The 142874-nt window shown below is 42.2% G+C and overlaps 9 protein-coding genes and 1 pseudogene across 24 annotated transcripts in view; 6 read left to right on the plus strand and 4 right to left on the minus strand.

The window, feature by feature from the left end:
- Positions 1-239, minus strand: part of LOC110491470 (formin-like protein 1) — a 52700-nt gene extending 52461 nt beyond the window's left edge. For 6 of the 7 annotated variants that reach the window (XM_090202085.1, XM_036946358.2, XM_036946359.2 and 3 more), the window contains exon 1: positions 1-237. This exon is cut by the window's left edge and continues 652 nt beyond it. The gene's annotated coding sequence lies outside the window, so the exon portion shown is untranslated. The other variant, XM_036946352.2, reaches the window with a different exon arrangement.
- Positions 240-4946: 4707 nt separating this feature from the next.
- Positions 4947-11819, minus strand: LOC110491471 (putative protein PTGES3L). The gene is made up of 7 exons (XM_021564948.3): positions 7993-11819; positions 7630-7743; positions 7298-7364; positions 7036-7137; positions 6618-6707; positions 6462-6524; positions 4947-6317 (listed from the first exon to the last, which is right to left on the minus strand). The coding sequence occupies exons 1-7, from the start codon at positions 8031-8033 to the stop codon at positions 6309-6311; spliced, it is 486 nt and encodes a 161-aa protein (XP_021420623.1). The 5' UTR covers positions 8034-11819; the 3' UTR covers positions 4947-6308.
- Positions 11820-11857: 38 nt separating this feature from the next.
- Positions 11858-23673, plus strand: aarsd1 (alanyl-tRNA synthetase domain containing 1). Of its 2 annotated transcripts, none has more exons than XM_036946360.2 (13): positions 11858-12308; positions 15148-15276; positions 15401-15560; positions 15728-15785; positions 15912-16068; positions 20869-20985; positions 21193-21323; positions 21453-21519; positions 21609-21700; positions 22045-22099; positions 22281-22375; positions 22570-22751; positions 23149-23673. In XM_036946360.2, exons 1-12 carry the CDS (start codon positions 12270-12272, stop codon positions 22694-22696), a joined length of 1227 nt encoding a protein of 408 aa, XP_036802255.2. In that variant the 5' UTR covers positions 11858-12269; the 3' UTR covers positions 22697-22751; positions 23149-23673. The 2 variants fall into 2 exon arrangements, with proteins under 2 accessions (XP_036802255.2, XP_036802256.2); XM_036946361.2 differs by having other exon boundaries at positions 11861-12308; positions 22570-22784.
- Positions 23674-24829: 1156 nt separating this feature from the next.
- On the minus strand, positions 24830-28940 carry LOC110491474 (glucose-6-phosphatase catalytic subunit 1). Its single transcript, XM_021564950.3, has 5 exons — positions 27407-28940; positions 26831-26940; positions 26512-26623; positions 25989-26104; positions 24830-25889 (listed from the first exon to the last, which is right to left on the minus strand). The coding sequence occupies exons 1-5, from the start codon at positions 27634-27636 to the stop codon at positions 25384-25386; spliced, it is 1074 nt and encodes a 357-aa protein (XP_021420625.1). The 5' UTR covers positions 27637-28940; the 3' UTR covers positions 24830-25383.
- Positions 28927-36513, plus strand: LOC149976562 (glucose-6-phosphatase catalytic subunit 1 pseudogene; annotated as a pseudogene). The gene is made up of 3 exons (XR_016487155.1): positions 28927-29355; positions 32248-32332; positions 32631-36513. The product of XR_016487155.1 is annotated as a glucose-6-phosphatase catalytic subunit 1 pseudogene (transcript).
- A 6038-nt stretch (positions 36514-42551) lies between these two features.
- LOC110491477 (proteasome activator complex subunit 3) lies at positions 42552-47618 on the minus strand. Of its 3 annotated transcripts, none has more exons than XR_005036456.2 (11): positions 47299-47617; positions 46802-46834; positions 46637-46699; positions 46438-46542; positions 46298-46346; positions 45902-46020; positions 45699-45767; positions 43413-43540; positions 43278-43332; positions 43003-43089; positions 42552-42896 (listed from the first exon to the last, which is right to left on the minus strand). XR_005036456.2 is itself a non-coding variant. In XM_090202086.1 (11 exons), exons 1-11 carry the CDS (start codon positions 47338-47340, stop codon positions 42816-42818), a joined length of 771 nt encoding a protein of 256 aa, XP_090058212.1. In that variant the 5' UTR covers positions 47341-47618; the 3' UTR covers positions 42552-42815. The 3 variants fall into 3 exon arrangements, 2 of the variants coding, with proteins under 2 accessions (XP_090058212.1, XP_090058213.1); XM_090202086.1 differs by having other exon boundaries at positions 43413-43480; positions 47299-47618; XM_090202087.1 differs by lacking the exon at positions 46438-46542 and having other exon boundaries at positions 43413-43480.
- A 157-nt stretch (positions 47619-47775) lies between these two features.
- On the plus strand, positions 47776-56356 carry LOC110491476 (next to BRCA1 gene 1 protein). Of its 2 annotated transcripts, none has more exons than XM_021564952.3 (21): positions 47776-47916; positions 48146-48208; positions 48412-48430; positions 48616-48638; positions 48759-48947; positions 49056-49133; positions 49259-49506; positions 49677-49796; positions 49941-50210; positions 50517-50676; positions 50895-51143; positions 51395-51529; positions 51669-51744; positions 51884-51994; positions 52250-52417; positions 52619-52783; positions 52958-53513; positions 53771-53856; positions 54177-54258; positions 54638-54737; positions 54990-56356. In XM_021564952.3, exons 1-21 carry the CDS (start codon positions 47815-47817, stop codon positions 55167-55169), a joined length of 3180 nt encoding a protein of 1059 aa, XP_021420627.3. In that variant the 5' UTR covers positions 47776-47814; the 3' UTR covers positions 55170-56356. The 2 variants fall into 2 exon arrangements, with proteins under 2 accessions (XP_021420627.3, XP_021420628.3); XM_021564953.3 differs by having other exon boundaries at positions 51398-51529.
- Positions 56357-58316: 1960 nt separating this feature from the next.
- Positions 58317-63049, plus strand: LOC110491478 (transmembrane protein 106B). Of its 5 annotated transcripts, none has more exons than XM_021564958.3 (8): positions 58317-58527; positions 59318-59524; positions 59782-59842; positions 60001-60154; positions 60269-60409; positions 60744-60787; positions 61100-61153; positions 62635-63049. In XM_021564958.3, the coding sequence occupies exons 2-8, from the start codon at positions 59341-59343 to the stop codon at positions 62759-62761; spliced, it is 765 nt and encodes a 254-aa protein (XP_021420633.1). In that variant the 5' UTR covers positions 58317-58527; positions 59318-59340; the 3' UTR covers positions 62762-63049. The 5 variants fall into 5 exon arrangements, with proteins under 5 accessions (XP_021420633.1, XP_021420632.1, XP_090058214.1 ...); XM_021564957.3 differs by having other exon boundaries at positions 58323-58527; positions 59321-59524; XM_021564959.3 differs by lacking the exon at positions 58317-58527 and adding an exon at positions 58991-59195 and having other exon boundaries at positions 59321-59524.
- Positions 63050-65515: 2466 nt separating this feature from the next.
- LOC110491479 (ADP-ribosylation factor-like protein 4D) lies at positions 65516-68015 on the plus strand. Its single transcript, XM_021564961.3, has 2 exons — positions 65516-65662; positions 66622-68015. The coding sequence occupies exon 2, from the start codon at positions 66748-66750 to the stop codon at positions 67351-67353; it is 606 nt and encodes a 201-aa protein (XP_021420636.3). The 5' UTR covers positions 65516-65662; positions 66622-66747; the 3' UTR covers positions 67354-68015.
- A 30809-nt stretch (positions 68016-98824) lies between these two features.
- Positions 98825-115470, plus strand: dusp3a (dual specificity phosphatase 3a). The gene is made up of 3 exons (XM_021564970.3): positions 98825-99390; positions 109921-110153; positions 112176-115470. The coding sequence occupies exons 1-3, from the start codon at positions 99206-99208 to the stop codon at positions 112415-112417; spliced, it is 660 nt and encodes a 219-aa protein (XP_021420645.1). The 5' UTR covers positions 98825-99205; the 3' UTR covers positions 112418-115470.
- The last annotated feature ends 27404 nt before the right edge of the window (positions 115471-142874 follow it).

The raw sequence follows: 142874 nt of genomic DNA on the forward strand, positions 1-142874 counted from the left end.
CTGGCAAAGAGACCCTTGGGGACTTATAGGTAGGAGCCACTCTCTTCTGACTGGTGCCCACACACGACGCTGGGGCTAACTGGTCTCCTGGTAGTCAAAACGGAGAAGGAGAGAAGAGGACAAGGAGGCAGAGGTCCACAGCCAACTACTCTACCATCCGAAGCAGGGACAGACAGAGAGGGGAGGCAACAGAAGCATAGGCAGCTCTTCCAGAGAGAGATCGAGAGAGAGAGAGAGAGAGAGAGAGAGAGAGAGAGAGAGAGAGAGAGAGAGAGGGAGGGAGGAAAAGGAGAGTGATGGTGTTTCCTTGGTCCTAGTGCCTCCATGTACAGTTAAAGGGGACTTCTCAAAACCAGAGACTCTGTGGTGTGTTGTATTACAGAGACCGAGGGAAGAAGGACATAATGAGATGGAGAGAACATCCTTCCCTTAGATGACAAACAGTTGTCTTCAATGCAAATGTCTTACAGTGGGTGCTACAAGTCCAGCATTGACTCTTTAACATCACCAAAAGGTTACAGTCCTGTATCATCTTCTATTCCATTTCTTTTGAGATTTTTATCCTACGTGTGAGCTGAATAAAATAACTACAAGGGAATGTTCTGTTGCAGTAATACGTTGAAGCTTGCCTTGCCAGAGGTACAGTGGAGGCACTGCATAACTTCTACAGCTTCTACAGGTCCCATGTGGCTCAGCTGGCAGATCATGGTGTTTGTAACGCCAGGGTTGTGGGTTTGATTCCCACGGGGGACCAGTATGAAAAAGTACGCACTCACTGTAAGTCGCTCTGGATAAGTGCATCTGCTAAATGACTAAAAATGTAAGCTTGTTGAACATGATCTAATGCGGATCAAAGCCTTATTTAGACTAGTGTATTACATCATTGGAAATCTCATAATGCCCAAAGTCTATAAAAACAGCCCCATGATGTGAGGTTAGCTAATGCATAACTCAAAACAGGATCAAATCAGAGTCATAAGTTCTATAGCAGTGACACAACTGTTGATACCTGTACTAGGTGTTGCTCATGGTAGGGATAGGGCAGCTAATGATCCAGGCTTACCACTATAGTGACTGGTGTGTTACTGAAAGGCTTATTACCTGGAAGCAAGGATGTAATAAATGCTATATTGATACCTGTAATAGTAAAGTAAAGCTTTAATGAGTGTTATATTGATACCTGTAATAATAAGGAATAGTAAGTAAAGTAATAGTAAGTAAAGTAGTAGTTAAGCTTTAATGAGTGTTATGTTGAGACCTGTAATAATAAGGAATAGTAAGTAAAGTAGTAGTTAAGCTTTAATGAGTGTTATGTTGATACCTGTAATAATAAGTAAAGTAAAGTAATAGTAAAGTAAAGCTTTAATGAGTGTTATGTTGATACCTGTAATAACAAGTAAAGTAATAGTAAAGTAAAGTAATAGTAAAGTAAAGTAATAGTAAAGTAAAGTAATAGTAAAGTAAAGTAATAGTAAAGTAAAGTAATAGTAAAGTAAAGCTTTAATGAGTGTTAAGTTGATACCTGTAATAACAAGTAAAGTAATAGTAAAGTAAAGTAATAGTAAAGTAAAGTAATAGTAAAGTAAAGCTTTAATGAGTGTTATGTTGATACCTGTAATAACAAGTAAAGTAAAAGTAAAGTAAAGTAATAGTAAAGTAAAGTAATAGTAAAGTAAAGTAATAGTAAAGTAATAGTAAAGTAAAGTAATAGTAAAGTAAAGTAATAGTAAAGTAAATCTTTAATGAGTGTTGAGTGTTATATTGATACCTGTAATAATAAGGAATAGTAAGTAAAGTAATAGTAAGTAAAGTAGTAGTTAAGCTTAAATGAGTGTTTATGTTGATACCTGTAATAATAAGTAAAGTAATAGTAAAGTAAAGTAATAGTAAAGTAAAGTAATAGTAAAGTAAAGTAATAGTAAAGTAAAGTAATAGTAAAGTAAATCTTTAATTAATGTTGAGTGTTATATTGATACCTGTCCAACTGGGCAAAAACTGGATGAATCAACATTCTTTCCGCGTTATTGAAAAAAACAATCTATGCGATGACGTTGAATCAACGTGGAAAACTAATTGGATTCATAAAAAGTCAAAGGAATTTTGTATTTTTTTCACCCGACCTTTAAACTAAATCGTATGACATGGTGACATTTTTGGCTTATTTCACACTGAATTCAGGTTAGTTGACAACTCAACCAAATGTAAATCAAAACTAGACATTTTGTGCCCAGTGGGGCAGGTCTGACCACACCTGGTCAGCACACAAAAATGACTTAAAACAGAGGCTATATAATGTAGTACTACACCCAGTATTTGATCAAACGTTGGATAACGTGGATAGTAAATCATAGTAGAATCTTGGCCAACTGAATAACATTTTGGAAACAGACTGTAGCAGTGTGTGGGTAAAATCACCGGGGAAGGAAAGCAAGGGGGAAAAAAAGCCAAATTATAACCTATGTATCGTGACAATTGCATTTTTTTAATCACCTATGCGTATTCTAATACAGTGACAACTAAAATATACCAAAAACGATTTAGTCCAATCAATGTAAGCTAAATATGATGAGGCTGTCCATGGAACTGATTTATGTGTGTGTGTGTGTGTGTGTGTGTGTGTGTGTGTGTGTGTGTGTGTGTGTGTGTGTGTGTTCATGCGTCCGTAGGTGCAACAAAAAAAAACATGTTCACTCACCCTACTTGTAGAGAAACGCCAATGCCATCCGCCTCCTTCATGTTGCTTAAACAGTCTATGGCTCCGTCATAAAGTACACACTTGTAGTTTTGGTTTTCCTAGGATACCTGGCTAAAATACTTGCTCTCTAGCCTAACTTCCTCTAATGGGCAACGATAAGCCAGCTACTTAACATTAGCCTACTACATCTAGCTACATATCGAAAGTCCATCTTATCAGGCAAGGAGCACAGTGTATGTATTTATGGTTGGATCAGAATCTCTGTTATAATCATTGGCCAGTACTGAGAATTAAGTCAAACCACATGTCAGAATCCCTATCTCCATCCATGGCTAATTTAGAAAAGGGACGATTTTACAAGATTGCCACCGAAGGATAACAGCACAACGAGATGCAACAATTCTAGTTTTCTGTCAATTCAGGGATTCAGAGTATTTAACAGTCACATGTACACGGTTGCAGGCTCGGAGCTCCAACATGCAGGAGTAATTGAAAAAAAATAGTGAAAATGGTCATTAAAAAAACAATAGAAATAGAAATATATACATCATAACAACTGTAGCAGTAATTAATAAATACATGTCCATTGGGGTGGAGGCAGAGGAAAGACTGGAGGGAATGTTCATAGGGGGAGTAGCAAGGGACAGGTAGGTGACTAGTGTGATTGGTGTGAAGCCAAATCCAAGCTGACTTTCCTTTCCACTTTTCTTTTTGGTGTGCCAGGACCATTCACAGCTGAGCTCGCTCAGTTTAGCTCGACGCTGATTGGCTATTATTTATTTATTTTTAAATATCAAGGGAGGCCAAATGCTGGCTGGCTTCCCATACATTCAATGCTACGGGCGGCAACAATGTCATACTATTTTTGACCAAACAGCATAGATGGGGCGGCAGGTATCCTAGTGGTTAGAACGTTGAACTAGTAACCGAAATGTTGCAAGATTGAATCCCCGAGCTGACAAGGTAAAAAATCTGTCATTCTGCCCCTGAATAAGGCAGTCACTGTTCCTAGGATGTCATTGAAAAGAAGAATTTGTTCTTAACTGACTTGCCTAGTTAAATAAAGGTAAAATACACAGACAGGGTCGCTGTTTTGTTCGCTTGGACATTTTTTTTTTTACCATTCTTTAACAGCCGCAATGAATGACCTGTATGCCCGTAAGATTAGTGCAATGTAGCCATGGATTCTGAACAGTCGTTGTCGGCTAATTGGGAAAAGAGAGACTCCGAAAGTGTCGTCCCTTTTTCAAAGTATGCTGCTACTCGTTGTTTATTATCTACAATTAGTCACTTTACCCCTACCTACATATACACATTTCCTTGACTAACCTGTACCCCCTCACATTGACTCGGTACACAATGTATATAGCCTCGTTATTGTTATGTTATTGTGTTACATTTGATTCATTACTGTAATTTATTTGGTCATTCTTTCTGAACCCTATTGAGCTTCATTGTTGGTTAAGGGCTTGCAAGTAAGCATTTCACCTGTTGTATTCGGCGCATGTGACAAATAAAGTTTGATTTGAGTACCTCACTAATACTTGTTTTTGATCCCACTCAAAGCTATGCAATAGGGGACTGTAAATCAGTTTAGATGGTGTCCTAATGAGACACAGATTCAACGATTGAGCTTTTTCAAAACAAGGCTGAATAAAAAATGAATAAAAATTCAAACAGGAATCTAAATGTCTGTTATGGAATGGGCTGCTTTTCAATCACAAGAATGATTGATTTGTCAAGTGTCTTTAGTTTAAAAGTTTAAAAGTCTTTAGTTTAAAAGTGTATATCCACTCAAACATGGTGGCCCATATAGCGTTACAATATGTAAAACAGATGACTTACCCAACAATGTCTGGCTATTAATACAATTAGCATTGGATGTGTTATTAGCCCTTGATATGTATGTTATGTCCATAAAATAACATTTTCAGAGTGCACATCATAAGGGTGCCACGATGCCCCCTACTGGTATTAGGTGTGATGGGCATTCCAAGTCTTTTCGGTGAGCTGGCTGTTTTGTCTCCATTCAAATAATAGAGAGGCTCATTTGGCTCCCAAACGACTCTTCGTTGCAAATGCTTGAAAATCGACCTAGACTCGTGAAATAAATGACACATCTCCCATGTAAAGCCCAAAAGGTAGGCTACCGTCAGATCATGAAATGTGTGTTCAAAAATGTTTTACCTGGCCAAATTATTTGGTGACCAGTATTTTTTTTACACACTGAAAAAAATCAGTGTGGACCAGATTGATGTGCTGCCCCAATATTTATTGTTTCTGCAATGAGAATTCACCATATTTAGAGAATTATTTTGTAACTTATGTACAGAAAAACGTTGTTTTGAGCAAGAACAAATTAAAAGCAGTATTAGCAGTATACAAAAGTTCATAGTGCACAGCTTTTATCCAAAAGGTGCCTTTCAAATATAGATTTCATTGATTAAGTCAATTAATTAATGTACTGTTTGGCCTATAGGGTGTGATGTGGCTGTTACATTTCAAGCTTCAATATACTAGATTATTACATAACAGTTAAGTATAAACACGACTTCATTTCAGAGGCGTCATGCACATAGGGGGCACAGGGGCACGTGCCCTGTTTGTCGACCCTTTTCTGCAGTTGAATGACCAAAGCGCCCTCTAGTGGCCACATGGGTGGAATGTTAATATCTTTTTGAATTTTATAATTACTAAACCTTTTAATTTATTTTTAAATAATACCAAAAATCTGGTGTTTCTATGTCAAACCATTTTGTTATATTTCAGTCTTCTGTGATGTATATAAAGTGCAGTATTGGGATGCAAACTAAAAAATATACACATGTCAACTCAATATCTGACATGGAACAGGTGTCTTCATTTTTTAAGCTCATAACCATTTGTGTGAGGTGTATACTTTTATTTCAAAGTAGATTTGTTTAAGACTACCCAGAAATACTCTGTGTGACCCTGATTTAGCCCACTGCAGTAAAAGGTAATCACTAAGCAATATTATAGAGTTGGCTTTAGCTAGCCCAGATAGGTTCCCAATCTCCCAACTAACTACCAAGAGGCCATTTCAGGCTATCAATCAAGTAGCTAGCTTGTCTAACTATCTGCATGCCTATAGGCATGCCTGCAGGAAAAGTTGGTAGACTATGAAAATAAGCAATAACTGTAAATGTACTGAATAAGACTCTCATTCCTTTCAATCTTTTACCCAGATTTTAGCTTAGATATGCAGGAAAAATAGACATATATTTTTTACAAAGAATTAAGAAAAATGAATGTGGCTCTAGATAGCAGGGAAAATCTATTTCAGATGTTTGAAATATGCACAATTCTCCAACATATGGCCACCACGCCCCAGCCATCCTTTGTCTTTGTACCCCCTCAGATTTTTGGGTTGCATGATGCCCCTGCTTCAGTTGATTTAATAAATAACACATTCAATAAAACATGATAAATTACACAGAAAACAGTGAAAACACATTTAGCAATACACAGCATTCATTCACATCACATTCATAGCAAACCATCATCACGAAATACACAAAGTCCATCGACATGGCTTTGACCGACCACCACGTCCACCACGTCCAATGCAGAGAAAGGCTCTCTTCAGAAATGTTCAATCACTCTGTGAAAAGATTCAACTCATTTTATCAACTCGCTTTACTTTCTGACAAAGACAAGTGAGAGGTAGGCTAATAAATATGCCCCTAATAAGGACTGTTGGAAAATGCTTTTAGGTGAGTTGGAGGTATATTCTTGCTGTACTAACCAGATCATCAAGATCATCCATCGCAGGTGGCGCTCCTTTCTTGCTCCCTATATCCTGAATCATCTGAAATGGAAAACCATGAATTAAAGTCACACTCCGTAAGATGTGCAAACCTTCAAACATAGACATAAGCCTATTTGGCAGAGTTACACTTACTTCCACATATTGTTCGTACTCCGCCATTCCCTCATCCTCTTCGTTCGCCCAGTCTCTCCAGTTTTCGAAGTCTACAGCCATCCAATTTGGCTACAGGGGACATAATAATGATGGAAGAGAGGGAACATGTTGATAGACATTCTTTCTGGTCGAAGAGAGACTCTGTAATATGACGGCTTCATAGCATCGCATGGTGACTTTCTGTTTTCAGAAGTCAGCAATAAAATCATTTGAATCAGCCAAGACAATTGTCTCTTTCCAGTGTGAGCATGCCCCAAGGGTTGGGCAAAAATTGTCTTTGTCGCCACACTGTTAATGATGATGTCATATTGCTGAGTCTACCTTCAACACATGAAGCATTTGTCCACCCTTACATTGATCTTAACTATTCTCAGCGGAAGACCAAATGTTCCAGTACCTTGAGATTGGCATCTTTCTGAAGGCGAGGCCATGCTACATTTTCTTTAACCTTCCTGATCAAGATGTGGATACTGCGATCATAGATTTTCACTTGAGAGTCCTGTTAGAGAAATACACAGTGATGTACTACAGTATCCATAATGCTCTGTAACTTATATCTGGTTTTTAATACATTACAGTGCTGAATACTGAAGCAAAGTGTTTTCTATGTTAGTTGTGAGGAGCAAATTAACTTTGATATGAGAAAAAAAAGTCCTTACGAATTTCATGACTTTGTCGTAGAAGTAAATGTGATTGTACATGTTGTTGTCATCAACGTCTTTGCAACTGTCATAGACACAAATCCACAGAGACATACAATGTCATTAAACGTAGGCTATAACGCAACACTTTACAATAATAACATATACTATTTATAAGAGCAATGTACAAGTCATTATAGAGAGATAACACAGGCCTGTTTGTAAAATCACACACATGCACATTCACACATACATAGACACACACACACACACACACAATTTAGACACTATTTAGACTAACATAACTTGCTCGATCACATACTTTAGGGTTACAAATTGATCAAACTCACCTTAAAACGATATAGGTATCCTGAATATCAACCTCAACATCCTTGGGGTTTTGCACCATGAAGTTAATGGCTACATATTTCTTCTTGTCATACCATAGAGTCTGTGCTCCTTGACTATCGATAAAGACAAACAAATCATCATTAAAATATTGTTATACTGCATATGTTAACAGACTAATCATTAATACCATTTTATTATGATGTAACAAAATGTACTTTCATTTGCATTATGTGCCCAATTTACAAGGGATCTACCGACTGACTAAAAGCACATGGGGTAAGAGACCTGGAAACTTCATTTTACAGCGCTAGTGTATAAACCTAGTCTGTCAAATTAGAAAACTGCTTCTTAGCAATACATACCACTCCTCTGGTCTGGGAAGGTTTTTTGGTAACATGGCCATCTTGTTGGTACTTTGTTGATTCTATGGAGATAATATGCTCCTGGACATTTATGGTTCTTTTGAAGTTGACTGAGAAAGCAAGTAGCCTACTCAGAATAGTTAGCAGCCTATCTACTAGGACCTGCACTATTTTTAGATCAGCTGGTATCAGCTGCTAAGGGTACATATCCCCTCCCCCCTCCACTTCCCTATCCCTATAGGCTGTAGTGGAACTCTCTGGAAAGAAGGGGCATTTTCAGTTTTCACTCCAGGACCACCCCACCTTCTGTGAACTCAAGAAGATGGGGGAGGAAAATGAAAAGCTTGCCAGAAGACAGACAGAAACTGATAGCTGCCTCATTTGCCATTTTTAAATATGATTGAAGAACTTATTGTCAATATGCTTATTTTTGGTCAGAATTGGAATACAAATAGACTCAAAGTTGTGGAAGAAAGTCACACAACAGTCACACACCAGAGGCCTACAAAATGTGGGACATTGCTACATATTCATATTATTTCAATAGCTAAAGTGGATGAAAATAGTATTACCTGGATACTTGTAATTTCATTGCATTTCCATAAGTTGTCTCAGTAAATGCAAGAACCCATTTTTGTGGGAAAAGTATTTTGGCAGCTTTTATTTTGAATGCAGAAGCTGAAAATCGGAAATACTACAGTTGCTAACTTAGTTGGTCATGGCTAGAAGAGGATCCAGCTTTTGTCAAATTAACGCCAGAATTAACTTTTCGTCGCAGGTTAGTAGAACTTAAGCAGCAGGTTAGGAACATTAATGTAGCAGGTTAGGAGAATTAGGTTAAGGTTAGGAAAAGGGTTAGGGTTATCTAAAATGCAACAATTTATGTTAATGTCATGGAAATTACCATCAGGGACACCTGAAGTCAATATTAAATGAATCATTCTTTATTATCAGCAAGCTGGAGAGGTTCCAACAAACTTAATGCACCATAGTACACGTCAGTCTGGAGCTCTCCCGGGGCAGTCCCGTTAGTTCTCTTATATACTGCTTTCACAGACAAGTTATATTTGCATGATTTAGCTTATTCATTATTCATAATGAATTCATAATTAGCGTTTGGTTCCTGCATGTGACTGGCACCGTCTCCTATCTTAACTTATAGAACATATTCTGGGCGTTCTGCCAAAAGGTCTGAGGAGGGGGTCATGATCGTCTCTACCCAGCACCTACAGGAATCAATGATTGTATGAGACAAGATGTACAATTCAAGGCTTTCTCTTCAGACGACATTTTCCATCACAACCTAGCTAGCTACTGAAGTGCGTTCATTTCGCTTGAACGTTTGCTATGTTGTGAAACGGCTAGAAACTGAACGCCATGTTTCCCCAAAATGTCCTTGTACATTCTTTCGAACAGACTTTGAGGCGTGTCTGCTCTGTTCGGTGGGTGTGCGAGGGTGTGGCTTGAAGCAATGACTGATGTATTTAAAGCGCAGAGGTGCATTTTGAAGCCACAACCCAACACATCTCAGTTTTTTAAATGGTTGTTCAGTACAGCACCGTTGCCGTTCAATTGAATGTTCTATGAAATGTTAATGTACTGCACACAGGCCTGTTTCTTTGCTGCCAAAAGAACGAGAAGGGGGTAGCTGCATCCCAATATGGCAACTGGAGTATGGGCAAGTGGGTGTGTCGAAAGGAAAGTAGTGGGTTTGTGAGAAGGGTGCAATTGCGACCCGCAATTCGGGGCGTTCTTGCATGTGGGCATTCCTGCATCTGCAGCAACCTCTCTTCATACTTATTTTGATAAATGTATAAGATAGGCCAAGCGGGAAGCGGGGACGGTCCAGTACAGTAGGGGACGTTAATGGGCGGGGCCACAACGGTAGCTAGCCATACACCGTTAGACTGTGGCCTGTCGGAAATTGTTTTCTGTTAATGATGCTAAGGTCAGGTGTTCGGCAGGCAGGAGTGAAGGACACTGTGTGCTAGCTTAGCCAGCTAGTCCTAAAGAGGACTCCGGTACACAGCAGACAGGGGTGACACTGTGTGCTAGCTAGCACATGGTGTCACTAACTATCAAGCTAGTGTAACCGGTGTGAAATGGCTAGCTAGTTAGCGGGGTGTGCGCTAATAGCATTTCAATCAGTGATGTCACTCGCTCTGAGACCTTGAAGTAGTTGTTTCCCTTGCAGATTTTGTGTAGCGATAGGTAACGATGCTTCAAGTGTGACTGTTGTCGATGTGTTCAGAGGGTCCCTGGTTCGAAGCCAGGTAGGGGTGAGGAGAGGAACGGAAGCAAAACTGTTACATTGATGCTGTTGACCTGTATCACTGGTTGCTGCAGAAAAGGAGGAAGTCAAAAGGGGGTGAGTGTAACCGGTGTGAAATGGCTAGCTAGTTAGCGGGGTGCGCGCTTATAGAGTGTCAATCAGTGATGTCACTTGCTCTGAGACCTTGAAGTAGTTGTTTCCCTTGCTCTGCAAGGGCTGCAGCTTTTGTGGAGTGATGGGTAACGATGCTTCAAGGGTGACTGTTGTCTATGTGTGCAGAAAAACCCTGGTTCGAGCTAGGTAGGGGTGAGGAGAGGGACGGAAGCTATACTGTTACACTAACAAGTACACAGTGTTGTCCCAGCCTCCCCCCGCCTGCTGTGCTAGTGGGAGGCGGGACTACCGGTAGACCGTGCCTGTCGGCAATGGTTTTCTCCGGTATGCAGCAGGCGGGAGCAACCCCGTGTGCTAGCTAACTAACTAGCACACAGTGGCACTAACTAGCAAGCTAGATAGTTAGCTACCTAGCATGAGTGAGGTGGGGGCGACCGTAGTCCTTCATTCACACCTTTCATTCACTTTTTATCTGCAGTTATTCTAATAACGGTGAGGGCAGGCAGGAGTGAAGGACACCGTCTATCACTCCTGCTAGCTAGCAAGGAGGTCTTCTGTAGGCAGGGGCGAAAAAACTCAAATACTTATTATTATTTCCCTTTTGACCCACATTCCAAAGTGTCACACAAGCATGATGTGGTGCTCGAAGGGAGGGGGTGTTCATAAAATAACTACTGGGATGCTAGAGGGAGGAACGCCCCGAATTGCAGGCTTGCAGGCTTGTGGAAAGCAGTGGGTGTCGAAAGCACTGCTAGTTAGACGGTTTTGATTGAGCTGTGTTTTTTTTCTTCCGTTTCTTACCAAGCAACTACCTCATGCTAACTTCCCGCGAGAGGTTGGACTTCTGTTTTCGTAATTGTACATTTACAGTTGTAAAACTAACGGTTGTTTATTTTTTATTAAAATGATTGGTAATGAGTGTACTGTTGCTTCATGAGTTGTATGTGCGTGTTTACTGTGACTGTCACCCTGATATTGTTGACAACTATCGCATTTTCGCTAAGCCATTCTCCTAACTTGCCACGTTAATTATCCTAACCTTCTACATGAATTATCCTTACCTGCCACGTTATTTCTCTTAAACTGCTATGTAAACATTAAACTGACCCGCGGTGCACCTGGCTCTGGCCGGGCCAACCAATAACAGAGCGCTGATGTTACACCCGTCGCTGTTCATCCATCCACGAATGTTTTAAACCCATCGCTGGTGAGCCACTCACTTATTTTGCAATGCCGACTTTCAGACACATCGATACAATACCAGTGCACTGGTCGCAGATTTATCGTCTCGTGGTGTAGCTCAATCAGCGACGAAAAATGATATTGAATGACAAAAAATCTACCCAATTAGCTGATCCACTCCTTTCAACACACCCACTCACTGATACTAGAGACACATTTGAGGAGATGGGGAAACTCAATTGAGATCGTATTAACGCCCATTGTGTACGTTGACTATGCGTCGTCAAAGGGCCTCGCGGTGCATTCTGGTATATTGAGACAAGGAGAGCTCTCCTTCAAGGAGTGAATGGGCGCTAGCTCAAAAAAACAACTTTCGCATAAACTATCTTTTTACAAATTACAAATCTCACTATTTTCCGAGATGCAAGTTGACTCATTTATCTGTAACACCAAATAGCAACCGCGTGACGCAGCATGACAACGTGAACGCTTTTTGTGGACATTGCTGTGTGGGGCCTTATAAGGTCCTCCATTGATTGCCTAAAGGGATTCCTATCTCTTCCTTTCTCTAATATCGCTGCACATACTCCAGTCGGGTCGCCATATTGGGCTGCACCGTTCAACTTGTGATTTCATTAAGTTCTGGCTAGTGAGCTTCTGCATAGTGTACCGTGGATTTATTACATTATATTTATTTAAATTTATTTCAATGGCGTTTCAGTGTCAAAGGGACTGTTACATGCAAGAGGTATGAGGGAGAGAGAGTAACATTTGTCTACCTTGTGCTTTTTTTAAAGAGCAGGTACAATCGGGAGCTTGCTACTGTTAGCTGGTTACAGCTAGCTAGTTAACGTTCCTACAGTAACATGTAATCTCTTTGTGTGTGTAGCCTACTTTAGTTAGATAACGTTAGTAGTTGACAGGCAGAGTGAAATATTGTTTACACTATATATAGTCTTCCAATGCCATGATGAAATGTCAGTCAAAAAGCACGTTAGTCACACAATAATGGGGGACCGCTGCCGGTTTACGGGCTCCTAACCAACTCTGCAATTTGTTTTTTTCGCATTGTTTGTGACTCATTTTGTACGTAATGTGGCTGTTACCATCTCTTATGACTGAAAAGAGCCTCTGGACATCATAACATCAATTACTCACCACGAACTGGACAAATATTTTTTTTCTTTAATGAGTCAGGAAGGATATACTGATTTGTCTAGACAAGGCCCAAATCCCCATCATCAGCTTGAAGAAAAGGTGGGGAAGAGTGCGGGGTGCCTTGTAAAAATGCCTCCAACAAGTAGATAAACCACCACTACCCTCGTATTATTGGCCAACATACAATCATTGGAAAACAAACTGTACGACCTACGATTTGACTGACCTACCAACGGACATTAATAACTGTATTATAAACTGGGTGGTTTGAGCCCTGATTGCTCATTGGCTGACAGCCGTGGCATATTAGACCATATACCAAGGGTATGACAACATGTATTTTTACTCCTCTAATTACGTTGGTAACCAGTTTATAATAGCAATAGGGCACCTCTGGGGTTAGTGATATATGACCAATATACCACTGCTAAGGGCTGTGTCCAGCACTCCACGTTGTGTCGTGCTTAAGAACATCCCTTTGCCGTGGTATATTGGCCATATACCACCCCCTCGGGCCTTACTGCTTAAATACCTTATGTTTCACCAACACTTGGCTAAACGACGACATGGAGAATATAGAGCTGGCTTGTTTCTCTTGTGTTTCGGCAGGACCGAGCAGCTACTTCTGGTAAGACGAGGGGAGTGGTGTGTGTCTATTTGTCAATAACTGCTGGTGCGTGATGTCCAATATTAAAGAAGTCTCGAGGTTTTGCTCGCCTGAGGTAGAATACCTCATGATAAGCTGTAGATCACACTATCTACCAAGAGAGTTCTCATCTACTCAGGCTCCCGAGTGGCGCAGTGGTCTAAGGCAGCGCCAGAGGTGGCACTACAGACCCAGGTTCAATTCAAGGCTGTATCATAACCGGCCGTGATTGGAAGTCCCATAGGGTGGCGCACAAGACCTTTTAAACAGGTCAACATTCACAAAGCCGCGGGGCCAGACGAATTACCAGGACATAGACCCACTCCAATTCGCACACCGCCCCAACAGAGCCACAGATGGCGCAATCTCAATTGCGCTCCACACTGCCCTTCAGCGTTCAACACCATGGTTCCCACCAAGTTTATCACTAAGCTAAGGACCCTGGGACTAAACCCCCCCCTGCATCCTGATCCTGGACTTCCTGACGGGCCGCCCCCAGGTGGTAAGGGTAGGCAACAACACATCTGCAACGCTGATCCTCAACACTGGGGCCCCTCAGGGGTGCGTGCTTAGTCCCCTCCTGGACTCCTTGTTCACCCACAGCTGTGTGGCCAAGCACGACTCCAACTTCATTAAGTTTGCTGATGACACAACAGTCGTAGGCCTGATCATCGATAATGATGAGACAGCCTATAGGGAGGTGGTCAGAGACCTGGCAGTGTGGTGCCAGGACAACAACCTCTCAATGTGAGCAAGACAAAGGAGCTCATCGTGGAATACAGGAAAAGGAGGGCCGAACAGGCCCCCATTAACTTCGACAGGACTGAAGTGGAGCGGGTTGAGAGTTCCAAGTTCCTTGGTGTCAACATCGCCAACGAACTATCATGGTCCAAACACACCAAGACAGTTGTGAAGAGGGCACGACAACACCTTTTCCCCCTTCAGTCACCCAAGTCATAGACTGTTCTCTCTGCTACCGCATGGCAAGTGGTGCCGGAGCGCAAAGTCTAGGAACAAAAGGCTCCTTAACAGCTTCTGCCCCCAAGCCATAAGACTGCTAAACAACTGAAGGGTCACCCGGACTATTTACAGTGACCCCCCCCCCCCTTTGTTTTTACACTGCCGCTACTTGCTGTTTATCATCTATGCATAGTCACTTTACAAATTACCTCGACTAACCTGTACCCCGCACATTCACTCGGTACCGGTGACCCCTGTATATAGCTTCGTTATTGTTATGTAAATATATTGTTACTTGTTTTGTTTTTTACTTTAGTTTATTTAGTAAACATTTTCTTAACCAACAATGCAGTTCAAGAAATAGAGTTAAGGGCCTGTTAGTAAGCGTTTCACTGTAAGGCTGTTGTTTTTGGCGCGTGTGACTGATTTTGATTTGAAATCAAGCTAGCTAACAGCTAGCTAGCTGGCATAGACCAGATTTAACTGACGTGTCTGTTTGTTTATGATCCTAACGCACATTTTTCTGCTTCATGAAATTTAAAGTAGTCCTGTTTTCAAGCCCGAACAGCCGCTGTTTCTTTCATTGCTCTCTTTTGATGTATGAAATAGCTACTTCCAAAGATACTGAATTAAACCAAGATATCTGTGCTACCAAATATACTGGTAACAAGCTCATTCTGTCTGTGCTACTACCAGCTGTTGTTCAAGCTAAATGTGTTTCCAAATGCCAGAGTCACTGACTGGGTACATTTTTCCTTGGCATAAATGAGGTGTTTTCAACTGACTGTCATCATAGTGTTGCAAATTGTCTTTCTCTCTGCAGTTTGTCACCTCAGTGGTGGCTTGCTCACCTGGTGAAATGAAACAAGAAATCAATGGCAAGAAAGAAACCGTTAAAGGCTTCAATGTCAAGCTCCAAGACACCATATTGTTTCCTGAGGGAGGTGGTCAGGTAAGTACAGGAAAGTCCAAATGTTCACTGAACTACCCCTCTTTCTGGTGAGATAAGGATGGGGTGTTGTGGTGTGCTGTAAGTGGTAGGACACAGGCTTACAACTAGTATCTTCGATCACTAGCCAGATGACCACGGGCTGATTGGAGATGTGCCGGTGCTGCGGGTGACGAGGCAGGGAGCTGAGGCTGTGCACTTTGTGAGTTCAGCTCTAGAGGTGGGCCAGGAGGTGCAGCTGAAGGTGGACTGGGAGCGGAGGTTTGACCACATGCAGCAACACTCAGGTAAGAGCACAGACAGGATTTACCATATGTGCAGTGCAAAACTGTACAATTCAGCTTCTCGGAAACAATGACATGTATTTATGCAGTACGATTAAGCGGTGCGTTCAGTATAGTCTACTTGAAGGTACAGTTGCATAAATCCTGACTTGTTTTTACTTGGTCCTTAGGGCAACATCTAATAACAGCTATTGCAGAATCCATGTTTGGGTACAAGACCACATCCTGGTAAACATGCATTGATTTCAGTGCCTGCACTTGTAGGCACTTGCTACATAATTTCATTTTTAACATGACCATTAATTGAAGTTAGCATTTTTGCATCAATCTTTCTCTTGAATTGGCATGTTCCAGGGAGTTGGGGCGTCAGCGCAGCACCATAGAGCTGGACACTCCCTCAATGAAGCCTGCCCAGATGGAGGCCCTCGAGGCAGCAGTCAATGAGAAGATACGTGCTCATGTTCCCGTCGCTGTTCAGGTCCTCTCCTTAGATGACCCTGCATTGGAACAGGTGGGCATCATTCATATTGAGAAAACACAAAAAAATGCACCAGAGAAAAGGTTGTCAGTATAATATAATACAGGCAGCTATGTCACTATGCACAATTTCTCTATATTTCACGTCGCTTTTGGGACTATACGTTTCTATCTGACATTTTGGTAAAAAATTGTTATTGCGTAGTTGCTCTATAGGTGGTCCTTTACATGTGAGGTACACTATATATAAAAAAGTATGTGGACACCCCTTCAAATGAGTGGATTCTTCTATTTCAGCCACAACCGTTGTTGACGTGTAAAAATAGAGCACACAGTCATACAATTTCCATAGACAAAAATTGGCAGTAGACTGGCCTTATTGAAGAGCTCAGTGACTTTCAGTGTGGCACCGTCATAGGATTCCACCTTTCTAACAAGTCAGTTCCTCAAATTTCTGCCCTGCTAAAGCTGGCCCCTTAGTTTCCCTTAGGGAAATCTTAACACTACAGCATACAATGACATTCTAAACAATTATGTGCTTCCAACTTTGTGGCACAGTTTGGGAAAGGTGGAATCCTAATGGCAATGCCCCCGTGCACAAAGCGAGGTCCATACAGAAATAGTTTGTCAAGATTGGTGTGGAAGAACTTGACTGGCCTGCACAGAGCCCTGACCTCAACCCCATTGAACACCTTTGGGATGAATTGGAATGCCGACTGCGATCCAGGCCTAATCGCCCAACATCACTACCCGACCTCACGAATGCTTTTGTGGCTTACTGGAAGCAATGTTTCAACATCTGGTGGAGAGCCTTCCCAGAAGAGTGGAGGCTGTTACTGCAGCAAAGGGGGACCAACTCAATATTAATGCTCATGATTTTGGAATGAGATGTTCGAGCAGGCGTCTACATACATTTGGTCATGTAGTGTATGTCAGATTTTTTTTTTTTGGGGGGGGGATTACGATGAAAAAAACATCAAGGTTCTATCTGCGCAAACACCTTTTAACTTGGTGCTATGAGGTTCTATCTGTTCCAATCACACAATGCTGGGTTGTCAATCAAAATAATGTATGTAAGGTGATATACTTATTGAATCATGAAAGACCAAGACATCATAAAACAGTTCTGAGATCTGGGACTTGAAAAATACTTATTTCAAAACTATACAGTGCATTCGGAAAGTATTCAGACCCCTTGACTTTTTCCACATTTTGTTACGTTACAGCCTTATTCTAAAATGGATTAAATCGTTTTTTCCCCCTCTTCAATCTACCCACAATACCCCATAATGACAAAGTGAAAACAGGTTTTTAGAAATGTTTGCAAATGTATTAAAAAGAAAAAACAGATACCTTATTTATATAAGTATTCAGACCCTTTGCTAGGAGACTCTAAATTCAGCTCCGGTGCATCCTGTTTTCATTGAACATCCTTGATGTTTCTACAACTTGGATTCCACCTGTGGTAAATGTAATTGATTGGACATGATTTGGAAAGGCACACACCTGTCTGTATAAGGGCCCACAGTTGACAGTGCATATCAAACAAGAGGGAAAGAAATCCTAGACCACCTTTATTCCACACACAGAGATGCATACAAAGCTCTCCCCTGACCTCCATTTGGCAAACTGACCATAATCCTATCCTTCTGATCCCTGCTTACAAGTAAAAACTGAAGCAGGAAGTACCAGTGACGCGCTCAATACGGAAGCAGTCAGATTACGTGGATGCTACACTACAGGATCGTTTTGCTGGCACAGACTGGAATATTTTCTGTGATTCATCCAATAGCATTGAGGAGTACACCACCTCAGTCATCGGCTTCATCAATAAGTGTATCGACGACGTCGTCCCCACAGTGACCGTACATACATATCCCAACTACAAGCCATGGATTACAGGCAAGATCCGCATCGAGCTAATGGCTAGAGCTGCCACTTTCAAGGAGCGGGAGACTAATCCGGACGCTTATAAGAAATCCTGCTATGCCCTCAGACCCACCATCAAACAACCAAAGCGTCAATACAGGATTAATATTGAATCATACTACACCGGCTCTGACACTCGTCGAATGTGACAGGGTTTGAAAACGATTACGGACTACAAAGGGAAACCCAGCCGCGAGCTGCCCAGTGACGCGAGCCTACCAGATGAGCTAAATGCCTTTTATGCTCTCTTTGAGGCAAGCAACACTGAATCATGCATGAGAGCACCAGCTGTTCTGGATGTCTGTGTGATAATGCTCTCAGCAGCCGATGTGAACAAAACCTTTTACAAAAAAAACCTCTGGGTAGGCGGGACGCTTGCGTCCCACATGGTCAATAGCCAGGGAAAATGCAGAGCGCCAAATTCAAATAAATTTCTATAAAAATCTAACTTTCATTAAATTACACATGCAAGATAGCAAATTAAAGCTACACTCGTGAATCCAGCCAACATGTCAGATTTCAAAAAGTATTTTCGGCAAAATAGCATCTTATGCTTATCTGATGATAGCACAACTGTAAACAATGAGAGAGTAGCATATTTCAACTCTGCAGGCGCGACACAAAACGCAGAAATAAAATATAAATCATGCCTTACCTTTGACTAGCTTCTTTTGTTGGCACTCCTATATGTCCCATAAACATCACAAATGGTCCTTTTGTTCGATTAATTCCATCGATATATATCCAAAATGTCAATTTATTTAGCGTGTTTGATCCAGAAAAACACCGCTTCCAACTTACGCAACGTCGCTACAAAATATCTCAAAAGTTACTTGTAAACTTTGCCAAAACATTTCAAACTACTTTTGTAATACAACTTTTTGTATTTCTAAACGTATATAATCGATCAAATTGAAGACGGGATGATCTGTGTTCAATACAGGAGCAAAACACACTGACCCTACTTTTCTGGTTACGCGCCTCTATCAAAAGGTACACATGAAGTGACTCTCGTTCTGAGCTATGGTACTTCTTCATTACACAAAGGAAAAACCTCAACCAACTCAACCAAAAAAATGGCCAAAGACTCCAGTCATCCAAGTCCTAGACTGTTCTCTCTGCTACCGCACGGCAAGTGGTACCGGAGCACCAAGTCTCGGACCAAAAGGCTCCTCAACAGCTTCTACCCCCAAGCCATAAGGCTGATGAAATATTAATCAAATCACCACTGGACAACTTGCATTAACCCCCCTTTTGTCCACTTCTGCTACTCGTTGTTGATAATCTATGCGTAGTTACTTCACCCCTACCTACATGTACAAATTACCTTAACTAACCTGTACCCCCGCTCACTGACTCTGTTCCGGTACCTCCTGTATATAGTCTCGTTATTGTTATTATTTCACAATAAGCATTTCACGATAAGGTTGTTGTATTCGGCACCTGTGATAAATAAAGTTTGATTTGATATCAGCAAAAACCAAGCAATGAGGTTGAAGGAATTGTCCGTGGAGCGTCAATACAGGATTGTGTTGCCACAGATCTGTGGAAGGGTACCAAAAAATTTTTGCAGCATTGAAGGTCTGCAAGAATAGTGGCCTCCATCATTCTTAAATGGAAGAGGTTTGGAATCACCAAGACTCTTCCTGGAGTTGGCCACCCGGCCAAACTGAGTAATCGGGGGAGAATGAGCTTGGTTAGTGAGGTGATCAAGAACCCGGTGGTCACTCTGACAGAGCTCCAGAGTTCCTCTGTGGAGATGGGAGAACCTTCCAGAAGGACAACCATCTCTGCAGCACTCCACCAATCAGGCCTTTTATGGTAGGGTTGCCAGACGGAAGCCACTCTTCAGTAAAAGGCACATAACAGCCCGCTTGGAGTTTGCCAAAAGGCACCTAAAGGACTCTGACCATGAGAAACAAGATTCTCTGGTCTGAAACAAAGATTGAACTCTTGGGCCAGAATGCCAAGCGTCACGTCTGGAGGAAATCTGGCACCATCCCTACACTGAAGTGTGGTGGCAGCATCATGCTGGGGGGATGTTTTTCAGAGGCAGGGACTGGGAGACTAGTCAGGTGTGAGGGAAAGATGAACGGAGCAAAGTACAGCGAGATCCTTAATGAAAACCTGCTCCAGAGCGCTCAGGACCTCAGACTGGGGCGAAGGTTCACCTTCACCTTTTTTCCCACCACTTTTTGGGAAGAAGCTCTATGGTAAAAACAAAAACAAAATTCTTGTTCTATGTCAATATGAAAACCTCCATGGAAGGGGTATTTCACAAAATGTACAAACTTACCACATTTTATTGATAACTAGCAAGTATAGTTTACTTTTTGTGTCAGAGACCAGAAAATTATATATGTTTACTCATCCCGAGCTAAGCTTTAGCAATGTTGCAAGTTATCCGTTGGACATAGTGTATTTGTCATTTTCGGTAACTATCGCTTCAACAAATGTGTGATGAACATGAATTAATATTTTTGATGCTTTTAGAAAGACAGAAAGGTATTCATATTATTTAATCATTAAATGTCTAGTTTTTATTGAAATAATTTAAACATTCTGTGACCTTATGGTTGAACCCAGATTGACATTTGAGAGCCATAACGTTCTATCTGCGATTGCAACCCCCTAAAAATGTTTTTAGGATTTTTATACTCTTTTGGTATTTTTTTTTTTTTAAGGTAACGATGGTTTATGAAAGAATTCACTACAAAACAGTTCTGGGATGTGAAAACTTCGATGCTCAATATCTCAGAACTATGCTTTGCGCAGATAGAACCTTATTGTCCCAAGGTTTCCAGTCTTGCCAAAGCTGTGTTGACTTCCCTTGTGACGTATTAACCCATGAGCTGTGTGGAATGACTACTGTATATTTTAACTCGTCGTGTTGTATATCTACTAGGTGAGGAGTCGCGGTCTCCCGGATGACGCAGCGGGGCCTATCCGGATCATTGACATCGAGGGCATTGACGTCAACATGTGCTGTGGGACCCACGTGTCCAACCTCAGTCACTTACAGGTGGAACCTCCAGACCATACACAACTCTCAAACACTGTCACCTTTACATTATGGGGTTATGTTTATGTCCTAACCACACCGCCTCCCCTCCTACTTTGCTGATGGGTTTACTATGTAGCTCACCTCTTGTATTTTTAATGTGGCTTAATATGGCTTTATGGATGTAACGCTCCTCTCACTTTTGACAGATTTGAATCTGTGTTTTAGGTCATAAAACTCCTGGGGACTGAGAAAGGAAAGAAGAACAAAACTAATCTGTTATTTCTAGTGGGAAACCGGGTCCTGAAGTATGCTGAGAAAAGCTACAGCACAGAACGCTCACTGGTATCCCTCCTCAAGTGAGTTCTGTGAGGCAAAGCTGAATGTGGCAAGAACCTAATGTGCTATAAATTATATATAGTGATTTAAAAATGCAATAGATGTTAAGAAATAAAGTCTCTAACACTTGATTGGACTGTGTTTGACAGAACGGGCCCAGATGATCATGTTGATACAGTGGACAAGATCCAGAAGACTGTTAAGGGTCTACAGAAAGTGAGCTATTGAAAACCTTCTGTTGCTCTGAAATCCCCCTATTCTGCCTTCAATTTAATCATTAAACAAACTCTGTTTTCATTTGACAGAGTAACCTGGGCCTACTGAGAGACGTGGCTGTTCTAATAGCCCAGAACTTCAAGTCCAACCCAGAGAGGGGCAACTTCTTTACCTTACACAAGTGAGGGTCTCTCCATATAGAGTGCGGCAGGTAGCCTAGCAGTTAGAGCATTGGGCCAGTAACCGAAAGTTCGCTGGTTCGAATTCCCGAGCCAGCAATGTGAAAAATCTGTCGATGTGCAAGGCACTTGACACTCATTTGCTTCAGGGTCGCTGTGCTTCTATGGCTGACTGCAATAACAACACATTTCACTGCACCTATCCAGTGTATGTAACAATAAAAACATCTTATTTTTCTTTACTTCTATTTTTTGATGGACAGATGATATGACTTGGCTGATAGTCTGTCATTGACAATTTTCATCAGTTTATTAAAATATTCAAGATCCTTTTTTCTCTGTTTAGGAAGGAGGGTGACAACGAGTTCATGAGCATCATAGCCAATGAAATTGGCACTGAGGTAAGATTATTACTCTTTATGTTCCGTGTCTAATATGCTTTAGTGAAATGCATCTAAGGTTTACTGTAAGTAGTGTTGTACCATGATTCATGTACCATGTACCATGAAATTAAGAGTAGTTGTGTTATGAATACCTAAAATACCATTATCCCTCTTTTTTATTTATTTTTTTGTCTCGTAGGAGACGTTGGTTTTCCTGACTGTTGGAGAGGAGAAAGGACCAGGGCTGTTCTTGCTGGCAGGACCCAGTGGGAAAGTGTCTGAACTGGGACCACGGTAAGAACTGATTGGGCTCGGCATTAGGAAATCCATTTGATTGGCTCCTGTTCAGGAGCTTGGATGTTTTGAGTTTCGACTTGATGTAAAGTGGTCTCTTATTCTGCAGAATAAACTAAATAGTCAATATTTCAGACTCAAACAAAGACTTTGTCTGAAATGTTTAACAACTTCGTGCTGTGTCTGTATTTCAGAGTGCTGGAGATGCTCCAGGGCAAAGGGGCTGGGAAGAACGGGCGCTTCCAGGGCAAAGTAAACAGCATGGCACGCCGAGGGGAGGTGGAGACCCTAATACAGGAACACTGCAAGAACGAGCAGTAATGGATGACTGGAAACTCAAGCACATGATGACCACAACTACATACAGACAACAAAGGTGACCCACTGCAGTTCTCGACCAGCTTTCCTAGTAGGTTGACATTTATTCCGCTAGATAGGCCAGCTGCATAGTCAAAATAGGCTATATTGTAAAATTAATAAAAACAAAAATGAGCTTTTTTGGTCTTAATTTAAGGTTCGGGTTAGCGGTGTGGTTAGGTTTAAAATCAGATTTGATGACTTTGTGGCTGTGCCTGGTAGTAACCACTCCAGAACACTCCAGAACTATGCAAAATACATCACAATGAATTCCAACATGTGCTTTGCTAAGTAATGATACTTCCGACCTCGGTGTACAGTCTAAATCAAGGAACTGTGTACATGGAGTGTACAAAACATTAAGAACACCTTCCTAATCAGTTGCACCCCCCCCCCCCCCCCCCCTTTGCTCTCAGACTAGCCTCTACAAGGTGTTGAAAGCGTTCCACAGAGATGCCTGCCCATGTTGACTCCAATGCTTCCCACAGTTGTCAAGTTGTCTGGATGTCCTTTGGGTGGTGGATGCACACAGGAAACTGTTGCTTGTGGAAAAACCCAGCAGCATTGCAGTTCGTGACCCACTGAAGAGGCTCTGCATTGGGACCTACTACCATATCCCGTTCAAAGGCACTTACATTTTGTCCTGTCAATTCATCCTCTGAATGGCACACGTACACAATCCATGTCTCAAGGCTTAAAAATACTTCTTAAACATGTCTCCTGCTCTTCATCTACACTGACTGAAGTGGATTTAACAGGAGAAATCAAAAAGGCCGTGCTTCTAGCTCTAGGGCAACTTTGCAGTATTTTGTTTTTATGTGACAAGTAAAATTTTATTCGAATCACCTGGTCAGTCTGTCATGGGAAGAACATGTGTTCCTAATGTTTTGTACACTCGGTGTACATTGTTACTATATCGTATAAATGAATGAAAACAAAAATTGGCTAAATGGTCTTAATTTAAGGCAAGGGTTAGGCATTAAGGTTAAAATAAAATGTTATGGCTTTGGCTGTGCCAGCTAGTGACCACTGCAGAGCTGCATCCACGACAAGTTTAATTTCAGTAAAAGTCAACCTGTGCTTTGCTAAGTAACGATAATTCTGACCTCAGAGATGACCACAGTGTACAGTCTAAATCAAGGAGCTGTAAATATTATGAATAAGAATACTAGATATATATTCATGAATACAAGTTATGGAAAATGTAAAAAATTAACATGTTGGACTAAGGAAGCACACCCATGTAATTCATGATTAACATTGCTTTAATTTTGAATGTTTGAAGTTATCCTTTGAAATTGTATTTGTTCTGTGCTTATCAGTCTTTTTTAAATTATTTTGTATATCTCACCTTCAGTAAATCAAAGGAAAGTATATACATTTGGACAGTCATTTTCATTTGGTCTGCAGTTGCATAACCAAAAGAAGGACCGACCTTGTCAATTAACTTGCCAGTCAAATATTGATGGTTCGGCCAAGGCTGTCAGTTCTACGTATTTGCAGGGAGTGATGGCTGTGTGACGTGTGAACCTGTGTAATCAGTGAGCGTGAGACCAAAGTCCAGGGTTCCATATACAGATGTAGGCTCTTCATTTGATCACCCTGTTGCAGGAATGCAAACTTAGTGTATTTGAGCTTTACAAAGGCTTCTAAACCTTGTAATTTACACTTTGAAATGTCAGAATTGATTTGCCCTAACAAAAAAAAATGTATCAACCCCTAGAAACGTATTTCACATTTCCTGTTGACAACTGGTTTGGCTCATATTGTTAGCTACTGATTTTGGGGTTTGAAAACCATGTCATGATTGTGCAGCAGGTAGCCTAGTGGTTAGTGTTGGGCCAGTAACCGAAAGGTTGCTAGATCGAATCCCCGAGCTGACAAGGTAAAAATATGTTATTCTGCGCCTGAATAAGGCAGTTAACCCACTCTTCGTAGGTAATTTAAACCACGGCTGCATTTTCAAAGTTTATGTGGACTTGCTTATGGTTTATCAGTACTTTGTGTCATTAATGATAGGAAACAAACCATGTAGAATGTGTCTGAACTGAGACCTAACAGTATAGTAGTGTTAGATAAATAGCACATGGTAAGGGATGTATTTGAAAGGTTTTTATTATAAATATCTGACAATTTCCAAAAATATTTAACAGGAAAAACACAGTTACAAAACAAATATGAACGTTGTTATATATTACTTTCTTAGAACACACTGTAAAGCAGGCCACTAAAGTTTTGGGCTCATGTTCTCCTGGACTTTAGGTTGCTTTATCTTTTTTTCAAAATGAGGTTTAGTCAAAGCAACTGCAAGGAAACATTCACTTTCTGGGCTCCTGAGTTCACACTGAACTACTTCTAAATTAGATTTTTTTTATATCCAATTAAATCAGTGTCTTAATTGCCTCTTGAGTAATACGCTGGGTAGTTCTTTCGTTTCAGTGTCCACACTATGCGTATATAGGAAAATAAGACATTTACAGTGACTGACTGGATGTATGGTAGACAAAGACCACAATAGATTGTTCATCTCTTTGGCTATTTGGGAAGAAGGTCAATATGGAATGATTAAGGATTGAAGCACCAGTGAACACTGTTCAACTCTGGAGTGAGCTCCATATACATAAGTCTATGTGCGTCAGCCGCCAACGACCTCACAGATGCTTCTTGCTCTGTATGCTGCTCAATGCTCCTGACATGCAGTAGGGGATGATGCTCACGGTTGCCAGGGGGACAGTGGCGCTCTTACAGAAAGACAGAAGGTAGAAGAGGGCGGCGGTGTGCGTGGGGGGCTTGAAGGAGTCAAAGAGGTGCAGCAGGAGCAGCGAGGTAACGATACATCCCACCCTGAAGGGGGTGCTGCTGTTCTTCTTGCTCTCGGTGTAGAGGGGCGAGTGCACGCCCAGGCCCAGGCCAAACAGGGTGCCCATGTTGCGCAGGAGGCTGGCGAAGGGAGTGGAGTCCATGTGGACCCATTCAGCCCTCACACACCACTTCTGGGCTTTCTCCAGGGTCCACAGCAGGTCCACGCCCAGAGCCTTCAGCAGCACGTAGAAGCCAACAGCGAAGGAGAGCAGGAAAACGGTGGTGTAGAAGTACTTCTTCAGACTGGCTCCGTAGATCCACTGGGTTCTGTTGAAGGCCTCGGCCACAACAATACCTGGAAATCAAATAGACGTCATATTAGCATTGTGTAGTTGAACAATCTGCACATTTTGTGCCATAGTTATGAGGGTTGTTATAAGGGCTTCATACTGACCTGTGATGACTCCACAGACAACTTGGTGGGGGAAGTGGGCAGCAATGAAGACTCTGGAGAGACAGACACACACCTGGACTGCCCAGAAGAATGCCCACAAAGTGCCCCGCAGATACCTGCCCAGACAAGGGGGAGAGGGCGAGGAATCGTCAGCAAATACGTCATAGGCGTTTTGAAATCTGTCTGGCTGCTACAATAGTGTACAAGAAACCTCGACTACAACTAAACGTGTGTGACACTACAGGTGACACGGCTTCTACCACTGCACATGCAATCAGTTTAAATAGACTGTTGCTTTCTTTGATCAATTTCCCATATCAATTTGGCAACGGTTTCACAACAAAACAACTCGAATGCACTCTGGCACATCCCCTTCCCTTCGACAACTAAAGTTAGTTTTCATGGTAAATCATCAGCTACGGTGCCGCACAGAGAACATTGATAAGCACTGAACTAAAAATGGTAAACAAGGATAAGATAATTGAGGACAAGAGAAGGAGGAGTTGAATGCTCTGGAACTTACATGCCCTTGGTGGAAGCTCTCGTCTTCTTCTTGGTCAGCATGATGGCTAGGATGGAGGTGACCAGTGTGTAGTAGATGCTTGCGGCTCCCATAGCGTGGCCAGAGGGACTGCCTACCAGAGAAAGGCATAGTTCAGTCCATGATCATAGCACTAGTAAAATGAAAACCCAACAATACTGTAGAGGATTCTAAAACATGAATATTATCAACATCATGAAAATGATAAAGCTTTGGCTATATTCACTGAATCGCAGCATATACATTTCATATCATAAGGCACTATGGGAAAAATAAATGGAAGTAAAGTGATGCTTCTTACCTGGGCCAGTCTCACAGGTCATGGGGTATTGTTCAATGTGAGGTGCAGTGGTATTGCTGTAGTAAGGTGTTTCATGAACCCACCAATACGGCCTCTCGCCAAACAGAATCCTGGAAGGAAAGCACAAGCCACTTAGACTAATGCAGGGAATTTAATTATCACATTTTATTTTATTAAATTGACAGGGACAGTGCACACACACAGACATTCACGCCTACATTTCAATGTGTCCAGATGTAGCCGAAGGGACACATTTGATCAAGTTCTAAATTGGTATCCCAGTAAGCATTTATTTGAAGGGTACCTATATAAAAAAAAATTTTAACCTTTATTTAACCAGGCAAGTCAGTTAAGAACAAATTCTTATTTTCAATGACGGCCTGGGAACAGTGGGTTAACTGCTTGTTCAGGGGCAGAACGACAGATTTGTACCTTGTCAGCTCAGGGGTTTGAACTCGCAACCTTCCGGTTATTAGTCCAACACTCTAACCACTAGGCTACCCTGCCGCCCCATAATGACTTCATAACACACTCAAACCGTACATAACAGCAGTACATAAGCTCAGCTGGACTCACCACTTGAAGACCAGGTTGAGCCAGTCTCCGATCACTGCCACCCAGATGAGTTTGATACCCACCGACTCCCGCAGGTGGAACCAGAGGGGGAAGAAGATGAAGAAGGTGTTCCTGAGGTCAGCAGCCCAGGACACCCACAGGAACAAACCCTGTGCATCCTTATAGTTGGTCTGGAGGTAATTAGTGGTGCTCACCCCATAGCCCTGAAAGGCATCCGTGACTGCCTCCATTTTCCAACTGTCCCTAGTGAACTGTCCGTCTAGGAAGCCAACGCGAGATGTGTTGCAGAAGGAGAGCACTGTAGCTATGTAAGAGTCTGCTGGTTGTTTTTATACCAGAGGGACCCACCACCCAAAGGCATGCACAACCTGATCTTTGAACCTTGCACATGTGTAATAAAACACAACAGGACAGGGGAGTTTGTGAGGGTTGTACAGTACTAACAGGAGAGACCATACAAACAAGTACAAAGGAGGGGTAAAAACAAAAGTCAATCAGTGTCTCTGTGTCGCTCACCCTGAAACAGCATGGAGACAAAAAAGCGACATTTATGATTGACCAGTGGAATTCACAATAAAACCTAACAAATAGCCTACACAATAGTTTGTGGCAAAACAAGCCAACCAAGGGGATGTGTGGACAACGGCATTGATTTTGCTTTTCTCTATTGAAATGCAAAATCCAGTGTTTTTCTTGTAATAGAGTAAGTTGTCATTGTAAGACCATGAAATGGATAAGATAGAAACTAAAAGAGTCACGTGTACTAACTTACTAAGCCCCCTTTTTGGCCAGTTTCAAAAAAACACATTTAAAAAACAAGAAATGTAAAAAATGTCATATTATGAAAGGCTGGAAGAGATCGAGACCAGCACACTGTCGAAAAAAGGAATAAATCCAAAACTGAGGCTTGAACGCAAAACAAAAGACGTTTATTTTATATTATGAAAGGCTAAATAAATGTTGACGATATGCAAAATCCTCCCATTCCTCAATGACCTGCAGATAATCTGCCAGTTACACAATGAATTTCTGATGATTTTGTGAAAATTGTGGTCAGTGTCCTGTGGCTAGCCCACCTGTCAGTTACATAAGGGAGTCAATCATTAAAAAGTGTGGGACTTACTCCAGAGATGCTGAAAAGATAACTGACCAATAAAACTAGGTCCTGGATATGGTACTTACCGTGCTGTAAACAAGTCTGATTAGACAACCCCCAAGCCAGGACTCATCTTAGGCTGTAGCTTATTGGAAAGAAATAGTAAATTAACTTATCATTACAGCAGGTCATAAGGTCAGTGCATTTTTGATTGATTTCGTGCCATTCGTTTCACATGATAACGATGGATGTGGTTGAAGTGGTAATGACATGAAAAGGTCAATCAATAGGTCAATCAATTTTCATTGGCCTGCTTAACGTGTTCTTGCTACGATCTTTGCCAAGAGACGTACAGTCCTGGAGTTGAAAAACATTCATCCACTATCACACAGACATCCTGTTTCAGGGGCTAGCTTATCACTCCAGAGCAGAGAACTTCTGTTTGCCGGTTTGGGAAACAGGAGCTCCATGTTCGGTTGTAGGCTAAAGGTCAGGGAGCCTGTCTACAACGTTCACTTGAAGGCAAACAAATGCCCTAACCTTGAATAAAGTCTGATGGGAACAGACAGTCCTGGAGCTCCAGAGGAGCTCTACCAGCTTTGGTGCACCGTCCCTGGGTTGCTGATCTGGATCCACACTGCAGTCATGGATCTTTTCCACAGCTGAGGGTGGAGGTGGCCATCCATCTACCTAGTATGGGCATTATGAGGGATGGTTTAGCCTCTACAGTGGCAGACCTGCATACCACATTCTTCTGTTTCATCCCAAGCTGGTTCTATCTGCACAGGGACGTGGGGGTCAAGCTCATCTGGGTGGCTGCCATCGGGGACTGGCTCAACCTGGTCCTGAAGTGGTAAGGAACGGGTTAAATCAGGTTTCTGTCATTTTGTAGGTCATGGATTTTTACTACAAATTTGGAATAAATACACATGAACGAGAACTTGCGTTGTCTTGAAGATAAATCGTATAAAATACAAATTTTTCATAAAAATACACTTTTTAGAGTTGGCATTGTCATTATATAATCATTACAAAGTTGTAACATTTCAAGGAGTTGAATGGTGTCCTCTCTCTATGACAGGGTTCTATTTGGAGAGAGACACTATTTGTGGGTCCATGATACCCACTTCTATGGGACAGACACAGCCCCTGCTTAAAACAATTCCACATCACCTGTGAAACTGGACCAGGTCGGCAATGCCATAGATAGACCGATGTGTGCCAGAGTATAGTAATGCGTATCACTCAACATACCTCAAGAATATAGTAGTATTGGGAAGTGGAAGCATTATTGTCTTAGTACTGTATGTAATAAATGAATGAAACAACCTTTGCACTTTAGTATTGATTGCCATTCAGCAGGGTAAATACATAGAGAATAATCTTATCTGGAAAAGGAATTCAGTTGGAAGTGTACAGTGAATTCCAGTGGAGGCAGGTGACTTGGAAAATTGAGGAGGATGGGAGACCCACGTAGATGTCAAAGTGTGTTTCAAAAATCGTCAAGAGTAATAATTTTCACCTAAAGCATTTAATAAAGACATTTATAGTACAATATATGGAATGGGAACGAGAGGGCTACTTACAGAGTGTTTGGAAGGGATCACAGCAGTGATTGAATGAGGGTATGAGGCATGAGTTGAGGTGTTCGGAGGCTTGACTTCAGTGCAGGACAGGACTTGTCTGGGAAGACAAAAAACAATAACACAACACACTACACAGTAAGACCAAAGAAGAATGAGTTAGTCCAAGCAAGGAGTAAAATCATTGATGTGTAATAATGTGATTGTGTATGTGATTGACTCTAAATACAGAAATTAGAGAAAATTGATAGGGGTACTCACTGTGCTTGAAGAGGAAACATTCAATGTGCCAGTGGATGAGCCACTGGCTTCAGTTCATGTCGGGAGAGAGTTGACAATGGTAGTAGAGTAGACTGGTCATCACCTCTTAATCAGGGAACAGGAGGGGACTTAGCTCGAAATACAAAAAGCAGATACATTCCATTACAGCTGTGCCATCAAAGGTTTGAACAAGTTTCTCCCTGAAGTTAAACACAGAGTTCACATCTTGCCCACTTGACACATCAATGTAGCCCAAGAAACATTCCTGAATAACGCCCTGATCATCCACATACCTGACCATAACTGACAACTGCAAGCAGACTGGTGGCACCATAGGTCCCAGAGCGAGGGGAAATTGTTACACCCTGGGGCCTGGAGTTTTTCCTTATCTGTTAACCTAACCAGGAAAACTCTTGACCCTATAAGGTATGACAGTGATTAATCAGTTGTAAAAAGATTTTAAATGGGCTATGATGAGACCAGTTTTTCCTAATCAAGTCACATGGTGTAAAAAAATTTAATAAAAAACTCCTGGCCCTGAGGTCGATGAAAACTTTGTTAAACTGCAGCAACTTTAAACTTGTTCATATTCATTATATTTAGACTAGATTAGGAAGGGGATTTCCTCTACCTAGACACAGACAACAACTGATAGACAACAGAACTCACAGGGTTGAGCTTTATGAATGTTTGCATCATACAGTTCTATGCAACTGTAGGCCTTCTAAAAAAATAACTCACATCTGTCATCACTATTGATTGATTAATTCCAGTTAATCATTTTGGATTGAAAACGTATTGACAGCCTCGTCAACCCAGTTTTGAATATAAACTACATTTGATCACATTCACATTTTCTCCTGACACACAAATGGACCATAAATACATAACGTTACCAATTAGTTTACCCTGACCAAGTGGACAGCACACATAGGCTGTATGCATATGCTCTTATTAGTAGCCTACAGTTGATTAGACTGAACAATGGTCTAGTTTTCATCCCATACAGCATGTCAGATCTCTAACGTTAAGGTGTAGCCTAGGCTGATGCAACATTTATATCATGCGTTTTTTGCTTGTGTCTGTCAGGAGCGAGTATGTATTTTCATCTTTGCTTAATAATAAAAGCCGGAGGAAAGTGGAATGCCTACTTGAGCGCACGCGGGGGGAAAAATGCGCTGCGTCAACCTCTTTCTTTAATCTAACTGTTAATGGATGATGTAATGAAACTATCAAATCATTGGGAATTGATTTCGACATCCCAGAAAAGACAGTAGAAAGTTCGATATGTTCAGCAAGTAACGAATTGTTACTGGGGGATTATTACATTTACAACTAGATAGAAAGTATGGAAAAACTATCATGGATCTATATATTTGCAAATAACTCCCCTTTTTTTCTGGGCTTCAAATAGATTTTGACAAACAAATCAGTACAACAACAAAAAATTGTGCGGCACTCCATTGAATCTCAAAATCCTCCAAGCCCAAAAGGGGGTAGGTACGGTCTGGGCTTGTTTTGGAGCAGGGCCTTGTGTCTTGTTCATCTCCAGGTTCTTGCAGGTGGGGCTGTGGATGCTGCTGTGTACAGTGGAGCTGCTGGTGTGCATGTCCAGTGTCTACATGGCTTTCCACTTTCCCCACCACGTCATCAGTGGGGTCATCACGGGTCAGAGAACCAGGACTCTAGATGTCTAGATTTCAAGATGAAGACACTTCACACGCTAACCTGAATGCTACTGCACTGGCGTGGTTATTTTCTTTTCATGTTGTCATCCTTTCCAGGAACTCTGGTGAAATGTGCAACCAGGCCTAGCATGTAGTGTAGTGTAAAAGTTATTGTATCTTATTTCAATGATCTTGTAGCTTGATGACAAACTCCCTGGTCTCTATCCATGGCAGGTATCATGGTGGCTGAGTTCTTCTCCAGAGTGCAGTGGATCTGCAGAGCCAGTCTGAAGAAGTACTTCAGCCTTGTCTCAGGATGGTAAGTTGGTGGTTGAAGATATCCCTCTAGTGGTGTGGGGGCTGTGCTTTGGCAAAGTGGGTGGGGTTATATCCTTCCTGTTTGGCCCTGTCCGGGGGTGTCCTCGGATGGGGCCACAGTGTCTCCTGACCCCTCCTGTCTCAGCCTCCAGTATTTATGCTGCAGTAGTTTATGTGTCGGGGGCTAGGGTCAGTTTGTTATATCTGGAGTACTTCTCCTGTCCTATTCGGTGTCCTGTGTGAATCTAAGTGTGCATTCTCTAATTCTCTCCTTCCCTCTTTCTTTCTCTCTCTCGGAGGACCTGAGCCCTAGGACCATGCCCCAGGACTACCTGACATGATGACTCCTTGCTGTCCCCAGTCCACCTGGCCGTGCTGCTGCTCCAGTTTCAACTGACCTGAGCTCTAGGACCATGCCCCAGGACTACCTGACATGATGACTCCTTGCTGTCCCCAGTCCACCTGACCGTGCTGCTGCTCCAGTTTCAACTGTTCTGCCTTATTATTATTCGACCATGCTGGTCATTTATGAACATTTGAACATCTTGGCCATGTTCTGTTATAATCTCCACCCGGCACAGCCAGAAGAGGACTGGCCACCCCACATAGCCTGGTTCCTCTCTAGGTTTCTTCCTAGGTTTTGGCCTTTCTAGGGAGTTTTTCCTAGCCACCGTGCTTCTACACCTGCATTGCTTGCTGTTTGGGGTTTTAGGCTGGGTTTCTGTACAGCACTTTGAGATATCAGCTGATGTACGAAGGGCTATATACAGTGCCTTGCGAAAGTATTCGGCCCCCTTGAACTTTGCGACCTTTTGCCACATTTAAGGCTTCAAACATAAAGATATAAAACTGTATTTTTTTGTGAAGAATCAACAACAAGTGGGACACAATCATGAAGTGGAACAACATTTATTGGATATTTCAAACTTTTTTAACAAATCAAAAACTGAAAAATTGGGCGTGCAAAATTATTCAGCCCCTTTACTTTCAGTGCAGCAAACTCTCTCCAGAAGTTCAGTGAGGATCTCTGAGTGATCCAATGTTGACCTAAATGACTAATGATGATAAATACAATCCACCTGTGTGTAATCAAGTCTCCGTATAAATGCACCTGCACTGTGATAGTCTCAGAGGTCCGTTAAAAGCGCAGAGAGCATCATGAAGAACAAGGAACACACCAGGCAGGTCCGAGATACTGTTGTGAAGAAGTTTAAAGCCGGATTTGGATACAAAAAGATTTCCCAAGCTTTAAACATACCAAGGAGCACTGTGCAAGCAATAATATTGAAATGGAAGGAGTATCAGACCACTGCAAATCTACCAAGACCTGGCCGTCCCTCTAAACTTTCAGCTCATACAAGGAGAAGACTGATCAGAGATGCAGCCAAGAGGCCCATGATCACTCTGGATGAACTGCAGAAATCTACAGCTGAGGTGGGAGACTCTGTCCATAGGACAACAATCAGTCGTATATTGCACAAATCTGGCCTTTATGGAAGAGTGGCAAGAAGAAAGCCATTTCTTAAAGATATCCATAAAAAGTGTCGTTTAAAGTTTGACACAGGCCACCTGGGAGACACACCAAACATGTGGAAGAAGGTGCTCTGGTCAGATGAAACCAAAATGTAACTTTTTGGCAACAATGCAAAACGTTATGTTTGGCGTAAAAGCAACACAGCTCATCACACTGAACACACCATCCCCACTGTCAAACATGGTGGTGGCAACATCATGGTTTGGGCCTGCTTTTCTTCAGCAGGGACAGGGAAGATGGTTAAAATTGATGGGAAGATGGATGGAGCCAAATACAGGACCATTCTGGAAGAAAACCTGATGGAGTCTGCAAAAGACCTGAGACTGGGACAGAGATTTGTCTTCCAACAAGACAATGATCCAAAACATAAAGCAAAATCTACAATGGAATGGTTCAAAAATAAACATATCCAGGTGTTAGAATGGCCAAGTCAAAGTCCATACCTGAATCCAATCGAGAATCTGTGGAAAGAACTGAAAACTGCTGTTCACAAATGCTCTCCATCCAACCTCACTGAGCTCGAGCTGTTTTGCAAGGAGGAATGGGAAAATATTTCAGTCTCTCGATGTGCAAAACTGATAGAGACATACCCCAAGCGACTTACAGCTGTAATCGCAGCAAAAGGTGGCGCTACAAAGTATTAACTTAAGGGGGCTGAATAGTTTTGCACGCCCAATTTTTCAGTTTTTGATTTGTTAAAAAAGTTTGAAATATCCAATAAATGTCGTTCCACTTCATGATTGTGTCCCACTTGTTGTTGATTCTTCACAAAAAAATACAGTTTTATATCTTTATGTTTGAAGCCTGAAATGTGGCAAAAGGTCGCAAAGTTCAAGGGGGCCGAATACTTTCGCAAGGCACTGTAAATACATTTGATTTGATTTGATTCTACACCCCCGTTTTCCTGCTCTCCTTCGCTATGGATTTCTACGTGCTGCTGAAGGCTCTGGGCGTGGACCTGCTGTGGACCCTGGAGAAAGCCCAGAAGTGCTGTGTGAGGGCTGAATGGGTCCACATGGACTCCACTCCCTTCGCCAGCCTCCTGCGAAACATGGGCACCCTGTTTGGCCTGGGCCTGGGCGTGCACTCGCTCCTCTACACCGAGAGCAAGAAGAACAGCAGCCCGCCCTTCAGGGTGGGATGTATCACTTTCTCCTTATTGCTGCTACAGATCTTGGATGGCTTGATGTTCCCCTCCAGGAACCAGGCAACGTTCTACGTGTTGTCCGTCAGTAAGTGTGCTGCTGCCCTATTCATCCCCACAGCTCTGGTTCCCGGAGGACTCTCCTGGATCTTCCCAGGTTAAAGTGGGGTGGCTAAGCTGAAATTGTCATAACAATCGTTCACTTTGTGATAAAAGTGCTGAGGTAGAAAAATGTATACTGAAGTAATTTCAGTTGCTTTGGCAACACTATTGTACAAACCAAGGACTATGGTGGAAGTTGAGTGTAGTTGTCACCTGGAGGTGTGTAAATCTGTTGGACTATCAGAAACTGTTTTGATTTGACAAATGAATTGGCTTGCTAATAAGCTCATGAGCAGCGAGTGGGAATGGGTATGGGAAGCAAGAACACCTCAAGAGCTTGGGAATATAAGGTTCTATCTGCAAAAAAAATATTCTGAGATAATTGGCTTTAAAGTTTTGAACCCTCATTGGTTTGAATGGTGTCAGCTATTTTTTTATCTTGTATTCTTTTGAACTTAACAACATGAATTGGGGGTATTTGGAGTACTATATATGTAGAGAACATTGAACAGAACAAGGGTATGTCAATAACAAAATGTTAACAAAAATGCAGATAGAAGCTCTAGACCTGTTTCTTCAAATAGATTGCTCTGTTTGTTCCTAATTAAATGTAAATGTTACATACAGTATATGCCATCCTGTGTATAGCAACATATTTCTGGGGAGACAAGTGAGACAAGTGTGATTCAGTAGAAACGTTTGGAGGACATTGAGCAGCTGAATCTTCTGTTACAGTAAGCAATGCTAGAAGACTAGGCTATCTTCAGCTTTGTGAAAAAGTCTTCCACTGTCTCAGAGCATTCATACTGGAGTTTCTCTATTTCTTTGTGGTGGTTATGTCTCCTGGGTTCAACTTGATGTTAGTGAATGACACTGTGCTGGTGTGGCTCCTTCGATGACAACAAGAGGACAAAGGGTGATTATCAGGCCCTGGACTCTGGACCCTGAGCGGTGAGGATCAAGACTGGTTGTACTATAATGTACAATAAGTGTTTGCATTTTATTTACTAGATGATGTTGTGAACAAGGTTGCCTTGATTAATGAGCAAAAGCCCTTTTGCTTGGTGTACACAAAGATCTTTTTTTTTACTTTGAGTTAGTTTTTCAGAGAAACTGACCCAAAATGCCAATACTGATTAATGAATTATTACTAGGGACATTAAACATTTACTACTAGACGACCGACCCTCAGCTCAATACATAGCAACCCTCTTTACCTCATGCCCACTGACGTTGGGAGTTTTGGGCATGGAGGCTCAACGAGCAGCACTTTTTGTGTACAGAACGATGACCATGTGTATCTGTGCGTTAGTGATACATACCAAGTATACTGCTTCAATCAAACATACCAGCAATAATCAATAAATACTTGACTGTACATTGTCACATGTCAACACTACTGTACAATAGTCTACTTAACTTGACCCTGATATTAAGTCAGTGACAATCCATCCTATCATTGCCAAGTATTGTGACGGACATGCATATTTCCTATGGTGACTTAATATTGTACATCCATCCAACCTCGTGTTGTTTCCCTCTTTCAGCTCTTATCTTCAAGTGCATCGTGGGTTTTCTTCCTATGCTCACCTCGATTTGCAAATCTCCCAGTAAATTACCATAATTTTCAGAAATGTTGGTAATCTATTAAAAATACTTTGGTAATGTATACTAGAATAACATAACACATAAGATATACGTGTTCTTGTCCTTATAGTGGATAAAACATATGGTTGAAGAGAAAATGGCTTAATCAATGAAAAAAAGCATCTAATGAGCAATGACATAATTAGCAATTAACCCTGCAACTCTTCCAACTATTTACTTTTTTCACAACTGTGATCGTGACTGTTTTACAATGTAAATGAAGGTTGGGTTTGTTTCAATCCTGCCCACATAACCAGTGCTGGCAGCACACAAGTAATTATCAATTCTGGGTGCAGCTGCACAAGACAGTTTTGGTTTACTTTGGACATCCCTATGAGGCTAGTTAGGGACCATCGGTAAATTGCACAATGTACATGGGACAATATGTAAACATTTCAATAGCTCAAAATTTCAATGACCTAATATAAATTGTCGAAATTCATATACAAATATTGAAAGCATTTCATTAAAAAAAATATAAAGGTGTGCAACATGAAAATATTGTCTTATTTGCATTGTGTAATTGATTGACGGTCCCTATCTAGCCCGGAGATAGGCTATCCAAAGTTAAACCAACTTACCATGGTCGCACACCAGTCGGCTGAAGCTATTTGGCGAAAGAATAAAAAATAACTCTTCCCACCACCAAACACGCACGAGACCCCCACATCAAATCATACCCCGAAACCAACTCAGGTTTGAATTCAGTCATGGTAGCCATAATTTCTTAACGAACCAAATTAGGAAGTGCAGTCAGCCTTTAAAGATCAGTGAGTAGCTATGTTTCCATTCACTTGTGGAGTGATTTTTTTGTCGACATTTAGAAAGTTTGAAAACTGGCTATGCATAGATAATAACAGAGAGTAGCAGCAGCGTGGGGGGGGGGGGGGGGGGGGGGGGGGGGGGGTGCAAATAGTCTGGGTAGCCATTTGATTTGCTGTTCAGGAGTCTTATGGCTTGGGGGTAGAAGCTGTTTAGAAGCATCTTGGACCTAGACTTGCTGCTCTAGTACCGCTTGCCGTGCAGTAGCAGAGAGAACAGTCTCATCACTAAGCTAAGGACCCTGGGACTAAACACATCCCGCTGCAACTGGATCCTAAACTTCCTGACGGGCCACCCCCAGGTGGTAAAGGGTGGCTGGAGTCTTTGACAATTTTTGGGCTTTCCTCTGACACCGCCTGGTAAAGAGGTCCTGGATGGCAGGAAGCTCGACACCGGTGATGTACTGGGCCGTACGTACTACCCTCTGTAGTGCCTTGCGGTCGGAGGCCGAGCAGTTGCCATTCCAGGCAGTGATGCAACCCATCAGGATGCTCTCGATGGTGCAGCTGTAAAAACTTTAAAAAATGTTCTGGTTGAAGTGTTTCCATTACCCATTTAGGCAAATTAGGCATAAAGAAATTGCAGACAGCCTGTAGGCTATGCCCTCCCACCTATCTGTTTCAAGTCTTAGGTAGCCTGTGAAAGCCAGCAAGAATAGATTGCAATAATTGACTAATACTTGCCATATTCTAATAATGATCATGTTCCAACGCATCAGCACGGTCAGTGCCATGGTGAAACTTGCACTCCTGTAGATATGAAATAATATATATATATGTACTGAACGAGTCAAAAGTTTGGACACACCTACTCACTCAAGGGGTTTTCTTTATTTTTACTATTGACCTATTGAGTATATCTGTTTTACAGCTTTGTCATGATATTTTTCACATTTAAAACATCTTATTTTATTATTTTCTATAGGCCTATTTTGCATGTTATTAAAATGACCTAAAATCCTTAAGTTTCCAAAAATGTTGGTAGTTTACTTACATTTTTTTAATAAGTTACCAGTAACATTCCCTGCCTTTGCAACCCTGAGTTCACCTAACATGTGTGTGCATGTGTGGAAGGGAATGCCACCAGTCTGTGAGGAGAGAGGGAGTGTTCCTGAAGGGCTGACTTACATTCTGCCAGTGCATGGACAGCGAGTGACTGAAGGTGTGTCAGCTCCACCACCACCAACTCATCCAGAGGTCGCCCCCTGCCTGCACATTGACTACGTCAGGATAGGACCTGTTGGGAAACACACACACTACAGACTACAACATACTGTAGATGTTCAAAATAGAGTTAAAGGTCCAATGCAGCCATTTTTGGCTCAATATCAAATCATTTCTGGTCGATTATTAAGTACCTTACTGTGATTGGCTTCAAAACCCAATCTTGGCAAATGTATGTTTGTCATGTAAACTAATGAGGCACATTTGTACTACGAGCTGATGTAAAGGGACATTTTCCAATCAAATAGTCTGTGAAAGTAGCCGCCCTTTCCTCTTGACTACCGTATCATGTACCCTAATCTTTTGATGAGCTTAATGACTATATCATACATTTTGTGAAAATGGGGTCATTTAATATGTATGAAATTGTATTTGTTTGTGAATTAATTTACTTCTACCAGATAAATGCCTTTTATTAAGTTTTTGCGCTGAAGAACATTGCGCTACGTTTTTGTCCATTCAAAAAGCCTACAAAAGTTAAAAAATGTCAAGGCTACTTCCTTGAAAATGTCAGTTGCATAGCTTATCATGTTAAGTGATAAAGATGCAGTTCAGTGGAATCAGATGTGTGACCTTCCTTGAACATCAGCCTTACATGTACCATTTAGCTCCATCTACTGGGTGACAAGGGCATTGCTGAAACAGCTTTAAGTCAGTCTCAATATCAAATACATTTTTGGTCACATACACATATTTAGCAGATGTTATTGTGGGTATAGCGAAATGCTTGTGCTCCTAGCTCCAACAGTGCAGTAGTATCTAACAATTCACAACAATACACACAAATATAAAAGCAAAAGAATGGAATTAAAAAATATATAAATATTCATTTGAGAAATGTCAGAGCGGCATTGACTAAAATATGAGATGAGTAAAGCAGTATGTAAACATTGTTAAAGTGACTAGTGTTCCATTATTAAAGTGACCAGTGATTCCAAGTCTATGTATATAGGGCAGCAGCCTCTAAGGTGCAGGTTTGCGTAACTGGGTGGAAGCCAGCTATTTAACAGTCTGATGGCCTTGAGATAGAAGCTGTTTTTCAGTCTTTCGGCCCGGCCCCAGCTTTGATGCACCTGTACTGACCTCGCCATCTGGATGATAGCCGGGGTGAACAGGCCGTGGCTCGGGTGGTTGATGACCTTGATAATATTTTTGGCCTTCCTGTGACATCGGATGCTGTAGGTGTCCTGGAGGGCTGGTAGTTTGCCCCCTGTGATGCGTCTAGAAAGCCCTGCGGTTGCGGGCGGTGCAGTTACCATACAGCCCGACAGGCTCTCAATTGTGCATCTGTAAAAGTTTGTGAGGGTTTTAGGGGCCAACCCAAATTTCTTCAGCCTCCAGTGCTCCCTCTGCTGTTTCCTGAAGTCCACGATTAGCTCCTTTGTTATGTTGACGTTGAGTGAAAGGTTATTTTCCTAGCACCACTCTCCCAGGGCCCTCACCTCCTCCCTGTAGGCTGTCTCATCATTGTTGGTAATCAGGCCTACTACTGTTGTGTCGTCTGCGAACTTAATGATTGAGTTGGAGGCATGCGTGGCCATGCAGTCATGAACAGGGAGTACAGGATGGGGCTGAGCGGAAGTGGAGGTGTTGTTTCCTACCATCACCACCTGGGGGTGGCCCGTCAGGAAGTCTAGGACCCAGCTGCACAGGGCGGGGGTTCAGACCCAGGGCCCCGAGCTTAATGATGAGCTTGGAGCATACTATGGTGTTGAATGCTGAGCTATAGCCAATGAACAGCATTCTTACAAAGGTATTTCTCTTGTCCAGATGGGATAGGGCAGTGTGCAGTGCGATGGCGATTGCATCGTGTGTGGATCTATCTATGGCAGCCTTGCAAGGGTTAACATGCTTAAATGTCTTAATCACGTCCACCATGGAGAAGGAGAGCCCACAATCCTTGGTAGCGGGCCGCATCGGTGGCACTATGTTATCCTCAAAGCGGGCGAAGGTGTTTAGCTTGTCAAGAAGCAAGATGTTGGTTTTCCCTTTGTAGTCCGTGATGGTCTGTAGACCCTGCCACATACGTCTCGTGTCTGATCCATTGAATTGCGACTACACTTTGTCTCTGTACTGACGTTTTGCCTGTTTGATTGTCTTACGGAGGGAATAACTACACTGTTTGTATTCAGTCATATTTACAGTCATCTTGCCATGGTTAAATGCGGTGGTTCGCGCTTTCAGTTTTGCGCGAATGCTGCCATCTGTCCACGGTTTCTGGTTTTGGTAGGTTTTAATAGTCACAGTGGGTACGACATCTCCTATACACTTCCTGATGAACTCAGTCACCGTATCCGTGTATTCGTCGATGTTATTCTCAGAGGCTACCCGGAACATATCCCAGTCCTCGTGATCAAAACAATCTTGAAGCATGGAATTGGAGTCGTGATCAAATTTGCCAAAGGAAGGGAGGGGGAGAGCCTTTTGTCGGCATTTTCAAAAGTTGATGTGTTGATAGAACTTCAGTAGCGTTTTCCTCGAATTTGCTTTGCTAAAATCCCCAGCTACAATAAATGCAGCCTCAGGATATGTGGTTTCCAATTTGTATAAAGTCCAGTGTAGTTCTTTGAGGGCCGTCATGGTATCAGCTTGAGGGGGAATATACACGGCTGTGACTATAACCGAAGAGAATTCTCTTTGGAGGTAATATGGTCGGTATTTGATTGTGAAGAATTCTAGGCCGGGTGAACAAAAGGACTTGTTCCTGTATGTTATCACAATCACACCACGAGCAATACATCATGAAACATACACCCCTGCCTTTCATCCCAGAGAGTTCTTTATTCCTGTCTGCACAATGTACTGAGAACCCACCTGGCTGTATGGATGGGGACAGTATATCCTGAGAGTCATATTTCCGTGAAACACAGTATGTTACAATCCCTGATTGAGCTCTGAGCTCATCTACTTTGTTGTCCAGAGACTGGACATCAGTGAGTGTACTCAGAAGTGGTGGATGGTGTGCACGCCTCCTGAGTCAGACTAGAAATCCACACTGAATACCTCTTCTCCGCCGGTGGTGTTTTGGAACAGACTCTGGAAGTTAAATTGCCCTGGGGGGGTACGAACAAAGGATCCAATTCAGGAAAGTCGTGTTCCTGGTCGTAATGCTGGTGAGTTACCGCTACTCTTATATACAAAAGTTATTTACAGCTGTATGTAATAACACAGAAAAATTCTGGGCTAATAATGTAAGAAATAACACAAACAATGAAATACTTCAAGTTTCTTAGGAGCTAGAAGCAGAGCTGCCATATCTGTCGGCACAATCACACCAAAAGGTTACACCAATGGTTTGTGTGAGCAGATGAGTGTAACGATGTCTGTATTACTTGGCATATCTTACCTCTGAAGAATATAAAGCATGATGAAACATTAGTGTTTAGAAGTAAAACCATTCCAAAATGTCTTAATTTTTTTTTTTATTCAGTTAAATGAGTTGAAGAAAAACACTTTTCGGAGTTGGCAGCATTAAAATGTCATGTCTCATTATCATTGAACAATCTAAACAATTTTACCGACAGTCTGAAATAACTGTTCTGATTTGAGGCCATACTATTCAGCATAAAGTCAGTCAGCCGTTACCACCATCACCAGGGTAATTGAAAACCCAGCCGCTAAAAAGCACTTCTGCAGTGACCTACATAGGACGGTCTCCCATCGCGCCATAGAACATTCAATAAAGCAGTAGACAAAACAGTAAAAGTGGTCTTGGACCATTTCAAAAGTTTCAGAAAAGACAGCGAGATGCATGGACAAAATGGTTTTAATTGAATAAAAAATACATAGCGTTCTTTTCCCAGAGCCATTGCTCACGGTTCGTCGAGAGACCTCATAACATACTCTTTGAAGGATTTTAAAACAATGACCATATTTTACCAATCAAACGAAAAGATACCGGGACCATGGTTTCCTGGATTGTACTGATCTGGTAGTGATGGTCTAGCTCTAGTCCTTCCGCTACTTTGACAGCTGGCAGAAGAAGGGAACGGGAGGGGTGGCTGGGTCAGTCTCAGTACAATGCTTCAGCATTGCTGCTCCTAGGCTTCTTGATCTTGTCAATGTTCTTCAAGATCATGTCGTGTAGCGTTACCTGTAACAGAGCAGATTCAGGATTAAAAAACGCAATGTGTTATCTTGTGGGTAGAAATGGATGGTGAGGAAAACTATTCCTGTGCATAACAGGATATTTCACTCACGTATTGATTTCTCAGCTCTGAAACTATGACCTTGAGGCTGATGTATTTCTTCTCATCAATCTCAGTCACTGTGCGCCGGTAGTCCTCCTGTTTAGAGAAAGAAAGAGACTTAAGGTAAATAGTAATGTAGGTGCATGTAAATAATGCATACTAGGGTTGGACAATATCCACATTTGCATAATGCTGCTTTACCCTCAGTAAATGCACAGTGTAGTGACAGGTTTCTGTCTGGAAGAAGCTTGCCAACCAGACCTGCAGTTAGCAATCACACTTACCACATGTGGGTATTTTGCTATTTTGGACACTAGCTTTGCTCTTGTGATGTAGTATCTATGGGCAGACAGGATACAAGATGGTTACATAGCCTACCACAGTAAGACTAATTGTAAAGACCGGGTTGAGGTTAGTACCCAGATATCTGGTCGAGGTACGATGCTGCTTCCCCCTCCACTGTTCGGAGTTCAGCTACTGTCTCCTCCTGCAGACACCAAATCAGTGGTGGAGCCATGGTTCAATGTAGCATACACTTAGATGAGACCTTAGGTACAGACAACAATAAAAATGGTGCACCTTTTAATACATATAGACTCTAGTAGTCTAAATCCATTGCAGTTGTGCGTCCTGATTAGAGGTAGACCAATTAATCGGAATGAAGGATTAATTAGGGCCGATTTCAAGTTTTCATAACAATCGGTATTTTTGGACACCGATCATGGACGATTACATTGCACTCCATGAGGAGACTGCGTGGCAGGCTGACTACCTGTTATGCAAGTGCAGCAAGGAGCCAAGGTAGGGTGCTAGCTAGCATTAAACGTATGTTATAAAAACCAATCAAAAAAATCACTAGTTAACTACACATGTTTGATGATATTACTAGTTTATCTAGCTTGTCCTGCGTGCATATAATGGAAGCGGTGCCTGTTAATTTATCATTGAATCACAGCCTACTTCGTCAAACGGGTGATTTAACAAGCGCTTTCGCGAAAAAAAAAAGCTATGTCGTTGCACCAATGTGTACCTAACCATAAACATCAACGCCTTTCTTAAAATCAATACACAAGTATATATTTTTAAACCTGCATATTTAGTTAATATTGCCTGCTAACATGAATTTATTTTAACTAGAGAAATTGTGTCACTTCTCTTGCGTTCTGTGCAACAGAGTCAGGGTATATGCAGCAGTTTGGGCCGTTTGGCTCGTTGTGAACTGTGTGAAGACTATTTATTCCTAACAAAAACAGCCAACTTTGCCAAACGGGGGATGCTTTAACAAAAGTGCATTTGCGAAAAAAGCACAATGGTTGCACGAATGTACCTAACCATAATCATCAATACCTTTCTTAAAATCAATACACAGAAGTATATTTTATTAAACCTGCATATTTCGTTAAAAGAAATCCAGTTTAGCAGGCAATATTAAACTGGGGAAATTGTGTCACTTCTCTTGCGTTCATTGCACGCCGAGTCAGGGAAAATGCAACAGTTTGGGCCGCCTGGCTCGTTGCGAACTAATTTGCCAGAATTGTACGTAATTATGACATAAAATTTAAGGTTGTGCAATGTAATACGGTTCCGTATTTCACTGAAAGAATTAACGTTTTGTTTTCGAAATGATCGTTTCCAGATTTGACCATATTAATGACCTAAGGCTAGTATTTGTGTTTGTTATTATATTATAATTAAGTATATGATTTGATATTTGATAGAGCAGTCTGACTGAGCGGTGGTAGGCTGCAGCAGGCTCGTAAGCATTCATTCAAACAGCACTTTGTGCGTTTACCAGCAGCTCTTCGCTGTGCTTCAAGCATTGAGCTGTTTATGACTTCAAGCCTATCAACTCCCGAGCTAGTTAGCGGGGTGCGCGCTAATAGCGTTTCAATCGGTGACGTCACTCGCTCTGAGACCTTGAAGTAGTTGTTCCCCTTGCTCTGCAAGGGCTGCGGGTTTTGTGGAGCGATGGGTAACGATGCTTCGAGGGTAGCTGTTGTCGATGTGTTCCTGGTTCGAGCCCAGGTAGGGGCGAGGAGAGGGATGGAAGCTATACTGTTACACTGGCAAAACTAAAGTGCCTATAAGAACATCCAATAGTCAAAAGGTATATGAAATACAAATGGTATAGAGAGAAATAGTCCTATAATAACTACAACCTAAAACGTCTTACCTGGGAATATTGAAGACTCGTGTTAAAAGGAACCACCAGCTTTCATATGTTCTCATGTTTTGAGCAAGGAACTTAAACGTTAGCTTTTTTTACATGGCACATATTGCATTTTTACTTTCTTCTCCAACACTTTGTTTTTGCATTATTTAAACCAAATTGAACATGTTTGATTATTTATTTGAGGCTACATTTATTTTATTGATGTTTTATATTAAGTTAAACTAAAAGTGTTCATTCAGTATTTTTGTAATTGTCATTATTATACATTTTTAAAAATTAAAAAATGTAATAATTTAAAAAAACTAAATCGGCTGATTAATCGGTATCGGCTTTTTTTGGTCCTCCAATAATTGGTATCGGTATCGACGTTGAAAAATCATAATCGGTCGACCTCTAGTCCTGATGTACTATGCCGACTGCTCCTGCATATATTATTTTGTAAAATGTACTCTGTTAATAGTTCACTGAAGTGTGCTGCAACGTACTGGCCGCCTACTTATCTTCTTTAATACATATAAAGTAAACGTGGCACCTGAATTGAAACCCCAAAGTTGTTGCCATCTTCTATTCTTGGGATAAGCAACTGAACCCACATTTTTACCTGAAGAACAAGACAGACAAATTATCAGGGACTGCAGATAATGGGTAATATGTACTCACCTAAATGTATGGTATAGATTAAGGCAAAGCCTGTGGGATAGATTATGGAAGAGACTGTGGGAAAGCGCGATGTACCGTGTTACATTTCTCTATGAGTGTCCTGATCTCTGGCTTGACCTTCTCGATCAAGTCCACCAGCTTGGTGTTGCTCTTCATCATCCCACTAGGCATGATAAAGACCTTGGTGCCAGCCACTGTAGGACAGGAAGAGAAAATTGTTCCCGTGTGGCTCAGTTGGTAGAGCATGGCACTTACAACGCCAGGGTTGTTGGTTCAATTCCCACGGGGGACCAGTACAAGAAAGTATGCACTCGCTACTGTAATTCTCTCCGGATATGAGCGTCTGCTAAATGACTACAATGTAAGTGTAAGATGAACAAGAGAACATACCTCTTACCACTGTAGGCTTGACCAGAAGTAAACACCAGAAAATGAAGAAAACACTCAAAATATGCATGTAGTGTTACTCACCCTTGTCCTCCCCAGTACCATCTTCCATTTTCCTCTTTTTGGCATTATGCTGCGAAGAGGATATCAAGTTGCTTACATCTGTTACAATTACAGATTGCATTTGGTCATCACAGGGTGTTTAATTCCATTCCAAGTCTCACCGCTTCAAGTCCATCGTGGAGGTTTGTGAGTAGAATGGGGTCTGGCACTGTCAAGTTGATTTCTGAGTGTATCTCTTTAAGTTCACAGATGTTTAAAATGGGATCCTGCAAACGATGGCCCACAACACATACACTCTAAAAGGGAAATTGGAGGTCATTTGACTAATCACTTACATTGTGATTACATAAATAAGCTTACCTTGAGAAAATGGTCAAGTTCCAATAACTTATTTGGGAAAAAACTTGCAACTAGGTTCTCCGCCTGTGAAACAAGGAGTATAGTTGGAATATGACATTCAAAGCTATAATATCTAGATACTTTGTGCCCTCACTGAATACAGTAAACACCCGAAAGGAAACTCACCTCCCCAGTAATTCGTTGTCTGAAAACATCGACCTGTACAAAAACAACAACTGTCATATTACAGGAAAATAATTAAATATTCAATAACCAGCAGGCATGTTTGAATACAACATGTGATTGGGATTCGATTAAGATACTGTCTGCGAGACATTGCTAATCATCAGTCAACGTCAAATCAATATGCTATCGGTCCACGTCTAAAAATTGTGTTGAATTGAGTTACCGGGTTACCTTGACACCGTTAGTTATTAACTAGCTAGCTACCAATACTCGCCCCTTATGAAACATGCGGCACAAGCGATAACTATGTAAGTTATAGCTTTATGTAAGGAAGTGCACCTGTTAGACGGTTTCCCTGGTCCGTTATGCCAGGCACGGGAAGAAAGCAAGTTAGCTTCAGCACTTTGCCTCACTGACTAATAATTGCTAGCTAGCTAACATTACAAGCAACTTCTCCTAAAATGTCGAATGAATTGTGGACGTAAATTACGTTTTACCTTAAGATTAAGTTCATTGTCCACCTTGAGGAGTGAATTCATCTTCTTTAACCACAAATGGCAGAAATACGATTGTCCTCAATTTGGGACTAAACGTGTCAGCCACAATTGTTGTCTGAAAATGAGGTATTCAACATGAGACAACATGACATACGAACACGCATGCACAGTAATGGTGCTTTCAAGACAAATGGGAACAAGGAAAAAAAACAAAGTCAAATCGTGACGTCGGTGATCGATTTCTAGAAAGATACCCCCGTTCTCGACTTGGAATTCCGAGTTAGATGACCGTTCAAACACCTGTTCCCAGTCGTTTTTTCCGAGTTCCCGGTTATCGTGAACGTACTGAAGATATTTCCGAGTTCCCAGTTGTTTTGAACGCGGCATATTTATGCACTGAACGCGAAACCGTATTTTTCAGCTGGCGATGTAAACAAGAGGATTGGCGAATGCGAGAACTCGTTCTGTCCACTATAATCTTCAATGATTCTCCTTATTTAATCACAAAAAGCAGCCATGGGGCTACCTGTTACGATTAAAGTGAATTTCAGGGGGAATGTAAAGACATTTGTGGCTCCAGATTTGGATAAATCGGAATGGGAGTCGGTTGAAGCCTGGGCAAGTAGCTATCTAGCGCTGGCGCAGTTTAGCTAAAGACAAGTTAGCTGCATTCTTCGAGCCTAGCAGGCCTAGCCATGGCCTAGTTAACACAAACGTTGGACTATTTAGACATTTGTCTGCAAATTATCTCTTTAGCATCACATTTGAGTATTATTATTATATGTGATGTGATCATGTTTTACTGATCCCGAATCATCATGCTATGTTCTTTGAATTGAATCTGCAGATAAAAGCATCGTTTGGCATAAGCCATTTCCAAGTTAAATATTTTGATAAGGACAATGAAGAGGTGAGTTTAAAAGTATTTTATTCTATTGTGTATTATTTCGAATGTAGGGCAAAGTCCTCACTCTGCTCGATCATTCACATGGTTCCAACATTTCTGATGTAACGTTACAGCAACAATATTATGGGACAAGGGATACATTAGCAGATTCAAAGTATGTTTTTTCAGAAGGCATTCTGTAACACTAATCACTCTCTTTGTTTCAGGTTTCCGTTAACAGTCAAGGTAAATTAAGTGATAATCTTAATATAGGTGGGAAATTTATCTCAGTTAAATCACAATGATATGCCATTACTTTTCTCCATCTTTAATGTGATGGTTATTCGTTTTTAGCTTTCCCGTTCATAATTGAGAGGTCACACCAACACAAACGTATTCTCTGATCTCTTTTGTTTGTCTATATTTTTCAGGGGAATATGAGGAGGCGGTGAAGGTATTCAAACTTACATGTTTTTTAAAAATGTATTTCAAAGGCAAAAAAAACTTTCTGTGAACTAGTTCTTCGAGGCAGTAAAATGCTATATTGAATTGCTGAACGTGCTATTTCCTCCAGAGTGCAGAGAAGCAGGGGAACCAGTTGCACATGAACATTTACAAGGCAAAGCAGGGTCAGGCTGGCGCTGGGCCGGTCAAGGCCCAGGATGTGAAGGAGCTGAAGGGTGACCTCCGGCCGGCCCCTCCGTACCCCTCCAGGGTCAAGACTGTGGACAAAGGCACACAGGTCACCCCTGAGCGAGATGTTGTAAGAGCACCACACACGGCTTTCAATGTTGTCTGAATGTAAGAGAAGTTATATCATTGTCAGGTTGGTATAGTTTTGCATGAGTGATACAATCAATTGATTTTATAGGTGGTTGTGAAGGACAACAAATTGACCAAGCCAGAGGATAAACCTCCCCCAGCTTGGTTCAGATCTTACATGGAAAAAGTAAGTCCATATTGAAATTAGATTCTTCATTGTTTCTTTATATATCAGAATAATAAACCCAAAAATCGACTTACATTTTTTTAAAATGTAGAACCAGTTTTAACGGGATCCCTCTCTCCTGTCAGTTCAAGGATGAGGTGGTAAAGGAGGTAGTGGAGAAAATGTGTAACGACTTCTCTGGCCAGTGCTGCACCCACAAGGCTCCTGACCACGACGGGCCCCTCGAGGCCCTTGGAGCTGTAGGTGGAGTCAATGTCAAGGGGAAAAAGATCAGCTCCTCCTCCATGGGGCCCCCTGCCTACACTTCATTGGGCTATACTCCTGACTGCAGCAAATGCAAGAGACCAGCCTCTGATGGAGCGTATCAGTGCAGGTAGACCCATCACAACAATAATTTAGCAATATTATTATGTTATTAATAATCTCATGAGTTTAAATAAAATAAAAGGTTTATTTAGCTGATTTCTCATGAAATGTCACTTTCAATTAGTAATATAAATAGCATTGTTCTTGCCTTCTTTTTGGTGTCCTGTTTTTCTCCAGTGTGTGTCCATCCTGCATCTTATGTGAGCTGTGTCGACACAGCCATGACCCCAGCCACAACCTGGTGAGAACTAAGACGCCCCTCTCCATCACTGAGCACGGCATGTCAGGAGAATTAAGGTTAGTCTGCTGGATGTAGAAGCCTGCCCTTACTGTGATGTTGTCTGTGTTACTTTTATTGTTAGGAGAGGAGATGTTCAGCTTTCACACCTTCCACTGTATTTTTTTATTTATTTTTTACTTCTGTATTTTGTTTGTACTCAGGTTCCCAAGGCGAGGAGACAGGACGGTGCGCAAGGCTGAGCGTCAGCGCCTCAAAGCTGAGAGTAGGCAGCTCAAGGCCGAGGTGAAGGAGATCAAGAAGAAGCTGAGGCTGGAAAAGAGGGGCCTGCAATGGAGTGGCCCTGGCACTACCTTTGCCAGATCCAATATGGCCACCACCCAGGCTCCAGCCCTGGCCCCTGATCCTGCTGCTACCCAGGCCCCAGAACCATCCCCAGGTCCTGCCCCAGACCCCCAGGCCTCCAGTCCAGAGTAAGCGCCACCCTGGGAGGGCGTCAGAGTGCTGGGTGTCTCTAGGCCCAGCATGGAGAAAAAAATCAAATATTTTCTCAAGAAATAGGCCATCTTTGTAATAGTTGTAATAGAGTTTATCGCTGGTGGATGATGGAACTACCCCACGTGTGAAACTGCTGCTGCTGCTTCATAGATTTCTAAACAATAAATAGCTTTGAGCTGCAAAAAGGATCCTGCTGCTTTTATGATTCATAGGGGAAAAAAGAGGGATGGGTCTGAAGCCGGGGCTGTTTTCAACAATGCTCTGTACACTTGAAACACTAGGGGTCCCGAGGTCTCCCACACCACCTTGGTGCCCACTATGGCTGCCTTGTTTCTGGATGAAAATCTGCCTGATGGGACCTTCCTAGAGCCCGGCACCAAGTTCATCAAGTACTGGAAGATGAGGAACTCGGGCACCATCAACTGGACCTCAGAGACCAAGGTACTCCCGCCAATAGGACCCATCTCAGTCCCTAACCTGCATACTAGAACTAACTACACCTAATTGTAACTATTAATTACATGTAATTAGTACTTACTGTCTGATTAACCCAACCAGTGCTACAGCCCTTTGAATTCAGTGTAGATTCCCTGTGTGAATACAGTGTTAAGTTTTCTGTTGAATTGTTTTTGTCTGGGTCCTTGTGTGTGTGTCCCTAGCTGAAGTGCATGTGGGGTAACCTGGCCCTGGCGTCGGAGGAAAAGCGTGAGATGGCCGTGCCCCTGCTGCAGCCGGGCCAGGTGGGCGTGGTCAGTGTGGCCTTCGTTGCCCCGGTGATGGAGGGCCCCTACACCTCCCACTGGCGCCTGGTGCACTGCGGAGAGCAGTTTGGCCCCCGCGTGTGGTGCAGCATCGTGGTGGCCCCCAGCACCAGCCGAAACACCAACTGTCCTCAGAGCAAATGCCTGGCAAGTCAACCAGCTCTGTCCCATTCACATTTCTTTAGCCAAGATACACACTAGTACAGGGCCAGATCTACTAAGCATATTTGACATCCGGTACAAAGCAATAATATTTTGAGATTGCAGACCCTGATACAGGGATGGATTTACTAAGCATCAGGTAAAAGTTACAGGAATAAAACATCAACATCCAGCCTATTTCCACCGCTATTAGTGTCATTATATCATGTGATTTACGTTCTCCCACTGTGCTTCAGAAGGACGAGCCCAGGCCTGTGGTTGTGGAGAAGGTGGAGGGATGGTCCAGCTCCAGGGACAATGGCCTGGCCATGTCTGTAGACTACTGCCACAGAGACTACTACTTACCCTCTGTAGACCTGCTCACTGCACAGGTGGGGAAAGACTAAGGTCACGGCATGTTGGCTTTGCCACAAAGGTAGACTCAGTAGTATGATATCACCATACACCACGGGGAAACTTCCTGCTTTATTCAATGACTCAACAATATTTGTATTATTTGTGTTTTTTTAGGATCTGTTGTCCTTTGAATTGCTGGATATGAACATTGTACAAGAGTTGGAGAAAGTTCCAAACAACACTCCAGTTGGTAAGAAATGATATGATGCCACCACAACGCATGGAAAGATATATTTTTGTGGGTCTTTTTTCAGATATTCCCGAGAATTTCAAGACACAATGCTTGTGTGTTGATGACTGAGATGAGTTTGTTTTTGTTCCATTGGTAGATCTGACCCCCTGTATGTCCCCTCTGCCCCACGACGGCCCTCTACTGGAGAACCCAGGCCCTGCTCTGTTCCAAGACATCACTGAGACGAACAGGGTCAATAACCTGCTGGGTAAGACAGAGGGCAGAGGCCAATGTTGTGGTCTTTCACTTGACTCTTTTATCAAGTAAATAAGTGACAAGTCTATATCAAATTGTGAGTTTTGTTTATGATTAACAACTATGGATTTAAGAATATAAATATGCTATGACAGGCTCTAAGGCAGGTGTCAGCTTGAGTAAAAGAAGTTGAGAAAAAAGTATTTGATCAGTGTTGACCACATATCATACACAGCCCTAACCTTTGTATTGTGTGTGTCGTGGTCAGGTGTGAAGAGGGAGAACTTGGACCCCCTTGGCCACGAGGATGGGGATGAGGGGGACATCAGCGGGTCCCAGTTTGTGTGTGAGACGGTGATCCGCTCTCTCGCCCTGGAGGAGGCTCCCGACCACAAGCCCCCGCGCAGACATCAACCCAGCTACTGCAAGCCCAAAGGTGAGGCGGCCATCTGGTTTGGTTGAATTTCCCAGCAAAATGGGAAAGCATGACTAAGTGACCATGATATGAGACTCAGTTGAACGATAAAGTATGGCTGTTCTGTCCACTCACTAGCTGTGAGTCTTGTTATCTGACTGTGTAAATGGTGCAAGTTAAAAACTAAAGTAACTCCAGTTGTTGTTTTTTTAATGTTTGAAGCACTCCCAGCTGTAGCCCCGGGACCTGTCTTTGACTATGAGAGGAAAGTACTTGACACTGCAGTAAGAGTGGCAGGACCAGATGTGCTGATGGGGGTTATGAGAGGTCAAGGTTCACCTCCAGGCCTTCCCCAGATCACACTGTCAGAGGAGGAGACCGTCACAGGTAAGAAACAACTCTCAATACAGTCGGTCTGCTTTTGTTTACACTCAAGTAACTAGTGGTAACTCTCAAGTCAAAATGCACCAATTACACATTGGCAATTGTAAATGATCACGAGACATAATCTGAATTTGTTTTGGTTAATCCATATTTTCTTCCTCATTGCATTGTCCTCAGCGGTGCTTCTGGCCCCAGAGGTTGAAAATGTGTACATGGAGCTGCATGCACTGAAGGAGGAGGACAAGGAAGACAAAAAAGCCAGAAATGATGTGAACGAGGAGGAGGAGGAGGATGAAGAAGATGAAAAGAATGTGAACTACGATGAGATGGAAGAAGACGAGACAGCAGACTGGGACGAGGTGAGCAGCCAGATATCCACCTTGTCCTCGTCCTCCTGCGAGGACTACGTCATCGTCATGCCCGACTGCTTCGACACCAGTCGGCCGCTGGGCGAGTCCATGTACAGCTCCGCCCTCTCTGAGCCTGTCACTACTGCAGCCGCGGAGCAGGAGGAGGATTCGGACTCGGAGCGTGAGGAACTGGACAGGGCCACCCCAGAGGGGGAGAGGCAAGAAGGGTCCGGGGCTGCAGCCTTAGTCACGGAGGCTCCAATCCACAGCAGTGTCAACCAGATGCTGTGTGCCTCCCAGACACTGGACGCCGTGCCCCTCACCCCTGAGGTGGTGCCCCCGCCCATCCCTCTCCTGTCCCCACAGGCCCTGTACACACACAGGTGAGAGGGCTCTCTGACGCAACAGTAGTCTATTAGCTTAGATATTACAGGGCTCAACACACACACAGGTGAACAGGGGACCATGATATTACAACAGATGATATGTTACTGTTCTATCACATGTTTGCAATGTGTTTTTATTTTGAAGTGTGCAAATTGTTCAGTATCTAGTAGGTCTATTGGAATTAAACTATACTGTTGTCCACTCTCCCTTCTCTTCGATTAGTATATTAGGATGTTTTTGTTCTGTTTCCCAGGTCTGAAGCGGTCCATGTTGCAGAGCCAACGAGTCAACACGCTTCTGGACCAGTAGAACCATGCGAACCAGCGGTCCGTTTAAATGGTGAGTGTTAGACATGGCGGGCCGGGAAGTGCCTGCAAAATACAGCCGTTTCCTTGCATGAAGCAGACACACAATGTTTTGGTTGCTCCGATCACACGAAGGACTCATTTGACATGCATGCTTTTTAGCTGGTCTTGTGGACCACTACTGTCTGTGGCCACTGGCCAGAAAGGAAACATCTGTCTCTCTTTGGAGAAAGGGGAACTAGATGTTATTTCAAGGCTTCTTACTTCAGCAAAACATCTGACTGTGTTAATGTATAGCTCTCTCATCCAGTATGTCCTCCCCCCCCCCCCCCCCCCCCCCAATCTATATTTCAGTATCTAGTCAAACCAGACTGGCAGGCTCCGACAGTGTCTTGGAGACGTACAACTCCAGACCCCGCAGCTACCCCCACCGAAGGTGAAATACTTTCCTACACAATATTAAGCCTAGTTTAGTTTTAGAAATGATCTGCACATCTATTGCCATAAAAAAAATATATATAAAAAAAATGTTCCTCATTTGTGCTAGATGGGATGCTTGGTTTTCTACCAACAAATTAGTATTTGAATGCAAAGTTTTAAAATCTACTGGTCGTTCATTGGTAATAGGCCCTACAGTATGATACAACACTACATTTTAAAACCGCTTTAAATAGAAGATATTTAAAGACCTTTTGAGTGATCTCGTCGGTGATATAACAACTCTTGTTGATACACATTTTGTGAAAGCTAACTGGCCCTGGAACAGATAGTTCCCTTTAAGTATAGTGGCTGACCACATTCTTCCTCTTCTATAGGGGCCAAGGCGGTATGACAGAGGGACTTGTCAAGGGGGCTTTGTCAGTGGCAGCGTCTGCCTACAAGGCTCTCTTCACTGGACAGAGCTGCTCCACAAAGGTATGTCCCACATACAGCACAGTCAAACACCTTGTCGCACACTGCCATGAGAAACTTGACTCAGCTGTGAATATGCTGTATGATAAATGGTTATAATATCATGAAGTGATTATTACATACAATTGTGAGTTATTTATCCGTTTTAAAGCGTCTTTACATTTTGGCATATCTTCTTGACTTCCTGTGCACTTTTAAAATGACAAACCAGAACTAACCTTTGACCTGGCTCCCCTATCCCCTTCACCCCTGCAGCGTGGTGTGGATCCGGCCAGCCAGGACGCCTCCATGATGGCTGTGCTGCTGGAGATGGGCTTCGGGGACCAGCGGCTCAATCAGCAGCTTCTGAGGAAGCACAAACATAACCTGCTGCACACCGTCAATGAGCTGGTCGCAAAGGCCGATTATGAATGGGGCGCCGCCACACGCTACTGATGGGCCAATAAGCCGGGCCTCTACGCAACCCCTGACCTCTGTGACACCCAATGAGAGAGAGGGGTTTTCATTATGCCACTGATGTCACTGACATGTTAGGTAATGGGCCCTACCTATTGCCGCGTTCATATGCTACTTGGAACTAGGAAACTCTGAGATTTCCAACTTCCTGATTCGTTGAACGCGGCACGTGTATAACTACTACCAGTTAGTTAGCATGTCGGAAATATCAGATTCCTAGTTCCAACTAGCTGCTGAATGTGACATATTGACAGGGCTAGGGTAGGTTCTCTGTCCAAAGAGAATGGAGGGTGTTGGTATTGAATGTAACCAGAATTAAAAGTCCACTTTTATCCTTTGCGGATGGTATTGGGACTATTGTTATTTTGAAGGACTTACAGGGTTGATTCACAGGGGAATTCAATTACATAGGAATGCTAAAGAAGGCAGATGTCCGATTCCTTTTGATTTCTGTTAGATATAGTAGTGAATCGGTCTAAACAATGCAATCTTGTATGTATCAAAAGTACTGTTATTTTAATGTTACGCAACATTTGACCTGTGGATTGTGTTATGAACAGCCACTGCATATTAAGGAAATAAGCTGTTTATTTTTAAGAGGCGCCTGCATGTCAGGTTTAAGTATATATTAGTCATGTAGTTGTACCATAGGAGTCACAGCTATAAATGTTGCCTCTGCGTCCCACACATCCTCATGTTCAAACTTTCACCCTGTAAGAATCAACCTTGTTCATATATTTACATCCTACAACACTACGTATATCCAACCGTTAACATCTATAAGAGACATTCCTAAGTTTGTTCATGGAACTGAGTTTCTCATAGTTTTTATTGTATTTTTATGCATATACCAGTAGTGACTGGTTCCTGTGTTACTATGGTGATTTTACATGAATGGTCACGTGAGTGCGTTGGTTTAAATCACTGTATAATCCCGTTATGTTAGTTTTTGCTCTGTATTTTTTAATTTAAAGAATTTTGATTTGTAACTGGACACATTATGTTTGTGATTGTGATATTTGTTCAAATACTCACCCTTTAAAGGAGCATGCTTTGGAAGAAATGCTGAATATTTTTCCTGTGCTTGGTGAAGGGCTTTCCTTTCATTCAGCATGTAAGTAAGTACCATGCAATTGTCAGTTAGCCAATAAACAACTTGCAAAATTCTCCTTAAGTGGCTGAAATGTTGTATTTTCAACATGGCTGTTTGAATGGCAGGTCAGCATTTATTTTGTAATGAGTTGTTCTGGAGGTAATCTTCATTAACTTCACAATACCTTTAAGATACTTTAGGATGATTTGGACATGAACGAAAATGCTAATATAAACTCAGCAAAAAAAGAAACGTCCTCTCACTGTCAACTGTGTTTATTTCCTCAAACTTGATGTGTAAATATTTGTATGAACATAACAAGATTCAACAACTGAGACAAACTGTTCCACAGACATGTGACTAACAGAAATGGAATAATGTGTCCCTGAACAAAGGGGGGGTCCAAATCAAAACAGTCAGTATCTGGTGTGGCCACCAGCTGCATTAAGTATTGCAGTGCATCTCCTCATGGACTGCACCAGATTTGCCAGTTCTTGCTGTGAGATGTTACCCCAATCTTCCACAAAGGCACCACCTGCTTGTTCCTGGACATTTCTGGGGGGAATGGCCCAAGCCCTCGTCCTTCCCATCCAACAGGTCCCAATGGGATTGAGATCCGGGCTCTTCGCTGGCCATGGCAGAACACTGACATGCCTGTCTTGCAGGAAATCATGCACAGAACGAGCAGTATGGCTGGTGGCATTGACATGCTGGAGGGACATGTCAGGATGAGCTTGCATGAAGTGTAACACATGAGGGAGGAGGATGTCTTCCCTGTAACGCACAGCGTTGAGATTGCCTGTAATGACAACAAGCTCAGTACGATGATAATGTGACCCACCGCCCCAGACCATGACGGACCCTCCACCTCCAAATCGGTCCCGCTCCAGAGTACAGGCCTCGGTGTAACGCTCATTCCTTTGACGATAAACGTATATCCGACCATCACCCCTGCTGAGACAAAACTGCGACTCGTCAGTGAAGAGCACTTTTTGCCAGTCCTGTCTGGTCCAGCGACAGTGGGTTTGTGCCAGTAGGCGACGATGTTGCCTACTGGCAACCTAGTGAGGACCTGCCTTACAACAGGCCTACAAGCCCTCAGTCCAGCCTCTCTCAGCCTATTGCGGAAAGTCTAAGTACCGATGCAGGGATTGTGCGTTCCTGGTGTAACTCGGGCAGTTGTTGTTGCCATCCTGTACCTGTCCCGCAGGTGTGATGTTCGGGTGTACCGATCCTGTGCAGTTGTTGTTACACGTGGTCTGCCACTGCGAGGATGCTCAGCTGTCTGTCCTGTCTCCCTGTAGCTCTGTTTTAGGCTTCTCACAGTACGGACATTGCAATTTATTGCCCTGGCCACATCTGCAGTCCTCATGCCTCCTTGCAGCATGCCTAAGGCACGTTCACGCAGATTGGCAGGGACTCTGGGCATCTTTATTTTGGTGTTTTTCAGAGTCAGTAGAAAGGCATCTTTAGTGTCCTAAGTTTTCATAACTGTGACCTTATTTGCCCACTGTCTGTAAGCTGTTAGTGTCTTAACGACCGTTCCACAGGTTCATGTTCATTAATTGTTTATGGGTCATCGAACAAGCATGGGAAACAGTGTTTAAACCCTTTACAATGAATATATGTGATTGATTTTTACTAATTATCTTTGAAAGACAGGATCCTGAAAAGGGGACATTTCTTTTTTTGCTGAGTTTAGGTACAATTGACTTGGATTTGTGCCACAAATGCTTAAAAGTTAGCATTTGAAACAGTGGCCTGGTAAACAAAACCAAAGCATGGATTGCTGTCATTCCTTGTCCCTAGACTGCTTACAGGGTAAGGAAACCAACATGTAATTTGGGTGGACTATCCCTTTAAATTCTGCCCGTTGGTTGCACGGAAAAAAAGAGTTATGTTCACTCAGTATCTTTAGAAATTGAACATAAGCCCACCGACTGCCATGTATTGCTTTGCTTTGCCCAAGTCATAATCAGAATCAAGATCTAGGTACATATAATAAGAGTTGTTGTGGGTAATGCCAGTAATTTACCACCAAGTGGCAGCATACATCATTCAGACACGACGTCTGCCTTTCAAATGCTTCAAGTAGGAAGTGAATTCGTCACTTCGCCAGACAAACTATGTTGGAGAAAATCCAATATTCGTTAATCGTTGACTGGTATAAAACATGTTTGGCTGTGAGTACTTACCATATAACAATTAGCAGCACTGAAAATCTGACGGACATCAGGTTATAAGGTAAGTGCGCAGAAGCATATCAACTTTCCACACAGTCAGCTGAACTAATGCTTTGTCATTTCCCTTAAATTCATCATTTAATAATGTCAATGTTTTCAATGCTTAACTAATTGATAGGCCATCTAATGTGTATGTCATTGTCTAATTCGGGTAGCCCATTTTAATTAGAGTTATATTATATATTTTCAAAATTATGAAGATTTGTCATTTGAAACAACATTTATGTGAGGAATGTAAAGTATGGATGAGAGATACAATGCGTAAATGCTGTTATCAAGTGGCATTACTGGTTTCTACTCCAAATCTATATAAAGGAGAAAGTGTTACATTCAATTACAATGGCCTACACCCTTAGCGATATTGTGGCAAAAAAGCTCATTCATCTAAACATCTCATCTAACAGAACGTATTAAAAATAAGGTATCGCGTTATCTAATCTAGCAGCAGGCAATCATAGACGTGCAATCAGTCCGAGATAAGAGACAGTGATGCTACGGTCTTGTCTTTAGAGCAATGTTGAGGACTTTAGCCTCCTCCTATGTCTTTCTCCTCGTGTGTATCAAATGCAGGGACATTATTTTATAGAGGCCGGTTGAAGGTTTATAGTGTTGCACTATAAAGAGCAAATCAATATTCTTTCAGGTTTCACAAAGAGGTCCAACACCAAGGTGCTTTATAGAAAGAGCAATATAGCTTTAGACAATATCAGTCCTACTTGTTCATGTGAGAGAATGCATGGCTGATGCCCCCTTTTTAACAGCAGACGGGGTTGTGTTTCCTTTTCTCCCAGCAGATAGGACGGTGTTTCAGACCATGGTCACTGTCGGACACCCCAGTGCCTCCAAGGAGGGCACAGAGGCCATCGTGCCTCAGGAACAAGATCCAGAGAAGAGAAGATTTCGGTCCCACTCCCAACTATACGGAGCCATCGGGGACAGCATAGGCAATGTAGGAGATAACTGCCCGACTTGTCGGGGAATAGGGCGTATTCCAAGAAGTAGGTGGCCAACTTCTGCCAGACTGACTACTTAGTTGTTCCTGTGATTAACTTACATTTCAATAATGGGGCTATTTCCATGTTGGTATTCTAAGACTTGCTGATGGGATTCGGGAAGTGTCTTCCTTAAACTATTGATAACCCACACTTGATTTAAGAGAAGTGATGTTGTGTGTTGTGTGCAGGAAGGCTGACATACCAATAGAGCCATATCTCTAACTGTGAAATAGTAACCCTTCTTACTGTTCTCTGTATAGAACATGATCAGCTAGTGGCAGTCATCTCATGTTCAGACAAAAGACTGAGGCCCAGCCGCACGTAAGTGTGTGTGTGTCTGTTTTTGTGCATCTGATTGTGTGTTTGAGTGACTGTGTGATGTGTTTTACCCATACGTGACACTGTATACAGTAAGATTCTTTGTGAATTTAATCAAAATATAATATTTTGCTTCATAGTTGTTAACTCAAATTTTCCAGGAAACTCTACGTGTGTATCTCGGTGGTGCTGTGTCTCCTGATCTGCTTTCTGATCCTCTTCTTCCTCTTCCCACGGAGTATCTCACTATCCCCTGTCACCGTCCAATCAGTACTGGTCTTCTTCACCCCAGACAAAGTTGAAATGCAAGTCACCGTAAGTATACATGCCACACTCCCGAAGACATCAAAGACAACAGGTGATCGATCGCTCATCGTTTGGCCTATTGCATGAGGTCAGTGTGATCAAACTGTGCGTTTCCTCTTCTAGAATGTTTTCAACTTCACCAATGACAATTTTGCGGAGATGGAAGTCTTGGACTTTGATATGCAAGTCCTGATCGATGAAACGGTGATGGGCAGAATCAAGATATCTAATATGACCTCGGTCAAATCACGTTCAGAGAAATTGGTGAGTTTGATACTGTTGTTTTAATATAAATCGTAATGGATCAAGTAGCCTAGCGGTTAAAAGCGTTGGGCCAGTAATTGAGAGGTTGCTGGTTTGAATCCCAAGCCGTCAAAGTGAAAAATCTGCCGATGTGCCCTAGAGTAAGGCACTTAACCCTATTTGCTCCTGTAAGTCGCTCTGGATAAGAGCGTCTACTAAATGACTAAAATGTAAAGTTACACAATTGTAGTACTGTCGTGCAAAGCATTTTTCTTTAAGGTCCTATATGAAACAATTTGACCTTTAATTCCCGATCTAATTGAGTTTTCCGGTCTCCTTTTTTATGTTCGTACAGTATACTGTTGTCATACCCATAAAAATTGAGGACCCAGGCCTGAAGTAAGCATGATGTTTATTATCACTTAAATGTTCAATATCATTACCATCACTACTTCTAAATTAGGATGGAAATATAGTATTATCTGTGTACATTATGGTACATTAACTACTCTTGGCTAGGACATACAGTGCATTCGGAAACTATTCAGACCCCTTAAATTTTTTCACATTTTGTTACGTTACAAAGCTAAAAAACATGTTTTTAGAAATGTTTGCAAAAAATGTGGAAAAAGTCAAGGGGTCTGAATACTTTCCGAATGCATGCATATATATATAATGCTAATAAATGTCTTCGTAACTCTTCTGTTTCAGTAATTACTGCAAGTCAACCTCCATAAGGATTCACACCTTGTTCTTACTTTTGCAGTGGGTATCACACTTTTATTTTAAGATATGTTAATTAAAGGACCAACTATAAACACATCCGTCTCACTACATACACTTCAAGACACTTCAGCATCTGACTACTAGGCTGTAGCATGCCTAGCTTCAGTGCTCGTCTATAGTATGCCCCATTGACTTCCTATTTCAACATACACTATAGTGTAACGATCCTGGGTTTATAAGCACGGATATCGACTCTGCCGCTTGAGCATGCTTTTGGGCACAGTTGATAGCGCGCCGGACTTTGGGCTAGAAGGTTGAGGGTCCGAGACCTGCTCCCTGCCTGTTTCATTACAATATATACACAAGAATGTGGACACCCCTTCAAATTAGTGGATTCGGCTATTTCAGCCACACCCGTTACTGACAGGTGTATAAAATTGAGCACACAGCCGTGCGATCTCCATTGACAAACATTGGCAGTAGAATGGCTTTACTGAAGTGCTCAGTGACTTTCAACGTGGCACCGTCATAGGATGCCAGCATTCCAGTTAGTCAAATTTATGCCCTGCTAAGTGCTGTTATTGTGAAGTGAAAACATCTAGGAGCAACAACGGCTCAGCCTCAAAGTGGTATGCCACACAAGCTCACAGAACGGGACTGTCGAGTGCTGAAGCGCGTACCGGGTAAAAATGGTCTTTCCTCGGTTGCAACACTTACTACAAGTTCCAAACTGCCTCTGGAAGCAACGTCCGCACAATAACTGTTCGTCGGGAACTTCATGAAATGGGTTTCCGTGGCCGAGCAGCCGCACACATGGCTAAGATCACTATGCACAATGCCAAGCATCGGCTGGAGTGGTGTAAAGCTCGCCGCCATTGGACTCTGGAGCAGTGGAAACGTTCTCTGGAGTGATGAATCACGCTTCACCCTCTGACAGGCCGACGGATGCCAGGAGAAAGCAACCTGCCTGAATGCATAGTGCCAACTGTAAAGTTTGGTGGAGGAAGAATAATGGTCTGGGGCTGTTTTTCATGGTTCGGGCTAGGCCCATGGATGAAAAAAAACGTGGATGAATTCCCCTTTTCAAGACCCAACACTAATACTACGGGAGCCAAAATAGGAATGCTTTCAGCCTTTTCAAAACGTGGATGAATTCCCCTTTTCAAGACCCAACACTAATACTACGGGAGCCAAAATAGGAATGCTTTCAGCCTTTTCAAAACGTGGATGAATTCCCCTTTTCAAGCCACGTGTTCAAAATATGTCACTCATTTGTTTCATGTCCGCTTGGGATTAATCCGGCTGTAAAAACTAGTAACAGTGTTAACTATAGTCATTCCTTTTAGCTCATAAACCAACCCAATGTTCAGTCATTGCATTTGTTATTACCGAAAAAGGTAGTCGGGAATAACAAATGTTTGAACTTTGACCATTTTTCACATTTTGAAACAGGAGACTGGGCACTTGCAGTTGAAGATTTCAAAATGTCCGCCTTAATATTCCCTCTTTGTCTTTCACAGAATGACAATGAATGTGTCCTACCTGGCTCACTCAGAGCAGCTGTCCAAAGACACATTTGAGTACATTGACTGTGGAGCCAACACCACCATTCCCCACCCTATCGGGCAAATGATTTTTGAACGATGAAAGCCTGGCAACGAGGGATTCCCAAAGTGAAAATATGTATTATAAACAAGATAGACTCCTCAAAGGGAAATGTATACGTATTGTAGTAGACAATATTAATAATTATAGTATTGTCCTCTGCTCTGCCCACATTATTTGCTGTGCATAATTCTTCTAAAGTAGTTTTCTGAATGATTTTATGAACTGTGAAAGTACACGCTGGTTGTTTTAACATAATTGTAGGGATTTAGAACATATATATGAGATGTGTGATAATGATTCAGAATACAAATTAAATTCCACAAGACATGTTATGTGTACTTTAAAGTTTACTGCATTGATATTCAGTATGCAATTGGCTTGTAATTCCACTAACCTCCATTAACCTTACAGTATATAACAAGGTAAATAACATTTCCTAAGTGTTGCCATGATCTGACTGTGAGACGAATGGTGCAGTGAAGTGACAACTTTCCTGGACAGGGTGTGGACTCGGACTATTTGCACACTTGGAACTTTTGAGGGACATGGCTGAAATACCTAGCACCTTTACCGCTTTTTAAAGTATTTCTTTGAAGACACTGACATGGGGGGGGGGGGGGGGGGGGGGGTGCATGATGGTTACAGCTACAGACGTTGATGTACTGTAGGAGCGGTTATTGTTGCCATTGAGAGCCTCTAACAATAAGGTGGTGCTGTCACGCTGTCCCTAGCAACCACTGCTGTGAGTACTGGATGGACTGAAACACATCAAACAACAATCTTCATGAATCTGATGTCATCAATGCAGAGTTTCGGGTTTTTGTCCTTTTAGAAAGAATCCCAATTTGAGGTTAAATCAAGTTTCTAGAATATTATTGCATTTCCCTGTCAATCGTCACAACATGATTAGTAACATAAATAGGCCATATTCTACTCTCAATTTCTTAGATTGAAACCATGAACGCTGCGCCCCTGGTAACTAGAGGTCCTATGGTAGTAGAATGGACATGTTTGGCTAAGGTTGTCCCCATAACTCAACAGTGTGTGATGCAAGAACGGAACTCACTATCTATGTCAATCTGGGCACTATCTATGTCAATCTGGGCACTGTAGCTGTCTTTGTTAGTGTGCACACGTGCAGTGCACAGTTTCACCTGCTATAAAGAGAAAAGCATATAGAGAGAGGGTTATAAAGAAGTTAGATTCAGTTAATTGCATAGACATGTATAACCTCTAGCAAGGGATGAGAAAACCTTAACCCAGCGGCACATCCAGCACAATGGGTAGGACTGGAGCAGAGCAGGTCACTTCACATCCAAGAGAGAAATCATCTCTTTTACACATTGCTAAGGCTCTGTGATTTAGTCTACCACTGGAATAACATTGTGACCTTGACTGAAATAGCTACGGTATCAACAATGTCCTACTGTCCTATATGTCTCCAACTTTAATGTCATCGCTAATTATAGGAACAATGGCCCTCCCTGCCTTATGAGTGATAGTCACGCGGCGTTCTGCCTGCGCCGTGCTTCCCACGCTGTGAAGAAGGAGGACGTTTACAGTATTGGACCACATAGCGTAATCTGCGCATTGTAATTACCCTGATTGATGAGCACTCAAAAACCTGGGCTCGTTTGAGTGGTAAGGCGAATGTAACCGACTGTCAAAAGTCGGACACTACCCACTGGACACAGACCTCAATTCAACTCCACGTTGGTTCAAATGATGTAGAAGCTATGGGCAATGCCTACAGATAATTTGTTCCTTTAACATGGTGGGATCAGTTTGCGCCTGTAAAATTAATTATGTGAGAAATGGCGGAGGTAACCCATTTAACTTGTATTTTTTTATCCGTTACATTGACATTTTACTGCAAAAGTAATGTTTATGTGCGCTACGTCATCATGCACAGCCTTTTATCTGCAACAATTTGATGGAAACATCTCTGGTAGGAAAATGCACATACTGTTTTTATGCAGATTTTCGAATATTCACATAAACATCTGTCGCCAATTGAACGCAAACCTAGTTACTGATGTGGTTTTCCAACAGCAAGGCTCAGTGCAACATGGCAGAAGTGTTGCCAGTAACCACGTTTCCATCCACAGTTTTTATGGTAAAAATACTTAATGACCTTTGATCACATTAACTTTGTAAAGTTAATGCAGTCAACATGTAGGTAGGTGCAAGTCAGGCAATTTTTATCCTAGTAATGTAATACACTTTGAAAGGCCGTGAACTTCACAAAAGTGATCCACTCGAACTGATGCAATCCTTTGAAGAGGCATAAAAACTGCATGCACCGACTAGCTACATCTAATCACAGAATCGAGTTGAATATAATTGAATAACTGTTTGCGCAATAATACATAAGATCAATTCACAAACTGCATTGATTATGTTTATACTAAAACATAAATTGTAATTTATTACTTTCCTAAATAGACAAAAATGCACTTGCCAATGAGCTCTCCAGACAGCAACAACAGGACAACATCAACTGCCCTTACTGAAGACAGATCTGACTGTGCTTCTGGTTGTGGCATCATGACATGATAATGACAATGCGAGATTAAACAAAACTGTTTTGTTCAATGAATTCCATCCCATTCTTACCCAGTGTGTGGGTAGTGGTTATGTTTGACACAAGGTGGCGCCAAAGTCTGTCCATACCATAGAATTAGGAATTAGACATATTTATAGGATCTCTATGGTCCATACACTCAGCAGCGGAATATATTATTGAGTGACGTCACCTCTGGTTGTCGTTCTAGCAGTTGTGCGCGCTATTCCACTCCACTGGTTATTGCTCCACCAGTGCAGGGAGCAGACGGACAGATATGAGCGCGCAGAGATAAACTATATTTGGATGTATGAATATATGGATGTGGTCGCTGCGCTAGGATTATGCCATATTTGTACATTCAAGAGGTCTAGAAGGTAAATATATTTGACAATAGTTTTTATCAGGTTATTTATTATACGATTTTGTACAGATAGAGATAGGGCATCTTACTGCAATGCCGTCTGAGTTGTAATGCTATGCACATGGTTGGTGAGAGCGGTTTCATTCCAATAAAATGTCTCACTCATTGAAGGCAAATCTGCAGTTTTATCACATATTTCATTCCTCAGATTGGTGCCAGAATTACAGTCAGGCCATTTTCTTCAATCTGATGTTCTCACAATTAAAGAGTTGGGATGGAAGCCTATGGAGAAAATATGGGTTGTGTTTATTGAAGTTGTGTGTTTCTCTTTAGAAACCAAAGCCTCATAAAAACAATTGGATTATAATCGCAATCATATCCCAGCATTAACTGCATTCAGTGTGCAAATGCATAGATATTCCCTCATTCATATTAAACTTGTAAGCAATGTGCCCCAAGAGAGCCATTGGGATTTGACTGTATTATGAGGATTAGAATAGTAGCAAAAAATACAACTATAACAACCAGCCACCAATTAAATGTTGTCAGCCCTACCGCTCCTTACAATTTTAAACCAAAACCACAATTTATCTTGATCAATTCAGATTGAAATTGTGCTGTCTGGACATTTCCTATGACCAACAATAAAATTGACCTTGTCTTGGGCTATGGCTGTTATGGTTGTGGTTTTATTCCAACAAAGGATAACCAATTGGTGTCAATTGTTGCTTGGCTAGTTGCAATTCAATTGAATAACAATTGCATTAGTCATTGATCAGTCTCATTATTTGCAAACATATCAACTAACCATAGAAGCAATCATTAATGTGTTGTATTACAGTGTCTAATGACATTTCCTGTCTGTGTCATTGTTTATTATTGTGCAATCGCACATCAATTGTTGTGATACCTGTCAATCTCATTGTCTAGTCTTTAAATAGTAACTCATTTTTGTGTTTGTGTTTTGATAAGGTCCACAGTCCTGCGGCCATCCAGTCTGCCACCTTCACCTTTGAAGAGGGTGCCAATGCCAACCTATTAGAACGGATTAACCAGAATTTGCCACCTCACATAAAGAGGTGAGAACATCCCATTGCCATGGGGAACCAGCTGACCGAGATAGCCCCCAACACCCCTTTCCTGCAAAACTTCCAGTCCTTACACGTTGTGGTGATTGGCCTGGATGCGGCTGGCAAAACTTCTCTGCTCTACAGACTGAAACTCAAGGAGTTTGTCAAGACCATCCCGACCAAGGGCTTTAACACGGAGAAGATCAAGGTAGCGGTGGGCAGCTCGCGGGCCATCACCTTCCAGGTCTGGGACGTAGGGGGCCAGGAGAAGCTACGGCCCCTCTGGAAGTCGTACACGAGGCGGACCGATGGCATGGTGTTCGTGGTGGACTCCACCGAGACCGAACGTATGGAGGAGGCCAAGGTGGAGCTTCACAAGATCACCCGTACCTCGGAGAACCAAGGGGTGCCCGTCCTGGTGCTGGCCAACAAGCAGGACCTGGCCTCGGCTCTGTCTGTGAATGAGGTGGAGAAGGCCCTGGCTGTCCATGAACTGAATGCCTCCACACTGCACCATGTACAGAGCTGCAGCGCCGTGGATGGACAGGGCTTACAACCAGGCCTAGAGAAACTCTACGAGATGATCCTGATGAGGAAGAAGATGGTGAAACACAACAAACATAGAAAGAGATAAGCCTTTGGTTGTCCTGAGTTACAGGGATATTTATGTACTGACTATGTAACTCTTTGAGCAGAAGTCCCGCCCCTTTAAATAAAAGGAGGGCTTTTTGGCCAACAAAGATGGCCCAGGGGACAGGAGAAATGGATTTGGCCTTTATGTGACATGCAGTATTGATACACTGTGTCTTTCATACCTTGTATTCGCCACACAGCTGCCATTTGGATGCAAGAAATATGTAATAGCCACAACAGGATGCCTATGACATATTTTATCACACAAAGTTGGACTCACTTGTTTGCACCACAACACATTAGGAATATGATACTGAACTTTGAACTCTGTACTCTGGATTTACATGACACATTTACATGATATGAAGCTAAATGGTATAGATATCAAATGGGACACCAAGGCTATTACAGTATTATTATTATTATTATTAATTATTTTTTATTCCAAGTGCATTGCACTGTTTTCAGAAGTTGTAAACTGTTTGTAACACTGAATAATTAATAAATCAGCACACTGTGTTAAATGTATGTTGATATCTATTGAGACAATATCATAGTGTAAAGCTAACACAGCATGCATTATAATGGGGCTTGGGACTAAATGCATTTAGCTGTATGTTGTTAAATTAAAGGATGGCAAAAGGAAGCCATCTTCAAATCAAATTGTATTCGTCACATGCTTTGTAAACAACAGATGATGACTAACAGTGAAATGCTTACTTACAAGGCAGAGAGAAAGAAAATAAACAAATAATAGCAAAGTAATAATACGTGATAATGAAAGTAATAATAGATACACAATGAGTAACGATAACTTGGTTATCTACAAGGGGTACCAGTGCCGAGTTGATGTGCAGGGGTAGAAGGTATTTTAGGTAGATGTGCACATATAACAGTAGCAGCAGCGTATGTGATGAGTCAAAAAAAGTTTGTGCAAAAAGGCTCAATTCACATAGTCCAGGTAGCTATTTGGTTAACTATTTAACTACATACAGTACCAGTCAAAAGTTTGGAGAAAACCTACTCATTCAATGGTGTTTCTTTATTTGGACAATTTTATACAGAATAATAGTGAAGACATCAAACCTATGAAATAACACATATGGAATCATGTATTAACCAAAAACGTGTTGAACAAACAAGATATATTTTAGATATTAGATTCTTCAAAGTAGCCACCCATTGCCTTGATGACCAGCTCACCTGGAATGCTTTTCCAACAGTCTTAAAGGAGTTCCCATATATGCTGAGCACTTGTTGGTTCTTTTCCTTCAATCTGCAGTCCAACTCATCCCAAACCATCTCAATTGGGTTGAGGTCGGGTGATTGTGGAGGACAGGTCAACTGATGCAGCCCTCCATCACTCTCCTATTGGTCAAATAGCCCTTACACACCCTGGAGGTGAGCTTTGGGTTATTGTCCTGTTGAAACACAATTGATAGTACCACTAAGCACAAACCAGATGGGATAGCATATCACTGCAGAATGCTGTTGTAGCCTTGCTGGTTCAGTGTGCCTTGAATTCTAAATAAATCACTGACAGTGTCACCAGCAAAGAGCCCCCACACCATCACACCTCCTCCCCCATGCTTCACGTTGGAACCACACATGCGGAGAACATCTGTTCACCTACACTGTATCACAAAGACTCGGCGGTTGGAACCAAAAATCTCAAATTTGGACTCATCAGACCAAAGGACAGATGTCCACCGGTCTAATGTCCATTGCTCATGATTCTTGGCTCAAGTGAGTCTATTCTTATTATTGGTGTCCTTTAGTAGTAGTTTCTTTGCAGAAATTTGACCATGAAGGCCTGATTCACGCAGTCTCATCTGAACAGTTGATGTTGAGATGTGTCTATTACTTGAACTCTGTGAAGCATTTATTTGGGCTGCAATCTGAGATGCCGTTAACTCTAATTAATCTATCCTCTGCAGCAGAGGTAACTCTGGGTCTTCCTTTCCTGTGGCGGTCCTCATGAGAGCCAGTTTCATCATAGCGCTTGGTTGGTTTTTCAAATTCTTGACATTTTACGGATTGACTGACCTTCATGTCTTAAAGTAATGAAGTAACGTGCCCTCTATTTTCTTATATGAGCTGTTCTTGCTGTAATATGCTGTAATATGGACTTGGTCTTTTACCGAATAGGGATATCTTCTGTATACCAACCCTACCTTGTCACAACACAACTGATTGGCTCAAACGAATTAAGAAGGAAAGAAATTCCACCAATTAACTTTTGACAAGGCACACCTGTTAATTGAAATACATTCCAGGTGAATACCTCATGAAGCTGGTTGAGAGAATGCCAAGAGTGTGCAAAGGCAAATTGAAGAATCAAATATAAAATATAATTTGATTTGTGTAACACCTTTTTGGTTACTAGATGATTCCATATGTGTTATTACATAGTTTTGATGTCTTCACTATCGCTCTATAATGTAGAAAATAGTAAAAATATAGAAAAATATAGAATACCCCTGTAATGAGTAGGTGTGTCCAAACGTTTGACTGGTATGTAAGTATGTGACACTCTTATGGCTTGGGGATAAAAGCTGTTCATGGTCCTGTTGGTTCCAGACTTGGTTCATCTGTACCGCATGCTGTGCGGTAGCAGAAAGAACAGTCTATGGCTGGAGTCTTTGACCATTTTTAGGGCTTCCTCTGACACTGCCTGGTATAGAGGTCCTGGATGGCAGAGCGCTCGGCCTTACTGATGTACTGGGCTGTAAGCACTACCCTCTTTAGCACCTTGCTTTCGGATGCCAAGCAGTTGCCATACCAGGCGATGATGCAGCCAGTCAAGATGCTTTCAATGGTGCAGCAGTAGATATTTTTGAGGACCCATGCCAAATATTTTCAGCCTCCTGAGGGGGAAGAGGCGTTGTCGTGCCCTCTTCACAACTGTGTTGGTGTGTTTGGACCATGACAGATCCTTGGTGATGTGACACAAAGGAACACAAAGCTCTCAACCCGCTCCACTACAGCCCTGTAGATGTAAATGTGTGTGTGTGTGCTCTGCCCTCCCTTTCCTGTAGTCCACCATCAGCTCCTTTGTCTTGCTTAAGTTGAGGGAGGTCTCTGACCTGCTCCCTATAGGCTGTTTCATCATCGTCGGTGATCAGGCCTACCACCGTCGTGTGCTCAACAAACTTAATTATGGTGTTGGAGTCGTGTACAGCTATGCAGTCGTGGGTGAACAGGGGGTACAGGAGGGGACTAACTACGCACCCCTGAGGGGCCCCCGTGTTGAGAGCCAGCGTGGCGGATGCATTGTTGCCCACCCTCACCACCTGGAGGTGTTCCGTCAGGAAATCCAGGATCACGTTGCAGAGGGAGGTGTTCAGTCCTAAGCTTAGTGATGAACTTGGAGGGCACTGGTGTTGAACGCTTTGCTGTTGTCGATGAAAAGCATTCTTACGTAGGTGTTCCTTTTGTCCGAATGGGAAAGAGCAGTGTGGAATGCAATAGAGATTTTGTCATCTGTGGATCTGTTTGGGAGGTATGTGAATTGGAGTTGTGTCTGGGATAATTGTTTCTGGGATGATGGTGTTGATGTGAGCCATGACCAGCCTTTCAAAGCCTTTCATGGCAACAGATGTGAGTGCGATAGTCATTCAGAAATGTTACCTTGGCGTTCTTGGACACAGGGACTATGGTGGTCTGCTTGAAATATGTAGGTAATACAGATTGGGTCAGGGAGTGGTTAAAAATGAAATGTCAGTGAAGACACTGCCAACTGGTCAGCGCATGCTCTGAGTACGCTTCCTGGTAATCCGTCTGTTGAAGGTTAACCTGTTTAAAGGTCTTGGTCACATCAGCTCCGGAGAGCGTGATTGCACGTCTGGAACAGCTTGTGCTCTCACGCATGGTTCAGTGTTGCTTGCCTCGAAGAGAGCATAGAAGGCATTTAGTTATCTTCATTTGATCACACATTAGGAAATGCGAATTGTAGTGTTTTTGAGGTGTAGAATGCTTTGAAAGTTTGTAATTGCCACATTAAATTGTCAGACTGGATTTATCCTAACTGAAAATGTATCAACCTGTCACGTTCTGACCTTAGTTCCTTTGTTATGTCTTTGTTTTAGTTTGGTCAGGGCGTGAGTTGTGGTGGGTAGTCTATGTTCTTTTTTCTATGTTGTGTTTATGTATTTGGCCTAGTATGGTTCTCAATCAGAGGCAGGTGTCGTTCGTTGTCTCTGATTGAGAATCATACTTAGGTAGCCTTTTCCCACCTGTGTTTTGTGGGTGATTATTTTCTGTTTAGTGTTTTTTGTTTGTTTGTTTATTCACGTTATTTTGCATTTCAGTGTTCAGTAAATAAAACATCATGAACACATACCACGCTGAGCATTGGTTCGATCTCTCATACTCCTCGTCAGAGAAAGACGAATGCCGTTACATAACCCCTAGAAAAATGTCCATTCATTATTATCCACATGATAATTCACGTCCTGTTTCTGCAGGATTATTTTCCTGCTGTGGTCAAACTGGTCAAATTAAGAGCAGAACTTTAGACCCTAGACATTTTAATAGGTGTAGTAGGCTGAGGCAGAAATATCCTTCAGGTATGATTCTAATTTGGTTTATGCACAGTGCTGAGAGCTGTATGATGGAAAGGTTATTCAAAACTCAAATCCTGCCCTGAGGTGATGTACAGAACTTGACTAGTTTTCACTTCTGTACTACAGGTAATCATCATATAGCTTCTCTTTATGATAGTCTCACTGCCAGTGCCTGAGCAAAGGGAATGTCCTACTGCAAATCAGCCAGCACTGAAAGAGAAAAGTTCACCATAATCCCACAGAAAGAATAAGTAATATTGCATAAAAGAACAAGCGCTACTGTTGTTTACTGTTACATATGCATTCCTACTGCTCTCCAGTATGTTCTCCACTATTTGCATTATATTCCTTGGCATAAAGACACCGGTAATAATGATATGAAGGGCTCTTTACCTCAAGTATCTCTTCTCCTCTATTAATGGCTGAGTCAGAAAGTGGGCTATGGAGAGCAGCACCCACTCCCAGTCCAAATCCATTTACTTTGATTTCCACTCAGCTAGGCTGACAGCTGCTTACATTGTAATTAAATCAATTAGTAGTGTGGTTGTGGAAACTTGTGAGCAGAATCAAACAGCTTCGGGGAATAATAAAGATGGATAGCAGTGGGCTTTGGTGACTATGGCAGAGCTACAATAGTGTCAGAAGGTGAGTGTAGCTGGTGCATGAAGTCAGGCGCAGGAGAGCAAAATGAGTGAGCAACGTACTTTACTCAAAAAAGAAAGGCACAAGGTAAACAAATACACTTGACCAATAACCAACGGTAAATATTACGCACGGGTGAACACAGCACCCTTCGAAAAAAAACAGCCATCATGAACCGAACTGAACATAGAAATAATCACACACAACAAACATGGGGGAAACAGAGGGTTAAATACATGAACATGCAATTGGATAACGAAAACCAGGTGTGTAGAAAATAAAGACAAAACCAATGGAAAATGAAAGATGGATCAGCGATGGCTAGAAGACCGGTAACGTCGACCGCCGAACGCCGCCCGAACAAGGAGAGGGACCGACCTCGGCGGAAATCGTGACAAATAGGGAACCTCTTGAGTCAGGAATGAATGTGATTGGTCATTCTATAAATCTGACTCACCAATATGCATAGAATGCAAGATTGCATAATTCAAGTAGAGGCTTAGGATTTAATCAGATGAAAGATGAACTTTAGATCTTGTGTATACTTAATTATAAATACAATAGTGAAAATTAATTAAAGGAGGACTTTAAGGACAGGGGCAGATTACCGAAAGTGGCACACAGGGCACGTGTGTATAATTGCAGGAAATTAGCTTTAAAACAGCTAAATATTCTCTCAGACTCATGGCAAAATGTGTATAATTGCAAGAAATTAGTTTTAAAAAGGCTAAATGTTCTCTCAGCCACATTAAAAAAATTGTAGAATTGCAAGAACTTTGCTTTGAAAAGGCTAAATGTTCTCTCAGCCTCCTGGCAAAATGTGTATAATTGTAGGAGATTAGCTTTAAAACAGCTAAATGTTCTCTCAGCCTCATGGCAAAATGTGTAGAATTGCAGGAAATTAGCTGTAAAACAGCTAAATGTCCTCTCAGCCTCATGGCAAAATGTGTAGAATTGCAGGAAATTCGTTTTAAAAAGGCTAAATGTTCTCTCAGCCACATTAAAAAAATTGTAGAATAGCAAGAACTTTGCTTTGAAAAGGCTAAATGTTCTCTCAGCCTCCTGGCAAAATGTGTATAATTGTAGGAGATTAGCTTTAAAACAGCTAAATGTTCTCTCAGCCTCATGGCAAAATGTGTAGAATTGCAGGAAATTAGCTTTAAAACAGGTAAATGTCCTCTCAGCCTCATGGCAAAATGTGTAGAATTGCAGGAAATTAGCTTTAAAACAGCTAAATGTTCTCTCAGCCTCATGGCAGAATGTGTGGAATAGCAGAAAATTACCTTTAAAACTAGGGGTAAAATTATATTGACCAGCTAATAGAATGTTATCTTATAGCGGATAAGACACAAGCCACCTGCTGAGAAAGTCCAATTAAGAAGAGACACTACTGTCTCTAAGGCCTGGAGCAAACAAACATGCACTCTCCCTCCCCTTCTGTGCTAGATATAGAGACATACTGGCTGCCAAATAGATATGCTTTATTCTAAATCCAACTACAATTTTGGAAATAGTCCTTAATGAAGAAACAACAATAATATTTCATATTATTCAGTCCAAATTATTGGCGAAGATGTTGTTTTGTTTGAGTGCACTCAACTATAGAGAAATATTTGGCAGATGGAACATTGGTTGAAGCTGTTGATTTCCTGATAAAATTAAATAAGGTTTTCTGAAGATAGAGATTCTAGAGGGAAATCCAGCAAACTCAACAATACTCCCAATTGAAAATGTTTGCTATTTTTGGACTTTTCTATCACTGTTTTCTCCTAAAGGGTTTCTTTTTTTTAAATCCATTTGGTTCTGTCCCAGATTCCATAATGTACTGCAAGCCCATTGGCCAATTTCCAGATATGAAATTATGCAGTGAACAATGAACCAATCTACAATCTACATTCCCATGCAATGATAATGTGCATTCTGCCAACTAAGTGTTCCAGCTTCTATAGAACACTGTACATTTGTCTCTGATAACGACTGATAAGGAGTTAGAGTATGTACCACCCGTTGATATACAGTAAGCTACAGCAACCTTACCCCAACCTTATAACAACCTTACCACAACCTTACTTCAACTGTACCACAACCTTATTTCAACCGTACCACAACCTTATAACAACCTTATCTGACGCTGATTTGCAACGCAAAAGTCTGTTGGGTGCCAAACAACAGTCTCTAGAGTCTGGGCCTCTGCACATTGACACAAACCATGACTGTGACCTGCATGATCTTACACACCAAGTTATTCACAACAATCTGTTCATTAAAACTTCTGAGCGGTATTTGTGGAGTCATCCTGACACAACAGCTGGTAACTGGAATTCATTAGCCTAACCTCAGAAAGGAAGTTGCTAAACTGACACAGAGTATTTCTCGACTATGGAAACTTCAATGACTTCAAATGGCAAATATTAGCATTTTGAATGTATGGAAATGACTAGTTTTAATATAAAACCAGGAGAAGTGAATGCCTCTTCAAAAAGGTAGCTTCATTTCAATATTATACGCATGGCTGGCTTAGTTAATGCCTCTAATGAGAAAGGGATCCTGCGGCGGATGTAAATATGTTCTCACTCCTTCAACCTCCTTCATTTTCCAATGCTGGCTCATTTGCTAGGACAAACACAAGTGTTTGCGGGATTATGGGAGATTAAGCAGAGGAATCACGAGCTGACAGGTGGATCCCTAAAATAATTTTGTACTCTTTGAAGACCGGCTTATCCAACATCCAAAGGTTTCACCTTGGTATTCCCCATCTATCGCCCACCTCTGTCTGACTGTATTCTCTCCTCAGGTTTAGTTCACTGCATTGTGTTGTGATGCTGTCTTCTACAAGCCTGTCCAAGATGCAGTATCAGAATCTCAAATGGGACTCACCTGGTTAAATAACGAATAGAAAAAAATTAAGATTAAATACATTTTCTGGCACAAAAGCTCTGTAAGGATATGCAGTTACTCAGTGCAGCAAGTCCAGCTTCTAAGTTTCCAGACAGCAGTGTGCATTTGGAGACAATACCATGTAAACTTGAGCACCTCAATGGTATGCCGTGTTTTATCCAGAGTGTTTTATCACACGAAGACTGCTAAGTTTCAGAGGAGCCCCTCTTTGGAACGGCAAAAAAACTACAACTGGCCTAGACATCATTCTAATTTACCACGGCAACCGTGAGGCACTCACCAATCGGTGATCTGAGTGGGCAGAGGCAAGAGTTGAATTGATTTTGTGGTTGGATTTCAAAATTGTCCATTTCAGCAGGGTTACCAAGGGGCCGCCAGAATATCAAAGGAGCTCCAATCAATACGCAAACCCCTACTCCTCCATCTTGTGGTAATATTGGTCTAAATCTATGCGAAAATATCTTGGATTTCACTGATATTTGGATTGAAGAAAGCATGCTGACATAGAGCTGGTGGTGAAAGTGGTCTTGTATGACAGCTTGTGTGTAGTGAAGGGTTTTTAGGGTGGGAGGGGGACACTGAGGTACATCACTCATTGGCTGACGTTAGAAGGCTGGATTAATCCTATTTTCTTTCTCCAAAGGCCCATAAAAGTGCCACTCTGGGCTCAATGAGAGTACACCCATAGAAAAAAAGGTGCTACCTAGAACCAAAAAGGGTTCTTCAAGCTGTCCCCATAGGATACCCCTTTGAAGAACCCCTTTTGGTTTCAGGTAGAATCGTTTTGGGAATCGTTCCATGTAGAACCCTCTCCACAAGGGTTCTACTGTACATGGAACCCAAAAGAGTTCTACCTGGAACCAAAAAAGGGTTCTACTACGGGGACTTTTTTCTAAGAGTGTAGGGACTATAGCCAGTACGGGAAGGAGTGATGGGGAAAAAAAGAGTCCCAAAGGTGCTTGGGAGCTTGGGTCATACATTCACCATGAGCGTATTCCCTATAGGTTCCGTATGACTTGTTTTGCCTCAGTGTCTATTGAGGAAGGCAAGAGAAAGCACCCAAGCCCATATTTATTGGTCTTGAAAAACGAGCTTTAACACAATGTTGGTACTTCAATGTTCCACGAGAGATTGAATGTTTGCGTCAACCCATCGCCTTTGCCTGTGGCAGAAGAAAATAGGTTACCCAGAGCCACAACACATGGATTCAGCTGTCTCCTTCTCCATGTCTTTGGCCACAGGTAACTGACACAAATTATTTTCATATGAATAATTGATATTGCTACGGGAAGTCAAGGCACAGACATTCATATTCATAAACACAACTTGTACCTCTGCGTACTGTTGGCTGGGTGTGATTCATCGCTCAGGGGAGGCTTTCTTACTCAGACACTGTTAGCCTGGGACTTACATGCATCTTTGTCTGGCTGAGGCTACCTAGAATAATGGTTTTGGGGAGGTTTATGAAATTATGTTTTTTAATTCATCCAAATTCAGCTGAGACCCAGCCAGCCCCCCAGAGGTCTCATCTCCCCACGACTGGGCTACAGACAACCCATCTGGAGCATGGCCGCCCTGCCTGGCTACTGTTAATCTCTGCTATTAATTATATGCAGACCGGAGGAACTATAGGGGCTGATTCACAAGAGGATTGCTCTGGACTGGGTGTGATCTGTTGCTATTTTTATCTTGTTGTTGTTGTGTTATTGGAACAGGCAGGTTTGGAAATCTGCTGAATATGTGGGGAAAGTATGCATTACTGTAATCACTTTTAATCCACTTCATGGATTTGTACTGAAATGAATGTAGAATATACATACACATATTTTACTCATATAATATACTGGTAAGCACTGTATGTGCATAACAACGATGAATGAACTCACATAATGACTTGCACAGAGACAAATGAATGTAATCCAAATGAATGCACCTGCCTTGGGCTCTATCCAGTGCCTCTCCACTTTTCACAGAGATCAGGCTCACCGCAGCATCCCGTGTGTGATCCCTCCATCCCTCCAGTACTGTGTCGACCGTCCCCGACTGAAGAAATATGTGACTTCTCTCATCTCCCCCAGGATCCTGTCACTTCAATTAGTGCTACAGCCTTGCTAGCCATGCACACTGTAGTACAAAGTGCACACTCCGCCTCTGCATGCTCCGTCAGCCGTGAATACTGGTGGGTGAGCGAGACCTTGTTGAAAAAGGGAGTGCACGTGTGAAGGAGCGCCCATGTGAGCCGAGGAGCTCACAGGACAACTCTGGCTGTCAGCAACTTTGGAGGGAACCTCTCACCCTTTCCTGGTTAGATTAAAAATACCGCCTCGCTGTTACTTAAACATCTCCCATTGCCCAGGACTAGATCTATTTCTGACCTTAACTCTCCTCCCACTGTGTTCTGTAGATGAAAGCTAAATGCAGAGGATGGTAGCAGTAGCGATCGGGGTGTTGAGTAAACTAGCGGCTTTTACATGTACTATTGGTAATATTTGGGCCCCTGACATGGGGGAAACCAGCCTTATGGATCTGTTGCGATGTAAACAAATACTGTAGCTCCAAGTGCAAACACGCTAGGAGATAATGCAGAACTTCTAGTAAAATCACGTTAGAATTCTTAACACATTTTAACTTAAGCTGATAAGCAAAGAATAATGCTGTCCTGTTTGATCCTCTTTGAAATGAGCTTTTCATAATTTGACAATAGTACTGCTCCTTCACATCCTTGAGTAACTGAGTGTTTGAGTCATGTGACAAACCAACCGTTCAGGTACAGTAGCTCTACATCCTGTGAGTGTAGCGTGTCAGGACTGGATTAGACTTTGTGGTAAGACCCAGGGTTTCTGGCCCGGACTGTGAAGGGGAATCCATGCGGAGAAGATCTGGTATTTGGACCCTTGTCTCCCCTTGTCTCTCAAAGGAGACATCAATAGTGCTTCCTTTGTTCATCACAGTTGCGTTCCAGTCTTTTAGAGGCCATTAAGCTCTGTTTTGGTCTCCTTTTTGATTGTTCAGTCAATGATTTTACTGTTGGAAGGTTTTGGAACAGACTGCCAGCTGGTTCGGTTCAGAGACTGGACATCACGTTTTACCCTAGACTGGAGAAGGACCACACTCTACTGTTTTTTGGGCTCCTGTTGACTGTGATCTACAGTACCAGACAAAAGTTTGGACACACCTACTCATTCAAGGGTTTTTCTTTATTTTGACTATTTTCTAAATTTTTCACAAAAATAGTGAAGACATCAAAACTATGAAATAACACATATGGAATCATGTAGCAACCAAAAAAAGTGTTAAACAAATCAAAATATATTTTATATTTGAGATTCTTCAAATAGCCACCCCTGGCCTTGATGATAGCTTTGCACACGCTTGGCATTCTCTCAACCAGCTTCACCTGGAATGCTTTTCCAACAGTCTTGAAGGAGTTCCCACATATGCTGAGCACTTGTTGGCTGCTTTTCCTGCGGTCCAGCTCATCCCAAGCCATCTCAATTGGGTTGAGATCAGGTGATTGCGGAGGCCAGGTCATATTATACAGCACTCCATCACTCTCCTTAGTGAAATAGCCCTTAGACAGCCTGGATGTGTGTTTTGGGTCATTGTCCTGTTGAAAAACAAATGATAGTCCCACTAAGTGAAAACCAGATGGGATGGCGTATCGCTGCAGAATGCTGTGGTAGCCACGCTGGTTGGTAACCATACATGCAGAGATCATCCGTTCACCTACTCTGCGTCTTACAAAGATACAGCGTTTGGAATCAAAAATCGAAAATTTGCACTCATCAGACCAAAGGACAGATTTCCACCGGTCTAATAGCCAAAACATTTCTATTTGGTTTTTACATTATTTAGTTTCAGTTTTAGTGTTAGTGACAGAACGTGTGAGTGTCACGATCGTTTGTAGAATTAACGGACCAAGGCGCAGCGTGCGTAGAGTTCCACATAAAGTTTCACTTTAAAAAAAGTTAAACTTTAAGGGCCTCCCGGATAGTGCAGTGGCCTAGGGCACTGCTCTAGCTGTGTCACCAGAGACTCCGTGGGGTGACGCACAATTGGCCTAGCGTCGTCCGGGTTAGGGAGTTTTTGGCAGGTAGGGATATCCTTGTCTCATCGCGCACCAGCTACTCCTGTGGCGGGCCGGGCGCAGTGTGCACTAACCACTGGGTTGTGTTACGGACGACGCGTGGCTTTCGACCTTCGTCTCTCCTGAGCCCGTACAGGAGTTGTAGCGATGAGACAAGATAGTAATTACTAACAATTGGATACCACAAAATTGGGGAGAAAAAGGGGGGGTAAAATAAAAAATAAATAAAAAGTGAAACTTTATCCAAAGACAAAACAATAAACAATAAACTAACAAACAACGAACCGTGACTACAACACTAATTCAAAACAATATGCCATAACCCACAGGTGGAAAAAATGCTACTTAATTAATTAATAATTATGATCCCCAATTAGAGACAATGATAGCCACCTGCCTCTAATTGGGAATCATACCAAAACCCCAACATAGAAAAAACAACCTAGAACCCCACATAGAAAATATAGTCACACCCTGACCTACTCCACCATAGAAAATAAAGGCAGGACAGTAAAAAAAAATATAAACTAGACCTTTCTACCTTCTCCCATGTTGTCACTGGATCGCACCTCGGCTCTGGTGAGGTGGTGGTGACACGTACTTCAGGGCGAGTGCGGGGAGAAGGAACAGGACAAACTGGGCTGTGAAGGCACACCGGAGACCTGGTGCGTATAGCTTGCATCAGTGGTACCAGTTTGATGACACACTTCGCATGGCGAGTGCAAGGAGCTAGCACAGGACGTACTGGGCTGTGAAGGCGTACATCTGGGCGAGTGCGAGGAGCAGGCACAGGACGTACTGGACTGGGGAGGCACACTGGAGGCCTGATGCGTGGGACCAGCACAGATTGCACCGGACTGTTAACACGCTCCTCCAAACGCCTGCGTTGCCGCATACTCCTCGCCAACTCCATTCTCCGGTATCCGTCCTCGCACTGTTGCACTCTCCCTGGGTCGACCGACCACCTTTCTACCTCCTCCCATGTTGTCACTGGTTCACACCTCGGCTCCGCCGACCACCCCGTGTGCCTCCCCCCAAAAAAGGTTTGGGCTGTATTTTGAGCTTACTCTGTGGCCGCGTAAAGAAGTGAAACTTTAGCCAAAGACAAAACAATAAACAATAAACTAACTGCCATTGTGGGGCAGTAATGCATGAGGTGATAGGACAGGTTATAGGTTTGGTTAGGTTTAAAGGTAGACTCAGCGAGAGGACGTAGATGCACGAAGTAAACAGTAGTGGTGGGTCGATTTCCGCAACAACCACAAGAGTTGAAGCATGAGGCTAAACTTCACCGCTGTTTTGGTCTCGTAGCTACCACATTGTCGCAGTGCACCTGTGCACATGCACAGATACTCTGTGTGATTGTGTGAGAGCAAAGTCTTGCATGTGGCTCATCTCAATGGCCATGGTAGAGCTGATGACTTTGTCAAGTTGGTGACCATCATTGGTCACTGCCTTTCAAAGTGTGTTGCATTCTGAGGATAAAAGGTTAACTGCATGAACTTTACAAAAGTTGTGATGAAAGGTCAAGAAAACTAATACTGATATAATTAATGACGATTTTTGTTTTATTTGAGTTAGTTTTGGTGTCAAAGATAATAGTTTCAGCATAGTTTTAGTTTTTCGTAAGGGTTTGTTCATTATTTTATTTCAGTTTTTATATATATTATATATATATTTTAATGATTAGTGTTGGTTTTAGTTTCAGTTTTAGTTCACTATAACAACTTTGGAGTAGACTCCATTCGACATAATATCAGAGCTGGTACATATCGAGATATAATTTTTTAGGATAATCGTATCGTTTTGACAATATCGCCATATTATTTTTGCACTAGTTAGCTGTAAAACTCCTTCATAGCCTGTTCTCCATCTTTTAAATAGGGAGCCAATTTGTTCTCAGCTCTTTTATTTCCATGACTGATTAAAACTAGTTTTCACGTGCTCTCTCTCGCTCTCTGCAGAAGTGAGCAATGTGTTTGGAACATCAAAACACAATCAAATCACGGGTATCGAATTACAATACATATAGAATCGTGAGAATCGCAATACATATCGTATCATGACATGAGTATCGTGATAAAATCGTATCGTGAGGTCCCTGGCGATTCCCAGCCCTATGGTACAACAGAGAGCAGTTATTCTAACAAAGAAAAGGGCTTTGACTGTGGCTTGCTAACAACATATTCCTCTACATGTAAGCACATAAGTACATGGGCTAAACGTATAATATACTGTTAGCCCATAAGAACACAGGCCAAAGGTATCATATAAGTACGTACAGTATTATAATGGGCCAAAGGAGACATTGCCGAGGTAAAGGTAAAATGGGCTAAATGTATTATAAAAGATTTCGAATGAAACTCCAAGATTATTATTTTTTTAAAGACAAGACGTCACCTCATTTCACCTTTTTATTTTCCGCTGGGCAGGCTGATGCGTTTTGGCAGTTACGCCTTCATCAGAGCATCAAGAGATATTATAAAAGCACTCATTAGGCTAGTACTATGGCCTCATCCGTCTTGTCTTTACACGGTTATACTATACATTAGCATTCTGGGTATGGCTGGTATTTGACCTCTGTGTCCATGTGTGACATGTACAGAGCACTCCCATCCTCCTTTAATCCTATTATATTACACAGATGAGTGTTGCCAGGCATCACTGATTTCAGAGCAGGGAGTCAGGGGCCAGGGGTCAAAAAATGACCATGAATCAGACCGGGGAACCAATGGATTGTGAACTCTCCGAGACTCTATGCAAGGCAGTCCAAAGCTCTGGCAAACATCAGAAAGATATCGTAGTACAAGGAAAATGTGAGAAATGTCATGGATCCACAGGATTTGTTAGTGGTAGGGAATGATGCTGCGACAGCCATTTGTAGACACTGATCATATTGTATATAAAAAAGAGGTAGCCCCTCCTGGGACTCAAAGCCCAAACCAGCGATTGTCAATAGTGTTGCTAGGTGTTGGGTTAAGATCACTACAATATGCCATTTCCTGAGACAAAATGCACCATCATGTTGTCTATTGCAGCCATTTCCCTATTACTGTAACAGAACAGAAAGTTATTCTGAGTGAATGTCCTGAGCGTGTCCTCCTGCACACTCACATGTAAGGCCCAATGAGCTGTAATCGTTAGTGACATGGTCAGTCTGAACTTTTCCCTTCTCTTTCTCATTATAAGCCTGAGTGGAAAGTGGAAAGGATATAACATTGTCCCCCTTAGCAACCATTGAAAGTCAGTTAGTACCCAGAGACACTGTCAATGGCAGACTACAGCTCTGTTAATCACTGGTGTGGAGTGCTCTGAAATACATCACCTGCTTTGCCCTGACACAAACTCATTTTCGCGACATTCAACATAACATGAATAATATCACTGTGATAATAGCTCAAACCTGGTCTACACTGTACCATTCACCATGACTACAGTTCAAAAATATATTCTAAAAAATCCCATTGAAATCACCAGAAAATTCCAGACATTTTAAAACACCTTATTATATTTTGTGGCAATAGAGAAGAGCAACAGACCTATACTACAATCATACAGTAGCTGGGTGGCTAAACAACAAAACACAAATATCTATTTTCTCTTCGCCACCGTGGCATGCTGCTGCCTCTCCCTGTTTATTAGCTATGCAGAGTCACTTTACCCCTACCTACATGTACATCGGTACCGGTACCCCCTGTATATAGCCTCAATACTGTTATTTTATTGTGTTACTTTATATAATATATTTATATAATGTTTGTTTATTTAAATATGAAATATTTTCTTACTCTGCATTGTTGGTTAAGGGATTGTAAGCATTTGTAGCACAGTAAGGTCTACTAGTCCTGTTGTATTCGGTGCACGTGACAAATAACATTTAATTTGATTTGATTGGCTAAACAACAAAACAAGACTCTCTCTCTTTTCTCTTCTCTACTGCGGCAAGTAGTACTGCTCACAATTCAGTTCAGATACGTGCCAGGGGAGCACTGCTCAAAAGGTGAAGCGAAAGGACAAAGGAAAGAGTCTGTGTATCATATTACTGATGTGCTGTCTGTGGCTAGGGCAGAGATGACAGGCAGAGGCCACAGATACGGCCGGCGCATATGCTCTCTTGACAGCTCCACACTCTACTGCAATGCAGAGGAGAGATAAGAGAGACAGGAAGTGGAACACATTATCACAGGTATTACCAATTGATACAGAACACCTACAGGGTCTTATTCTGTTCTGTGAACTCTGATATGCAATTCTACACAGACATGATTGACACTTAACCAAGGTACTTGAAATAGATATGGGGTCATTTTTAGGTCAGGAATGGATATCGTGCTCAGCTGTTTGTGACTAGTTACAGTGCATTCGGAAAGTATTCAGACCCCTTGACTTTTTACACATTTGGATACGTTACAGCCTTATTCTAAAATGGATGGAATAATTTTTCCCCTCATCAATCCTCACACAATACCACATAATGACAAAGTTAAAACATAGATTTTTGCTAATTTATTAAAAATAAAAACAGAAATACCTTATTTGCATAAGTATTCAGCCCTTTTACTATGAGACTCGAAGTTGAGCTCAGGTGTATCCCGTTTCCATTGATCATCCTTGAGATGTTTCTACAACTTGATTGGAATCCACCTGTGGTAAATTAATTTGATTGGACATGATTTGGAAAGGCACACACCTGTTTATATAAGGTCCCACAGTTGACAGTGCAAATCTGTGCCACAGATCTGGGGAAGGGTACCAGCAAATTTTTGCAGCATTGTCCCCAAAAACAAAGTGGCTTCATCATTCTTAAATGGAAGAAGTTTGGAACCACCAAGACTCTTCCTAGAGCTGGCCGACCAGCCAAACTGAGCAATCGGGGGAGAAGGGCCTTGACCAAGAACCCGATGGTCACTCCGACAGAGCTCCAGAGTTCCTTTGTGGAGATGGGAGAACCTTCCAGAAGGACAACCATCTCTGCAGCACTCCACCAATCAGGCCTGTATGGTAGAGGGGCCAGACGGAAGCCACTCCTCAGTGAAAGGCAAGACGGCCAGCTCGGAGTTTGCCAAAAAGCACCTAAAGAACTCAGACCACGAGAAACACGATTCTCTGGTCTGATGAAACCAAGATTGAAGTCTTTGGCCTGAATGCTAATAATCACTTCTGGAGGAAACCTGGCAATATTCCTATAGTGCTGCATGGTGGTGGCAGCATCATGCTGTGTGGATGTTTCTCAACAACAGGGACTTGGAGCCTAGTCAGGATCGAGGGAAAGATGAACGGAGCAAAGTAGAGTGAGATCCTTGGTGAAAAACTGCTCCAGAGCGCTCAGGACCTCCAAGTGGTGCGAAGGTTCACCTTCCAACAGAACAACAACCCTAAGCTCACAACCAAGACAATGCAGTTGTGGCTTAGGGACAAGTCTCTGAATTTCCTTGAGTAACTCAGCCAGAGCCCGGACTTGAACCCGATCAAACATCTCTGGAGAGACCTGAAAATAGCTGTGCAGCAATGCTCCCCATCCAACCTGAGAGAGCTTGATAGGATCTGCAGAGAATAATGGGAGAATCTCCCCAAATCCCCTTGGGTAGCGTCCTACCCAAGAAGACTCAAGGCTGTAATCGCTGCCATAGGTTTCTTCAATAAAGTACTGAGTAAAGAGTCTGAATACTTATATAAATGTCATATTTCTTTTTTTTTATAAATTTCTAAAAACCTGTTTTTGCTTTGTCATTATGGGGTATTGTGTGTATATTGATGAGGAACAAAACATGGCTGTAACGTAACAAAATGTGGAAAAAGTCAAGGGGTCTAAATACTTTCTGAATGCACTGTATATCCGAAAGGATGTCAAAGTCAGATTGACATTACATGAAAAAAAGGTATGTAGCTCAGGGGAATGTCAAGCTCTCGTAACACACATTCTGGTAACCATTTGAAATGCAGTACTTATATCAGACAGGCAAGTCTGAAAAGAGAAAAAGGGGCATGGGAAATGAATCAATCTCTAGACCAGCTTTTTCTAAACTCGGTCCTGTGGACCCCAAGGGGTACACATTTTGTTTTTTTGCCCAAGAACTAGACAGCTGATTTAAATGATCAACTCATCAAGCTTTAAATATTTGGAACAGCTGTGTTGTGCTAGTGTAAAAAAAAATGTGTACCCCTTGAGATACTGGACATTTCCCATGTCTCCCTTTCTCATTCATTAAAAATACACCACCATATTTTACAGTAGTTATGTGGTTACGGTGTACTTGGCCAAAGAGCTGTATTTTCATGTTATCCAAACCCCTGAGTTTGTAAAAAGGCATTGGCACTTGGACTAGAACCGTTGCGTTGGTCAGATGACAATAAAATAGAGATCTGTGGCCACACACCAGTGGTGGGTTTAGCATTGAAATGAAAATGCACAATAATTCATGATCTTTGATGTTATGAGGCTATTTTGCTTCCACTGGTCCTGGGATCTTGCTAAGGTCAACGGCATCATTCACTATACCCAGAACCAGGACATTTTAGCCAAAACCTGGTTGCCTCTGCCAGGAGGCCGACACATGGCTGCAAGTGGATCTTCCAGCAAGACAATAACCCCAAGCACACATCAAAATCAACATTTTGCAATGGCCATCTCAGTCTCCAGGATCTAAAACCCTTTGAAAACCTGTGGTTTGAATTGAAGAGGGCAGTCCATAAATGCAGACTAAGAATATCAAGGATCTGGAAAGATTCTGTATGGAGGAATGGCCTAAGATCAAGGTGAGGTATTGAAAGGTATTGAAAACAGGGGTGTCAATATTTTTTAACCCTACCTTTTTAAGAAAAAAAAGATGACTTGTTAAACAACTTATCTTTCTCTGAACAATTGTATTAGTATAAAATAATCTAATTTCTGTTTTTTTATACAATATATGTCAGTATTTGAAAAACAGTTTTGCTCATCTTTTCAAAGTTGTCAATAATTTTGGACCCTACTGTATATAGGAGCATCTTCTGGCCAGGCCTGACAGATGCCTGCTGGCAGGAATCAAGGCCAGTGAGTGCAAGTGCTGAGTCATTCACTCTGAAGAAAATAATAATAATGTGGCACGTGTTTCCCACATAAGTGTGTTTCTTTCTGCTAATAACAGTTCAGTCTTGTTCGCAGCGAGTGAGTGATGTAGGCTAAAGTGGAAAGAGATGGAGGAGGAGGAGTAGAGGAGGAAGAGGCCAGTAGAAAAACAATCTACAAAAGCTAAAGATAGCACATGCGCTCCCAGTCACTCTGACCATAGGCTCTCTCAAGGTTACAGCACACACACGCACACACGGCTTCTACATTGAGGGCCCTCATTGAATTGCTGATGTAGAACTACTGCAGGTCGGAGAGTAGGCTTCACAGAATTAATGGTGGGCTTACAGTATAAAATTCAGGAATGTACTGTATACATGGTTGACTGATACTGGCTGTGAGGAATATTACGTAATCTGTTTGTGATTATCTTGTGGAGCTATAGAACTGAACTGGCACTGAACAACTCCAAAATAGAGCTATGGTAGTAAACCTTTGATAATTGGTCTGAGACACATGTCTGGCCCTGTGGCTGCTGTTGATAATGTGGGTATCTCTGAGGTGCGTGGTGGTGTAATGTGTTGGCCAGGTAGTCTAATACTTATTTAGGACCACCCAGACACCTTGTTTTAGCTAGCCGTCTAGCTGTCGCTCCTCACCTTTGACCCACTCCAGGCTTATTATCAGTTACCGCCAGAGCCGGGCGGCCCAATACGCCAGTTGCGTAGGGCCCCACAAATTACGCAAAGGCCCCGCCTTCCCCTCGTGTCAAAGCGGGTGCCAATGTTTACAACTTCGATGAGAGGAAGATGCGGAACTATCCTTCTGGTCACGTAAAGAGAGAAGAAAAAAACACCATGATAGTTAATTGCGGGAACAGCAATCAGGTAAACTTGTGTTATCTCCTCTCCAAGTTTGTTGTCAGCAAATAACAGTAACGTTAAGTTGATGTGCTGTCTGGCTAACCTAGCTGGGCAGTGCATCTCTTGGTCAGTCTGTGTCTTCCTTGCTTGCCAGCCACTTCCAGGGCTGTGTTCTGTGACTTTGTGCCTGACAAAAGTGAGAGTGAAATTAAACTATTTATTAGGTTTGATCAACAGGCAACGGTGTTTATAAACTGCAGCTCGGAAATGATAACCGCGTCACGCGTGAACATGCGTTCATAAACGCGTGCACGAAATGAAACTCGCGCTTTCCAGCAGCAACCTCTGTGTGGACTGGGGGCGTGGTGACACTGCTCATAGGCGCACATAATTTTTAAACAACACAATGATGATCTAGTCTCTCAGTCAAGGTTACATTACACCTCTGGACTAATGCAAGATGGAAAGCAATGGATTGACATTGACTATTGATTTATATATTGAATTTCAAATATTGATTAGCTGGGCATACTGGGCAATATGGATGCACATCTCTCAGTACATAATAACCATCAAGTATTCAGCCAAACCATAGTATAAATAATATTTTAGATTTGAAAATGTATAAAAGGAAATCTGGGGGAGCCAGATTGAATTTGCCTGATGCAGCTAATGAAATTAATAATAGTATTGTTATCTATAATCAACCAGTACTAACACAGACCCAGTACAGCTGGCTTCAGCAAATACTAACACAGACACAATACAGCCATCTTCAGCAAGTACTAACACAGACCCGGGTAAAGTACAGGCAGCCTCAGCCAGTACTAGCACAACCAGAGGTGTACAGCCAGCATCAGATACAAGCAGCTCAGACCCAAATAGAACAGTTGCTGCTCCACCAAATGACCCAGCAGATTGGCCCCCAGTCTTAACAGACTTTATGAGGACTGAGTTAGTGCGCAGAGGTCAATTCAAACCAGGACTGGATTTTTCTTACCCTAAAGACAAGTCTAGATGCCACGTTGGTATGAATAAATCGGGAGACAGATGCAGGAATGCGTAATAGTTTTTTTTATTTCACCCAAATGACGGCGTGCCGTGTAAAGGCACGGGAACGAAGACCAAACAAACACTTAACAAAACACAGGGTTGAAACCCAAACAAAAGAGTGAGGAGTACCTCAAATGAATAACACATGCGTACAATGATTATCACAGGGGACGAGTCTCCTGTAATCATCTGCGCAATCCACAAGGGCACCAAAGCCCAAAACACACAGCACAGGTACTCACACGCACCAACGGACATTGTAACAATAATCGACAGCACCACGGTGAACAAAGGGCACATATATACAAATGCAATCAGTGGGAATAGTGGCCAGGTGTGCTCAATGAAAGTTCCAGAGGGATCCGTGACACTGGAAGAGGTATCCATTCAGGCTTATTACAGAGACAGCTGTCAAATGGGGAAAAGATTACCAGGAGCTGGCTTTCATACTCAATCAAAAACAACGCTGTGCATTGTTTTTGCTGTAAGCTCTTTTCTACAAAAGACTACAAAAGAATAAAGGTGTGAATGACTGGTCAAATATCAATGCCATTCTGAAACACCATGAGGGTCGTCCTGAACACACAAACAATATGATTAAGCGGAGAGAACTCGATCTGCGCCAAAGTCGGGGACAGACTCTTGACCACGTATCATATGACAATTTTGGAGGCTGAAAGAAAGAGACGGCGGGATGTCCTTGCACGTTTAATAAGTATCACCCAGTCCCTGGCTGAAAGAAACGCAGCATTCAGGGGTTCAGCAGACAAACTCTTCCAACCAGATAATGGAAACTTCCTAAATGAGGTTGAATTAAGGGCACAATATGACCCCGTTATGGAAAATCATCTCAGCAAAATGAAAGATGGAGAGACACCTGCTCATTACCTTGGGAGGCGCACACAGCATGAGCTGATACAGATTGTGAGTGACAAGATTCTGGAAGCAATAGTGACTCAAGTAAGATACTCAGTACTTCTCCATTAACTTGGACTGTACACCTGACATTAGTCGCCAGGAGCAAATGTTCATTATTCTGAGAAGCGTGGCTTTAAAGGGATAGCCAGAGATCAAGGAGCACTTCCTCGGCTTTGTGAATGTTGAGGTTACAACAGGCTTGAATCTGTCCACTGTCATCTTAGATAAGCTGAACGAGCTGAAGATTCCATTTGAATATTGCAGAGGGCAAGCTTATGATAATGGGGCCAACATGAAGGGCAAGCACCAAGGAGTACAAGGCAGACTGCTCCCAAAAAGATCCCAGAGCCGTGTTCGTCCCATGTGGAGCACATACTCTAAACCTTGTCATTGCAGATGCTGCCAAATCTTCAAAAGATGCAGTTGGGTTTTTTGGGCATGTGCAAAAGCTCTTCACCTTCTTTTCAGCTTTTCAACACGTGAACATAACTGTGAAGTCATGGAGTGACACAAGATGGGAGAGTAGGTTCCAAAGTGTTCATGGTATCAGGCTTCTGAGGTTCGGGAGGTATTACTGGAAGCCAGACAGATGATCAACGATCCTGTGGCCAAAGAGGAGGCACAAGCACTTGCAGAGGAAGTTGGGTCCTACCGCTTCTTGATTTGCTGTGTTGTATGGTGCGAGATGCTGACAATGACAAACAAGGTGAACAAGCTCCTCCAATCTGCCTCAATGCAGTGAATTGAATCTCAAATGCAAAGGCCTCCCTCACTACATTCCGGGAAAGTGGATTCTCTGAGGCCCAGACAACAGCCAAAAGCATTTGTGAAGAAGTTAATGTGGAGGCTGTTCTGAAAGAGAAGAGACTGAGCAACAGCAAAAGGCATTTCAGCTATGAGTCTCCTGATGAACCAGTGACTGATGCACAGAAAAACCATGAAGTCAACTACTTCAACATTGTGGTCGACTCTGCTGTGACATCCATGGATGAGAGATTTGAAACACTCAAACAGGTGAAAACCAAATATGGAGTGCTGCTGATCTTCAGCACTGTCTCTCAGATGTCCAGTGAATCTTTAAAGACTCACTGCATGGAAGTTGAAAACACTCTAACCTTCAGAGATGACCGTGACATCAGTGGAATGGATCTGGCACACGAGATTCAGAATTGACCTGATCTGCCATCAGATAAGATGACTGCCTTTGAGCTGCTTTCCTATCTCTGTGCGAACAACCTGGAGGAACTCTCTCCTAACCTTTTGGATAGCCGTACGAAATGCAGTCCCGCTACCAGTAACAGTAGCATCGTCAGAGAGGAGCTTTTCAAAATGAAAGTTCATCAAAAGCTGCCTGAGGTCTTCCATGTCACAGGAACGTTTGAGTGGTCTGGCCATCATGAGCATAAATCATGAGTGTGTGAGTGGTCTGGCCATCATGACCATAAATCATGAGTGTGTGAGTGGTCTGGCCATCATGAGCATAAATCATGCCGTGGGGAAACACATGTCCTATGATGACATCATTGATGATTTTGCCTCAAGAAAGTGCAGAAGAGGAATATTTTGATAAGATTTTAATTCAAACCATCAAATGTTTACACATTTAAGAGCATTTAAGATTGTATGGCAGAAGTGCATTTGTGTAAATGACTGCTTAACTAACTATGTGACCTACTTTCTTAATTTCTTCCAGACAGTCCAGATAGACTGGTGTCCATGCTGATGCTGAAAATGCCCAGGCTGTAGAGGGATCCAAAGTTAAACACACAGCTGTATAGGTTTTATTTGACTATTTTGAGACATATAGCTGCAGCCATAGCCTATAGGCTTATGTTTACATTGTATAGACAAAGCTAATTGTATAGTATTGTGAGGACTGGACTAATTACCAGGCAGCAGAGCCAGTGTTATATTTTATTATTTTCTACATTTTATATTTTCTACAATTTCTTATTTATGTTAATTTTAATATTCACATATTTTAAGATTCTATAGAAAATATTCTATTACATAAATATAGTTTGTTTATACCTCAGTCTGTTCTATACTGGTCTACTTATTCTTAGACAGACAGATGGAGCAAACGGGGTGTCAGGTGTGAGTGTGTGGCAATTGCAAATGGTTTACATTGCTCACGGGTCAGGTAGGAGGGCCCCTTAGCAGAATTTTGCTTAGGGCCCCAGGGAGGTCAGGACCGGCTCTGGTGGGATGGCCTATATTTAAACAAATGGGATCCTATTGCATAGACTAGAGGTACCGTGAAATAGATGCATAGAGGTCACAAATGAAAAAATAAACTAACACAATGTATTCCAGCTACCCTTGCAAATGGCTCCACAGTGATTTGCTCAAAGTCGGTCCAGTGTTAAAAATAAATACATGTATCTTTACGTAGAGTGGATCACAGAACATTGGAACATGGCCGGCTCATTTTCACAATGACTGACAATCACGAGGAAACCCGTACGGAAAGAGAAAACATATAACTGAATCCAATTAAATATTGGGCTGGGAGGTAATCAGCCAGTCCAAGATAAAATGCTATGGAAGTTAGAAAAGCTATTGGGACACCATGCAATGCCTTTTTTTTTAAAAAGCCATGCAACAAATAGAACAACACGCCAATACAGCATTAGGCTCTTATAAAAGCAATGACAAATGTTCATGCTCAGCTGTAGATTTGGATGTCTAAACATAGAAAATAAATTACCCAGTAGATGTTGAGTGAAAACAATGCACTCATCCATTCTATGTAAAAATCCAGTTACATACATTATACAATTCTGGAAAACAACAAGAGGCTATTAGCATGTGTAGGAGGCAGAATTGTACATATTGACCAGTCCGTACAGTGGATTGATAATGTGGAAAAATACATGCCTGCATGATGTTAGTTAAGTCTACTCCATGCAGTGCTTGACTTGGACTGAAAAAGGTTCCGGGACTCATTTTGGGTGGGGGTACTGTTTATATTTAGGTGCTGGAGCTCCACAATAGTTTTGAGCTAATATTCTATAAGAGGAACAGGAGCTCAAGCAGTAGAACATTTTGAGGTGCCTGTATTCAGCTGCGGTTTACTTCTGCCCAAGTCGAGCACTGACTCCACTATGATCTGACAGCATCCCATTGTCGGCCTAGAGAAAGAGATTCCATTGTTTTATTGAACCTTTTTAACTAGGCAAGTCAGTTAAGAACAAATTCTTAATTACAATGACGGCCTGCCTTGTTACTACCCACACTCCCACAAACACTTTTGCTGCGGTCAATATTTGATTACCCACAAACACAGATACGACTTGGCTCAACACTGGGTTGCTTTGATATCAATCACCTGATAGTTGAAATAGGATTAGAATGAATCGGGTTGAAAACAGGGCCTTTGTTCAGCCACGTTGACACAGGGGTTGTAAATTAGATTGCAGAAAGTGCTAGAAATCCGTTCCACAAACAAGCCCGTTTGCTGATGCCATTTATTTGCTTGGTTGCCTAGCGAACGCTGTAATTCCACACAAATGTCAATGTCAAAAGCCCAAAATGAGTCATCTTATCCTTTTAGGCACTAGCTAGATATTAGCTCATATGACACAAAAACCTTGTTCCGTATTATAAAATTATAAAAATCTAGCCTATAAAAAAAAGAGGCAGACAAAAGAATATGCTGTGTATGACTAATAATGGTTTAATTAATTTTGCTTTATTGCGGGGAATAAGGCAAGGAATAATATTATTCTCAGTCAACCGAGTCGTGTGGGTGGCTATATACAGCCAGAATAATTCCTCTCTCATAGAATCAAAAGCCATTAACTGGAGGCCAATCCTTCCTGCGTCTGTAGTACAAGACAACATTGATTACCCCCTATGAATCTAGCAGCCACTTGTGGTGAACTGGTATGAGCCACTGGGCAAAGCAAGGTACGAGCAGGTCCAGTGGCTGCACACATGCCTCACTGCTATTGACAACACTGAGGAGAGAGGAGGAATGGAACAAAATAGCACAACAGATGCTCCTCTATGAGAGATGCCCGGTCCAAGCTGATTCAATTTAAAGTGTTCAATAGGATTTATTGGACTCCTCTGAGGCTGAACATAATAGGTTTGATAGAATCCAATCCATGCTGGAGAGTACAAGTGACATGATCCATATGTTTGGTAACTGTCCAAATTTGGGTACCTTTTGGCAGAGGGTTATGGAAAAGATTGGGGATACCCCAAATCCTGCTTGTCTATTACTGAATATCACTAAGGATTGTGATAGACTGAGAAGCTCATGTTTAAACTGGCTCCAAGTTGCTCTAACTACAGCCAAATTATTCACATTGAGGCACTGGAGGGAGAAGGACCCTCCCTCATATAAGGAATGGTACATAGCCCTGGCAGAAACAGCTTCATATTAAAGATTGACTTGTAATATTAATGGTAAATTCGATAGCTTTTTGGGCCATCTGGGGACCCTTTCTCTCAGAGATAAAAAAAAAAAAAAGAGGAATGAACTGATAGACTACAGACATACAGTGGGGCAAAAAAGTATTTAGTCAGCCACCAATTGTGCAAGTTCACCCACTTAAAAAGATGAGAGGCCTGTAATTTTCATCATAGGTACACTTCAACTATGACAGACAAAATGAGAAAAAAAAATCCAGAAAATCACATTGTAGGATTTTTAATGAATTTAGTATACTACAATGTAGAAAATATAAAAAAATAAAGAAAAACCCTTGAATGAGTAGGTGTGTCCAAACTTTTGACTGGTACTGTACATGGTTTTTACCCAAAATAAAAGGGCAATTTAGAGACCGGAAGGGCAAAGTGGCATGTGCTCTGCACAGGTAGAGCCCAATCTGTGCACATGGCAGTTGGGATGCACTTATTTTAATATGAATCACAGGAGGTTGGTGACACCTTAATTGGGGAGGACGGGCTTGTGGTAATGGCTGGAGTGGAACCAGTGAAAGGGTATCAAACACATGGTGTCCATGTGTTAGATGCCATTACATTCCCTCTGTTCCAGACATTATTCTGAGCCGTCCTCCTCTCAGCAGCCTCCGCTGATATGAATGGAGAATAAGCTAAAAAGCATCCTATGCTAATTGCTTCACAATGGAATAATAACACATAGAGGGGGTGCATACAATGATAGAGTACTGCACATGCAGAGACCAACTTGATGAATGCATTTAAGGTCTTTAGAATCAGGTATAGTTTAAAAAAATATATAAAAAATATTCATAAGTAAGAGAGACCCCTACTGGTTAGTCAATGTCAGGAGCTGAAGTGTTGAGAATTTAGTCCGGAATGCACATGCATTCAAAGGCAAAAACAGTATAAGACAGACACAACTATGCCACATTTACTATATCCTTGAATGGTATTGTTGAATAAAGCAGTATGAACATTACAAGAGATACTCCTTTTGCTGTCACTAAAACGTTTCCTATCAATCAAGCCCACCCCCTCCTCCAAAGTCAGACAGAGACCCTGCTGGTGTGTGCTGAGATTATATCCCTCCGTGGGAAAGGTCTTTATTCATGGTTAACTGACATGTACTGCCCCTGCCTGGGACCAAGTCAAGGACAATGAAGGGCAAGAGTATGCCCCGGAACAGAAACTATCCCTAGCCCCTACCGATCCCCTAGGCACCTGTGTACTGCAGCTCTGAAAGGATTGGACTGGTATACGCATATTCCATCCAGCCAATCAGAGGGCAAGGTGGAGAGACAAAGGCCTATGTGACATGATTGGGGAATCTAATGGATGGCACCTGTAAATGTGCTGTTCACATTTCATGTTAACTTATCAAACTCATGCAGCAGCTAACATGATTTACCCTGAATAGAATTTGGATGGGCTCTTAGATTTACAGCTTGGACCCAGGTGGTGAACGTTCCAATCAGCTGGTCAGTATGAGGAATGACCCGGAGGAAACTGTCAATAGAGATGCTATTAAATCAATGCCCTGCCAGTATCCTATCAGCCAGATGGGCTCTTCCATATAGATCCTATTAAATTAGTATTGAGTATTCTAATTCATTATTCTATGGGCCCTTCCCTCTCAGCTAGAAATATCACTCATCTAGAAATATCATCTTAGATGGACTCACTTAAAGAACGCAGTCATAGATTAATTGACCTGATAGTTTATGCCCAATAGCATACACTGAGTGTACAAAACATTAGGAACACCGGCTCATTCCATGACATAAACTGACCAGGTAAATCCAGGTGAAAGCTACGATCCCTTATTGATGTCACTTGTTAAGTCCACTTCAATCAGTGTAGATGAAGGGGAGGAGACAGGTTAAAGAAGGATTTTTAAGCCTTGAGACAATTGAGACATGGATTCTGTATATGTGCCATTCAGAGGGGAATGGGCAAGCCAAACTATTTAAATGTCTTTGAACAGGGTATGGTAGTAGGTGCAAGGTGCACCAGTTTGTGTCAAGGATTACAATGCTGCTGGGTTTTTCACTCTCAACAGTTTCCCCATGTGTATCAAGAATGGTCCACCACCCAAAGGACATCCAGACAACTTGACATAACTGTGGGAAGCATTGGAATCAACGTGGGCCAGCAGCCCTGTGGAATGCTTTCTGGGTGGTAGTGCAACTCAGTATTAGGAAGTTCCTAATGTTTTGTACACTCAGTGTAAATGGACCATTATTATACAATAATATTGAAAGCTTATCTTACTGGCGTTTCGGATGTATGGTAAACAACTGATACAGCTAGAGCTTAATCAGTATGAGCCCTGTATGTTAGTGTTGGAGTGAGTGAGTGAGTGAGTGAGTGAGTGAGTGAGTGAGTGAGTGAGTGAGAGAGAGAGAGAGAGAGAGAGAGAGAGAGAGAGAGAAAATAATGATGTTGCAACTCCATCTAGTGGTGATATGGGAAGATGCATAGACTGGCCAAAAGCCATGGCAACAGCTAGATCCAGAAGAGACTGGAAGCCATGATACCGACCACAAAAAAAAAAAAAAAAAAATATATATATATGGACCTACTGTATACTATATCGTCACTAATAATTTATTTAGCGAAAGTACTTCGTTACAGTCTACTATGTTAATTAAGTTGAAATATCACTAAAGCAAATTGATGGGCCAAAGTGGAAAGAGAAAGTTATGATGTAATAGACGCAATTTTTAGATGCAATATCTTGTTGTAGGGGTAAATTGCATTTCTGGAGGTTTCAGTATGCAAAGGATGGGGTACACTGACCCCTTGTGGGGAAGAATATGGACTCAAAACTCAGAGAGCTTCGCTGTAGGCTACAGCAGGTGCATACACCTGTCATAGAACTGGCTACTGTGTTGAATATTGACCTGCACATGTACACATTAACATGTTGTCCATCATTTTGGTAGATTATGTTAGAATATACAGGTAACTGACAAAATAAAGGAAACACTTGAGTAAATGAGGGATACAAAGTATATTGAAAACGGGTGCTTCCACACAGGTGTGGTTCCTGAGTTAATTAAACAATTAACATCCCATTATGTATAAAATACCCAGTTACCCATTATTTTTGCTACCATGGCTAGAAGAGGTCTCAGTGACTTTGAAAGAGGGAAAGGAGCAAAGGAGCATAGCGGGTTCAAAGTGTGTGGGGGGGGGGTGTCTGTCTCAGTCCAGCTTTTCAAAAGTTATCTGGATTCCGGCTATCAGATAAGATTAAATGCATAGAAATTGAATGAATAGAACATGACTCCCCATTCAAGTCAGTGACCTGTCCGTTCTATTCATTCTATTTTTATGCATTTAATCCTATCCGACAGGCAAAATCCAGATAACTTGTGAAAAACTGGGCTCTCAACCCAACTGAACACTTATGGGAGACTCACATCCATCCCTCTAATAGTGTGCCAGACACTTGTAGAATCTATGACAAGGCGCATTGAAGCTGTTCAGGCGGCTCGTGGTGGCCCAACATCCTATTAAGACACTTTATGTTGGTGTTTCCTTTATTTTTGCAATTCCTTGTATCTATCTTGGCACTTACATAATCTGGAAATATCAATCACATTCCGTTTTCCCCATCCATTGGCAGCGTGCTTATCCACGCTGTGTGAAGAAAGGCCTATATGTCTATATAACTATAGCTCTAGTGTGACCTCACTGTCGGGTGCGATCAATGTAGTTTCAGTCACTATTCGTGGAGACTGACGAGCCTATAAGACCTAGACATGCAAGACTGGCTGTGATGCAACAGGGTTGTGTAACTTGGCAAAATCTTTAGGGCACCAATTACATTATACTGTAGTCATAAGACCTAATGTCTTACTTAAAGACCCATCAGACCCAATGTCCCAACTTAAAGGCCCAGTGCAGTCAAACTAGATTTGCCTGTGTTTTGTGGGGGGTACATATTTCCACATATATATTTGCACACTATGAGGTTGGAATTATGCTCTGAAATTGTGAAAATTATGATAATGCCCTTTTAGTGTAAGAGCTGTTTGAAAAGACTGCCTGTTTTGGTGGGACAGATTTGTCATTCCATGGTGACATCACCAGGTGGTAAATTAGTTAATAGACCAATAAGAAATAGAGTTCCAAATCTCTCTGCCAATAACAGCTCATTTCCAGTTTTCCCCTCCCCACTCAGACCAATCCCAGACAGTCCAAGCAAAATTCTTGCTTGTGAGATTGAACAGCTAAGAAGCTATTTTTGTTTGTTTTTGACCATTTTAATTGAAAACAATCACAGTAAGGTATTTAGTTGTTAAAAATAATTTTTTTAAATGGCTGCATTGGACCTTTAAGTAAAAATGCATGGACATGGGTTATCATGACTGAATAGGTGAATGCACTACAGGCTATAGGTGCAATGATTCATTAAAAGTTACAAGGACAACAGCAGCAGGTCTGCGCATTTTGCAACAGTGTTACTGTGTAGACTGTTGGGTTATTCATTGCTTATGAAGGTGCTATTTAAGTCTTAATAAACTTCTTCTGCAAAGTCAATGATCCACCGCAACCTTTCCGTGGAATCATAAGAAAATTATATTATTTGAAAAAAGTAGACAAAGGGCTATATTCCAAAGATGTCAAATATGGTTTTAGAGAGAACATGCTATGTTCATTATCCTGTTGGTTATTGCTACTTGTTGGATAAGTAATGGAAATACAGTGGACCTCTCCACTAACAACCAATATAATCTATAGATAGCTTTTGCATTAGGCCTATATAACTGCTGAATACTGACCAAATGTTACTAGGCTTATCAAAATGTATGCAGGCAGAAATATCCCTTAGACATCAGTAGCAGCCCTAATTAGCTAATTGACTCAATCAAGATGATTTTTTAAAACTGCATCGTGGATGAATCTACTGTAACTGAATGACGGTGATGCTGTGGTGGGATGCTTTAATATCATCTTCATTCATTATGGTCACCAGTATTTTCCAGTAGTTTCTCGGGCGTTACCTCTTCCCAGCTTCAGCAAGAGCACAAGAGATGCCATTCGAAAAGCAAAACAAACGTAATTGAGTGGTCTCTCCAATGGCGCCCTCTCTGCCTTGTTTATAGCGTCTTCGTTTACCACCCTTGCGCGCGCGTGCCGCTGTCGTCAACCAATTCCTGTCTGGAGTGTCTGACCGCCGGTGGGCGAGTGGGGTGTGTCTGCAAGCGGAGAGAGCGTGCGATTCAGACTCCTTGTACACAACACGACTCGAGTGAGAATAAAATGCTGCAAAATCTGAAATTGACACGACTCAGAGTCTAGCAGCAATCTGACACTTTTTTCTTCGCCAGTTCGGGGAGAGACTGCCTGGAACCATGAAGAAATCGAGCCCGGCAAAGCAACAACCACCACCACCACCACCTCCGGCTGAAGTCACAGTGCCAGATAACGAGGTTACTGTGCAACAACTGAACGAGCTGTTGTCAAACAGCAGCGGATTTTACAGTTTACCAACACAGCATTTCAACGAGGTCTTCCCTAGAATATACGTTGGTAACGCGTAAGTCATTTTTATTTGACCAAAATTCTGAGGAATCTGTGCACGATAGTTTATTTTTTTCCCCTTTAAACAAACAGTAACCTACTATATTTATCAGATGACACCGACAGGTAGCCTATTGCTTCATCGTCCCTAGCAACGCATCTGTTCAGACATACACGTTCATGGCAATATTGAGCACAGAAAATGTCAGAATAATGTATATCAATATTTGCAGGCTATAGAATGTCATTGTTGACACCCATGAATTAAAACCCTATTGTAAACGAATATTTTCCAATTTAACAAATTGCAAAATTCCAGAAACAAATGCTATAGCAACCTACCATCAATAAAAAGTGTTTTGGGATTCAAATGGATTTGACAACTAACAGTATGAAGGGGATTGGTGTTGATATGCAATATCTTCATTCATAATATTTGTCACGAGCATGGAAGGAGGTTGTTCTCTCGCTCAGAATAGATTAAGGAAATAGTGCATATTCTAGAGGCACATTGCTCTGAGTAGATGAAGGAAAAAGTGAATATTCTAGAGGCACATGTTCCCTCTCGAACGTTCGTATTTGAAGGGCGGTACAAAACGCCCGATTTTATTTGAAACGACTCCATTATATTATCGGTACCATCTAGTCTGTGGATGATCTCCCGCGGTTTCATTCAACGCCCCCATTCTATTAGACATTTACATATACAGCAGGGCTGAAATAATCTGGGTTTAAATGTTCGTACGAAACAAAGAATCGGATATGGAATTCATACACACAATTTTCTCAAACTGTTGGATTGTGAGTGTCAATGTAGGCTATATTGATGAGGGAACTAGACATTGTGCAGCCTAAATGAATGAAGCAGACGAGTCAAAAACATTTTCATTATTATTTAACGAATGCACTCGCTCTTCAATCAGTTTAGTTCCACCTGTATAAATAATGCTGATGTATGCACACGGGTCCCCAAGGCTCTACTTGGGATTTCAATATTGTTTCCGATATTGAAACACCTTTTAATTGATAACACCCCTCCACACACCTTCGGTCTCTCACTTACCTTTACACACACACACACACACACACACACACACACACACACACACACACACACACACACACACACACACACACACACACACACTCTCTCTCTCTCAAAGGGGAGTGGAGGGCTAGACCAGTCTCTCATGCTATTCCCTTAACTGGTAGTACCACCCATTAGGTGTCTTTTGAGTAGTGTCAGAATAATGCATAATCAGCCATCACTTCTCTTGGGACAGGAAGCTTGTGTGCAACAGGGAGGGGCAATGTAATGCAAGCTTAACAAGAAAATTGCATTTGTTAAAACAATTCTAGTCTGTCTATCTACAGTATGGGTAACAGGGTTGATGTGTTAAGCTCAACCCGCTAAGATTTCCACCACAAACCCCAGAAAATTGCCAAAAAGAGTAGAACCAGCCCCCCCCCCCCCCGCTTTTACATTATGATTTGACTAATTTGACAGAATTTTTTTACATTTAAAAATAAACATTTTCATCATGTAACAGGGTTGACCATAAAATGAATTGCTAATCACATGAAATAAATAATAACCTTCAGGAATAACTTTGTCAAAGTAACAAAATAACTTGATATTTAAAATAATGTTAAACATTTGGAGAAATGTTGGGGTTAAGTGGGTTAAAATCTTCTTAGAAGTCAGAGGGTGCATAGAGGGACATGTCAAAATGCTGAATTTTGGCACTTTACCAAGTCTTTATTAAAATAAAAATCTGATTGAAAATATAGAATTTTCAAAGTGTTCTACAGTGCATAAAGTATTCAGAACCCTTGTTCTTTTCAGCCTTATTCTAAAATGGAAAAACTGAAAAATTACATTTACATAAGTATTCAGACCCTTTGCTATGAGACTCGAAATTGAGCTCAGGTGCATCCGGTTTCCCATTGATCATTATTGAGATGTTTCTACGTCTTGGTTGGAGTTCACCTGTTGTAAATTCAATTGATTGGACATGATTTGGAAAGGCATACACCTGTCTATATAAGGTCCCACAATTGAATGTGCATGTCAGAGCAAAAACCAAGCCATGAGGTCGAAGGAGTTGTCCGTGGAGCGCCGAGACAGGATTGTGTCAAGGCACAGATCTAGGAAAGGGTACCAAAACATTTCTGCAGCACTGAAGGTCCCCAAGAACACAGTGGCCTCCATCATCCTTAAATAGAAGAAGTTTGGAACAACCAAGGCTCTTCCTAGAGCTGGCCACCCGCCCAAACTTAGCAATTGGGCGATAAGGGCCTTGGTCAGGGAGGTGACCAAGAACCTGATGGTCACTCTGACAGAGCTCTGGTGTTCCTCTGTGGAGACAACCATCTCTGCAGCACTCCACCAATCAGGCCTTTATGATACAATGCTGAACCTGTTTATTTCTCATTATGGGGTATTGTGTGTAGATTGATGAGGGGAAAAAAACAAGTTAATCCATTTTAGAATGAGGATGTAACAAAATGTGGAAAAAGTCAAGGGGTCTGAATACTTTCTGAATGCACTGTATACGATCTTACAGTGTTAGGCTTTCACAACGCAAATCAGAGAAACAGATTGTAATTTTGGTGCGCATAGAAAGTCATGAGTGCATTCAGGTGCATATGCCGGGGTGACTTTTCTTCCCAATAAACGAACAGGCTCATTCTGTTCCGAACAACCCAGGGTGTGACGACATGTCACCTTGTAACTGTACATCAAGCATAGTGATCAGAAACGTTGACACATTATGACATGAGTTTTATGATTTGGAAAATGTGAAGTGCACATTTTGGACTCTCTGTGTTTGGCTTGCTTGTATGACGTCAAAGCGGTATATATTAGAATCCCCAACGTTTCATCTTTAAAAATACATAGTCCTCTTAATGTACAGAATTTCCCTCAGGGGGATGGGGTAACTTCTTGTTGCGTGCGGTGCTCAAATTCAGAATGGCTGTCAGTCATAACCCATACAGCGCTTTGAAGCGCAGAGCCAGAGCTCTGACATCATGAATAGCATGTTACTGTACATCCACTACGCTGCCATTTTCGACCCTTATACAGGTACGAGTGTAAAGGGCTACAATATCCAAGGCAGGCAAAATGCACTCATTTCGTCGAACAACCCAGCTATAAATGCGATGTGGTTGGTTGACTGTGTACTATGTAATGAGGGTGCCGTGTCTTCCCCACAATTTACAGCCCACCATTTCAGTAAGGTCAGTTCCTAGTAATCCCTTATGCTGTGCGCATGTAGGAGGTGTGTCAGCCCCAATGTATATGTAAAGTCCAACACACAAACACTACACACACCTAGTCGAGACACTATGAATAAGATGTCATGAATGAAGTCCATGCATGGCGTGTGTTTTGCATGTACTTGGGTGAAAGAAATCCACATTGAGGACATGCACAGTAACGTGAAATAGCTCGGTCTTAGTGGCAATATGTCACTTTTTGGGTGACCTGACCAAAATGTACACCCGCTTCAAAAAGCTGAAACAACAATATATTTGGTTATGTAAAATATATTTCACAGTGGTTTAGATGGTACAATGATTCTCTACACTATACCAGCCATTTTTGTCACATAAACTGAAATTAGGCAAACTATTTGAGTTTTAGTAACCAGGACATGGAGGAGCAATTTCTGAATAGTGCAACTTTAATATACAGAATTTGACAATCAATAATAGATTGTATAGTTTTCCTTTACCCGTGTACAGGAAACTCCTAAGTCTCTCCCTCTTGTCTAATGATATCCATCACTTGGCTCCAGTCATTGCCAAGAGAGCATTAAGAGGGTGAGCTGGATAGAAAGCAAGCACATTATCTCTGTGTTACAACAAAATCAATTTGATTGTGCCACTCTCTCGGGCCAAGAGACAACTGACACATTGACAAGACATCTTGTCTTCGACTAAGTTTACACAATGGTCATGTTCTAAGTGGTTAAATGTCATCTGGGTTTTTTACCTTTATTTTGAAACGCGTAAAGAAGACCCTTAGATATTGGAGACAGCACAGTAAATAGAATGTGTATATCCTTTCTGCTTACAGTCAATTTCATGACAAGATATTTCTCTGCCATATTCATTGTATTTGTGAGAGAACAACTGATGCTTAAAATAGACTTCATATCTTGAAGTGCATCATCGTCCAAAGTAGAGTAAAGGGTTTATGTCAGAGGTACCAGGAAGATGTATGGATTGCCTATTGATTAGGGTAGACACACTGACCACTCACACCACTGTCTGTTCCACAGGAACCAGTGGCTTCTCACATGTTCTATGTTGAAGGTCAGCCAGAGAAGGGGTGTATTCATTACAGAAACCGTTTACCGTTTCTAAGAACCAAGCGGAAGCAAACGTAATGTAACGAAACTGAATTTGTCCAATGGAAACAGACTAAACATTTTGCAACAGAATCTGTGTGATGATTAGACCACTGTTGCCACATAGCTCAAGCTGATAAGTAGCTGGCTGCTGTTAATTTAAAACAATGGACACACACACACAGTGTCATGCCCATTAAGTCTGAGGGGGCAGATTGATCAATTTTCACACAAAAAACATGATATATATATATATTATAGAAGATATTGTTTATTTTAACATATAGTTGTCATTATTTAATTATGAGTTAAGTTTCATTGTACATGTGGGACCTTGACACCAAAATGCTCGTAATATTTGCCAACAGATCTCTGTTAGCTTCTAAAGCTATCATGTTAAAACACTCCCTGCTTGAAAAGTCTAGTAGGCTCGTAACACAAACTTGAGTAGTGAGTTGCTCTCTGGAAAAAAAGCACCATCCATGGAACCCGGATGTCGATGGGAGCCATGATGTAAGGTGTGCTAAAATGCTTTCGTCGACGCCCACTCAGGCTTTAATATAAAAGCGCTGGGCAGCCCCTGGTTGATGGCACACTTTGGCTCTTTGTAAAGGCTTGTATTAATAATGGATAGACTGGGACTGCAGAGAGGAGGAGTATGAGTGGAGGACATGTAAACACACACACACACACACACACAAGCAGGTATGCACACATGCGGGCAGGCACTGGTGTACACACTCACATTCAGACGCACGTACGCATAGATGCTCAAGTAATATTGGCTATATCTGTAGACTCAGGAGCTTATATGTACATACTCTGAAATGCATACATGCACTGTACACATGCTCAATGTGACACACACACACACACACCTTCCTCTCACACAGTCATCGTCATTACAGGAGAAATATGACCGCAATCTTCCATGGCTCCACCAAGATAGACAAAGCCTCACAGCAGGAAGAGTGAGAGAGAGAAGAAAAAAGGGTAGACACAGTAGGGAGAGAGATGGATAGACACAGCGGGGAGAGAAAAAGCGAGAGAGCGCAAGGGGGAGAGCGAGAGGGTGTGTGTGTGAGTTATGGGTCTCTGTGGGCAGATCTGAGCGGCTGAGCCCCATGTACAGAAGCCATCGCTCCAGCACCTCGGAGGAGCCTTGGCCTACAGGCAGGCAGACAGATGGGCTGCCTCATCCCCAGTCATAAAGAAAGATGGTGGCAGACTGGATCTTTATTAGTCAGCCCGGCAGCGTAAGGCAGCGTGGGTGTGTTGACCCCCTGTCTCGGGGGACCCATCCAGGGTCACTCAGCCTCTCCACACCCCTGCCTGGAGCCGGATGATATGCTTATCCAACTGTAGAGCACTTGGGGGTGAGATGTTGTAGAGCAGAGTAAGTACAATTAACAGAAACTGTATTGAATTAAGTAGGTAGGTACAGTGCCTTCAGAGAGTATTCACACCCCTTGACTTTTTCTACATTTTGTTGTGTTACAAAGTTTATTTGTCATTTTTTTTTGTCAGCGATCTACACAAAATACTCTGTGAAAGTGTAAGAAAAATGTGAACGTTGGTAAAAATATATATATACAGTACCAGTCAAAAGTTTGGACACACCTACTCATTCAAGGGTTTTTCTTTATTTTTACAATTTTCTACATTGTAGAATAATAGTGAAGACATCAAAACTATGAAATACCACATATGGAATTGGAATCATGTAGTAACCAAAAAAGTGTTAAACAAATCAAAATATATTTGAGATTCTTCAAATAGCCACCCCTGGCCTTGATGACAGCTTTGCACACGCTTGGCATTCTCTCAACCAGCTTCACCTGGAATGCTTTTCCAACAGTCTTGAAGGAGTTCCCACATATGCTGGGCACTTGTTGGCTGCTTTTCCTGCAGTCCAACTCATCCCAAACCATCTCAATTGGGTTGAGGTTGGGTGATTTGTGGATTGCCAGGTCATCTGATGCAGCACTCCATCACTCTTTAAGCATCAGCTCTCAGAGCAGCTCACAGATCACTGCACCTGTAAGTAGCCAATCTGTAAATAGCCCACCCAACTACCTCATCAACATATTATTTATTTTTGCTCCTTTGCACCCCAGTACTGCTACTTGCACACTCATCTTCTGCACATCTATCACCCCCGTGTTTAATTTGCCATACTGTAATAATTTTGCCACTATGGCCTATTTATTGCCTCACCCCCCTTATCCTACCTCATTTGCACACACTGTATATAGACTTTCTCTATTGTATTATTGACTGCATGTATGTTTGTCATTTGTGTCGCACTGCTTTGCTTTATCTTGGCCAGGTCGCAGTTGTAAATGAGAACTTGTTCTTAACTAGCCTACCTGGTTAAATAAAGGTAAAATAAAAAAACTCTCCTTTTTGGTCAAATAGTCCTTACACAGCCTGGAGGTGTGTTGGGTCATTGTCCTGTTGAAAAACAAATTATAGTCCCACTAAGTGCCACTCAGGTGGGATGGTGTATCGCTGCAGAATGCTGTGGTAGCCATGCTGATTAAGTGTGCCTTGAATTCTAAATAAATCACAGACTGTGTCACCAGCAAAGCACCATCACACCTCCTCCATGCTTCACAGTGGGAACCACACATGCTGAGGTCCTCCGTTCACCTACTCTGCATCTCACAAAGACACCGGTTGGAACCAAAAATCTCAAATTTGGACTCATCAGACATAAGGACAGATTTCAACCGGTCTAATATCAATTGCTTGTATTTCTTGGACCAAGCAAGTCTCTTCTTATTATTGGTGTTCTTTAGTAGTGGTTTCTTTTCAGCAATTCGACGCAAGGCCTGATTCACGCAGTCTCCTCTGAACAATTGATGTTGAGATGTCTGTTACTTTAACTCTGAAGCATTTATTTGGGCTTCAATTTCTGAGGCTGGTAACTAATGAACGTATCCTCTGCAGCAGAAGTAACTGGGTCTTCCTTTCATGTGGTGGTCCTCATAAGAACCAGTTTCATCATAGCGCTTGATGGTTTTTCCGACTGCACTTGAAGAAACATTCAAAGTTCTTGACATTTTTTGGATTGACTGACCTTCATGTCTTTAAGAATTGCCTGAGCTGTTCTTATCCTAATATGAACTTGGTCTTTTACCAAATAGGGCTATCTTCTGTAATACACCCCTACTTTGTCACAACACAACTGATTGGCTCAAATGCATTAAGAAGAAAATAAATTCCACCAATTAACTTTTAAAAAGGCACATCTGTTTAATTTAAATGCATTCCAGGTGACTACCTCATGAAGCTGGTTCAGAGAATGCCAAGAGTGTGCAAAGCTGTCATCAAAGCAAAGGGGGACTCCTTTGAAGAATCTCAAATACACAAATCCAAATATATTTTATAACCCTTTTTTGGTTACTACTTCCATATGTGTTATTTCATAGTTTTTATATCTTCACTATTGTTCTACAATGTAAAAAAAATTAAGAAAAACCGTTGAAGGAGTAGGTGTGTCCAAATGTTTGACTGGTAGTGTGTGTGTGTGTGTGTGTCTAATATATACCTAAAAATATATGGGGGATTGGAAATAATGCTGACAATTACATTGAGGGAAACCTCAATCGATCTGCAATATAAAAAATATATATGTATCAAAAAACTGTCACTCGGCCACTTAGTGAATGTTCCTATCTTCTCACTATCTTCGGTTATTGTCCTACTGAAGGTAAATTAATCTCCCAGTGTCTAGAGGAAAACAGAACGAACCAGGTTTTCCTCTATGATTTTCTGTATAAGCTTCCTTATTTTCACTCTGTTAATTAGGCTGGTATTGTCGAGTAACTACAATGTTGTTGATCCATCCTCAGTTTTGTCCTATCGCAGCTATTAAGCTCTGTAACTGTTTTGAAGTAATCATTGACCTCATGGTGAAATCCCTGAGCGGTTTCCTTCCTCTTCGGCAACTGAGTTATGAAGGACACCTGTATATGTATAGTTACTGGGTGTACTGATACACCATCCAAAGTGTCATTAATAACTACACCATGCTCAAAGGGATATTCAATGTCTGCTTTTTTTTACTTATCTACCAATAGGTGCTCATCTTTGCAAGGCATTGGCAAAAACTCTCTGGTCTTTGTAGTTTGAAATTCATTGCTCGACTAAGGGACCTTACAATTATCTGTACGTGTTGGGTACAGAGATGAAGTAATCATTCACAAATAATGTTAACTATTATGGCACACAGAGTGAGTCCATGCAACTTATTATGTGACTTGTTAAGCACATTTTTACTCCTGAACTTATTTAGGTTTGCCATAACAAAGGGCTTAGAATACTTATTGACTCAAGACATTTCAGCTTTTCATTTTTATTCATTTGTAAAAAATTAAATAAAACATAATTCCACTTTGACATTATGGAGTATTGTGTGTGTGTGTGTGTGTGTGTGTGTAGACCAGAGACCAAAAACACTCCATTTTAAATTCCAGCTTTTACACAACAAAGTGTGGAAAAAGTAAAGAGGTGAGAATACTTTCTGAAGGCACTGTATATACCCAGTGATAGGAGTATCTGGAAGGTGGCTAGTTTAAATACCAGGTAGTGTGTCTGAACTGGCAACTGGAGAGATAATGGTTTCAGGTCATAGCTACCATCCTGTCCTACCCAATATTTTTTTTTTGGGGGGGGGGGGGGGGTATTTTCTGTCAGGAATGAATTTGTACCCTTGATCATGTGATAAATCTGTGCCCCATAGTGGCCATGAGTTGAAACTAAACTGCAATAGTGCAATAGGGAAACGCATGAATACAACTGGAGAAGGAAGGGAGCAGAGGTGGAGGAGAGCAGAAAGAGATGTATAGTTGTCTGGAAGTTGAGTAGATGGAGATGCAGTCACTGGAGTGGAGCTGGAGCGCTCTAGCCTCTCCTCTTCCTGGCCTTGTCTGAAATCTGTCTTTCCTACTACTTACTAAAATGACATGCTGTGTACTAATCATACCACATTCTATTTAGAATGTACTGTTTAGTAAAAACGTATGCAGGAAACAACAAACATGCTACTCAAACATGCTGAGAAGACGTCATCTAATGCGCAATTCCCCACAATTTATTTTTGTAGAGCACGTCCCCTATTCTGATTATCAGCTGTTGTCAAACACACTGGAGTGTAAAAAGACGATTATCTTCCTTAGTAGTGTGCTGTGAATTCTACTCGATGAAAAGCCAAAATGAGTATGACATCCTGGCATTTTGGACACGACCCCTCTATCCTTCATTCTGTCTCTCTGGCCCTATCTGTATCTCTCTTTCTCTCTCCTCTCCCCCTCTGCACTCTTTCCTCTCCCCATATAGTTTTTATTTTCTTTCCTTTCTTTCTTTCTCTTTTTATTTATCTTTTCATCTTTTATTTATTTTTTCTTTTCTTCCTTTTAATTTTTTCTTTTTCTTTTTTATCTTCTTTTTTCTCTCTTCTTCTTTGACCTTTTTTCATTTATTTTATTTTTTCTTTCTCTTTCTTATCTTTCCACCTCCCTGGGTTTCGTAGCCCTATTTCGGTCAGTGCTCAGGATGCCCATGGCTTTCTGTCTTCCCCTGGGCAGCACCCAAGATCTCCTTTTCCTTGGCATGTCTCCATTGCTCCGGACATTCCCCTGTCCCCTGGGGGGGCACTAACATAGGCAGACATCTCCACTGTCTAAAAGCGGCTCCACCATTTATTCCGTTCATGCTCCAACCAGCCATGGCAGAGCAAGGCCACGTCGACAGCTAGGTCTGAGACCGGGCTAGATGGGGTGGCCTGTGTTGGGTGCGAAAATCGACATGCAGTAAAACCCATTCAACACAATTTTCGCAACAATGAGCTAAGAGTGCTGTGGCAACTCCGAACATTTAGGGTGACGAGCTGGAGAGGCGTTGAGATGGTGTTAGGACAATGGCTTGAATAGCAGGTTTGGGACAACTTTGGACTGTAGTTTTAAAACGGTCAGCTGCTAAAACTTGTTTTTTGTGGAACCTTGTACACTGTGATGTTTAGTTTGACAGCCATTGCTTATTTCCTCTAACTTGTCTTGAGTAGCTACTCTACAAAGCTGATAATAGTGACTCTGGAAGCCACTGTTCTCAGATGTGGCCCATTCGTAATCAATGTCTGATGTCTACCTCATAGAAATATCTATTTCTATGGTCTACCTCCCCAGGTTTGTGGGCCAGAATCTGATGCGTCTGCAGAAGCTGGGCGTGACCCACATCCTGAACGCGGCGGAGGGCAACTCCTTCATGCACGTCAACACCAACGCAGAGTTCTATGCTGGCTCGGGCATCACCTACCACGGCATCCAGGCCAACGACAAGCCTCAGTTCAACCTCAGTACATTTTTTGAGGAGGGGGCAGACTTCATCGAGAAGGCTCTGGCACACAACAATGGCAAAGGTGAGACTGATTACTCTGGGTTCTCTTTTACCACAGGAGGCTGGCGAGGGGAGGACGGCTCATAGTAAATGATGGAATGGAGTGAATGGAAGGGTATCAAACACATGGAAACCATGTTCCGTTCCAGCCATTACCGCCTGTTGTTACTGAGCTGTTTGTTCGACTAAGTGACAATCTGTTTGGCATTCCATAGTGATGTACATTGAAGAGGCCCAGTTCAATTGACTTCAGGACATGGTTGACTGAGGTGAATTGATATGCCTTTAGCATTGGTCTCCATACGGTCTCTGTCTCTCTTCTACAGTAGGTTGTCTGATGTAAATAATTGGGGGAGCTTTATTTTAAGGTACTGTTTCTACAGGTATTTACTTTGTATACTTTATTGTGTATTTACCATTTCACCATGTAATTTAGAAGCCAAATACCTGATTTATTTCTGTACTGTAAAATAGAGCTCCAATCGCCCCTTATTGGTCAAAGAGCAGTATGGTGTTTCCCCTCAGTTTATTTATTTTTTCTAATTTCAAAATATTTGTTCCCCTGGTTAAAACTGTAGACCACCTCTTGTTGCTCCAAGTCTGTTATGAGAAGAGGAGTAACAGAAACGGTCCTTCAGGGTATAACATGTTTAATGATGCATTCTCTGTCACCGGTAAGCGGTATTGCTGTAAACGGTTTCTCAGGCTAGTCCTATTGCACGTTGCTATATCATCGGATGTTTCGATTAGCTAAATGTGGTGAGAACATTTGTGGTGATCATAGATGGATCTATTGGACCAAACCAGACACTCCACATTTTTCCAGAGAGAGCAAGCACAGACACCGGTTTGGCACACATCATTTTTCCTTTGCGCTGTGTTCCAGTAAAATATGCTTAGAAGATGTCACTTCAAGAGGGCCATTTTGATGTGATAAATTACCATGACACTGTTTGAAACCTTGCATTGAACAGCACATTGAATGCGTTTGACAGTACTATTTAAAATATGTGTCGGAGATTTGTAACAGAGCACCAACCAAGACGAAACAAAGGGAAATCTAGCAGGGAAGCCGAACAACAAAAGATAAAGGGAGTGCCATTCACTTCAACCAAACCCCTCTAACTCATACCAGCCTCTGTAGACCGAAAGAACAAGAACAGCCATCCATCTCTGACTACAACTCTGGCTACTCTCTCCCAAAACATTACTGGGGTGTTGACATACCCTCGGGGCCTATTTAATTGGAGCCCTGAACCCTGTGTTTTATGGCATTGATTTAATGTAATCTTTGACACAGCGGAACAATTATAAAGCGTCTTAATTCCCGAGCAATTTGGCAGCAGCAGCGTCTACACCCCAGTCAATCACAGTGGCTACAGTAGGAGAGGAGGAGGACACTTATCTTTCCAACAAGCCGGAACACCAGCTCACTCGGGTGGATATAGTGTCTTGCTGTAACCTTGATCAGTGACATTTTGTGACCCCCTGCCGAGCTGTGGAAAGGTCAGGGACGGAGCTTGTGTGTGTGTGTGTGTGTGTGTGTGTGTGTGAAGCGATGAGCAGCTGATTCCGTGTGTATGTTCTGAGCGTCTACAGTCAGCCCTGGATTGATTGGCGGGAGGCAGGGTGATTGGGGATTGGACAGAGGTCACTTAAATGGCAAGAGCCCCGAGACGCTGGGCGCGGTGTCAGGTTTCAAACACTGCAGAGTCGGCATATCGGAATTGAGCACGAGCAGATTGGCTTCTCAGTGAAGTTGGCACCGTATTCCTCCTGGGGAGTAGGGAGGTCGATAATAAATACATGAGTTGAGGAGTGGGATGTTGAGTGTATTTATGCACACACAAATGCATGCGTAGTTTACATATCCATTGTGTCCATTCCTTCAAGACCACTGATCTGAAAGCATTTGAATGGTTTAAGCAGTATAGTGGAACACTATCCAGTCCTCTCAACTATTAGTGTTCATGAAGGAGTTGAGTCAAGGGGGCCATTGAGGAGAATTGGGATGTAGCCCTGAGTGTCTGTCTGTGTCCATCAGGGAAGGTGTACGTCCACTGCCGAGAGGGCTACAGCCGCTCGCCCACCATTGTCATCGCTTACCTCATGCTGCGCCACAACCTGGACGCCCGGGTGGCGGTTGCCACGGTGAGGCTGAAGAGAGAGATCGGCCCCAATGACGGCTTTCTGCGCCAGCTGTGCCAACTCAACGAGAAGCTGGCAAAAGAGGGCAAGTTGAATGGGGTGATGCCAGTCGTGGCTGCCAGGTTAAAGACAAAGTAAGAGAGCGAGAGAGACCCAAAACCCTCCTATTCTGCCTTCCATAGGAGACAACCTGACTCAATCCACCCTGACCTCCAAATGTCTCACACACATGCACATACATGTAACATGCATGCACTGTACATACATGATGACAGTCACACAATAACTCTCTCTCACACAAACTCTCCTATCTGTCATGCTTCCGTACTCTTTCTCACCTTCACTCTGTCTCTCGCTCTCTGTCTCTCGCTCTGCTGGTCTCCTTGGGTACATTTTGTCTAAACCCCAACCTGTTCCGATAGTGGGGGAAGAATGTTAGGCCGAGGGGTGGGGGGGTGGAAAAGAGGATACCTGGGGCATGCAGGCATCCATCTAACCATGGTTCAGTGCTTTCCAGTTTACTCTGTCACCCATCTTCTCTCTGTAGATTCCATAAGCATACGTCCCACCGCTGGCACACACAACCCCAAAGTTGTGTGTGAAGTTTTGACTTGACCAATGAAGCATTCCTTAGACCATGTGTTTAAAACACTGAACATTGCTCTCCGTGTTCCACTTGGAGCTCTGAGGTCGGAAGAGAGTCGGATGAGTACAAATAATATATTATAGCACAATCATTAAACAAAATCCCACTGCCGGGACTGTCGGACTACAATGATGTCATGACACCAACAAAATGATCTCTGACCAGTCTGGAATGTTTTGGGACATTTAGACTATTCCTGATTGGGTGTGACAATGAAGCACCCTGACATCACACAAGGAAGTGTCATGGGTAGTGTTGGGTGGGCTAATTTGGTGTATAAAAAAACAAACATTCCATAGAGACTGGCTCCCCAAGATGTCCCCAAGATGTCACAAACACACACACCCATCATGTCTAAGTAGAAGCAAGCAACACACACACACACACACACACACACACACACACACACACACACACACATCATGTCTAAGTAGAAGCAAGCAGCAACACACACATCATGTCTAAGTAGAAGCAAGCAGCAACACACACATCATGTCTATGTAGAAGCAAGCAGCAACACACACATCATGTCTATGTAGAAGCAAGCAGCAGCACACTTTCTTTGTGTGCATTTACAGGGATGGAACCAATTTACAAAGGAAAACGCACTTACCATGCCAGACAGGTACCCACTGCCAATTCCAAAGTGCACATCCGTCGTTGTGTCCATCCCATAGATATACAGCTCCACTGTCAATCAATGCCAGAATTGTCCGTTATATGTCAACTGCCTTGAACCAATATGTGCATACTAATGTTATGCCAATTTGGAGGTGAACTCCCAAGGCTTTTCTGTTTTTCTGTATTAGTACATTGCAGTATACTGTATGTCTCAATGCCCTGCCATCCTATTGAAGTATATATTTAAGCAATAAGGCACGAGGGGGTGTGGTATATGGCCAATATACCACGACTACGGGATGTTCTTTTGCACAACGCAACCCAGAGTGCCTGGATAAAGCCCTTAGCCGTGGTATATTAGCCATATACCGCAAACCCCCTAGGTGCTTTATTTCTATTATAAACTGGTTACAAACGTAATTAGATCAGTCAAAATAAATGTGGTATACAGTCTAATATACCACGTATTTCAGCCAATCAGCATTCAGGGATCAAACCACCCAGTTTATAATATATGATCACAACCAAGAGAGAAACGTCTCAGAAATTATTATAACCGGTGTTGCACATGCAGTTGCACATGAATTGAAATTAATTGTGGAAGGCTCTACAGCTGGCAATGGCAAGCCCAAAGGCTCCAGGTAAGCCCCCTGGGGGGGGGGGGGGTACCCCTCAAATGTCCCTGTTGCATCCGGAGTTGTCTTTGACTTAACTTCATGGTCAAGTGTGAGACAGTCACTGGATCCAGCCCCACTAACAGGGACAGCGAGTCCTAACGAACCATCATCACTCCATTTTGGAAACGATGTACTAAAGAGGGGTCTAGCATAGCCACGGTTAGTTCACCCGGTTCTTCCCATGTGTCAAATCCGATAGAGCTCAGTCGCTCAGCATAGAGGCCTACGGGCTTATTGGTGCATCCATGGGTGGAATGAATAGAAGTGGAAATAGTTATCTCTCTGTCTGAGAAAATGAACTCTGAAAACGAGGTTACGTTATGTCATACGGCATCATCTATTCCTCATTTTATACATCTATATACATAGAAATATTATACATGTATATACATATTTAAGCATTGACATATATGAATGTAGAGCAATGTGTCTATAATGTGTAAGTATCGTTAGTACATGTGTATATCACTGTAGCACTTATACTGTAGTTCTTATGTCAACATTAGATCACTCAGTCCTCTACTAACTCTTCTACATTCCTCCTATATTCCAATATCTGTATTTAAAGATGCCTTCATGCTTTTCCCTCTGCGTTCTGTTGGGGATATACATGGAGATCAATGGAGGGATTGTAGATCTATTTTTATTTGAATCTATTGATTCTGTGACTCATGCTGATGACTGATGGGATGTTCTCTCTGACTCGGATGCTCTATGCTCTGAACCCAACTTAACTTATCATTGGCGAAGTCAACGAGGAGGCTGGTGGGAGGAGCACTATGAGCACGGGCTCATTGTAATGGCTGGAATGGAATGGTATCAAACATATGGAGATCCATGGATTCCATTCCAGCCATTCCAATGAGCCCGTCCTCCTATAGCACCAGCCTCCTCTGTCACACTACTATTTATAAGCACCATCATGAAAACTGCACAAAATTGCATTTTTTCCCCCCCCTAATTAATCCATTTTAAAAACAAAACGATATTCCGGAAGGATCTCTATAACATTCCTGTATGATCTGGAGACCAACCTAACCCACTGTAGTTACTGAGAACCTTTTTATGCCGTCAACACAAACGTATTTCATAGATTTCCTGTGCCAAGCAGCCTATAGTAGCTGTTTATGACTGGCTTTGTTTTCTCTGTCGTTCTATCAGGCCAATATACCATGAGGCTGTTTTCCTACTGACCAACAATAGACAAGACACTGTTGGAGACATTTAAAAAAAAAAAAAAAAAAAAATTGGGAGGGGGTCATTCAAACCTTATTGATTACAAATGAAAGGTTCAGCTATTTAACCCATTTGGAGAATTTTGGTGTATTGTTCTAAGATGAGGGTTATTATTTATTTGTTTCAGCATTTTAACTGCCTACAGCCTAGCGATAGTCCTTTTTTTAGTATTTGCTTTACCACAAATTAGGTTAAAGGGTTAACTTTATAACATGCATAAGGGGTTGTAAAATACATTGAACCAGATCCATAGATCAGCATCAAACACACCCTTTTGTTAATGTGTTGAAGGATAGGGAAAACAGTGTCCCCTGCTGTTTCAAATGTTTTTGCACAATTTATTAAATAATGGTAATGCCGTTAAGCTGACACTTTATTTGCCAATTATCGTTACTCCTGGTTTCTGCTGTGTCTATTATACAGTTGAGGTTATTGTAAAACATGGACTGAAGTGGGACAATTTTTCTTGTCTATTTTTGAATGATATGTCATTGATGTACTGCAGGGGGAGGCAACCCTGCAACCCTGGAAGACCAGGTGTGTTGAATTTAGGTAATCACTGAACTGATCAATTAGGCCTGTTGGCCAGGTGTGGTGCCTTGTTGCCTTGTTGGAACAAAATCCTGCAGTACCTGCGGCCCTCCAAGAACAGGGTTGCCTAACCCTGATGTACTGGATATTCACTCTTGAATATAATATACTATTGAATTGTCAATGTGTTAATGTTACAACATCTCTGTGCTTATGGTTTTGCTATGTGTTGTAATGTCAGGAATGGGAAATGTGATATTCCTCATCTATATGAGGGATATTTCCAGTCACCTCATATTGGCACCCTTGATAAAGATGCTCAAACATTTTGAAATGATTGTATGATCTGAGTAAGTAAGAGTAAGAGATTTTTAACAAAAATAATACAAAAAAAGTATTTAAAAAAGAGGCATCTGACCATAGCACCGGTTTTAATCTACTTGACAATTCCGTTTAGCAAGCTCATACTGTACCTAGTGTAAAATATGGTGGTGGATCGTTGATGTTATGGGGCTATTTTGCTTCCACTGGTCCTGGGTCATCATGAACCTTACCCATTACCAGGACATTTTAGCCCACAATATTGTTGCTTCTACCAGAAGGCTGTGGATCTTCCAGCAAGACAATAACCCCAAGCACACATCAAAATAGTTAATTGACCACAATATCAACATTTTGCAATGGCCATCTGTCTCCAGACTTGAGGAGGGCCGTCCATAAGAGCAGGGGAAGGATATCAAGGATCTGGAAAGACTCTGTATGAATGTCTGAATGGTCTCAGATCCCTCCCAACATGTGTTCTCCAATGTCATGAAGCTTTTTTCTAACATGTTTTGTGTTGTAATCCTCGCAAGGGGAGGGTGCTGGAGTACTGAAAACAGGGGTGCCAATCATTTTGACATATATCTTTTAGATTACTTGTTAATAAACAAAATCTCTTTCTCTGACCAATTGTTAGTATAATATAATTTCCCTGATGTTTTGAGCATACAATATATATCAGTATTTGATATCTTTCTTTTTGCTCATCTTTATCACTGGTGCTAATAAGTTTGGAAGTGTGTTACAGTAACTGCACTCTGGCCATTGTGAGTCACTGCATTTTACCATAACGAAAGGTATTTAATCAGCCCTATAGTAATGTAGTATCTTTGTGTGTTCAAGTATGCTGTTTGTAAAGAGAAAATGAAATAATGGGTATGGTTTTATTGTTAATGTGCATTTCAATGATCACCGTGTGTGTGTGTGGTGTTACCCACTGGGCACAGACGTCAGTTCAACGTCTAGTTTTGATTGGCATTTGGTTGAGTTGTCAACGAACGTGAATTCAACAACAAATGTCACCATGTCATTGGATTTAGGTTAAAAGTCGAGTGGAAACCAAATGAAATTCCCTTAGGTTTATTTAGATTTTTTTCAAATCCAATCAGTTTTCCACGCCATCACAGATTTTTTGAGAATTTATTCAACCAGTAATTTGCCCAGTGGGTAGTTTCTTGTCTCATACTTTGATTATTTTGCTGTACTAATAAATGCTGCTCTTTTTATTATTGTTATAAACACTCAACAGTTAATATGCCGACGCCGCCTTCCCCAAGTCTCTCTTCACTTTCACTGAAATGTCTTCCATCTTTCCAACCCCATCTGATTTACCTTCAGATAGACATAAAGGTGATTGATATCTTAAGGTTAAAGGTCACTGATATATTTTTCCTACTCCGTTGCCATTGTGGCCCCCTCCATTACGTTCCCTACAGGCGTTAAAGAGTAGCAGGAGATTTAGCACAAATTACCCCACACTGCCTGGCTTCCACAGCCCAGTTATCCTCGCACGTTCTCACAATGTTGCATTCATGTTTTATTAATGTCACTGAGGATTTCCACTATCAACAATATTTGGTTGTTTTGTGTTGGGTTCATTCCGATCTGTCCCTTTTCATACTAACAGTAGGTGGCACTGCCTGGAGATGGAACAGGATACGCATCACAGGAAATGCATCATGACATTAATGACACAGAATCCTACCCAAAAGCCTTACACTGAAGATAGAGATTGATTCTATATTTTAGTTCTGTGTACTTACTTCACACAGTATGGAAGGACGGCTCCCTTGCAGACGGAGATGACGCTGTTTGTTGAAGTGCACTTGGTTTTAAATTGTAATGTTATTTTTTCTTACCTTGAAAAGTCGACTCTTTCTTGTGTTAAACAATAAATGGCTAAGATGTTAACCTTGTTTTGGTTCATGGCTGATTTTTATAGGTTGCTGTATAATGATAAACAGTATTTTTTTTTTTTTTTCTTCACAAAGAAACCCCAGTTGTTTATCTTGATATAGTTCATCTTTAGATATTCTCCATTTCGTGTCTTTTCTCTGTGATTTCGGTCAAATCAATTACCTTGTAAACATGATAAAATATACTGTATTTTATGGCCGCCATTGCAAAATACTATAATAACTCAAAATTCCATGTTTTCCTGGTAGAGCGGATCCAAGTAGATCCATGCATGAGAACGACTCATTTTGGTGTGGCTTGCATGACAATACCCTATTACTGGAGCATTTTCCATCATATGCTGCTGTAAGCTATCCCATCCTTTGCCTTCATGGCCCCTTGATTACCACAGCAGAGAAGAATGCATTTAGGAAAACAGAGAACACAATAGCTCCAAATCACTCGAGGCCTCAAATTCAACTCTGGACCTTGAAGCCAGTTCCACTGCTTTTACTATTCCCCTCTAACCAGGGATCGATTTTTAGACCTGGGACACCAGGTGGGTGCAATTAATTATCAGGTAGAACAGAGAATCAGCAGACTCCGGACCTCGTAGGGTTAGAGTTGAATACCCCTGCACTAGAGTATACGCAGCAGAGACAACACCACGACCATTCACGTGATATGACCTGGGCCGAGACTGGATCAAACCAAGCAAAAAACAAATGGCCAAATGAAAATGCTGATCAAACCGAATACGCATTTTCAAAGGCCCTAAGAAGTGCTTACTTGAGGGCTACTTTGGAATATTTTATGATCGGGCTTTGGTGTTTTTAGCCCTGGAAAATAGACTGCATTCCTCACTCTAAAACCCTTCTAGCTTGGCAATAAAGTAGTCATAGTTGTCAGCCCTGTATCGCTGACACGTTAGACAGGAGCAATATAGCACACTACCCTAGTGCATTATTTTACTGGCTCAGTCTGTTCCACGCTTCAGCTAAATGAACTTTGGACAACAATGAACACACTGCTGTGTTTCTCCAGTGCAACAGCTGTGATACACATTTCTACTGGGGAGTTCTTTGTGATAAACCTGTCAATCCAGTGTTGGCACTATGACGAACCAGCACAGCTTGCCACGTTGGTGAGGTGACACTGGCCCAATGTGACTTCCTCTCTTCAATTCTGATCTCCCTTTCACTAATTAGTCTGTGTTTGTCTTTTGACCAATCACATCAGATCTATTCAGAGCTGATCTGATTGGTCAAAGACTAATTAGTGAAAAGAAAAAAAAGATCAGTATTGGGCTGCCTGTCTAAACACAGCCTAACTACAGGATTCTACTTCCTGAATGACATTGTATCACCTGACCATTAGATGGAGACAAACTTAGATGGAGCCTTGTTGAAACAAAAAAAAGCCTCCACATCTCTCTCTCGCTCCCTCCCTGGGATCCTGAGTGGCGCAGCGGTTTAAGGCACTTCATCGCTGTGCTAGAGGCGTCACTACAGACCCGGGGTCGATTCTGGGCTGTATCACAACTGGCTGTGATCCTATAGGGTGGCGCACAATTGTCCCAGCATCGTCCGAGTTAGGGGATGGTTTGGCCGGGGTAGGCTGTCATTGTAAATAATAATTTGTTCTTAACTGACTTGCCTAGTTAAATAAAGGTTCAAAATAAGTTGTGAAGCCTTTTCACACAGCGAGACAGCAGCCCTGATTTGATCTAAATGCTCTTTTAGGTTTAACAACATTGAAGCAGCACACACCCGGTGATGGAGCCTCTCAAACAGCATGTGTCCACCAGGACTATTGAAAAGACTCAAGTCAATTGGCCCGATTTTGATTCTGCAGAGACTCCCCGCTCTCACTGCGGCTGCTTGCACTCTGCAATTACTGCAGCCCAGCTGTAACAGTCCCCAGGGGGCCACATATCCAGGGCCCCTGCCGAAGAAACAGGCGGGGAAAGAGTCCAGGAGGGAGAGCGGAGGTCAGTGAGTAGCAGGAGTAAAGTGGAAGGATTATGTGTTGGATGTAGCAGTTTATGGATCTTTGCGGCTCAGTGTAAATCCAGGCTGGCTGTATCCGGAATCTCATCAATAATCGAGTGTCATTCAGCTATTTGCTAGTGGTACCACAGATAGAACAATGAGACCGATATTTCACTGGATGTATGAATGTGAAGCCTCCGACTTGCCACGGATGTCCATTCAATATTTATTCCACGTCGGTTCACATTGAAGTGACGTGGAAACAACGTTGTTTCAACCAGTGTGCCCAGTGGACTCATTCCTTTTGCTGTATTAGGGAATCAGATACTCTGAAGATGGATCGGAATGCTGGAAGAGAGAGACTTGTCAACAGAAACCAGTGGTGGCTGCTGAGAGGAGGACGGCTCATAACGTCTGGAACGGAGCAAATGGAATGGCATCAAACACTAGCCATTATCACGAGCCCGTCCTCCCCAATTAAGGTGCCACAAACCTCCTGTGACAGAAACATTCCCCCGTATAGAGCTGTCATTACATCACCATCAACCCAGCGTGTGTTCAGACTAGGATTCATCTTTTGTGCAAGTTTTATGTGAATATTTATTAGCTTAGGGAGGAGATGCTTCAGTGGTGCAGTATACTAGTCATATATGTAAATATCATGGGTTTCAACCTAAGACAATTATCAATGGGTCGTTCCCATAATTCCATCAAGTAAAGATGTCAGGTGTCTTTTGAAATGTTTATCTTTAGTTGACTCATTTATCCCTTTCCCCTCAGGTTTATTGAGTCAGAATAACAGAGGGACAATTTCCAAATTCAAAAGGAACTCTGCGTTCTGGGTGAAATCCACATTTGGGTTCACCCAACATCCAACCGCTCCGTTCTGAATTCCTTCTTTGCAGCGATACTGTAGGTTCTCGTGTAATTATTTACAGATTTTTTATTTTTCACGTAGGCCTTTCCGCTTTTATCTTTGTCCTCTTTTTAATGACTTTATGCAATTAAAAGCACATGATGCTCCCCTTTACTCCTCGGCCTAATACTCCACGGTGCTCACTTTACAAAAAAAACAGAGGGATGAGGGGGAGAGAGGGAGGAAAGAGGGGGGAAATGCACATCTGTGGCGCAGCGCTAATTATTGGGAAATATCGTAGAGAATGGGGTTTGGAATGGATGGCCCTCAGATCCTCTTCCAACTGCCTGTGCCCGTGGTGGTGTTGCTCTTTTCATCTCCTCCTGCTCTGTTGTTTTACAGCGCTATGTGGATCCTGTGGGGCCGAGCCAAGCACGTCTGTCTGATGTTTATTAAGGCGAAAGAAGAAACTGTCATGTCAGGCTTGACACAAGATGGCCGCCATGCTCTTTGGAACGCCCCATCCCCTTTAGAACTGGGGTGAGAGCATAGAATACAGATGTAGGATCTTAATTTGATCACTTTTGTTGCTGATAACTTTGGAAAATAGAAACTTGTGGTGTATTCAAGGTTTAAAAAGGCTTCTAAAGTTTGTAATTTTCACTTTCTAATGTCGGACTTGATTAGCCCTAACGAAAAAAGTATCCACGCATACAAAAAGTTTCCATGAATTATAATCCACATAATATTTCACACTTCCTGTGGCTGCAGGATTATTTTCCTTCTGTAAAAAACTGGTTCAAATTAAGATCCTACATCTGTATTGCCCCCCCCCCACAAAACAGTAAGGAAGAGAGAAAAAAATATGTTTTTTCTGCCCTATGAGGGAAAGCGCAGGGGAGTGTATATCTCCATCTTGGCTGTGGTGGGATGTCTGTTATTCTTTCCAAATGTTTTCATTAGATTTGTGTTGGGAAACATGCAGAGTAATGGTAATAATACTGGCAGACAGCAGTAATAATATTGATCGATTAACGTCATAGGGAACCAGTGAATTATTGCGGGAGAGCAAACATAATGTAGTCAAATGATCCACATACATAACATCCACATGAAAAGCTTGCTGTTCTGGGGTACTGTAATAACATGTCATAGAGAGGAGACTGGGGTGATTTTGTCAGACTGGCTCCGTACATGGCTTACATAACCTCATGGACTAGGTAAGCCTTATATAGCGTGTGTTTGGAGACCAATTGTGTAAAGTGACATTGAGCACTACTTACATTAAATTACTCTGGATGGCTTGGTGTGCGTGTGTGTACCACCCAAATAACATAAAATAGATTCAAAGTTGGCTTGACAGGTTGATGATGTTGGCTAAAATACAAAGTACATCTGAAAGTGAACAAGAAAGTTACAAAATATACTTCAGGGTATATAAAAATATATATCCTGTGTTTGCACACTATTATTGCCCCTGGTTGTGAAAAGGACTTCTCTGGTCTATAGGGTAACAGGCAACATTCTTGCAAGATGTATTCATAGCATGACCAAAGAGATGTTTGCTATACATGTACTGTTTTTCTTTATTGTCACCTACTTTGGGAAGTATTCAGACCCCTTGACTTTTTCCACATTTTGTTACGTTACAGCCGTAAACTAAAATGGCAATCTACACACAATACCCCATAATGACAAAGCGAAAAAGACTCAAAATTGAGCTCAGGTGCATCCTCTTTCCATTGATCATCCTTGAGCCGTTTCTACAACTTGATTAGAGTCCACCTGTGGGAAATGCCATTGATTGGACATTATTTGGAAAGGCACACACCTGTCTATATAAGGTCCCAGAGCTGAGAGAGCATGTCAGAGAAAAAAACCAAGCCATGAGGTCGAAGGATTTTTACATTTTATTTCACCTTTATGTAACCAGGTAGGCCAGTTGAGAACAAGTTCTCATTTACAACTGCGACCTGGCCAAGGTAAAGCACAGCAGTTCGACACATACGACAACAGAGTTACACATGGAATAAACAAACATACAGTCAATAAAACAGTAGAATACAGTGGCGAAGTAATTACAATATAGCAATTAAACACGGTAGATGTGCAGAAGATGAATGTGCATGTAGAGATACTGGGGTGCAAAGGAGCAAAATAAATAAATAAATACAGTATGGGGATGAGGTAGTTGGATGGGCTGCTTACAGATGAGCTATGTACAGGTGCAGTGATCTGTGAGCTGCTCTGACAGCTGGTGCTTAAAACTAGTGAGGGAGATATGAGTCTCCAGCTTCAGTGATTTTTGCAGTTCATTCCAGTCATTGGCAGCAGAGAACTGGAAGGAAAGGTGGCCAAAGGAGGAATTGGCTTTGGGAGTGACCTGTGAGATATACCTGCTAGAGCACGTGCTACGTGTGGGTGCTGCTATGGTGACCAGTGAGCTTAGATATGGCGGGGCTTTACCTAGCAGAGACTCGTAGATGACCTGGAGCCAGTGGGTTTGGCGACGAGTATGAAGCGAGGGCCAGCCAATGAGAGCATACAGGTTGCAGTGGTGGGTAGTATATGGGGCTATGGTGACAAAATGCATGGCACTGATAGACTGCATCCAATTTGTTGAGGAGAGTGTTGGAGGCTATTTTATAAATTACATCGCCGAAGTCGAGGATTGGTAGGGTGGTCAGTTTTACGAGGGTATGTTTGGCAGCATGAGTGAAGGATGCTTTGTTGCGAAATTGGAAGCCTATTCTAGATTGGAGATGCTTTTGGATTGGAAATGCTTAATGTGAGTCTAGAAGGAGAGTTTATAGTCTAGCCAGACACCTAGGTATTTGTAGTTGTCCACATATTCTAAGTCCGAACCGTCCAGAGTAGTGATGCTGGACGGGCAGGCAGGTGCGGGCAGTGATTGGTTGAAGAGCATGCATTTAGTTTTACTTGCATTTAAAAGCAGAGTGGGTGGCCCAAGGGAATGCCTGCTTCTCTGTTATACTCACCTGCTACCTTTACGTGACAAGCCGTGGCATGACCTCCTTTATTATTCTAGCTTATATTTAGCCTTTATTGCAGGGCTCCCCAACTGGCGGCCTGTGGGCCGTATTTGGCCTGCAGTGGTTTTATTTGGCCCGCCAAGATTTCTGAGCAAATAAAATGATAAAACGTTTTTAAAAGTATTATAATATATATTTTGGGGGGACATAAAAGACTCTAAAAACACCAAAACGAGCTTCAAGTGATTTTAGATTAATAAATCTCTTCCCAAGTATTCCAACACATAATAGAGAGACGTGATCAATTACAAATGTAAGCAAGGTTTGAAATTATTATGTTTTAGTCAAACATTACAGTATATCTGTTTGGGCTTCTTACAGTCAATATGCTGTCTACAAATGATTTGTAATTATAAACTGGGTGGTTTGAACTCTGAATGCTGATTGGCTGACCGCTGTGGTATATCACGGGTATGACAAAACATTTACTTTTACTGCTGTAATTACGTCGGTAACCAGTTTATAATAGCGATAAGGCACCTTGGCTATTTGTGGTATATGGCCAGTATACCACGGCTAAGGGCTGTATCCAGGCACTCTGCATTGCGTCGTGCAGAGAACAGCCCTTAGTCGTGTAATATTGACTAAATATTCCACCCCCCCGGGCCTTATTGCTTAATTATGTTCTGGCCCCCCGACCAATCGCTCAAGAAAAAAGACGGCCTGCGGCTGAATCTAGTTGATGATCCCTCCTTTATGGCATTAGATACCAGAGCTGGAGAGTGTTTTAACATGCTTGTTATCTCGTTTTATTAATCCTGTAAAAAGGCAAAACAGTGAGGCGGTTTCTCAGAACGGCTCTAAGAAGAATGCTGTTTGTACTTTCATGGCTAATTAGAATACCTAGCTATGTATTCTGGGAGATTATGACACTCCATTGGAATGTGTTAACTTTCTCTGGGTTCTTATTCATTGATATGTACCATGCTTCCTATAGTTAAGATTCAGGCGGGCCATGCTGCTAGTCCTTATACTTTCTCAATTTGGCTTTGGGTGTATACTGTGCTCCCTATATTTGCTCAGGTTGGCTTGGGCAAGGAATATTGAAAGCTTGAAAAAACACAGTCAGGGAATATTTGGCAGGAGAAGAAATACTTTGGAAATACCACGTCATACATTGGACCAGAGGGTTCAATAACAACATTTCCTGGATCGTGTTAGCTTAGTGAAAAAGGACAAATTCAGTATCTCTCTGGCATACCACAGGCATACCACTATATGGACACACACACATGAAAAAATAATACAGTTTACTATAGAATACTACAGTACTTACTATAGAATTCTGTAGTAAACTGTAGCATACTGTAGAATACTATACTACACACTGTAGTATCCCTCGATCATGTGTAGTACTTACTATATAGTGTGCAGTGTATTATCCACCAAAAAAACACATACTACAGCAATGTCCGCAAAAACACTACAGTTTGCAAAAACGGTAAACTTCTTTGACTATAGTAAAAACTACAGTATTTAATTAGCATATACCCTGCCCATTCATCTCCCCCATATCGGAATTTGTGCCACCCATAAGTGAGAAACCTACATGCCCAGTATACAGCATTATTGTGTTCCCTACAGGTTATAGAAAAGAGCAGAAGCTCTGAACTGTCCGTTCATACCCCAGTCCTACCTACAGGTAATGGAAAATGTTATCTTTTAGTATTTCTGAAGGAGAATGCCTCTACTTTCTATTGTATGTCAAAAATAATAAAACAATTTAGTAAATACTACAGTAATTTCTGCAAAAAACACTACAGTAAATATTATCATATACTACAATCTGCAAAAACCCTACATTAACCATTATAGAATATAATACAATTGTATTTTACTACAGTATTATACTATAGTTAACTGTAAATACTTCAGTAAAGTGAGCAAAAACACTAAAGTGAATGCCACAGTATTTATAGTGCATTCGGAAAGTATTCAGACCTTGACTTTATCCACATTTTGTTAAGTTACAGCCTTATTGTCATGTACTGTCATGTTGTCTTGTCTCTGTCCTTTCCCTTCACCCTGTCTCCCTCTGCTGGTCGTGTTAGGTTACCTTTTCTCCCCCGCTTTCCCCCAGCTGTCCCTTGTCTCCTCTAACTACCCATTCACCCCGTTCCCCACCTGTTCCCTTTTTCCCTCTGATTAGGTCCCTATATCTCTCTCTGTTTCTGCTCCTGTCCTTGTCGGATTCTTGTTTGTTTGTGTCATTCATGCCTGAACCAGACTGTCGTCATGTTTGCTGTAACCTTGTCCTGTCCTGTCGGAATCTGCCGGTCCATCTGAGCCTACCTATGTTTGGTAATTAAAGAAGCTCTGTTTAAGTTGATTCGCTTTTGGGTCCTCATTCACGCACCGTAACAGAAGAATCCGACCAAGAATGGACCCAGCGACTTCGGATCCTCTCCACTCAGCCGTCGAGATCCAGGGAGCGATGCTAGGCAGACACAAGCAGGAATTGTCTGCTGCTCGACATGCCGTTGAGACCCTGGCCACCCAAGTCTCCAACCTCACAGAACAGGTTCACCATCTCCGCCTCGATCCACCGGCCACTTCCAGGGCTTTCGAATCTCCGGAGCCCAGAATCAATAACCCGCCGTGTTACTCTGGGGAGCCCACTGAATGCCGCTCGTTCCTCACCCAGTGTGATATTGTGTTTTCTCTCCAGCCCAACACTTACTCCAGGAGCACTGCTCGTGTCGCCTACGTCATATCTCTCCTTATTGGACGGGCTCGTGAGTGGGGCACGGCAATCTGGGAGGCAAGGGCTGAGTGTACTAACCAGTATCAAGACTTTAAGGAGGAGATGATACGGGTTTTTGATCGATCTGTTTTTGGGGAGGAGGCTTCCAGGGCCCTGTCTTCCCTATGTCAAGGCAATCGATCCATAACAGACTACTCTATTGAGTTTCGCACTCTTGCTGTCTCCAGTGGCTGGAACGAGCCGGCCTTGCTCGCTCGTCTTCTGGAGGGTTTCCGCGCAGAGGTAAAGGATGAGATTCTCTCCCGGGAGGTTCCTTCCAGCGTGGATTCCTTGATTGAACTCGCTATTCGCATTGAGCGACGGGTTGATCTTCGTCACCGAGCTCGTGGAAAGGAGCTCGCGCTCTCCGTCGCCTCCCTCTCCGCATCACTACCATCTTCCTCTGCCGGCTCGGGTGCTGAGTCCATGCAGCTGGGAGGTATCCGCATCTCGACTGAGGAGAGGGAACGGAGAATCACCAACCGCCTCTGTCTCTATTGCGGTTCCGCTGGTCATTTTGTCACTTCATGTCCAGTAAAAGGCCAGAGCTCGTCAGTAAGCGGAGGGCTACTGGTGAGCGCTACTACTCCTGTCTCTCCTTCAAGATCCTGCACTACCTTGTCGGTCCATCTACGCTGGACCGGTTCGTCAGCTTCCTGCAGTGCCTTAATAGACTCTGGGGCGGAGGGCTGTTTTATGGACGAGACCTGGGCTCGGGAACATGACATTCCTCTCAGACAGTTAAAGGAGCCCACGGCCTTGTTCGCCCTGGATGGTAGTCCTCTCCCCAGGATTCAGCGTGAGACGCTACCTTTAACCCTCACTGTTTCTGGTAATCATAGTGAAACCATTTCTTTTTTAATTTTTCGTTCACCTTTTACACCTGTTGTTTTGGGCCATCCCTGGCTAGTTTGTCATAATCCTTCCATTAATTGGTCTAGTAATTCTATCCTCTCCTGGAACGTCTCTTGTCATGTGAAATGTTTAATGTCTGCTATCCCTCCTGTTTCCTCTGTCTCTTCTTCACAGGAGGAGCCTGGTGATTTGACAGGGGTGCCGGAGGAATATCACGATCTGCGCACGGTGTTCAGTCGGTCCAGGGCCACCTCTCTTCCTCCACACCGGTCGTATGATTGTAGTATTGATCTCCTTCCGGGAACCACCCCCCCCCGGGGTAGACTATACTCTCTGTCGGCTCCCGAACGTAAGGCTCTCGAAGATTATTTGTCTGTAGCTCTTGACGCCGGTACCATAGTCCCCTCCTCCTCTCCCGCCGGAGCGGGGTTTTTTTTTGTCAAGAAGAAGGACGGGTCTCTGCGCCCCTGCATAGATTATCGAGGGCTGAATGACATAACAGTGAAGAATCGTTATCCGCTTCCTCTTATGTCTTCAGCCTTCGAGATCCTGCAGGGAGCCAGGTTTTTCACTAAGTTGGACCTTCGTAACGCTTACCATCTCGTGCGCATCAGGGAGGGGGACGAGTGGAAGACGGCGTTTAACACTCCGTTAGGGCACTTTGAATACCGGGTTCTTCCTTTCGGCCTCGCTAACGCTCCAGCTGTCTTTCAGGCATTAGTCAATGATGTCCTGAGAGACATGCTGAACATCTTTGTTTTCGTTTACCTTGACGATATCCTGATTTTTTCACCGTCACTCCAGATTCATGTTCAGCACGTTCGACGTGTCCTCCAGCGCCTTTTAGAGAATTGTCTTTTTGTGAAGGCTGAGAAGTGCACTTTTCATGCCTCCTCCGTCACATTTCTCGGTTCTGTTATTTCCGCTGAAGGCATTAAGATGGATCCCGCTAAGGTCCAAGCTGTCATTGATTGGCCCGTCCCTAAGTCACGCGTCGAGCTGCAGCGCTTTCTCGGCTTCGCGAACTTCTATCGTCGTTTCATCCGTAATTTCGGTCAGGTGGCAGCTCCTCTCACAGCCCTTACTTCTGTCAAGACGTGCTTTAAGTGGTCCGTTTCCGCCCAGGGAGCTTTTGATCTCCTCAAGAATCGTTTTACATCCGCTCCTATCCTTGTTACACCTGACGTCTCTAGACAGTTCGTTGTCGAGGTTGACGCGTCAGAGGTGGGAGTGGGAGCCATCCTTTCTCAGCGCTCCCTCTCTGACGACAAGGTCCACCCATGCGCGTATTTTTCTCATCGCCTGTCGCCGTCGGAACGTAACTATGATGTGGGTAACCGCGAACTGCTCGCCATCCGGTTAGCCCTAGGCGAATGGCGACAGTGGTTGGAGGGGGCGACCGTTCCTTTTGTCGTTTGGACTGACCATAGGAACCTTGAGTACATCCGTTCTGCCAAACGACTTAATGCGCGTCAGGCGCGTTGGGCGCTGTTTTTCGCTCGTTTCGAGTTCGTGATTTCTTATCGTCCGGGTTCTAAGAACACCAAGCCTGATGCTTTGTCTCGTCTCTTCAGTTCTTCAGTAGCCTCCACTGACCCCGAGGGGATTCTCCCTGAGGGGCGTGTTGTCGGGTTGACTGTCTGGGGAATTGAGAGGCAGGTAAAGCAAGCACTCACTCAAACTCCGTCGCCGCGCGCTTGTCCTAGGAACCTTCTTTTCGTTCCCGTTCCTACTCGTCTGGCCGTTCTTCAGTGGGCTCACTCTGCCAAGTTAGCCGGCCACCCTGGCGTTCGGGGTACGCTTGCTTCCATTCGCCAGCGTTTCTGGTGGCCCACCCGGGAGCATGACACGCGTCGTTTCGTGGCTGCTTGTTCGGTCTGCGCGCAGACTAAGTCCGGTAACTCTCCTCCTGCCGGCCGTCTCAGGCCGCTTCCTATTCCCTCTCGACCGTGGTCTCACATCGCCTTAGATTTTGTCACCGGACTGCCTTCGTCAGCGGGGAAGACTGTTATTCTTACGGTTGTCGATAGGTTCTCTAAGGCGGCTCATTTCATTCCCCTTGCTAAGCTTCCTTCTGCTAAAGAGACGGCACAAATCATCATCGAGAATGTTTTCAGAATTCATGGCCTTCCGTCAGACGTCGTTTCGGACAGAGGTCCGCAATTCACGTCTCAATTTTGGAGGGAGTTTTGCCGTTTGATTGGGGCTTCCGTCAGTCTCTCTTCCGGCTTTCACCCCCAGTCTAACGGTCAAGCAGAACGGGCCAATCAGACTATTGGTCGCATCTTACGCAGTCTTTCTTTTCGCAACCCTGCGTCTTGGTCAGAACAGCTCCCCTGGGCAGAATACGCCCACAACTCGCTTCCTTCGTCTGCGACCGGGCTATCTCCTTTTCAGAGTAGCCTCGGGTACCAGCCTCCGTTGTTCTCATCTCAGTTCGCCGAGTCCAGCGTCCCCTCCGCTCAGGCTTTTGTCCAACGTTGCGAGCGCACCTGGAAGAGGGTCAGGTCTGCACTTTGCCGTTATAGGGCGCAGACTGTGAGAGCTGCTAATAAGCGTAGAACTAAGAGCCCTAGATATTGTCGCGGTCAGAGAGTTTGGCTCTCCACTCAGAACCTTCCCCTTAAGACGGCTTCTCGCAAGTTGACCCCGCGGTTCATTGGTCCATTCCGTATCTCTCAGGTCATTAATCCTGTCGCAGTGCGACTTCTTCTTCCGCGATATCTTCGTCGCGTCCACCCGGTCTTCCATGTCTCCTGTGTTAAGCCCGTTCTTCGCGCCCCCGCTCGTCTTCCCCCCCCCCCCCCCCATCCTTGTCGAGGGCGCACCTATCTACAGGGTCCGTAAAATCTTGGACATGCGTCCTCGGGGCCGTGGTCATCAGTACCTAGTTGACTGGGAGGGGTACGGTCCTGAGGAGAGGAGTTGGGTTCCCTCTCGGGACGTGCTGGACCGTGCGCTGATTGATGATTTCCTCCGTTGCCGCCAGGTTTCCTCCTCGAGTGCGCCAGGAGGCGCTCGGTGAGTGGGGGGGTACTGTCATGTACTGTCATGTTGTCTTGTCTCTGTCCTTTCCCTTCACCCTGTCTCCCTCTGCTGGTCGTGTTAGGTTACCTTTTCTCCCCCGCTTTCCCCCAGCTGTCCCTTGTCTCCTCTAACTACCCATTCACCCCGTTCCCCACCTGTTCCCTTTTTCCCTCTGATTAGGTCCCTATATCTCTCTCTGTTTCTGCTCCTGTCCTTGTCGGATTCTTGTTTGTTTGTGTCATTCATGCCTGAACCAGACTGTCGTCATGTTTGCTGTAACCTTGTCCTGTCCTGTCGGAATCTGCCGGTCCATCTGAGCCTACCTATGTTTGGTAATTAAAGAAGCTCTGTTTAAGTTGATTCGCTTTTGGGTCCTCATTCACGCACCGTAACACTTATTCTAAAATTGATAGAATAGTTTTTGTTACTCATTAATCTACACACAATAGCCCATAATGACAAAGCGAAAACAAGTATTTAGAAATGTTAGCAAATTTATTACAAATAAAAAACATGAATATCTTATTTACATAAGTATTCAGACTCTTTGCTATGAAAAATTGAGCTCAGGTGCATCCTATTTCCATTGATCACCCTTGAGATGTTTCTACAACTTGATTGGAGTCCAGCTGTGGTAAATTCAATTGATTGGACATGATTTGGAAAGACACACACCTGTCTATATAACATCCCACAGTTGACAGTGCATGTCAAATAAAAGAACCAAGCCATGAGGTCGAAATAATTGTCCGTAGAGCTCCGAGACAGGATTGTGTCATGGCACAGATCTGGAGAAGGCTGCCAAAAACCTTCTGCAACATTGAAGGTCCCCAAGAACACAGTGACCTCCATCATTCTGTAAAATGGTATGGAATCAGCATGATCCCCTCTGTCGAAGACAGTTGGAACTTCTTTTTTGATATTTTCAAAGGTATTGTAAACAAACACGCCCCCATATAGAAAATGAGAATTAAAAACAGGTTCATCCCCAGGTTTCACCTTGATCTTGCAGAGTTACTCCAACTCAAGAATTGCATTTGGCGAAAGGCTCGGCACAAGCATACTCAGGCTGACTGGCTCTCGTTCAGGCAAATGAGAAATAAGTGCACTCAGGCTATCCGGAAGGCCAAAGTTAGTTACTTCAAGGACCACTCTCTGTGAAGAAGTTCTGGAAAATGGTTAAAGACCTGGAGAATAAACCCTCCTCTTCACAGCTGCCCATGTCCCTTAATGTTGATGATGTGGTTGTTACTGACAAGAAGCACATGGCTGAGCTCTTTAATCACCACTTCATTAAGTCAGGATTCCTATTTAACTCAGCCATGCCTCTTTGCCCATCCAACATTTCCTTATCTCCCACCCCTTCTAATTCGACTATCCCCGATGCTTCTCCCTCTTTTTCCCCTGCCCCTCTACAAAGTTTCTCCCTGCAGGCAGTAACTGAGTCCGAGGTGCTAAAGGAGCTCCTGATACTTGACACCCCAAAAACACCTGGATCAGATGGTTTAGACCCTTTCTTCTTTAAGGATGCTGCCCCTATCATCGCCAAGCCTATCACCTACCTTTTTAACCTGTCTCTCCTTAAGGGGGAGGTTCCCATTGCTTGGAAGGCAGCCATGGTTCAACCTTTATTTAAAGGAGAGATCAAGCTGATCCTAAATGTTATAGGCCTTTCTATTTTGCCCTGTTTATCAAAAGTGTTTGAAATATGAAAGTGTGAATATATGGATAAAAACTGCCAACGCTGATGTATTTATGCTTTCTGAAACCTGGCTTAAAACATATTTTACAGACAAAAATATTGGCTTAAATGGTTACAATGTTTTTCCTACAGATCGTAAATCTAACGGTGAAGGTGTTGCTGTATACGTAAAAGACAAGTTATCGGTGGTCGTTCTGACTCCTGTTACTAAACCTAAGCAATTTGAGTATCTGTCTTTGTTTCAAATATTTTTATTGAACACACACAAGAATGGTGTATATGTATAAAAGGCAGGTATACAATTCTTATCTAAACATAAAAGAGCAGACAGGAACAACAAGACCCAGAGTTCTGGGTACAAAACAAATATTACAAAACAAGACATACAGACCAAGAACATGTAGAAAGAAAGAGGGTAGATGTCACCCCCCCCCCCCCCCCCCCCCAACTGCTCAGGTGGAAGGGCCAGCACATGCTGCCCTAAGGGATTCAAATATTACAATTGAGAGTGGGTTAATAAGTACAAATTCACAGCGCCGACTCGTCCAGGTAGGAGAGGAGAGGCTGCCAGATTTGATCAAATGTTGATAATTTATTGTTCAGAATATATCTAATTCTTTCTAAGTGTACAGTGTTTGCCAATTCACTGAGACTTAATTTGGTAGAGGGCGCTTCCCTCCTTTTCCAAAACCACAAGATTCGTTTTTTTCACGAAATGAGACTGTAAGAGATGAGTTGTTTTTGGGGGTTGGTTAATCCGTTTAGGGACTCAGATACTCCCAGGATTATCAGAAGCGCGTCTGGATCTATTGAAGTCTCCAAAACTTCAGAGAGGATCCCAAAAATTCCACACCAATAACCATGCAAGCTAGAGCATAGGGCAAAGCAGTGGAGTAGTGTACCCTGCGCAGCCTGACATTTATCACACATAGGGGATGTATCAGGAAATATCCTATGCAGTTTAGTTTTGGAATAGTGTAATCTGTGTAATACCTTGAATTGTATGAGACGATGTCTGGAATTAATGGAGCATGTGTGGATATACTCCAAGCTCTCTTCCCAGTCTGCCACCGAAATGTCAGTCCCTAGTTCTTCCTCCCATTTTGCCTTAATGGCATCTGTAGAAGGTGTGCTAACAGATTGAAAAGCATCATATAGAAGCGATATCAGTTTGTCTGAGGTGGGGCATATTTTTATGCGTCCGTCAGACATGGAAGGTTTAGCATTCCCAAATGTTGGGAGGTGTTTTCTAACATAGTCTCTAATTTGTAGGTATCTGAAAAAAGTACTTCTGGGAAGATTATAAGTTTCCCTCAGCAACTCAAAGGAAGCAAAGGTCCCGTCTATAGATAAATCCCCTATGGTACTTATCCCCAACTCTCCCCATCGTTCAAAGGTGTTATCAAGGTTAGAGGGGGCAAAGGAGGGATTCCTGGAGACAGGGAACATGAATGACATTGGTCTAAGCTCAAAGTGGACTTTAATTTGCTTCCAGATTCGGACTGTGCTATGTATAATAGGATTGTTACAATAAAGTGACATCTCCAGATTGACAGCCCCAATAGAGAAGGGGTGAGACTCCTCACGCTCTATACTAAGCCAGCTGCATGATGGAAGTGCGTCATCCAGCAGAAACGTAACAGCACGGAGGTTAGCGGCCCAGTAATAAAATATACAATTTGGGAGGGACAGTCCTCCTTCCATCTTGGATTTACAGAGGTGTTTTTTTACCTATCCTGTGTGTTTTATAATCCCAGATGAAAGGATTGATAATTGAGAAAGGATTTAGGTATGAATACTGGGATGTTCTGGTATAGGTAGATCAGTTGTGGGAGGAAGACCATTTTAATGGCATTAATTCTTCCGAGCAGAGAAATTGGGAGAGTTCTCCAAAATTGTATGTTTGCCTTGAGTTTTTGCATCAGAGAGGGGAAATTCTCTTCAAATAGTAAGGAGTATTGTTTGGTAACTACAATTCCTAGGTAGGTACATTTTTCTGAAGATAGCCAGCAGGTGTTTTGCAACCGTATGGGCATTAATTCACTCTTGTTCCAATTTATTCTGTATCCCGAGAAGGTACCAAACAAATTGATCACATCAAGAATAGCTGGAATACTAGCCTGGGCTTCTGTTACATAGAGGAGGATGTCATCTGCGTATAGGGAAATCTTATTTAGAGTATCTTTAGTATTATAGCCGTGTATTGCTGCATGAGATCTAATCGCCTGAGCGAGAGGTTCGATAATTAGGGCGAAGAGCATAGGCGACAGTGCACAACCTTGCCTTGTCCCTCTGTAAAGGTTAAATCGGGGCGACAATGATTGGTTAGTGAGTATTCTCGCACAGGGGTTCCTATATAAAAGCTGGTTCCAATTTATGAACCCATCTCCAATATTACATTTCTGTAGGACCTTGAATAGATAGGGCCACTCAACTTGGTTAAAGGCCTTTTCGGCGTCAAGAGATATAACGGCAAGGTCCACGTTGGGTAACCTCTGAGAATACATAATGTTGAAGAGGCGCCTGAGATTGAAGAATGAGTTTCTGTTAGGGATAAAGCCGGTCTGGTCCGAATGGACCAATTTGCCAATTAAAGTGCTAAGCCTGTTAGTCAGAGTTTTTGCTCAAATCTTTTGGTCTGTATTAAGGAGAGATATTGGTCTGTATGACCTTACCTCTTCCGGATCTTTACCCTTCTTATGTATAACTGTAATGAACGCTTCATCCAAAGTAGATGGGAGAGCTCCATCCTCATTGGCCTGAACCAACATTTTGTGCAGGTAGGGAGAGAGCATGTTGCTGAATATTTTATAGAATTCACCAGGGTATCCATCTGGGCCCGGGGTCTTGCCACTCTTTAGAGATTTAATTGTTTCTCGAATTTCTTCAAGAGATATTTCCTTATTCAGGAAGTTAGAATCTTCCTGGTTCAGGGCAGGAAGATTACAGTCCTCCAAAAAGTTTTGCATAATTAAGGGGTTAGGATCCGCTTTAGATGTATATAGAGTCTCATAAAACTGACGGAATCTGTCATTGATGTCTTTGGGAGAAGAGAGTAATTCCCCAGATGCAGATTTAACTTTGTGAATCATTCGGTCATTTTTTCGAAGTTGTCTGGCGAGTAATTTGTGTGGTTTGTCACCAAACTCAAAATATTTTTGCTTGGCATAGAGAAAAGATTGAGCAATTTTAGCTAAAAGAAACTGATTATATTAACATTTTAAAGAGGTAATTTTTTTAAATGTTTCTCCATAGATGGATGGCTAGCATTCTCCCTATCCAGTAAGTGAATTTGTCCCTCCAGTTCTTCCAGTTTTCCTCTGTTTTGCCTACTCCTGGCAGTGTGAAAGGAGATGATACAGCCTCTCAGATAAGCCTTCAGTGTTTCCCACAATAATGCTGAGGAAGTCTCTGTGTTGTCGTTGGTATCAAAAAAAAGTAATTCGGTCTTTAAGATGTTCACAAAATGTTGGTTCTGTGAGGAGCTGACCCTCTCGTTTGGTACAATGTCACCCAATCTCAGGGAGAAGGTGAGTGGACTGTGGTCCGAGATTATAATATCATGATACCTCACATTACAGGTTTAGGGGAGTAGTTTAGCATCAACCAAAAAGTAGTCAATTCGAGTGTAAACATTGTGAACATGAGAGTAAAAGGAGTATTCCCTACCCGTAGGGTTAGCGAGCCTCCATATATCAAATAAGTTAGATTTTTTTATGTAGTTATTCAAGAATTCGCTTGAATAGGAGGTAGGGGTTCGGCGGGTAGAGGATATATCCAAATATTGGTCTAGCACACAGTTAAGGTCCCCTAGTAACTGACTAGGTTAGTATGGGAGATATCTGGAATCAGAACAAGGACTCTTTTGAAAAAAATAGGGGTTATCAAAGTTTGGCCCATAGATATTTAGGAGAGTTACTGAAGTAGAGTGGATTTCTCCTATTACGATCACATAATGACCCTCTTTATCCGCAATAGTGGTTTTAGGTAGAAAGGGAATTCCTTTCCGTACCAGAATCGCTGTGCCTCTCGTTTTGGCAGAGAAGTTAGAGTGATACACTTCCCCCACCCACCTACAATTAAGTCTGCTATGAGAGTTATTTTTCAGATAGGTTTCTTGCTAAAAATATAATATCCGACAAGAGTGCTTTCAAGTGGGCTAGGACCTTGCCTCCCTTAATTGGTTCGTTTAAACCCTTGACATTCCAGGAATATATATATACACATACACACCCGCAAAAAAAAAATGCATATATAAAAATATATATTTAAAAAAATATATATGTATGGATGCACATATACACATATACACACACATACATATGCACATGTACACATACAAACATTCATACACCAGAATAACAATCTATACTGATTTAAAATATACACATACATAATACTAAAATAATAGAAAAATAATAATAAAGTACAAATAATAATTATATGGACGCACACCTACACAGACACAAGCACTACAGAGGGCTGGTGGTAATCTAGTCGGGAGAGCGGCCCACAGCTAGACAAAGGCAGAACTGCACAAAACATCAACTTGCTAACCAGGTGTCTGCGTCTGCCCCTTCCCAACCATCACCCCCAGTCCCCTGCAAGCAATAAATAAATGGTATAGTAAGGATTGAAAAATAAATAACGAAACAAAACAAAAATTCTTAGTCTTGCATGGAAGAGCAAGGCTGGGCGAAGATAGAGTTTGTAGAGTTTGGTCATGACATCTCTGTAGCCGGCGGGGTGCTTTGCCACATCTGGCGCATAATCCTCATAGACACGGAATGAGTGCCCTTTATGTGACAGGTTGCCCCTCATTCGAGCTTCACGCAGGATAAGCTCCTTGGTCTTGAAACTGTGACAACAGATGATTACTGGGCGAGGACTTTGGCCCGGTCCAGGCACTGGGACAAGGGAGCGATGTGCACGGTCCAGCTGGGGATCCGAAGCTAAAAGATCCGATCCCATTGCATCCTTCAATAGCTTGGCGAAGAAGTCGGTGGGGTGAGCGCACGCCTCCACCCCCTCTGCCAGACCAACAACACGAAGGTTATTACGTCTGGATCGGCCCTCCAGGTTGACCACTTTCACAGAAAGCCTCTGCACACTATCCTGCAATGACGTTCATAGCTTCTCTAACTCGTCGATCCTACCAGCGTTGAATTCAGAAGCTTTCTCAAGGTCCACAATACTCTGGCCATGCGAAGCGACCGTTCGAATGATGCTCTCGATTTTGGTGTCCAGTAGCCTTAAGATCCTCAGCTATAGCAACACGTAGCTCCCCCAAAGCCCGGGTAAGTTCTGTAAGTGTCACGTTGTTGCCTGTGCCTTCTGCCATGTCTGTCTCGTTGTTTAGTGGGGAGTAGGCCTCCGCTGTGGATTTGGTCGCTTATTACTCTGCATTTTCACATAGAAAGCTACAATCTTGTATTAGAAAGAAACATTTGTTGTAAAAAGTGCCATAAAGTAGGTTAAATTATATTATTTCGCAAAAACGTTGCAGGAGCCTCTCACACACAGCCATTCACTCCAACCTGCTAGCTCCGCTCGAGTATCTGTCTTTGAACATAAACCTTGGCTCATCTTTAAATATTGTTGTATCTTGTTGTTGTAGACCTCCATCTGCTACTGTTGGCTCTCTGGATTGTATTTTTGAATTGATATCAGAGAATGTCAATTCTGAGTTTGTCCTGATGGGTGATCTGAATCAGGACTGGCTAACATCTAGCTCTGATCAACTCAAAATTCTATGCAATACTATAATCTCACTCAGATTGTCAACAGTGTAATAACTAGGTTGAATATAAAATATTGTCTGAAATCCTCTTTGATGTGATCTTAACCAATAATCCTCATTGTTTTAATGCTTCTGGTATTTTTTCAAATGACATAAGTGATCACTGTGCTATTGCCTGTGTGAGAGATGGTCAAATTCATAAGAAATCTCCACGTGTCATTACGAAAAGAAACTGGAAGCGGTTTGATATTCAATGTTTTTTACATGATGTATCAAGCATTGAATGGAATAAACTGGAATTAATCCCTGATGTTGAACTAGACTTTTCTTACTTACACAACGCATTCCAGGATGTATGCAATGGGCATGCCCCTTTTAAAAAATTCAGGATTAAGGGCAGAGAGAACCCTTGGTTTACTAAGGAACTTACAAAAATCACAAGGGAACGAAATGCTGTGTGGGCTCAAGCAAAAGGGACTGGTTTGACAGATGATTGGATGGCTTTTAAACGTCTTCGAAATATGGGTGTGACTATGATCCGTAAATTGAAAGCAGACCTGAAATCTACTACACATAATTTAAATAATCCATCCAAATTCTGGCAAGTAGTGAAAAGTTTGGAGTGCAAAAAAGATACACAGCTTCCCAAACAATTGTTGGTAGACACACAGATTGTAACTGAGAGAACCTCCATTCTGAAAGTCTTGAATCCGCATTTTTTAGATGCAGGCAGTTTATTTGAAAAGGTCAAAGGTATAATTGAGCCCCCAATGAATTTACCTGACACCCCTGTGCACTCCTTCACCAGGTTCTCATTGTCAGCCTTCTCTGTTTCAGAAGTGTGTAAAGTCCTGAAAGAAATTGATGGGAAAAAATCCCCTAGCCCTGATGAACTAGACCCCCGCTTCCTGCACCTAGCTGTAGGCATCATTGCTCCCCCTTAACATGTATTTTTAACCTCACTCTTGATGTTAAGGAAATTCCCAAATTATAGAAATCTTCTTTTGTACTGCCTCTCCTGAAAGGTGGAGATCCTTCGCTACTTGACAACTATCGACCCATATCAAAATTGTCTGTACTGTCTAAAGTACTGGAGTCCTTAGTTAATAGGCAGCTAAAGGCCTACTTCCAAGAAAACAACATCTTAAATAGAATGCAATCAGGTTCTAGGTCTGGCAACAGCACTGTTTCAGCAACATTGAAGGTTTTAATTGACATCCACTGTGCTCTTGATAAGAAGTTACATTGTTTGTCTGTCTTTATTGATTTGTCGAAAACTTTTGACACCGTGGACCATGCTGTGTTAGTGCAAAGGTTAAAATGTTGTGGAATTACTGGTCATGCTCTAGATTGGTTTTTAAATTACCTATCAAATCATACACAATGAGTAATGACGAATGGTTGTAAATCTGATTCCATAGATGTGTGCTCAGGTGTTCCTCAAGGTTCTATTTTGTGCCCACTGTTGTTCATTTTGTATATCAACAACATTGGGGATCTTATTGAAACAGAGGATGTTCATTTTTTGCAGATGATACTGTTCTTTATTCAAGTGGTAGTAGTTTATCTTTAGCTTTTGAAAATGCCCAAATAGCATTTAACATCATACAACAGAATCTGTATGATTTAAAGCTGGTTCTAAATTCGGGTAAAACAAAATGCATGATATTTTCAAATGCCAGGCATGTTACTAATTATGTCATTGCTACAATGGCTGGACATACTATAGAGCAAGTTAAAGTGTACAAATATTTGGGCGTGTGGGTTGATGATAAGCTGAGCTTCACTGTGCATGCTGTCTAAAGTACTGGAGTCCTTAGTTAATAGGCAGCTAAAGGCCTACTTCCAAGAAAACAACATCTTAAATAGAATGCAATCAGGTTCTAGGTCTGGCAACAGCACTGTTTCAGCAACATTGAAGGTTTTAATTGACATCCACTGTGCTCTTGATAAGAAGTTACATTGTTTGTCTGTCTTTATTGATTTGTCGAAAACTTTTGACACCGTGGACCATGCTGTGTTAGTGCAAAGGTTAAAATGTTGTGGAATTACTGGTCATGCTCTAGATTGGTTTTTAAATTACCTATCAAATCATACACAATGAGTAATGACGAATGGTTGTAAATCTGATTCCATAGATGTGTGCTCAGGTGTTCCTCAAGGTTCTATTTTGTGCCCACTGTTGTTCATTTTGTATATCAACAACATTGGGGATCTTATTGAAACAGAGGATGTTCATTTTTTGCAGATGATACTGTTCTTTATTCAAGTGGTAGTAGTTTATCTTTAGCTTTTGAAAATGCCCAAATAGCATTTAACATCATACAACAGAATCTGTATGATTTAAAGCTGGTTCTAAATTCGGGTAAAACAAAATGCATGATATTTTCAAATGCCAGGCATGTTACTAATTATGTCATTGCTACAATGGCTGGACATACTATAGAGCAAGTTAAAGTGTACAAATATTTGGGCGTGTGGGTTGATGATAAGCTGAGCTTCACTGTGCATGTGGAGAACTTGTTAAGGAAGTTCAAACTGAGAATAAGTTTTTATTACCGGCATAAGGCTTGTTTTTCTTTTGAGGCCAGGAAGGAGCTGGTACGATGTACATTACTGGCGGTTTTAGATTTTAGTTATGTTATATACAAGCAGGCCTCAACCACTACCCTGAGAGCACTTGATTCAGTGTATCATACAGCACTCAGGTTCAATACACATCATTATTATCTCTAAAAAGTTGTTGGCTGGTTGTCATTGACCTTTCGTAGGCTTAAACACTGGTATACACTGATTTATAAGGCCATTTTGGGTAAAATGCCATTTTATCTCTGTTCTTTTTAGTCAGGTTGGTAAATAAATATAAATTACGGTCCCATTCTCCTTTGCTTCTAACAGCACCAAAAATTAGAACAGGTCGTGGTAGAAATAGTTTTAGTTACTTAGCTCCGTGGTCCTGGAATTCTATCCTGAACATTTTAAAATGTGATGATCTAGTTTTGTTGGTGGAGTTTAAACACTTGATCGATGTATATATTATAGAAGAGTGTAATTGTCTTTAGGACAGCTGTTTTTAGTCAAGACTTTTGTGTTTTTTATGTAAAATGTTTTTGTTGTACTGTATGTGTGTTTATAGTTTTGCTTAATGTTGTGTAAGTTGTTTTGTCTGAAACGTTGTTCCCCCTGCTGCTATTGGACCAGATCTCTCTTGGAAAAGAGATGTTATCTCAATGAGAAAAAACCTGTATAAATAAAGGTAAAAAATAAATTAATTAAAACTTGTCAATAATCAACTGACTGGCTTTCTTGATGTCTATAGTATTCTCTCTGGTATGCAATCGGGGTTCTGCTCAGTTTATGGATGTGTCACTGTAATCTTAAAGGTCCTCAATGATGTCACCATTGCCCTTGATTCTAAGCAACGTTGTGCTGCTATTTTCATTGACTTGGCCTAAGCTTTTGACACGGTAGACCATTCCATTCTTGTGGGCCGGCTAAGGAGTATTGGTATCTCTGAGGGGTCTTTGGCCTGGTTTGCTAACTACCTCTCTCAAAGAGTGCAGTGTATAAAGTCAGAAAATCTGCTTTCTCAGCCACTGCCTGTTACCAAGGGAGTACCAAAAGGCTCAATTCTAGGCCCTACGCTCTTCTCAATTTACATCAACCACATAGCTCATCCATTTATATGCAGATGATACAGTCTTATACTCAGCTGGCCCCTCCCCGAATTTTGTTTTAAACGCTCTACCACAAAGCATTTTTGGTGTCCAAGAAGCTTTCTCTACCCTTAACCTTGTTCTGAACACCTCCAAAAAAATGTGTTTTGGTAAGAAGAATGCCCCTCCTCCCACAGGTGCTATTACTACCTCTGAGGGTTTAGAGCTTGAGGTAGTCACCTCGTACAAGTACTTGGGAGTATGGCTAGAAGGTTAAATCTAGACTTGGTTTCCTCTATTGTAATCGCTCCTCTTTCACCCCAGCTGCCAAACTAACCCTGATTCAGATGACCATCCTACCCATGCTAGATTACGGAGACATAATTTATAGATTGACAGGTAAGGGTGCTCTCGAGCGGCTAAATGTTCTTTATCATTCGGCAATCAGATTTGCCACCTTATAGGACACATCACTGCACTCTATACTCTATACTCTGTAAACTGGTCATCACTGTACACCCGTCGCAAGAACCACTGGTTGATGCTTATTTATAAAAACCTTTTAGGCCTCACTCCCCCCTATCTGAGATATCTACTGCAGCCCTCATCCTCCACATACAACACCCGTTCTGCCAGTCACATTCTGTGAAAGTCCCCAAAGCACACACATCCCTTGGTCGCTCGTTTTTACATTTCGCTGCAGCTAACGACTGGAACGAGCTGAAACACACTCAAACTAGACAGTTTTATCTCCATCTCTTCGTTCAAAGACTCAATCATGGACAGTCATACTGACAGTTGTGGCTGCTTTGCATCATATATTGTTGTCTCTACCTTCTTGCCCTTTGTGCTGTTGTCTGTGCTCAATAATGTTTGTACCATGCTTGCCTTTTGGTAGGCCGTCAATTGTAAAAAAAATAATTTGTTCTTAAATGACTTGCCTAGTTAAAAAAAAGTTCAACAAAATCTAATAAAAATAACAATTCTTAAATGGAAGAAGTTTGGAAGCACCAAGACTCTTTCTAGAGCTGGCCGCCCGGCCAA

This window comes from Oncorhynchus mykiss, chromosome 16, assembly GCF_057628025.1.
Source record: "Oncorhynchus mykiss isolate SJ-2025 chromosome 16, ASM5762802v1, whole genome shotgun sequence".
Taxonomy (NCBI): domain Eukaryota; kingdom Metazoa; phylum Chordata; class Actinopteri; order Salmoniformes; family Salmonidae; genus Oncorhynchus; species Oncorhynchus mykiss.

Bases quoted from the DNA above. Each gene is read 5' to 3' on its own strand.
- LOC110491479 (XM_021564961.3), top strand. From the start codon at position 66,748: ATGGGGAACCAGCTGACCGAGATAGCCCCCAACACCCCTTTCCTGCAA.
- aarsd1 (XM_036946360.2), top strand. From the start codon at position 12,270: ATGGCGTTTCAGTGTCAAAGGGACTGTTACATGCAAGAG. The intron at 16,069-20,868 runs GTGGGCATCATT...TATATCTACTAG, and splicing joins ATGACCCTGCATTGGAACAG to GTGAGGAGTCGCGGTCTCCC. The intron at 21,324-21,452 runs GTGAGTTCTGTG...TGTGTTTGACAG, and splicing joins TCACTGGTATCCCTCCTCAA to AACGGGCCCAGATGATCATG.
- dusp3a (XM_021564970.3), top strand. From the start codon at position 99,206: ATGAAGAAATCGAGCCCGGCAAAGCAACAACCACCACCACCACCACCT. The intron at 99,391-109,920 runs GTAAGTCATTTT...CTACCTCCCCAG, and splicing joins AGAATATACGTTGGTAACGC to GTTTGTGGGCCAGAATCTGA. The intron at 110,154-112,175 runs GTGAGACTGATT...TGTGTCCATCAG, and splicing joins GGCACACAACAATGGCAAAG to GGAAGGTGTACGTCCACTGC.
- LOC110491471 (XM_021564948.3), bottom strand. From the start codon at position 8,033: ATGGCCATGTTACCAAAAAACCTTCCCAGACCAGAGGAGTG. The intron at 7,365-7,629 runs GTGAGTTTGATC...TGTCTATGACAG, and splicing joins GATACCTATATCGTTTTAAG to TTGCAAAGACGTTGATGACA. The intron at 6,708-7,035 runs GTACTGGAACAT...TGTCCCCTGTAG, and splicing joins AGAAAGATGCCAATCTCAAG to CCAAATTGGATGGCTGTAGA.
- LOC110491476 (XM_021564952.3), top strand. From the start codon at position 47,815: ATGGGGCTACCTGTTACGATTAAAGTGAATTTCAGGGGGAATGTAAAG. The intron at 48,948-49,055 runs GTAAGAGCACCA...TTGATTTTATAG, and splicing joins TCACCCCTGAGCGAGATGTT to GTGGTTGTGAAGGACAACAA. The intron at 54,738-54,989 runs GTATGTCCCACA...TCACCCCTGCAG, and splicing joins GACAGAGCTGCTCCACAAAG to CGTGGTGTGGATCCGGCCAG.
- LOC110491477 (XM_090202086.1), bottom strand. From the start codon at position 47,340: ATGAATTCACTCCTCAAGGTGGACAATGAACTTAATCTTAAG. The intron at 46,021-46,297 runs GTGAGTAACACT...CCTGTCCTACAG, and splicing joins TGGTACTGGGGAGGACAAGG to TGGCTGGCACCAAGGTCTTT. The intron at 43,333-43,412 runs GTACTAACCTCA...GTCTGCCCATAG, and splicing joins TACCTCGACCAGATATCTGG to ATACTACATCACAAGAGCAA.
- LOC110491478 (XM_021564958.3), top strand. From the start codon at position 59,341: ATGGTCACTGTCGGACACCCCAGTGCCTCCAAGGAGGGCACAGAGGCC. The intron at 59,843-60,000 runs GTAAGTGTGTGT...CAAATTTTCCAG, and splicing joins AGACTGAGGCCCAGCCGCAC to GAAACTCTACGTGTGTATCT. The intron at 60,155-60,268 runs GTAAGTATACAT...TTCCTCTTCTAG, and splicing joins AAGTTGAAATGCAAGTCACC to AATGTTTTCAACTTCACCAA.
- LOC110491474 (XM_021564950.3), bottom strand. From the start codon at position 27,636: ATGGAGGCAGTCACGGATGCCTTTCAGGGCTATGGGGTGAGCACCACT. The intron at 26,624-26,830 runs GTAAGAAGCATC...TTTCTCTGGTAG, and splicing joins GACCTGTGAGACTGGCCCAG to GCAGTCCCTCTGGCCACGCT. The intron at 26,105-26,511 runs GTAAGTTCCAGA...TTGTCTGGGCAG, and splicing joins AGAGCTTCCACCAAGGGCAT to GTATCTGCGGGGCACTTTGT.